The sequence below is a fragment of the Balaenoptera ricei genome, chromosome 12, assembly GCF_028023285.1.
Source record: "Balaenoptera ricei isolate mBalRic1 chromosome 12, mBalRic1.hap2, whole genome shotgun sequence".
Classification (NCBI taxonomy): domain Eukaryota; kingdom Metazoa; phylum Chordata; class Mammalia; order Artiodactyla; family Balaenopteridae; genus Balaenoptera; species Balaenoptera ricei.
In genome coordinates, this window is record NC_082650.1 from 29,206,979 (window position 1) to 29,351,157 (window position 144,179).

General features: G+C 38.0%; 1 long non-coding RNA gene across 5 annotated transcripts; it reads left to right on the forward strand.

Annotated features, from left to right (window-relative positions):
* The first annotated feature begins 11,895 nt into the window (after nt 1-11,895).
* On the forward strand, nt 11,896-114,392 carry LOC132375896 (uncharacterized). 5 transcript variants are annotated; one of them, XR_009506150.1, is made up of 9 exons: nt 11,896-11,938; nt 43,604-44,040; nt 60,989-61,082; nt 68,020-68,060; nt 104,324-104,493; nt 104,598-104,732; nt 110,249-110,465; nt 113,426-113,586; nt 113,679-114,392. It is a non-coding gene; the product is annotated as an uncharacterized LOC132375896 (long non-coding RNA). The 5 variants fall into 5 exon arrangements; XR_009506151.1 differs by having other exon boundaries at nt 113,426-113,581; XR_009506152.1 differs by having other exon boundaries at nt 104,324-104,463.
* Nucleotides 114,393-144,179: the final 29,787 nt, after the last annotated feature.

Genomic DNA, 144,179 nt, shown 5'->3' on the forward strand with positions numbered 1-144,179 from the left:
GCTACCCACAGTGCCCGAGATAATGTATCTACAGGCATGCTTCAATGAACATTGTGGTCCCCAAGAGATGATTACACTATTTCTACCCCTATAAGAATATGGGGGCTTCCCTGGTGGTGCAGCGGTTGAGAATCTGCCTGCCAATGCAGGGGACACGGGTTCGAGCCCTGGTCTGGGAAGATCCCACATGCCGAGGAGCGACTAGGCCTGTGAGCCACAACTACTGAGCCTGCGCGTCTGGAGCCTGTGCTCTGCAACAAGAGAGGCCGGGACAGTGAGAGGCCCGCGCACCGCGATGAAGAGTGGCCCCCGCTTGCCGCAACTAGAGAAAGCCCCCGCACAGAAACGAAGACCCAACACAGCCAAAAATAAATATAAATAAATAAAAATTAAAAAAAAAAAAAAAGAATATGGAAAGAATAACCAACTTTCTTTTATTTGTTTCAAATCACGAGGTTGTGTGTTTGTTTCTGTTCCAACTTTTTATAAAATGCATATTTTTGGCTCTCACATCAGGAGCTCCTTCTTTTATTTTCACCTTTTAATTCTTCTGACCATTGCCCTCAAATTATAAAAGTAATGAAGAGTGCTATGAATATTTCTGTGGAAAACAAGATTAAAAAGTCTTGTGAAGCTTTACTTTCACACAAATGGCACTTGTGTTTTCTTCTTTGGTGCTTCGTAGAATTTTCCACCAAAGTAGCTCCAAATGGCAGAAGGTCATGAACACAAACCCAGAAATCCCCAGTCTTCAGCTAGAACTTGAAGCAAGCTCCTATAAGCTCAATATTTCTTGGATGTCTCCTATTTTTTCTTATTCATTTTTCTTTTTGCCTTATAATAGATGTCCACATTTGAGTTAATATATCAATAATGTCCTCCAAATCTGTATATAAAAGTAGATAATCCCTAGAGATATATCTTGTACTTCCTGTGAGTTGACTACACATTCACAGTGGTGTGTACACTCAAGTTTAAGTATGCACTAAGAATAGAAGATGAATTCTTTTGCTATGATTTAAAGAATAAGCTACTTCATTTATGATTTAAAGCATTAATTACATGTGATATAAATATACAAACAGAATTATCAAGTTTATGGCATCCTATAATGAAAGATTATGACTGAATTTTTGTTAAGAAATATGTGATGATCTGTTTTTGTAAGCTTTGCCTAAAAAATTATTAGAAATAATAATAATAAGGTTTTTTTTAATGTAGCTGTCTTGATTTTCCTCCTTGACAGGAAAGAAACGGCTAACAACATTTTATAGGCCTCAACTGGCTGTCTGATAAAGTCACCTCCGGCAAGATCTAACAGTATTTTGTGTACCTTTCAAAGGCCGCCTGGTGAACTTTGCTAAGTAAGCTGGAAGTAGTAAATGTATCCATTAACCACAAATTTCTCTAGTTGGCCACTCAGGGTTCTTTGCTTTTTCTGGAATCAGGGAATCCATCTCTGGAAAGATGCTCTCTTCACTTTATAAGAATGCAAATCCGATTTGTTCTCTGCAGAACCATGGTCCAAGCCTCCCTTTTCCAGGACCAAAACCAGAAATAATAATAATTTTTAAATCATCATAAAGGCAGTACTATGAGTAGTGAAGGGCAGTCTCTGGGGTCAGGTTTGAGTCCTGGCTTTATTCGCCTACCATGTGACCTGTGCATGTCACTTCACCTCCTGTGCTCAGTTACCTCACCTATAAAATGGAAACATTACTACTTACAATGTCAGGTTGCAAGAATAATTAAATTAGTAGATATATGTAAAGCGCTGTGAATGTCAACTGGTGTTACAAAACAATTGTATAAAATTTATATACATAAATAAAGTTGATCATATATTGAGATTTATTTTATTAAAGGAGTGGCATCAATGCAGGGTTAATTTTAGAGGGTGGAACTCAGGCCCTGCACTCCTATGTGAGTTAGAACAGCAAACATTGACCTGTCATCTGCCACCCCCATCCCCATCTAACTGTGACAACAGTTCACAGCCTGCTATCTCCCCTAACTCTCTGTCCCAAAAGATAAGCCATGAAGCCATTGGAAAGAGGCCATCCATCATGACATCACTTGATATAATTATTCTTTAGAAACTCGGTTGTTAGCCTGAGGTGGAAGTGTGCTGGGCAGGGCTGTCAGGAAACAGCTGAACAGGCTTTGTCTTTCTGGCGCTGTCTTGTCTCTGCAGAGTATTGTTCCAGGGTATACATTCTTTTGTTTGTTCCCACATCTGGACTGGCAAACTTTAACCTTTATTAAAGACAATGATGAAGACGCTTATTGACATTGACCTCAGAGACCACCTCTTAATGGAACCACTGGCAATTAATTTTTTTTCCATCACCTTGGTCCCTTATTATCTTTTGGTGATAAACCCGATGTGGGTATTTTTCTTTGTGCTGATAGCTTAGCAACCAGACTTTGGGAACCCACGTTTATATTGTTTACAATAAACCCAGTTAGCTTAGCAACCAGACTTTGGGAACCCATGTTTATACTGTTTACAATAAACCCAGTTTTCAGTTGAATCTACTCCCACTATGGCACGGAGATAATACTTCAAAATGAAAAGGGACTCATTGTGGTTGTAAGAACATGCAACAGAAATAGGTTTCATAAACAAGAACAAAATATAGGTATTGTGTATGTAAAAGAACAATGAGAACAAAGCTCTCTTGATGATGTTGACACACATTGAACCTCTAAAGAGTGAGAAGAATCAGGAACATTCAGAGTTCAAAGAGCCTATTTGGCACAAGAATGGGATTCCCATCTGAGCAGGAGGTCACCATGTGACTGTTTCTGTCCACTGGCTGATTACCTGTCCAAGGTCTGGAAACTGTAAGCCTAGAGAGGTCTTCTCTTAGAGTACTTAAAGCACTTGTTCTTTTCCCACTGAGCTCAGACAGGTAGAAGTGTAACAGAGAATTTATAAAATGGTGGCTGAATGACCCATCTATTAAAAAGAGAGATGAATGTGCAGTCTTTACAGCAAAGGATCAATGGTTATTAACATTTTCAAACACAAATTTATATTGAGCTCCTTGAAGTGTTAGGTCTCTATTATCAAAAGTTAAAGTACATTGAGGGCAATGAGAGGGAAAGGAGCTGCTGAAATCTACATATTGGAACTTAGGGACTGAGGAGGCAGGTATTTCAAGAGAGTGTTAAAACTAGTATGTGGCAATGAGTACAACTATGGGCTTCATTTCCAGACAGACCAGGGTTCAAATCCTAGCTCTCCTACTTAATGTGTAAGATTTTTCTAGCTCCTTCCAGTCTTGATGTTCTCCTGCATAAAATAAAAAACTTTAGACTATTGTTGTAATGTTTTAAAAAATAACGTATGCAAGGTCCTTGCATGATAGATTTTGAATAAATAATGGTTATTATTTAACTGTTAATTGAAGAGAATGTAAGAATAATATACTTTCTTTAATAATATACTTTGTGATTTGATTTAGTAGCTACAAATATAGGTTACATTTGGTACAACTCTCCTGAATCAATCAGTTAAGAAAGCATTTCTAAAACTTCTACTATGTGCCATATCCTTCGTGGGTATTGCAGCAGAGAAAGGAAGAAGCAACAGCAAGCAAAGTTAAAACTTATTAGCCTGTGTTCTCATGGGGTTGTATCTGATTTATTTTCAAACTTAAAGATCCTAACATGTAGTGGATATTTATGAATATTTATGGATAAGTAAATGAGCCAATGAATTTATAATTTAAGAAATGGTTTCTGCTCTGAAAGAAGCATACAGTTCAGGAGAGGGAGATACATGTACACAAGTAACAGTAGGGAGAAAGACAGGAAAGGGCATTGTACCCCATCTCCAAGATTTCAACCAAAATGTTGTTTTAAAAGCCTAACCCAGGGTAGTGATTATGCTTGTGAATCCTTCAGGGAAAGCCTGCTAAAATATCAAACCAACATACCTTTATTGATGCCTGCTACAGCCTGAGCCTAGAGCTAGGCTAAGAAACACAGAAATGAATAATGTTTAATTGGGGCTCTTGAGGAACTCATAATGTACTAGAGCTGATACTGCTAAAGTCTTCATATTGTTACACTGAGCTAGACATAAGCTTTACTGGATAGAGGGCTTGCTTTGTATATTTCCAAGTGTAAACAAAATCATGTCATATAGCAAAATACGCTTAATGAGTGTGGTTGATAAAAACTAATTTTAGGAAGGTACCATATCAGGATAATACCCAGATAAATATATGCTAATAGAGTTATATTTAAAAACATTGAAATTGCATCTTTTCACATTTTTAATCATAATGAAGTCTACATGTTTGAGATTAAATAAAAAGAGACACTTTCAATCTTTTTCCCCCTGAAAATTATTTTCTTTTCTAACTTGTTAGTTACTAACACAACCCATTCACCATGATTCAGAACTCATCCAGCTACCATCTTCCTTCTGGTTATTTTGTTGGGTTCCAGCACCTTTAGCACAAGTTTATAATAAAAGGAAGCAGAAGAAAAACTCAAATCAGTGATTTGTCATGTCAATTTTCTGTTATCCTGAAAGGTTATATACAGGATAGAAAAATGAAATTGTTAATTATTTTGATTGTATTTTGAATAATCAGAATTTGAACTTCCTTGACTATTTAGGGATCTAACTATTCCCACCGTAGGCCATGTGACTCCACACTCCCCTTAAACAGTGACGACAAGCCTAAACCAGTCCATGCATCTCAACCTCCCTGAACTCAGTTTTTATTTCAGGGATTGGCACATAACCCAGTTAAAGCCAATGAGAATTTTCTAGGTCTTCTGGGAAAGGTGTCCTAGACCTTCTTCATTGAATGGATCTAAGAGGATAAAGCAAAAGATTCCACTGCTGCTATTTTGTAATTTAGCTGAGACTACAGTAATACAGCTGAAGGCAGAGCTGAGGTTTCTATGGTATCATTTTGGGCCTGAATGCAGACATGCTGAAGCCATCCTCTAATCCTGAAAATCACAGTAATAATAACAGTATCTTTTCTCCTAAGCCATTTTAGCTGGATTTTGTGTCACTTTCAAAGAAGGGTCTGCACACATTCTGATTTTCCAGAACAGTTCTAATTTTAGGTAACTTTCTTCTTTTCAATTAAGACAATTAGTTAAGTGTCAGTTAGCTGTAAAACCCAGCATGCCTTCATTTTAATACTACTCTAAGAATTTTTATATAAAGGACTGCAACAAAGCCCCCTGCCTTTTTGCAAAATTTTGCTCTCTTTTTGGTACAGAAAATATTTCTTTATCTGTGGCTATCAAAGACGATTCTTACAATCTTGTTATTTTCCGAAGTTGGAATTATCAAAGTAAGACATTCAAGAAAAACAGAACACCAGATAGGAATTCCCTGAATGTCTCCCTACCAAACCACCAATCCAATTACATCTCTATGCATCACCTCTGTTTTTCCTGTTGAGAAAAGACACAACCCTTTCTATGAAAGGCCAATTTCTCTGCACATGCATTGATTTTCAACCTTTCTTTCCTTCAACAAAAAGGCTTCCTCCTCTAAAAAAAGGAAACAGAAAAGACAACCGCCCTCCTATAACTGTATCTAATCAATAAATGAATGAATGAATGAGTGGATGGATGAATAAAACCTCTCTCTCAGTTCTACTTACCCTCATCATCCTGCTTTTCTTTCAAACTTCTCAAAAAAAAAAAATCTTTACTTATCTCCATGTCTTAATTTTTTCATTCATTATCCACTCCAAGCTGACTTTTACCCTCTTCCTTCCACCAAATTCCACTCATCAAGATTATTAAGATCTCATCATCAAGAAATCCTGTGGTCATTTTTCAGTTCTAGTCTTTCTTGTCTTTTCTGTAGCATTCACTTTTGGATACTCATTCCTTTTGAAATACCCTATGTCCTTAATCTTCACTACATCACAAGTACTTGGGTTTTTTCTAACATATTTGATCACTTCTCCATTTTCCTTTTTCAGGCTGATCTTTCTCTACACAGACATCAAATGTCAGAATTCCTCAAAGCTCGAGCCTACAACTAAAATATATCCTCGCCCAAAGCCATTACATAAATTTGCTTTTTCATTTTGAATACAGGAATAATTTGCTGTCAGGGAGTAATATGATAGTTAATGAAAAAAAGGAATATTTTGAGTTCCCAAGATAAATTTGTTTTCCAAAGAACTTGGAGTACTTTCCAGATATTTCTACCTTTCATGACTTACCTAGGGGGAAAAAAGCTGATGGATTTTGTATAAGGTCAAGGAATAAACTAGAAAAAAAAAAGAAGAAGAAGAGAGAAGAGAGGTAGGAGAAGAGAAGTGATGGAAATGAGAGTGAAAAAAGTTTTCTGATAAATGTCCAAAGTTCTAAAACCTTTGACTGGGTCTTACAAAACAGATCCAAATGAGTGAGCTTTTCATTTCTCCCCTTTTTCGACTAGATAGTGGGTATGCTGAGGATTTGAGAATGGTCATATTCTAAAGTGTTCCTGATAAGGAAACTTCTGGTGAATGTGTAAATCAAACCCCTGCAACAATCCAGTCTCTCTCCAGTGTCTCCTATTAATGCCATTTCTATAGGTCAATGCAGAAAACCTCAATGCTTGAATGAGAGGGAAAAAAATGGTCTCAATCCGTTAATATATTCCTAGTAGATCACTATCATTATCTGCAAAAGTTTTATGTATAATTAGAGGGTTTATTTTTGCATTACAAAACTACCCCTAATTATGTGTTATTTGCAAATTGCTGCAGATCTATATTCATCTTCATGATGAAATGAGGGTCTTGCTCCTCACTGTATTAATATCATTTCTACATTCTTTTTTCTCCTACCCCACATCTTCTGATTTAGTGACAGGTCATGTTAAAAATATTTTTTAAAAGCATTCACCTATCTTTCCATACGTGTGCTGTGTCAAAACATCTATTCATCACTTGTCTGTCCTCTAGCAGAAGCAGGTGGAGATAAGTCACAATAGACAAAAGCAGACACTAGAACAGGCTTTTATACAAATGTTGTGTTTGCTATGTCGAAGTTCTGATACAGATGCTTACTCTAAGTATTTTCTTGTTTCTTTGTTTAAAAGTGTTCAGCAAAGTTATAATAAGGGATATCCTTTTGGGGTGGACCTCCTCCTAAGGAAAAGAGATTCTTTTTACACTAAACAAATTGGTCAAAGCTATCCTGTGACTGAGTAGAGACAGGATAATGGAAAAGAAGTTGATTGTTTCTTCAAACTTTTAGCACACCTAAGGATTCATGAACCCAGAAGGCGAAAGAAAATTTTTTCAAACAAGAACAAACAGTTTAGAAAGCCAAGGAATATGCAATTAGAGCAAATGATTTCACAGTCTTCAAAATTCATTTCAATAATTGACTGAATTGTTGCCAGAAAATTGTTCTATAGGCTAAACTGAAGTCCTTTATTTTATATCTCCTAACATATAAATCTACAAAATTCTGTCAGCACTGCTAGACTCTGCTCACTAGCAAATGAAAGGAAATTCAAGGGGTTAAAAATGTGTTCTTATGATTATACAAGGATTATGGACACCAAGAATTAGTAAGTTCCAAACATTTGCAAATATTGAGAAAACCATTTTCATTTTCAAATTTAAAGTCAGTTTGAACATTGAGGATGAGTTGTGCAAAAAAGACCAGAATTTAAATTTCCATTCTGATGCTTATTTTCATTAGAAATAGATGGCTCAATAGCAATAAAATCAGTTCTTCATGTTAGTATCCATTATTTAACATTTACTTGTAAAATATGTTTTGTTTATTAAAACAATAATGTAGATTATCTTGTCTCTAGATTATTTCTCCCATTTTCAGCAGTGTAAAAAATCCAGTGTAGTTGAAAATATTACGAAGAAACATCACAGTATGGCATTAAATGATGACTTAGTGAAGAAGTCCATCAGGATACCTGAGGACACAAGTTTTCATCCTCAATATTATTACCAAAAATATTTATTAAGAGCTTCTCTGCACTTCTACTCTCTGTGTTAGGAAATCTAGTACTCTTTAAAGAACCCAGTATGGGTTCAAATATTTTTCAACATCTTCTAATCCTTTACCTTAATCTGCCACTCATATTTGGGATTCTCCAGGATTTAGTATTTGGCCCATATATGTGACACCTTCTTAAGTAATCTCACTCCCTTTGTCACTATTAATTAGTCTCAACAAGTATTATAGTAATCTGAGAGCTAGAATAGCATAATGGTTAAGAACACATACTCTGGCCATGAACTTAGGCTGCCTAAATTCAAATCTCATCTCTCACACTCACAAACCTATTTGAGTCTCAGTTTTTCAATCTGCAAAATGCAGGGAATAACAATACCTACTTGATAGAAGAGTGATGTTTGTATGTGTTAATATTATCAAGTGCTTAGAACAGTTTGTCACGTTGCAAATAGTCGGTGTTGGTTGTTATTATCTTTATGTCATTGATTCCCAAATCTCTATCTCTAACCAGTAACCAAAACTCTAGATCTAAACAAATTCCCTAAAATAAGAAAGTCTTAATAGCCTGCACCAGTATCACCTGGGATGTATATTCAAAATGCAGATTCTCAGCTCTCATCCCATATTTCATCAATTAGAATATCTGGGGATGAGACTCAGGAATCTGTACTTTAACAAATGTCCAGACATTCTGATACAAAATATCATTTATAACCACTTTTTTAGGTTTATATTTATTTTCTCTGAGTTATCTCTACTGGGCTGACCCTCAATCACCTAGAGCTGAACTTGTCCCAAACTGGCTTCATCATCTCACCCTCAGAAGACATCCCTTCGTAGTCATTGGCATCACCTGCCCAACACTCAACATGACATCCCGGAGGTATCCTTGACCTCTGACCCTGTCAGTCCCCATTTGATCCCTATGATTTCCATGTTTTCTAAATATATCCTCCCTCGCTCCATTCCTATTGTTACTGACTTTATTCATTCATTCAAAAATTAATTATTGAACACCTACTGTGTGGCAAGCAAGGGATATGGATATGTATATGTTGAGATTTCAATTTAGTGTAGCTCAGGCCTGTATCATCTCTCTCCTGGACTATAATAACTGCCCACTGACTGGTTTTTTGTGTCTTTAGTCTTGAGTGCTTTTCGAATGAGCACTTCATTTTAGTTAGCAGTGCTTCACACTGCTAACTAAAATGAAGTCTAACCATGTCAGTCTTGTGTTTAAAGCTCTCACTTCTAAAATAAGGTTAATCTCCACGGTGTTGAAAACCACCTTTACCAAGATGTGCTGACATCTCTACCCCTCTTCATGTTACTCTTTCCATCTAGGACCTTTGCTCCAAGAACACTAAGAAATTTGAAGGTCCCTCTCCTACACCACAACTGTGTCAACTAAACACACTTGTATTCAGCTGCTACTCTTTCCCAGATGTGTGGGCAGAACTTTTTTCGACGTATGGCAGCAGAGATGGAGGGCCTTTAGCCCAGCCTTGCAGGGTAAGAAAGTTTCCTGTTTCATGTCTCAGTACCTTTCCTAGTAGTGTTCTTTCTCGAAACCTCTGCAATCCCCCTGTCCCCCTCACCCTCATTCCCTCTTTTCTAGTTGACCTTATTCATCCTTCAAGATTCATCCTTCCCAGTTAATCCCTACATCTTCATGCCAGGCTGGCCTAAGTGACCCTCCTCTGGTATCTCAAAGAATCCTAAATATTATGTTCACCATGTTGGACTAATATTATTGATTTATGTATCCGTCTTTCTGACCAGACTGAAAACTCCTTGAGAGCAAAAATCTTTATCATCCTTGAATTCTTGGCAGCCCAGGGTTAAGGCAACCATAGGAATAGAGGCATGGTCCCAGCCTGACCCTCTGCCCTTCTCTTCTTACCACCAGTTCCCTCATTCTTTATGAGAGCGCATCCAAACTCTGTGCAAAATTCCTCCTCCTCCCTCTCACTCGGCAGTCACTCCTTGGCTGTCCTTTGGACCTAAGAGCCAGCATTTCCAGAGTGGCTTCCATTCTATGGAAGACAGACCTGGGAGAGGCTACAGCATCTCTGGGAGGAGGGTCAGGTCATTAGGGCAGGGAATTCTGAGTCCCAAGTAATTGGAGCATGGTCTGGTTTGGAGGTGGGACCAGGGCAGACATGATCCCTTTACCTCACGGGGAGGGATGAGGTGGGAGGAGGGTGTCTCTAAGGGGAAGGACCCTGGCTATCTGGATCTAAAGGCAGGACCAACCCTGGGTCTAAAAGCTGAACACAGAGTAATGCCAGGTACACAAGTGAGGCTCAAAATGGAACCTTGAATAATTGTCTGACTCAGCATTTCCCAATGTGCCAAACACAATGTCATGACAAACTTCCATGCTGCCATCAACTGTAACCTGGGTGCCAAGAAAATTTGGGAATTCTCTTTTTTAGTAAACAAATGAACACAAATTTAGAGTTGTCACTCTCATGATATCACTCTCACTCGTAACCTGAGCTGCTTTGTGGTAGGAGAGGAAGCGGTGGTGTGAGGGTGGAGGGCTGCTGGGGTCCTTTTCATAGCTACTCGGGAGAGATTTCACTTCTAAAGGTTGTAAATTGTACTTTTACTTTCCCACAATTTTATTTTGGTGGGGGGCTCATCCAAAATTTTAGTTTTCACATGAACTAGACCCCCTAAAATATAAAAGCACTTAAAAATACTGATGGCTTCAAGTTTTAAACACTTTAAAGATAGCAGATGCAAACTAGTATGTATAGGATGGATAAACAACGAGGTCCTACTGAATAGCACAGGGAACTATATTCAGTATCCTGTGATAAACCATAACAGAAAAGAATACAAAAAAGAATATATATATGTATAACTGAATCACTTTGCAGTACAGCAGAAATTAACACAACATTGTAAATCAACTATACTTCAATACAATATTTTAAAAAACAGTTTATAGAGAGATGAATTGCTCTTTTTTTCATTTAATTTTATTTTTTTATACAGCAGGTTCTTATTAGTCATCCATTTTATACACATCAGTGTATACATGTCAATCTCAATCTCCCAATTAAAGAGAGATGAATTGCTCTTAATTGGAGATATACATAGTGAAATGTCATGGACGTTGAAGTTTCAGATGTCTGTTCCAATCCGAACTCTAACACATAAGTGGTGTTTCCTTGAAAAAATAACTTCAGCTTTCTGGAATTTAGTCTTTCCACAAAATAAAGGGCTAGAGCTTCCCTGGTGGCACAGTGGTTGAGAATCCACCTGCCAATGCAGGGGACACAGGTTCGAGCCCTGGTCCAGGAAGAACTCACATGCTGCGGAGCAACTAAGCCCATGTTCCACAACTACTGACCTTGTGCTCTAGAGCCCGCGAGCCACAACTACTGAGCCCGTGTGTCACAACTACTGAAGCCGCATGCCTACAGCCCGTGCTGCAACAAGAGAAGCCACTGCAATGAGAAGCCTATGCACTGCAACGAAGAGTAGCCCCCATTTGCTGCAACTAGAGAAAGCCCGCGTGCAGCAACGAAGACCCAACACAGCCAAAAATAAATAAATAAATACATAAATTTAAAGAAAAATACTATAAAAAAAAAAAAGAGCTGATATGTAAATTGCTGGGACTCTGCCTGACGTGGGCTCTGATCGGCATGGGAAGGGTGACATGTGATAGACTTTATTTTCATCTGGTATATCTGTATCAGGGCATGGGATGAAGAAGCAGTAAAACCAAACACAGACAGAACTAGGTGAAAAAAAGAGAAAGTTGGTCTGCAACAGAACCCAAATCAGAGACATTGTTTTGACCATTCCTGATAGATAAAACAAAACAGAATAAAAAGCCAAAACAACAACTAAATTCTTCTTCTATCTGCCTTTTTCAGAATTCTTCAGTGAATCAGAGAACAGGCAGAAGGAGAGCCATTACCTGCACCCAAGGGAAGGGGGTGGCCAGGTAAGGAGGAGCAACTTGGGCATAATCACTGTGGACACAGCCAGGTCAGACATTCCCGGGTGAGGGAGCAGGTGTCATGGGCCTCTGGGAGCCCAGTCACAAAGACAGAGCCAGGTCTCAGGAAGAAGGAGGGCTTGTCAGGAATTTGAGAGAGTAACTCCAAATGGACCCAGCCATATAAAGGTGCCTATAGGATGGGAGATCTGCTGTGAAGGAGCCCAGCGGTCAGCAGTGTCCCGGGTCAAGGTCAGCCTGGCAGATAGGGGAGCTGAGACTGCAAATAAGAGCTGAAATTCACTTCCCAGGTCTAAAGGAGTCATTTACGAGTAAGATCTAGGAGTATAGGTGGAATTGAAGATTCTCCTGGGAGACTGAAGAGGCAGAGAATCAAAGGAGTGAAGCAGAAGTGTCAGCTGGCAGCTGATGTGCGTATATTCTGATGTACATCAGTTTGCTGAATTATTTTCCTTCAACTAAGCTTACTAAACTCAGCCTCCTTCATTTCTTGTGGAGTTAGTTTTCCTAAACTCACTTTTTTGCTGTTCTTCCAGAATCCTTTGGAGATTGGTAAATAAAAGTACCTGTCATCTCTGCAGACTCTTTCCTTCTGCCCTTGTAGGTTAATATCTCCATTACAATATGGTGTCCAAACAGAAACTGTTTCGATTCTGGTGGATAAATATCAGAACGGAAGTGCAGTTAAAGAGCATCTTGTCCACTGATTTGGAAACTTTTCTTAGCCATAGGCAAACACAGTTTATACAGAGGTACAATATATAAAAAAAGACACAAGCAAGCTGCTTCGGGTGAAGAAAGAGGATGTTTGCTGGGCATGGGAGCTGAGAATCTGGGGCTCTGCTAGACTGCTTCTCTTCCTCGCCAGCATGCATTCTCTACTCAGAGAGCAGAGTTTGAAAAATGCCAGTCTGGTCCAGGTACCAATTCCTTACCCTCTTCTTTCGGATTCATGTCACATAGCTGCTCACCTGCAAGGGGAAAAAAAACACTCACTCTCTGAAGCAGCACATTCTGCAATATCTTTGGTCAGTTCTTCCCTTTTTTGTACCACCAAGTTTGGTCTTTCTGGAATGTCCACACATCAGCACCCTTTGGTACCATGTTAAGAAACTTCATCCTGAAATTTTGTGATTTAAATCAAAGGATTTCACAAAACTCCTAACCTATATCTTTAGAATATGTCTATGCTTCCTTCCTTACTGCCAACAGCATCATACAGAAAACAGAAAAAAGAATACTATTTTTAGAAAAGGGAAGTTCTGCCAGGAAGCAATCTCAACAAGATTTGGGAAATAAAAAACATGTAAATTAACCATGTGTATATATAAACAAAAGCACAATCCCTAAGACGAAGTATCTAATCAATGTTTCAATGTCAAAACGAAAACAATTGACTAATAAAATTGTCAGTAATAAAATCTTCTTGATTAAAGGGGAAAAAGCCAACCAAATTCAAGTCACAAAAGCATGATGAAGGCATATTTATAAAAAAAGAAGTAATACATTGCTGACCTACAAAACAGTGCAAACAGCAGGCAACATTTTGACTTATCATTTCAAGGTAATATGCATCATTTAACCTCAAAAATAAGGTAACGACTAAAGTGAATGGTGTGATTTTCCTTTGCATATCATGAATTATACGTAGCACAGGTTCTATATTCGGAATCTGTCAATATTTAACTTATGATTGAAAATAACTATATCATGTTGGCATTAGGCTACAGCAAGTTTCATTGTTATAAACAAATGAACTTCCTGGTTGTAGCTGATAAGTTCATTAAGCACCACAGAATGAATGTAGCCACCAAAAAGGTTAACATGATTTTAAACTGGAAATAGAAATATAGCTCTGAACAGCAAAATCGAGGTTTGATATTTAAGACTAAGGATTGGAATCCCAATCACACAGCTGGGATATCTTAAAACGGTGTGTATTCTAAGATGAGTGGACAGAATAGAAACTATATCATACAAAGAATAAAGAATGTGGGAATATCCAATTTAGAGAAGAGATGACTCATGAGAGATTTGATAATCATTCCCAGGATCTAGAAGGCTGTCATAGAAATAGCAGAAACACAGACCTACTTCCACACACAGAAATATTCAGAAATAAAATAGACAGTTACAGAAGAATTTAGATTCCTATGATATGGGCGTTCACGCAAGGACATTTGGTGGAGACATTGTAGTCAAGTGTTTTTCAAATGTGATTCAAGACCTATTTGAGAGTTATAAAACGAAACCAACTTAGTGGATCATTACAGTTTCTTGTGAATTGCAGTCCAAAAAAGTGTGAAAGTCAGTGTTCTAGTTATTATCTTCCTAATTCCCAGAAGAAAATCAGGAGCCAGACACATCTGAACTAGCATCTCAGTCACAAAACTTTCATTTAACCTCTTTGTCATTCAGTTCCCCATTTGAAAAGTGGAGAAAATCATGACAGCTACCCCTGGAGTTTCTTATACATATATTACATTTTAAAAAGATATATCTAAATGCTTAATGCTTTTTAAAGATTAAGTTATCATTTCTGCCCTTAACTTCTTCAAAATTACTTCAAAGAAAATCAGAGGTTCTTGTGTGTGTTTTTTTTTAACCTCATTCTCTGTTTTCTTCCATCATTGACACTGACATGTACAGATACAGGTGGCTCTGATAAGATAAATCAATAGGGCAACATCCCTGGGAACAGGTTATAGGGGCGGGAAAGGGAAACAGAGCATGTGCCCAGCAATTTAATACAATAACATGATTCATTCCCAGACACCCAGATGTAGTTCTGTTGCTTTCTGCAAAGACTTTGGAGGGAAAGGGAACCCTTCCATTTTTTTTCAATGGCTCTTTTGCAACTGTTAACTTTGGCTGTTGGTGTCTCCCCAGCTGGGACATTCATGTTATCAGAGAACTGGTCCCTAGTGTGTAAGCCCCATTGTGTGACCAAGGCTTCTGTGCTGGATGCTGTACCATTGGTGTTTATTGCTGCTTGGGTAACAGGAAGAAACCTGGTACTTTTGTACTGTTCAAACACTCATTCTATTCATGGCCACTGTTTATGCCAGAGAAAAATGTTCTCACAGAGAGACCAATAATTTAGAAAATATTTGAATGGGAGGTTGAATAGTTTCTATTGGTGTCTTTATTAGTAATCTCGATTTCTGAATACAATGGAACTGTGTTAGAAAGTGTTCTCTATCACAGATTTGGTTTATTGGAAGCCAAATCTGTTCCCCATGTACAGGGTATAATCTCTATAGCCACAAGACAATAAGCCTATAATATGCATAATTCTTATTCCAGACTTCTGGGATAATAGGATGATTTGTAATCAAATATATGTATGTACGCAGTGCTTATTTTAGAAGATGAACAAACTAAATAAAATAAAACATGAGATGTCATTGCAGATATTTTAGAAAGTACAAAGCTGCTACTATTCATTTAAACATTTAAAAGTTTTCCAAATTAGAGTACTGAACTGGGTAGATGTAAGAGAGATTTAGACTCTAAGGAATATCTAGAGGTTTGTGAGCTGCTGACTTGTCTCTCCCACTTTTTATTAAACTGCTGACTTGTCTCTCCCACTTTTTATTAAACTACTACAACTGAGGAAGACCCAATTCTTTGAAATTTTTTTTTATGGCGTATAATGGGTTATAAGTCCTCAAAGTCAATTGTGCAGAGATAACTACTTTATTTATCTATAAGTTAATCTAATGTCTGGAAGTTCATACCTCTTAATCCCCTTCACCTATTTCACTCTTCCCTACCCCCCACCTCGGCAACCACTAGTTTGTTCTCTGTATCTATGTCTCTGTTTCTGTTTTATGTTTATTTACGTATTTATTTAGATTCCACATGTAATTGAAATCATGTGGTATTTGTCTTTCTCTTTCTGACTTATTTCACTTATCATAATACCCTCTAGGTCCAACCATGTTGTTGCAAATAGCAAGATTTAATTCTTTTTTACTGTTGAGTAATATTCCTTTGTGTGTGTGTGTGTGTGTGTGTGTGTGTGTGTGTGTATATATATATATACACACACACACATATATACCACATATTCTTTATCCATTCATCTATTGATGGACACTTAGATTGCTTTTACATTCTTGGCTTTTGTAAATAATACTGCAATGAACATTAGGGTGTATGCATCTAATGTTTTCGTTTTCTTAAATATTCGCATGTGGAGTTACTGGATTGTATGGTAGTTCTATTTTTAATCTTTTGAGAAATCTCCATATGGCTTCCATAGTGGCTGCACAAACTTACATTCCCACCAACAGTGCACGAGACTTCCCTTTTCTCCACATTATCACCAACACCTGTTATTTGCTGTCTTTTTGATGATAGCCATCTGACAGGTGTGAGGTGATATCTCATTGTGGTTTTGATTTGCATTTCCTGATGATTAGTGATGTTGAGCATCTTTTCATGTGTCTGTTGGCCATTTGTATGTCTTCTTTGGAAAAATGTCTATCCTGGTCCTCTGCCCATTTTTAATAAGATTTTTTGCTTTTTTGATATTGAGTTGTATGAGTTATTTCTGTATTTTGGAAATTAATCCCTTAGCGAACATATCATTTGCAAATATCTTCTCCAATTCAGTAGGTTGCCTTTTCATTTTGTTGATGGTTTCCTTTGCTGTGCAAAAGATTTCTAGTTTAGTGTAAACCCATTTGTTTATTTTTGCTTCTGTTTTCCTTGCCTGAGTAGATAGATCCAATCCAAAAAATTATTGTTAAGACCAATGTCAAAGAGTTTACTGTCTATATTTTCCTCTAGAAGTTTTATGGTTTCATGTCTTACATTAAAGCCTTTAATTTGAGTTTGCTTTTGTACATGGTGTAAGAAAGTGGTCTAGTTTCATTCTTGAGGCTGTCTTTTCCCCACTGTGTATTCTTGCTCCTTTGTCATAGATTAATTGACCATCTAAACCTGGGTTTATTTCTGGGTTCTTTATTCTGTTCCATTGATCTATGTGTCTGTTTTTGTGCCAATTCCATGCTGTTTGGATCAGTATAGTTTTATAGCATAGTTTGAAACCAGGGAGCCTGATACCTCCAGCTTTGTTCTCTTTCCCAAGATTGCTTTGGCTATTCAAGGTCTTTCGTGTATCCATAAAAATTTTAGCATTATTTATTCTAGTTCTGTGAAAAACACCATTGGTATTTTAATAGGGATTGCATGAAATCTATAGATGGCTTTGGGTAGTATGGACGATTTAACAATATCATTTCCTACAGTCCATGAGCACAGTGTATCTTTCCATTTATTTGTGTCATCTTCAATTTCTTTCATCAGTGTCTTATAGTTTTCAGAGCACAAGTCTTTCACCTCTGTGGTTAAGTTTATTCCTAGGTATTTTATTCTTTTTGATGCAATTGTAAGTGGTATTGTTTTCCAAATTTTTCTTTTTGATAATTCATTAGTAGTGTATAGAAATGCAACAGATTTCTATACATTAACTTTGTATACTGCAATTTTACTGAATTCAATTATTAGTTCTAATAGTTTTTGGTGGAATCTTTAGGGTTTTCTACACATAGAATCATGTCATCTGCAAACTGTGACAGTTTTACTTCTTCCTTTCCAATGTGGATTTCTTTCATTTCTTTCTTTCTTTTTTTTCTTTCCTGATTGCTGTGGGTAGGACTTCCAAGATTATGCTGAATAAAAGACAAGCATCCTTGTCTTGTTCTTGACCTTAGAGGAAAAACTTTCAGCTTTTTACCATTGAGTATGATGTTAGCTGTGTGTTTGTCATATATGGCCTTTTCTATGTTGAGGTATATGTTCCCTCTATACCTACTTTTTTGAGAGTTTTTAATCATAAATAGATGCTGAATTTTGTCAAATACTTTTTCTGCATCTATGGAGACGATCATATAATTTTTAGCCTTCTTGTTGTTAATGTGGTATATCACATTGATTGATTTGCAGATGTTGAGCCATTCTTGCATTCCTGGAATAAATTCTACTTAATCATGATGTATGAAACTTTTAATGTGCTGTTGAATTTGGTTTGTAATATTTTGTTGAAGATTTATGTTCATCAGGGATATTGGCCTATAATTTTCTCTCTCTCTCTCTCTCTTTTTTCTTTCTTTTTTTTTTTTGTTGTTGTGTCTTTGCCTGGTTTTGGTATTAGGGTCATGCTAACCTGATAGAATGAGCTTGGAAACATTCCTTCCTTTTCAATTTTTGGAACAGTTTGAGAAAGATAGGTATTATCTCTTTACATGTTTGGTAGAATTCACCTGTGAAGCCATCTGGTCCTGAACTTTTGTTTGTTGGGAGATTTTTGATTATTGATTTATTACTAGTAATCGACCTGTTCAGATTTTCTGTTTCTTCCTGATTCAGTTTTGGAAGACTGTATATTTCCAGGAGTGTATCCACTTCTTCTAGGTTGTTCAATTTGTTGGTATATGTTTGTAGTAGTCTCTTATGATTGTACTTCTGTGGTATCAGTTGTAACTTCCCTTCCATTTCTGATTTTATTTATTTGTGCCCTCTCTTTTTCTTGATGAGTCTGGCCAAAGCTTTATCAATATCTTTTCAAAGAACCAGCTCATTGTTTCATTGATCTTTTCTTTTATTTTTCTTTTTTCTTTTGTTTCTATTTCATTTATTTCTATTCCGATTTTTATTATTTCCTTCCTTCTATCACCTTTGGGCTTTGTTTGTCCCTCTTTTTCTAGTTCCTTTAGGTGTAAAGTTACATTGTTTATTTGAGGTTTTTCTTGTTTCTTGAGGTAGAGCTGTATCACTATGAACTTTCCTCTTAGAACGGTTTTTGCTATGGCCCAGAGATTTTGGAAAGTTATGTTTCCATTTTCATTTGTTTCCAGGTATTTTAAAATTTCCTCTTTGATTTCTTCATTGGCCCATTGGTTGTTTAGCAGCATGTTGTTTCATCTCCATGTGTCTGTGTGTTTTTTCCAATTTTTTTTTTTTTCAGTTAACTTCTATTTTCATTTGTGGTTGCAGAAGATGCTTGATATGATTTCAGTCTTCTTAAGTTTATTGAGACTAGTTTTGTGGCCTAACTTGTGATGTATTCTGGAGAATGTTCCGTATGTGCTTAAAAAGAATGTATATTCTTCAGCTTTTGGATAGAATATTCTGTATATATCTTTTATATGTCTTATTTACCTATTATTCTAGGCTAATATATTCCAAATTCTTATTATTATGTAAAGTAGAATCTTATTTCAATTCTAATCAGCTTCAAGAATTACCTCTAATATGAAGGAATTAGGGAAATAAGCCCCTAGTTATATCTGTAGAAACTAATCATCCTCTTGCCCACTTTTGTGATTTGGATCTTTTAAAGTTCTGTTATATTTTTCTGGAAGTATAGGGAAGAGAATTCCACACAGTAAAATTCTAGGTATGGATGCAATATAATTTTATAACAAGTAGACTTTCCAGTATCCTTCCTAATGAAGCCAGAATGGATAGATCATTTTTATTGTTGTTGTTTCCAGAAAGATATAGGACTGTATACACACACAGTTTGTGTTATTTCTAAAATACTTTCCTGAATATAACTGAGTCTACCTGTTCAGAGAACCACTTGGACAATGTTTGTCACAATCTTAACTTAGAAGTTTGAAATACATCTGTGGTTTTCTTGTTTACTCACAAAACTCTGAGATCAGGTAGGGCATTGTAGAAGAAAGATGATGAGATTTGGAGCCAGAGGTCTGAGTTCTAATAACATCTTTATCCTTACTAACTGTATTATTTGTAAAATATTTCACTTCTCTGAGTCTTAATTTTCTCAGGTATTAAAAACAATTAATAATATTTAGGTCTCATTTTTGAAGGTAAAGAATTCTCCTGCAATGAGTGAAATGTAAAGATTGTTATATATGTCATCTGGAAGCTATTGACTCTTTGAGGTAGCCAGGGAAAACCAATCCATTCACCCCTGCTCTAAATGAAGTTTCTTTAAGCCCAGGTAATATCAAATGGGGTTGTGTTTAATGACACATACTAGAGGTACAGAGCAGTATCCTCTGTGCAGAGGTCAGGCTGGGCAGTTGAAAGATTTTCACAAGAACCTGTGTATGACTATGCAGACTTACAGGAATTCTACTAATTCATTCATTTACCTGTACATCCAGTAAGTTTTTACTGAGCACTTACTATGTACCAAGCATTGTGTTCAGCATTGAGGACAAGTTTGAATAAGATATGATCCTTAGTTTCATAGTCTAGTTGGAAGTGAAGGTGGACAGAAATATAAATTGATAATTATAATTTTAAAATGTAAGTTCCATTTTAGAGGTATGTCTGAAGAACTAAGAAAGCACAGAGGAGGGAGTTACAAAGTCTGACTGTGGCAGTGAGGCAAGGTTTCACAAACAGTGATCTCAGCTCTTTTCGCCAAGGAAGATTGAAAAAATGGGATGTGTGTGTATGGGTGTGTGGAGGGATGTGTGTGTGTGCCCTAGGGTGTGGTGGAGAGGGACATGAAGTTTCAGTGTATCTTAATTTGTTAGAGTAAAATTGGCCATAAATGATCCTATTTCTATAAAATGCAATAAGCACCTCTGACTCCCTAAATCCCTTATACCTTCTCTATTCAGATGTAGTCATTCTCTTAATGGACAGTATATTCTTAGAAGGGATTCATCAAGTTGATTAATGGAAGGCTACTTAACATATCCAGAGATCTATTTCAATAACTTTAGTCCTGTTTTTGACACGAATTAATCATTTTTCCCCTTGAGGTTCTCTCTCACACAGTTCAGTTCTCTCTACTCATTCTGATAAGGGTTTTTATAGTGGTAATTATCTGAGATTGTGACAGATTTTCTCTGAGGTAGCTTGCCTCTCCAAAGTGGTCTAAAGGGAATGCGAAAATTCAGAAAGCTATGTTCTCATGTGAAAAAGTGAAGAGGGAGACAAAATGAGATGAACTGAAAAACTTCACTTTGTGGTGCTGAAAAATTTGTGGATACTCAGTGGCTTTGGGACTAGTACTAAATATGTTTCACCCCTCCATTTCCCAATGTTCTCTAAAATGACACCTACCAAAGCAGGTTTCATAGCAGTTAACTGTTTCCAGAATCTATATGAACAACCAAAGAAGGTTCTTCTTCTAAGAAGAACATTGGGAATCAAATAAAAACATCTAAATTCATCAATATATTTTGATAAGAATTTTAAAAAATATTTATCCTTTTAAAGTTCAGGAGGATGTAGTAAGCTAAGAATTGCATTCTGAGTGCCACAAGCCAGTCTATTTTTTTAAGAATATAAAAAAAGTAGACACATACAGATATTCTGAAACAGATGAAACAAAAAGGAGGCTAATGACTCAACGTTTTTGACACTTAACAGTGGGCTGACTTGGTTTTAGTTCCAGGCACAGGCAAAGGTTCAAGTTGGAACTCATTTTATTCAAACTGGTTTTCCCACCATCTTTAGTTACATCGTGACAGAACTCCCACCTCTATGCCTCAAATACCAAACACTTTGCCAACACTTTTATTGGATTAAAGAAAGAGCTCAAGTAAACATGCTGTGATACCCCCCAAGAGCACATATCTTTTTTCACTAGCTCCCCTCGTTCCCTGTTTTTGCTAGACACTTTCACTGATGTGAGGCTGAACTCAGGCAAGACCACACCTCTTTGCTGCCAGCTATTTTTGTAGAGAAGTAATCTGTAAGCACAAATGCACTCAGTTCATTGCCCAGCCAGCTTCCAACTAGACCCAAACCCTTTTAGCTGCAAATCCAATATCATTATTTTGTACAAAACTTCTAACCACTGTCCTTTAAAGTAGACTGTAATCCTTAAAATTTACACAATCAAAGGAATGCCTGTTTATCTGTCATATAAAGGAAGAAAAGTGGCTTCGTCTTGTCTGAGAGCCCTAAGATATCCTATAAAGCCTTCTAGATCTACCAGGCAGTGATGCTGATAGATTAAAGCCATGAACTGCTCTTACCTCCCACAGTAACATGTATGTCATCCTATAAGGTTTATGCAAGCCACATAAAACAAACTAGGTTTGTTCCCATGATCTCAGGTCTCTGGGCTTAGTTTTTGATTTGCAAAAGCCCACTTGCACAGGAAAATACAAAATGTGCCTGTTACCAAAATTCTTTGGAGAATATTAACTTTTGCCTCAAGAGTGTCTTAAAGTTTCACCTCACTTCCCACCACTGTTACCCACTTCTATGCTTAGTGTGAACCGCTCCTTCAAAATGTAAGGACTTATATTCTCTTTTCCATCTCTTTTCCATAGCATCAATTGACTTGAACAAACCATGGTTCTTTTTTTTTTAATTGAAGTATGGTTGATTTACAATGTTTCATGTGTACAGCAAAGTGATTCAGTTATACATACATATATATTCAATTATTTATATATATATATAACTATTCTTTTTCAGATTCTTTTCCATTATAGGTTATTACAAGATATTGAATATGGTTCCCTGTGCTATACAGTAGGTCCTTGTTGTTTATCTATTTTATATATAATTGTGTGTATCTGTTAATCCCAAACTCGTTATTTTTCCCTTTCCCTACCTTTCTTTCTTTGGTAATCATAAGTTTGTTTTCTATGTCTATGAATCTGTTTCTGTTTTGTAAACAAGTTCATTTGTATCATTTTTTTAGATTCCACATATAAGTGATATGATACTTGTCTTTGTCTGTCTTACTTCACTTAGTATGATAATGTCTAGGTCCATCCGTGTTGCTGCAAATGGCATTATTTTGTTCTTTTTTTATGGCTGAGTAATATTCCACTGTGAATATATACCATATCTTCTTTATCCATTCATCTGTCGATGGACATTTAGGTTGCTTCCATGTCTTGGCTATTGTATTTAAATAGTGCCGCAGTAAACGTTGGGGTACATGTATCTTTTTGAAGTAGTATTTTCGTCTTTTCCAGATATATGCCCAGGAGTGGGATTGCTGGATTATATAGTAACTCTATTTTTAGTTTTTTAAGGAATCTCCATACCCATGGTTCTTTCTTCTCTCAATAGTAGCTTACTTCCCCAAGGATGCCTTCACACAGTTACTTAAAAGTTTTCCACGTTTGAATTGTTCTCAGGCTAGAATAATTTAAGAGTCAATGGTAAAGGGCAGGAACAAAGAGATCCCAGGACAATTGGTACACTTGATGGAAAAGAAGGAGTCCTACTCTGGGCCAGAAATGACTGTTTATGCTTGGAACACAATAAGTACTATGGCAAGTTATTAGCAATGCATCTCAGTTAAGACCAAAGGCCTGATTATAATTACAAAAGGAGCAGAGATTTGAAAAAAAGAACACACAATACTTTAGATAATTATGATAGTTTATTACCAAATACTACTCTGAACAAAATTAATCCAGTAAAGCAAACATGACACAGAGGGCTCAATCAGTGATCAGTTATAATTATTTTCTGTGTACGGTCTAGGAAGGCAAGAAATAGGATTCTGCCAGTAGCATGTCATTTCCTGCCCAGTCATGCTGAAAAGGCCAAATGGGTTTATGTGTTCGTGGAAGAATATGAGTTTGGTCTGATGATGGGCTTTAGTTTAAGAATGAGGATCAATTACATAAAGCTGTTCCCTTCTAAATAAGCATTCTGGAGATTATTACATTACTTAAAAGTGAAGTGTTGCAATATGCTAGCTTCATAGTATTGAATCTTGCCAAAATCTGGAGAGGTTGTACAAACAATGTTCTTATTGGCTTGTTTATGACCCATAGCTTGTCTGACTTCAGTCCTCATCTGTATCATGACCACGGTGTTACATAGATACTAGTTGTCTCTGTATGCAAGACATAGGGCTATACCTTTGGTTAAGTTAAAATGCCAGAGAAGAGATTATGGAAAATTATATATACATGAAGGTAGAGGTGGGTGGGAGGTGGAGGAGTGGGAGGAAGGGAGTGTTCCCTAGTAAAGTCAATTCACACTTTAAGTACATAAGAAAACCATCTAAGAAATATTCTGATCATTGCTTTAATTAGCCCTTGGTTCAAGAGTTTCTGTCTTCAAGACAATGCATTTGCTATGGACCACTTACATGGCAATAAGAGTGACAGAACCATCATTATGTCTATCAATCAATCACATTACCTTCCAGTATATCCTTTGCTGACCAGACTGTGAAAAGTCTTATTCAGAGCAGTAATTCTGGAACAGTTCTTCTCTCACAAAAGGGGATATAAACAAAATGCTATAATGTTGATGAACCTTCAAGGAAATATTAAAGCTGTTCTATTGACATTTTCATAAAAGGGGCAAAGAGATACTGTGTTACAGTTGAAATGTCCCAAGAAGAAAGGTATTCTAACAAGAAATGTCAATGAAAATACTGCAAAGAAAATTCAACAATATATTACCTAAATTAGCTATAAAATGTCTGTTCTAATCACTGCCTCCCTAGCCCCCAAAACATTTTTTCTGGTATAGGAATATAATAAACAATAAAGCAGTGTAATTATTTAATGAGGTAAAAGCATAAAATAATATACAAAGCAATTATCAAAAATCTTTAGTAAATAAAAATCTATTTGAAAGATTTTGAAAGTTATTTCATTGCCGCACAGAATACTGTTGGAAAGGGAAGGAGTAAATACCAATAATGAGTAACAATATGTGGGGAGGTCAAGATAGGCACATTGCATGTTCTTTCCTAGTATGAAAGAATCAAAGCAAATGGAATAATTTACCAACAATACAAAGCATTGAAATTCAAGTTGCTCTCAAATCCAGAGACATTCTTTCCATATTATCTGGATGAAAGGTTAAAAATTGAGTTGGTTATTTGAAATGATTTAGCTACTTGACATCAAATATCTAGGACCGGGTGCACAGACAAGAACTAAAATTCAGTCAGGGACCCACAGGAAAGGTGATTCCAAGGCTCCTTCACCTGCTACCGTGTATATTCAGGTTTTCTGATTTCTAGATAACTAAATATAAAAAGAAGTTTCTACTTCATATTTTTCAAGTAGAAAAAAAAAGGAACCCAGGAATATGGACAGACTATTAGTGTTATCCTTGCTAGATATCACCCTTCTTTTCATTCAGCCAAGAATTTTTAAATCATATGGAAATTATTCCACTAAGGTGAGCTGAAATAAGAACACTCCCACATAAATGGCTAAAACCTAAAGGCTCAGCTGAAAAATATATTTTGGAAAAGAACATTCCAATAAAATCAAGGGCAAAGGTTAACATGACCAAAAGTCAAACCAACCTTTCTGGAAACATGGAGGCTTCTTAATTGATTTGGAGGACAATAATTATATTTACTTGTCTTGTGTAGGAACCATTCCTAACCCCTTCTAGAGGGGTAAATTTAACATTGTCAAAGAAAGGAAACTCAGCACCTTTCTTAGGGACCTGAAAGGAAACTCAGCACCTTTCTTAGGGACCTGCTCCAAAATTACTTCGCATTCTACACAGTGGCCTATTAGCGATAGCCTTTGAATCTTCTTTATGCTGAGAACCGCGGTGAGGGTTATTGTGTCCAAAGTATTGATTGTGACCTTAGAGTGATGAGAAAAATACCTGAAGACCCTCATCTGTGCCAAGTGAGAACGTACTTCTCTGTCTGTTTTCTGGATACAAAATCTCAGCTACAGTACAAACACTGGGAAAATGTGAAATCTTTCTAGAGGGAATCCTTAATATCACATTCTAGAACATTAAATCAGCATGTTAAAAGCCAGATATTTTTGTTTCTTCATGTAAATAAAAGATAATAAAAGCTATGGTTGATAGATTTTCTGACATTCCTTGTTGTATGTGACACAGGCCCCCCAAAAATGAATTGGAAAAGTTTTCTTTAGTTCTATACCTGTGCTGTCTGATATGGTAGCTACTAGCCACATGTGGCTATTTAAATTTAAATTATTTTAAAATCTATAAAATTAAAAATTCTGTTCCTCAGTTGTGCTAACCATATTTCAAATGCTTGATAGCCCCACATGGTAGTGGCCATCATGTTGAATAGCAAAACTATAAAACATTTCTGTCATTGAAAAAGTTCTATTGAACAGTGCTGCTCTATAGCATACATTACTATTTCTATTGTATTACATTTGCATTGAGCAATCTCATCAGTAGGTTGGTATCACTATTCATATTTTATAAGCCAAAAAAAATGTGATTCAAAAGGTTAAATGACTTGTCAAGATGACATAGTGAGTGGGGACTTGCAAAAAGCTGAGACGCTCACCTAGTTTTAAGCCTTGTCATCTGAATTCTGTCAAGTGCACTTTAAGAGAAACTTCACAGTGATGAACACTTAAAGCAGATCACCAATAAGTTGGTCCCTAACCTCAGTCCCTAAAATAATCTAAATTTCCCATTTAGGATTTCTTAAATGAGATTTTCAGACTTAAAAAAGACTATCATGTGGTTATAAGAATCCATCAAATTCCTTTCTCCTTGCTTCTAAATTGTGTTGTACCTTGTCCTCTGTTTCTTTTTTTTTTTTTTTTTTTTCTCTGTTTCTTATTTCATATTTTGGATCCTTCTAATTGTGTCACAACTCTACCAACCCTTTATCTTTCATTTTAATTTACCTTAATTAATATTTTACCCAGATGCTCTAGGCCCTTTTCTGGATCTGACTTGTGTTCATAAACTATGACCTACAGAACTTGAATATTTCTCTCAGTCTCAGACTCTAAAGGCAATAGATTACCATGGCTGGGGAAAACAGTTGCTAATGTCCAGGATCACTTGACTCAGATTTTTTTTTTAATTGAAGTATACTTGATTTATATTGGCTCAGATTCTGATCTTGCAAACACTATAGGCAAAGAGATGGTCATAAAGTTATAAAATAGCCTATGTGAGAGGTCACTGCAGGCTCGATAAGTTTTGGATTTCTGATCATCAATATGGTCACAAAAATCCATGCTAATTTAAAAAAGATGTGCAGCAACAAATAGTATAAACGGTTTGAACACATCTCTATTTTGCTAACTTCTTCATGGACACAGTTAACACATGTATATTTAATAAGAACATCATCCTAAAAATATACAATTTTAGATATTTTATTCAATAACCTAAACTTCTTTATTCTTCCTGACTTTCTGTCTACTTGTTCTATCAATTATCGAGAGGTTGGTGTTGAAATCTCTTACTATATCATGGATTTGTCTATTTCTCTTTACAGATCTATCAGTTTGCTTCATGTATTTTGAAGCTCTGTTATTGGGTGCATAAATATTTACAATTGATATGTCCTTCTGATTAATTGATGCCTTTATCATAATAAAATGACCTCCATTATTTCTGGTAATATTATTTGCTCTCAAACTTACTTTTTCTATTAATATCAGCTCCAACTTTCTTTGGACAAGTTTTAGCAGGGCATATCTTTTTTTATCTTTTTACTTTGAACCTATTTGTTTCTTTATACTTAAAGTAGATTTTTTTTGAGCACCTTGGGTCTTGGTTTTTACCCAGTATGACACTCTGCCTTTTAAATGGTTTGTTTGCACTATTTATATTAAATGTTATTACTGATATGAGTGAATTTAAATATACCATCTTGTTCTTTGTTTTGTTTCTTATCAAAACTTTTTATTTTTCACAAGTATTTTCTCAAATGAATTTTTTACATCCAAAGTAACTACTATTAAAAGTTCCTTGGAAGCTTTGTCTGGCCTTCTGAATATTCCAGAATGTAAATGTATTCTTTTTTTTTTTTTTTAATATCTCTGAACTTTTAATTTAGTGCTATTTTTTATTTATTTATTTATTTATTTATTTATTTTTGTATGTGTTGGGTCTTCGTTTCTGTGCGAGGGCTTTCTCTAGTTGTGGCAAGTGGGGGCCACCCCTCATCGCGGTGCACGGGCCTCTCACCATCGCGGCCTCTCTTGTTGCGGAGCACAGGCTCCAGACGTGCAGGCTCAGTAATTGTGGCTCACGGGCCTAGTTGATCCACGGCATGTGGGATCCTCCCAGACCAGGGCTCGAACCCGTGTTCCCTGCACTGGTAGGCAGATTCTCAAACACTGCGCCACCAGGGAAGCCCCTGTAAATGTATTCTTTTAAAAACTTTTTTTGTACAGACTTTCAGTTAAGCATAGTAATGACTTCTCTCTATTCTCTGCTGAAATCCTTTGGAAGTGACACAAAGAAGTTTTTTAAAACTTTTTATTTTGAAATAATTCTAGATTCACATTCATTTGTAAGACATAATGCAGAAATCTCACCCAGTTTCTCCCTATGATAACATCTTACACAACTGAAATTGACATTGATGTAATGCACTGACCTTTTCCATGTTCACCAGTTTCAGATACACTCATTTGTGTGTGTGTATTTAGCTCGATGCAATTTTGTCACCTGTGAAGATTTGTGTGACTACCACCACAGTGAAGATCAGAAAATTTTCATTACAAGGATTCCCCGTGTTATCCTCCTTTAGTCACTGCTACCTGCTGACCCCCAGTCTCTGACAACCATTGATCTATTCTCCATCTCTACAATTTTGTCATTTCAAGAATGTCACTATTGGGCTTCCCTGGTGGCGCAGTGGTTGAGAATCTGCCTGCTAATGCAGGGGACACGGGTTCGAGCCCTGGTCTGGGAAGATCCCACATGCCGTGGAGCAACTGGGCCCATGAGCCACAGCTGCTGAGCCTGCACGTCTGGAGCCTGTGCCCCACAACGGGAGGGGCCGTGATAGTGAGAGGCCCCCGCACCACGATGAAGAGTGGCCCCCGCTTGCCGCAACTAGAGAAAGCCCTTGCACGAAATGAAGACCCAACACAGCTAAAAATAAATAAATAAATAAATAAATAAATAAATAGAGTAGCTATTAATTAAAAAAAAAAAAAAAAAAACCCCAAGATAATTAAAAAAAAAAAAAAGAATGTCCTTATAAATGAAATTATAGTCTTTAACTTTTTGAGATTGGCTTTTTCACTCACCATAATTCTCTTGCGATCCATTCCAGTCTTTACATGTATCAATAGTTCATTTTTTTTAATGCTGAGTAGAATTCATGGCATATATGTACCACAGTTGGTTTAATTATTCTCCCAATGGAAAATATTTGGGTTATTTCCAGAAGAACAAAAGCAACAACAAAAAATTTTCTCTGCTAAAGACTCTATGAAAAGAATAAAGAGACAAACTACACACCTATAGAAAATATTTGCAAACCACATAACCAACAAAAGACTTGTATCTAAAACATATGAAGAAAACTCAACACTAAAAAGCAAAAAAATACAATTAAAATATGGGCAAAAGACATGAAAAGACATTTCACTGAAGAAGATATACAGGTAGCAAATGAATACATAAAAAGATGTTCAACATCATTAGTCATTAGGGAAATGCAAATTAAAAACATAATGAGATACTACATATCTTACAGAAGGGCTAAAATTAAAAAACGGTAATAATAGCAAATGCTGGTGAGGATGTGGAGAAACTGGACCACCCATTCATCATTGATGGGAATGCAAAATGGTATAGTTACTCTGGAAAAGATATGGCTGTTACTTCCAAAACTAAACATGTGCTTGCCATATGTTGTAGCAATTGTACCCTTGGGCATTTATCCTAGAGAAATAAAAACTTAAGTTCACACAAAATCCAGTACATGACTGTTTATGGCAGCTTTATTTATAATAGCCAAAAATAAAGGGATTTTTAAAGGGCATAAACCCAAAGGACAAAACGCACTGGTGGGTTTACTGTGAAGCTAATGAAGCATAAGCTTCAGGGCTTCTCTCTGCTTGCATGGGTGCCTTCCCAGGCTCTGGGAGGTACTCTGGCAATGTGCTCACATTTTCATATATTTTTGTAAGATTTGCAAAGGTAAGCCTTTTGCTTTTGTTTAATTAATTAAAATTGCTGTGTGTTTCTACTCTGACTTCTCCTTCACCAGAGTGTGCCTTGCATTAGATGGTGACTATGGTCATTTTTAAGATCTGGCCAAGGAAGTTTATTTGGTTATACATTGAATTTTGGTTTAGAAAGATATATTTATGCTGCATGCAATCACTTTTGTGTATAGATATGTTATTGCAAGTCATCTTATTGTGGGTCTGGTTCCAGAAATACTTCTGCTACCCAGTTTATCTACACAGTAGGCATCACAATGCAAATACTCAGGGTCAGAGATGTTTTGTGGTATGATTGTTTCCTGTGGCACCAGGCATCAGTGTATCCAAGTAGAGCAGGAGAAGTAAGAGTTAAAATATGCAAAGACAGAAACTGATGTCTGAAAATTGTTCTGAATACCAGGTAAATAATAAGTAAATAATTTGGTGTCACAAACCATGTATTTTTTCCTTTCTGATGAGAATTTTCCCAACTAGGATTTATAAGATTTCTTGCGTTTGTAGAACGCAGCCCAATATTTTCATGCCTATAGTATAAAATGTCAACTATACCTATGTGTTAAGTCACATCCCAACTCTTGGGGGGGGAAAAAAAAACAACTTAGCCATGCTAGAGAAAAGATTGAAATACTTTCCCACTTTCTCCAAAGAAAGTGATGTTAAAAAATTGTTCTTATATGGAGGTAATCAAAGTATATGTAGCCAGAAAAATTATGGGAAAAACTATTATAGAGTCACGTTAGGCCATTAATCAATAAAAATATTAGGCTTTTTAAAATTTTGTGGTATTTGTAAACCTTTTTTGGTTGTTATTTTATGACTTATTTTCTTATTCCAAATAAGTGTTTTTGCATCAAATTTTGTATTCATAATTTTGTCCTTTTTTTCTTAAAGAGAGAACTCAAAATTGCATAAACTTTAGTCCTCATTTAACTTAGATTTGTCCTCAGACAAGAGAACAGAATCAGTAATAAAATTTGGAAGTTGGAATGCAGGAGAATGAGTGGTTGCTAACTTAGCAAACCAGAAGGTGCCCAAGCAAACAGTAAGGGTCCAAAAGCTTACGCTAAAACCTAAGATGGCGGTGACGCATAGAAGCATATATAGAATCCCAGAAAGGCTAAGGTCATCCGAAAACAGGAGCTTATCAAGCTAAAGCCAGAGAGACTGATTAAAGTCTGTTTAAGAATAACTAAGTGTTCATATTATATAACCATTGAATGTTAATTTCATGAACAATTGTCACATTCCCTCAATTCATTGAGAAAACGAAGGAAATGAAGTTATGCATGAAGAGTGGGATAAGGGTGTAAGAAAGTTAAATTCTCATCATCCATAGTATGAAAGTAATGAAAATATCTAAAACTGAAAAATCAAGAAAGAGAAGCATAAACATGTTATTTTTTTAATAGAGGGAAATAGCAAAAAAAGCTATAAAAAAGTTGGAAATTGTTGTATCTCAGGGACAGAATAAGTGGTAATATGGAACTGTTATTGTTTGCAATAAGCCTTGTCCAATATTTAAATTTAAAATTAAAGAGTTTAAATGTACTCAAATGGGACCTTAACAATGCATTCTGTTCTTCACCTTGCCTTTTCACTTACTATGACTTGGCGTTCTTCCTAAAGCAATACATATAGATCTACTTCTTTCTCTTTTTCTTAATGACTGCATAATCATCTGTTTTATTGATATGATGCAATTTATTTAACCAAGCTTATACTAATGAACACTCAGTTTGGTGTCAGATTTTTTAAAATAAAAAGCCTTAGTGACAAATCTCTCATGGCATATTTTTGCTTGTATATGTTTAGTATAAACTGCTAGCAGTGCATTTTTTAGTAGATTATTTGAAAAAGAGTTTTGTTTCATGTTTTGCATTTTTTTAAAATAAACTTTTTATTTTGGACTAGTTTATTTTTTTAATAAAAAATGTGAAGGTAGTACAGAAAGTTCTCATATACTGCACATTGAGTTTCCCATTTTAGTGTGGCCCATTTTACATTAATGCACCAATATTGATAAATTATAATTAACTAAAGTGCAAACTTTATTCAGATTTCCTTAGTTTTTAATTAATGTCCTTTTTCTATTCCAAGATGTGTGTTTTTTGGTATTTATCCTGCATTTTTTTTTTTTTTTTTTTTTTTGGTTTTATCAGTTTCCTGGATCTGAGGCTTGGTGTTAGTCATTAATTTTGGAAAATCGTTCGCCATTATTATTTCAAATATTTCTTCTGATCCATTCTCTTTTTCTTCACCTTCTGATATTTTAATTACATGTATGTTACACTTTTTAAAAAATTATATTACATTTCTTAGACGTTATGCTCTGTTTTTTTTTTTTTTCACTCTTTTGTTTCTTTGCATTTCAGTGTGGGAAGTTTCTATTGATCTAACATTAAGCTAATCGATTCTTTTCTCAGCCCTGTCCAGTCTACTAATAAGCCTCTCAAAGTCATTCTTTATTTTCTATCACAGTGGTTTTTGTTTTCAGCATTTCATTTTTAGCCTTTCTTAGAGAGTTTACACTCTCCACTTACATTACCCATCTCTCCTTGCATGACAGTTCTTTCAACATCTGTGTCATATCTGAATCTGCTTCTGATGTTTGCTTTGTCTTTCCAGAGTGTGTTTTTCCTGCATTTGGCCTGCCTTATAATTTTTTGTTGAAAACCAGACATGTTATATTGGGTAATAAATAAGAACTGGGGTATATTGGCCTCTAGTGTGAGCTTTTATGTTAATTTGCTAGGAGTTGGGCTGTGTTTAATGTCTGAAGTAGCAATAGGTGCCAATGACTTTGAATTTCTCTGGTTTTCTTGTTTCTGATTTCCCTCTTGAGTGATGGCTCCCTGCAAACTCCCCACTCAGAGAGAGTTTGCAGATTTCAGCTCTAACTCTGCAGCTCCCAGAACTTTCTCTATTTCAGGCTAGACCACACTCAGACTCCAGCAATGTGTCAAAATTGCCCTGTAAGTGTTCCTACCAGAGTGGCACCTGCTTCTGATAAGCAGATGTGACTCTCTGAATTCTAGATTTTGGGGTGCCAATTTGTTCTGTGACCTCAGTTCTCCAATGAGTCTAAGAAAAGTCATTGATTTTCAGTTTGTTCAGCTTTATCTTGTTGTAAGAAAGGGAGTGACCACTTCCAAGGTCTTTACACATCAGAGCTGAAACTGGAAATCTCCTAGCACAGGAGATACTTGGATAGATATTGACAAGTTGCTCTCCAAAAAAATTTTGCCAATTTACATTTTCATCAACATAACTTAAACTTATTTTTAAATAGCTTGACATCCACACTTGCTTGTATTTGACCTTGAGACTGTGAGACAAACCCTATGAGAGTAGATATTGGAGAAAGTCTTAAAAATAACTTACATCAAAATGTAAATGTATTTTTGTTATGCATTCACATATCTTATTAAATTTTATTACAATGGTGGTTGTTGTCTATTTTGATTTCCAAAGGGACTCATTAGTTTGACCTAAAGAAGGATAAAGTAGCGTGAGATGGGTTGTATTCAAATGTATTATAAGTTAAGAGTTCCTTCTTTATAGATAATAGGCAAGTAATAGGCAAAAACATTGATTTTGCTAACAAATTGATAGTATACATGTATCTGGACTTCCACATACAAAATGTGTCACAGTTTTCCATAAGTTAGGAATCAAAACTGAAATTTCTGACCTTGGTCTGGCTTCAGGAGAGAGCATAGCTCAGCTATTGTGTGTATGCAGCTGACTTTTACACAGGAATTAATCCTCAATAGTTTCAAACCCTATCTCTTCTTTCTCCTTTAAAATAGAAATATCCTTCACTAGAATTTCTCTGTTTCCTTGATTATTTGCCAGGAAAATAATGAGTGCTTTTTCCCTTATCTATCCTTCTGTGCAGAGATGATGAAGCAGCAATGAGTAGATTTTTCTCTTTTCCCACCTGAATGTTATTTTTCCATAAATATTTTTTCTGTAAGTGGAAAATATACTTCAAAATCCAGTAAATGCTTTTTCAGTCAGCAAATGGCAAAATTCTAGCAAACCAATGATGTTTTTTCTGTTGAACACAACCTTTCAACAATGATTTCACCTCACTGAATATTTTATTCTGAAAATAGGTGTTCTTTGCTGTAAGGGAAAATGGATGAAAGAAAGTTGTAATATATATTTCAGAGTCAAAATGAAAAAAATTGAGTCAAATAGTTTTGAATAACCAAGCCATCTTAACTCAAGCTTAATTTACTCCAAAAGTGAAAGAAGTGAAGACAATAAAAGGGCTACTTAACTATTGTTAAGAATCACAGTGTCATTTGTTCACTCACTTTAGTACAAATGTCTACAAATAATAAATTAATTCTATATTCCAAGGAATGTCAAAAGGCTCTCCATCCTTGTAAATAATAAGTTATGGAAAGGAAATGAAATATGAAGCAAAGCCAAAGTTTTTACTGCAGCTTTGTTTTGTTAAGCTCTATACTCATAAGAAATTGAGCCACAGTGAAATGTGACTTTACAAAATGTTATCATTTAATGTCATAAAAAATGAAAAAATAAAACAAGTCATACTAGATGCTGAGGGTGGGACAAACTGAAGAAGTTTCCGCATTTATATGGTAATGCTACTATAAACAGTGTTGAAAACTGTCCAATATTCAAGTTTTTAAAGAATAATTCAGGTTCAAAGCCCTCTAACCATAGATGTATATCTATTTTGTAGTTTAATCCATCACCCATCTGGATACCCAGCCAATTCTTTTAGACATTCACCATCTTTTACTAAAACCAATTTTAGGACCTAAAGATTTGAGGTAAATATGAATTATGTTTTTTAAAAGAGATCATGCTGCCAGTAAAAGTGAAATTACCAAAATGAAAGCTTACTATCTGAACATAAGGCTTTTCACTCCCAAATCCCTCTGCTTCTGTTTTAACAGAGTTTCTGAGTGGGAGAATGTACCGAAATCGCCCACTTTACAGCTCACTTTCTAAACCAACAGCCTAGAATTAGAGGAATTTTATCCATGTACAGATAGGCAACAATAGTTAGAATATCTTCTACATTCAGGCATCAGGAATTTCCCTTGCTCTATTATTTTTCCTCAAGTCAAAAAAAAGTTTCTCAAAAGATTCTCATGCTACTAAATTATGCTTCAGTGTTTGTTTATGTCATCAAAATTGTGGCACCTATAATTTATGTGTCTTTTCTTTTTCTTGGTTTGGATAGAAAATATCATTCCAGAGAAAGCGCTCAATCCTAAAAACTTTTTTATCATGAGAGAAACAATACCAAGAATGATGGTGCCATTTAGATGTGTAGCCCTGCCAAATAAACACTAACCCTAAGCTTCTGACAAGAGTCTTGCTGATGAGACTAATCAATTTCATGATGGTTTGGGGGTTAAAATTTAGTTTATGAATTTATAGAGTGGAGACTAACTACTTTCAATAAGTGGAATGTCAACTCTTTATCTGTGGGCTAGATCAGAGATTCATTTTATTCTGAGCAGACTAGGAACAATGGTAGGAAATGAGAAAGAATGGAGAGAGAGAAGTGGGAAATATAGTTGACTTTTTACTGTTGGAAAATCGGGCATTTCATATTGGTGATCTACTCTCAGATGCAAGAGTGAGAAAGTGCTTGCAGTAACAACCAACCCATGTGCCAGTAAAAGTCATGCTAGTGCCATGTCAAGCACATGTGTAGTAAGCTACCAACTCTTTTTGGAGACCCATTACCTCCTCTCTTTTTTCTCCATCAATCTAACTACGTTTCACCTTCTCCAAAAATGTGTTATTGTTCAGAACCAATGGTTTGTTTTCTTTGCCCTCTTCTTACTGGTTTTGCCTTTTTGAGCTCTGATAGCAGCATCCTGCAACAATTTGGACCTAAAAAAGTCTATACAGTTCAGTAATCTGTTTGTTGAAAATGTATTATTCCTAGCTTGTGTGATGCTACCAAATACAGCATCTTCTGGTGCAATGAAGTAGGAGTCAATGTAGAATAATGAGTAAGAGCTCAAGCCCCAATGTGAGAAAGTGTGTGGCTGTGTCCAATTTCCATCACTTTATAGATGAGTGTTCTTAGCAAAGTACATTTATTCACTGAGTCCTTGTTTACTCATTGGCAAGTGAGTGTGAAAATAAAAACTTGCTTCGTGGGTTTTGAGTCAATATTAAATGAGCTCCTCGCTGAATATCACTTAGCATAGAGCATGGGATATAATAGACACTCAGTAAATGTTACCATACTAAAAAGTTTCAGCAAATGACATAAATCTACGCTAACTGGAAAGAAATTGAATACAGTATCCATACCTTGTTTAAAGCGATTCCTTGGAAACGTGGTGAGGAGTTTAAGCTTGATGGGTATGCATCTTAGAATCATGTGCTGAGTGTGCAGCTTTCTGGATTCAAGACACAACTTAGAGGGCATAGAACAGTAGCCGACTGATTCTGATAGGCGACAGAGCCTAAACGTAATCCATTACGCCTAAGGCGTCAAATCTGTGGTATTCTTAACATCAGTCATTCCTAATTCATTTAGATATTAAAGCAAGATTGCATCACAGGGAGAGTTCCTACCACTCAAGTAAGGTCCGAAGGCTTTTATCAAACAAGGTCCAAAAATAGACAGTCCATTTTATGAAGCTGTTCCTTATAGGATGACTTAAAATACAGTGTAGACCTTTAAGAAGCTTCCCTTCTAGAATCATTGAGACTTGACCTTTTGGTTACACATCATGATTCAGACACAGACATGATACATAGTAGGGACACAGACGTAGAGAACAAATGTATGGACACCAAGGGGGGAAGGGGGGGTGGGATGAATTGGGAGACTGGGATTGACATACATACACTAATATGTATAAAATAGATAACTAATGAGAACCTGCTGTACAGCACAGGGAACTCTACTTAGTGCTCTGTGGTGATCTAAATGGGAAAGAAATCCAAAAAAAGGGGATATATGTATACATATGGCTGATTCACTTTGCTGTACAGTAGAAACTAACACAGCATTGTAAAACAACTATACCCCAATAAAAATTAAAAAAAAAAAAGAATCTCCGATTATTTTCCTAGCCAATTACTTCTTGCTAATTTTGAGTGAATTCACATTTCTATAATAATGTATGACTTGGAATTTAAAAGCTATGTGCTAAGTGATATAAGTGTTCCTCCAAACAATAGGCTCAGTGCTCCAGTTTTGTTCTTTGTGAGCTCCTATAGTTGTATGATATAGTCATGTAGAGTCCAAGTAAATTAGTCATTTTTTTCATAGCAATGTGCAATAGTCATTTGCTTGTTATCCTTTGTTTGTTTATGGCTACCCAACAATGCTCTGATCCAGTCTTTGACATTTATTCCTGCCGGTCAGCAGATGACATAAAAAGAAATTAAACACTGAGTTGTCAATTGACTCTTTGTTAGTAAGTCTGGTGGAAATTTTGATAGAAAAGTGACAGTCAAATAAAGTTTGTGAATGATGCATGGTTTCCAATAATCTATTCTTTCCTTTTTCTCTTTTACCACTGATAATCAAGATTTGGCTATAAATACCTCTCCAGATGCAGAGGCTAAAACAGCCAATCAACATTTTCTGCAGTGTCTTTTATGAGTTCCTGGATGAGTGCCTTCCCATTTTTTTTTTTCTGGTAAGGAAATGTGTCCAGCATGCCTTATGCAGGGTACTTCAATATTAGCTCTTTTTCCTCAGGACATTCTAGTTTAACATACACAAAGTCATAGATGCTAGCTGACATATACAAAAAGGCCATGTAAGATATTGATGTTATCACCAAGAAATTTCTTTAAAGTGAGCCACATTCTAAGGCAGTGTTCCTCAAAATGATACCACTGCAACTCAAAGGAGGCAAAAGAAGCAATCTTTACATACCTTTATGATCTCCTAGGAAAAGCCCTGCAGTGTCCTGGTGTCTTATACCCCATATTGAGGAATCCTAAGGTAACATTTAGCCTATTTCCTCTTGCTTCTTGGTTGACGAGGGAGCCCTATGGGCTCAGACTTCCTCTGCCCAAAATGAAAAACAGACAATGGTCTAGCTACAAGGGTCATTGTTGTAGGATCTTGAGTGAGTGAGGTTAAAATTGGTAATAGTCATTAAGATATTAGAGCAAATCATTTCAATCTTCATCTCTAATTTAATAAAAAGTCTTTGACTCAGGTAAGTAAAGTATTTCTCCATGTGTGTTTCCCTGCAATTGGTTTGTCTTACTGCCTAGTTTCTATGAGGTTGAATTATAGATTGCACTGCTGTTAGTCTTGCTGCCTTGTCTCTATGGAGCAGAGTTATAAACTGGAGGAGACTTTGCTGATCCCAAAAGATTTTCTGAAATAGCTCTGTGATCAAAATAAGAAATAATTATTGGGAAGAAGCAGTTTCTCTAGACAATAGTTTAAAAAGCTTTAGGAGTATTTGTCCATTGCCCCCAGGGCTGGCTTCAGGGGCATGCAAAGTGCTCAGGAGAGCCTTGGGCTTGGTTTAATGCTCTGCTATTGCCAAATTAAGATTCTTAACTTTATTCTTGAACTTGTGTTTTTTAAGTGAAACCAACAGAACAATGGAACACGTGCATGAGCAGAGAAGATACATACACTATGCATGATTGCTATGATTCCTTTTGCTCCATTCTCATCGAGTGTTCATGATGACCCCTGAGCACAGCAAAGGAATTCACAGCATAGGAATTCATTGAGACTTGAAGCAAGTACAAGCAAGCGAGTTAGGTCTATGACGAAGTAAGGGGGGGAGGGGCAGTCTGGCAACCATGAGAGGCCATGTTTTCCTTTTGAATGAGAACTTGCTTCAAACGTAGATAGAAAACAGTGGAGTTCTAAGAAACCTGAACAACTAAGGAACTCTATCATATCCTTTCTTGTTCATGTTTACTTCCCTGATTTAGTCGATCGCATGTGCTAGAAATCATGACATAAAGGAAAGAGAAAGATAGTGATCCATTATTACCTTTCCTTTTAGTCCTTCCTTACCCATCTGTAAGTTGAAGGTAGAGAGTGTTAGTAGAATATAATGAATATTGAGAAGTGAAATAAAAATAGTTGAGTTTGTATACTGTAGCATTTCTACTCTTCCACAAAATATATATTCATGTATGAGCTACAAAATACAAATTATGTAATTTTGATGATTCTACATATGAGTTAAGTGCTTTTATATTTGTTTTTAAGACTGGCATGCACAACATAAAGATGAATGGTAAAATTCATGATAAGAATTTAAAATTTTATCTTTTCTCTATTTATAATGGCATTAAATTAAAAATTAATAAAACACCATAAATCAAGAGAAAGACTGTGGAAGAAAGGAAAAAGCTTTATATCTAATATTTCTGATAGCACATTGTTTTCTGCTTTTTGAATAAGGGGTTCTGCATTTTCATTTTGTTCTGGGCCCTGCAAATTATATAGCTGGCCCTGGTTGCTCCAGAGCTGCCTCTTCTTGATTTTGCTAAGTCATTAAGAGATGGGGTTTGGGAAGAATGGAAGGGGAGGTGAGGCACTGAGGAATCCCTCAAACCTCTTCTCTCCTGAGGCCCTGTGGACTTTATTGTTTTAATGAAGGTCTTTCTTGCCTTATTCTGAAATTATTTTAATAGTAGTAGTTTCTATCAGTTTCCCAACCAAAGAGTGTTCTCAATATTCCTCGTTTCTGACTTTCTAAACACACACAAACTTAAGTCATCTTTGCTTTCATTACTTCCCATAGGGCAAGTTCAAGAGGTTGTATTCAATCATCTACCTTCAAAACCATTTCCTTTTCATTCCATTTTTAATCTCATAATTTGAGGTCACTAAAAATATGCTGTACATATCCTGCAGAGTTTGATCCTCTCCTTTCCCCTTTTTGTTTGTGTTCCAATTTCTTTCTCATTTATTCTTAGGTGCAAAGAACTGCAGTCAGGACCTAGGCCTTTGTAGATGCTGTGTTGGTTTCTAAGGAAGAAAAAAAATGAGTCACGTTGCTAATGCTCTTTAAAGTTCTCCTAAGAGGTCATAACCAACTGACTAAGATGTCAGTAATGTTTTAACCCTGTCTTCAATTCTCGTTGCCTTTCATAACCTTAAAGTAAATTTTTTGATCTTAGCATAGCCTCAGTCTTGCCTTTTCAGTTGCTTTGATCCCAAACCTCACACTGTCTAATTCCTGGAGTCTTAGTATCAGAAAGTGCTAAGAACTAAATCGTCTTCGATTTCTTTTATCCATATCCTAACAGAAACTTTAAAATCTCAGAACAGTCTTCATACCTGGCCCTTACAGATGTACCCTGCCCCATTTCTGCCTTACTGTCAACATTCCAGAAATACCAAGTTATGATAGTTTTTCAAATGTGCCTAGCGTATCAGGTCTCCTTACTTTTCTCATATTAGTCCTTCTATTTAGAATTTCCTTCCCTACCTTCTTCACCTAGATAATTACATTTCAAGCCTTGAGTGTCATCTCAGGCATTACCTCCTTTAGAAGAATTTCCTGTTCCTTAGTAAGGTGAGTTAGGGTCCCAGTTAAGGCCCATGCTAACCTGGGTATCACTCCACTCAGCACATGCTATATTATACCAAAATCATCTGTTTATATGATTGCCTTCGGACCATACTGTGATGTCCTTGAGGGCAGAGATTTATCTTTTTATTTTCTAAAAGTTATAGAGTCCTGGGCACACAGCAGGTATTTAGCACATATTTTTTGCCTGAATTAAAATGAGCTGATGGGGCTTCCCTGGTGGTGCAGTGGTTGGGAGTCTGCCTGCCAATGCAGAGGACACGGGTTTGTGCCCCGGTCTGGGAGGATCCCACATGCCGCGGAGCGGCTGGGCCCGTGAGCCACAGTTACTGAGCCTGCGCGTCTGGAGCCTGTGCTCCTCAACAAGAGAGGCCGCGGTAGTGAGAGGCCCGCGCACCGCGATGAAGAGTGGCCCCCACTTGCCACAACTAGAGAAAGCCCTCGCACAGAAACGAAGATCCAACACAACCAAGATAAATTAAAAAAAAAAAAAAAAAAAAAAAAAAATCAGTCTCTTCGGACAGGGGGAAAAGAGGATATAATTCCAAGTTTTGAAAAAAAAAAAAAAAAAATGAACTGATGAATCACTATGTTGTGTACCAGGAACTAACATAGTGTTGAAGATCAATTATATTTCAAAAACAAACAAACAGACAAACTCATTTAAAAAAATATCAGATTTGTGGTAACCAGAGGCAGGGGATAGGGATAGGAGGAATCGGATGAAGGTAGTCAAAAGTTAAAAACTTCCAGTTATAAGATAAATAAGTACTAAGAATGTAATGTACAGCATGATAAATATAATGAACACTGCTGTGTGTTCTATATGAAAGTTGTTGAGAGAGTAAATTCTAACAGTTCTCATTACAAGGAAAAATATATTTTTCTATTTCTTTAATTTTGTGTCTATATGAGATGACGGATGTTCACTAAACTTATTATGGTGATCATTTCATGATGTATGTAGGCCAAATTATTATGCTATACACCTTAACTTATATAGTGCTGTATGTCAATTATATCTCAAAAAACTTGAAGAAATAAATAAATAAAATGAACTGAATTACATGTGCTCTAATCTACCATGTGATATCTCTTCTGGATATTATTTATGTGGTCCTAACCCAAAGAACACCGATATACGTATATAAATGATAGGCACCAGCATTATTCTCCTAGGATTTTTAAGGCTATAAAATCTTAAAATTAGGAAGAACCCCAGAATATCCTACTCAATGCAGGAATCCCTTTTACAAAGTTTTGATCACTAGTTATCCATTTTTTTTTAATTTAATTTTATTTATTTTTTTATACAGCAGGTCCTTATTAGTCATCAATTTTATACACATCAGTGTAGTTATCCATTTTATTTTGTCATTTAATTTTATTTTATTCTTTTAACCAGGGTTGAGGGAAAAGGATGATTGAAGAAGTGATAGTTTCATGTGTGTTTTCTATCCAAAGACAACTGCTAATATAAATTCTCTTTTCCATAAACCTACTGCAATCAGGAATGAGCTCTTCAAGTCAGATGTAGGGGAAAGGTCACCAGAAACTTTTGCTATACCTAGATTTGGGCAAATCCTTTCCCAAGAATATCCCAGAGAATACTCCACAAAATTTCCAGGTATTCAAGAGTTCTGGGGACTTCCCTGGTGGTGCAGTGGTTAAGAATCCACCTGCCAATGCAAGGGATGTGGGTTCGAGCCCTGGTCCAGGAAGATCCCACATGCCATGGAGCAACTAAGCCCATGCGCCACATCTACTGAGCCTGCGTGCTACAACTACTGAAGCTCGTGTGCCTGGAGCCCATGCTCTGCAGCAACAGAAGCCACCACAATGAGAAGCCCGCACGCCACAACGAAGAGTAGCCCCGTTCACCGCAACTAGAGAAAACCCGCGCGCAGCAACGAAGACCCAGCACAGCCAAAAATAAATAAATAAATACATTTATGAAAAAAAAAAAAGAGTTCTGTTGTTAGCTCAGCTAAAGATCAGCCATTTAGAGAGCAGTTTGGGGTCCTCCTCATGGGGTTTAACTAGAATTTTGATTTCTTGGGACTCTTTCGATTCTTTCCTTCTTGGGAAAGTTAACTCCCTGGGTTGTCATTTTCTTGTGCCCTGTGCCACTTACAAAATTGACGTCTGTTCTTTTTAGACTAGAATAAGTACACTGGATTCCAAGAAATAACTTACAGGTTTTTCAAGTTTTCCAGTATCAGTATCTCCTTGTATATCTGTCACATCTACCTTCACATAAACACATAGACATATGTAGGACTTTAGCCCTCTGGTGGTGATGAAAGCCAGGCTTGATGGTCAGATTGAAGACTGATCACCTGTCCACATGTCTAGGGGACCCAATCTGATGAACAGGGCCTGGGCCAGGAACCCCACACGTGAGTTTTCATTCAGGTACTGTTTGCCAGTTCTTTATGAAATTTAAGGGTCTTTGACCCTGTTCTGTCTCTCTGCCGATTCCCACTATCGCTGAAATAGGCAATGCCTGCTTTACTTCTCCAGCTTATTTTGGGTGTCAAGGGAAAAAAAATATATGCAGAGTTAAGTGCCATGGAAGTGGAAAAGTATCATTTCCACTCTTCCATCCATATTGAGAGTTAATTGTTTAGCTTACTTTGCGTTATAAGTTGGTTAGTCTAGGTGGAGTGGAGCAGAGAAGGAAGGGCAGTGATATATGGGAGGAGGTGTCTACAAAGAAGGAAAAATGTACTGAACAGCGTTGGCTTATTTCTCCATGTATTGATTTAGACCTCTTCTTAATCGGAGAGACTCTTTATTAATCCAGAATGTTTTTCTCTGAAAAGAAGATGAATTATTAATAACTTAGGACAATAGGATGGAGAAACTTCTTACCTATGATTTGACACTGTGGATTACTTCCTCTTCCCCATTTTTGTCTTTTGAGAGCCACAATCACCTCACAATGAATAATGGAGAACAACATGCTACTGGGCAGGTTCTCTGAGTGTCCATAGCACTCAGACCATAATTAAGTACCACTATTTGTGGCCTGTGGCATTGTGCCCACTGCAATAACTAAAGCAACAAATACTTCCTGCTCCAAAGGTCACCAAGCATACATGTGCTGCCCAAGAGTCATCTGGGCAGCTTTATGTTCCTCCCCTGACAGAGCTAGTGCTTCATCAGTGAGCCAGGATGGCGGAGGCTTTGACTGTTTTTCTAAATTTTATTTTTAATGTTCCTTCTAGGCTCCAGACTCACTGGAGACATCCTGACACAGTATGCTTTGCCTAGCACAATGTGATGCCCTTTACATAGTAAGAGTGAGTCTCATAAAGGTGCTGCCTTCCCCCGCAGAACAAACAGCGGAAATGCATCAGGAGAGCTCAGCTGCAGACAGAATGTACATCGTGAAGCAGGAGCCACCACGGGATTCCTTAGATGAAAGCCGATTTCAATGAACATTGTGTTTCAAAGCCTGCTTCCTCTTGCACCGTAAGAGCTGCAGAAGGAACATCCCACTTGCGTCTGCTGACACAAAAGAATGCTGTGGTTGGGAGATCTTATCGAGCCTTCCTGTGCCACAGTAACAGAGCTCCACTTGTGTCTTGTAAGAATTGTTCATTGTTTCATGGGGACGACTGGCTTCTTTGGGTGGGATCTGACGGCATCTCATGGAATGGAGGTAGGTGGTGTTGGGAGATCAGCCAGCCACATGACCCAGCTTGCTGGCTTTGGGGAAGTCAGAGAGAGGAACAGACTTCACCCAGGTCTGTTGAATAGCTAAGCATTTAAGGTTAAGCTATTAAAATAGGCATATGCTGTTTGTTTACTAGTATCTTCAACTGTATATGTTAAGAACAAAAAATAAAAATGATGGTCAGAGTTTCTCTGTTGGTATAAGCTATTTCTTCTCTTTTAATCAATTCACCTAAAGCTGTCTCATTCTGATAAAACTGAAAAGAATACAGGAGAATTTTTTTGAAAACAGAAATGTATTGATTTAAAGCCATCTCTGGAAAATTTAGATGCTAATAAGTAAATACATTAGCGTTTATCACATAAACCTCAAAAACATATTTTTTTATGAGGATGAACCTCGGGTTTAAAATTATTGCCTTTATATTTAAAAGTGTAAGTTAATAATATTGGATTAATTAAATTTGGCCAATTCTAGATGATGTATCCTTTGCTTAGAAAGTTTGTGGCTTCCCAGTTTGGGCCTCTTCTAATAGCGAAAATTGATGGTTACCTGTTTAGCTATATGGAGAGTAGACTTAGAATTTTTTTCTCTTTTCTCTTCCTTCCTAAAGGCTTGCTGAGTAATTAGTACATATAAGAAATATATAACTAGATATGATATGATGTGGTATGATATGCCAAGGAAAAAGGGTGACCATGAGTTTCCTAAAGGGACAATGCTTGAGATTAACATTTTTAATTTCTCCCTCTTGTATCTTCACGTAGTACTTTCTGAAGTGCCCTTTGCCCTAAATGTACTCATATTCAGTTATTTCAATAACAAAAATTATCTTCCTCTTACTCTGTATAAGGTTCTGAAAATCAAAATATTACCAAAACACCATCTTTGCTCTTAACGCATTTATTAAAATTATCAAATGTTGTAATTAGTTTGTTTTCTCTTACTGAACTGTGAGCCTCTTGAAGAAAGGCGTTGGGTCACATTGATCTTCTTGTCTCCACTGCTGAGCACGATGTCTTGTACATATTGGTGTTGACTAAATATTTACTGAATGGATGAATAGATGGATGGATGGATGGATGGATGGGTGAATGGATGGGTGGATGGCTGGCTCTGCTGTAGTGCCTACAGTTACACATGGGGATTTGATTCAGGTTGTCTACATGGTTCTTGGCATGACAACACCTGTTCCTCTTCTAGGCCTTTATTATCCCACTCTTAGATGCATAGACTGAAGAGATCTTCAAGATCACATAATCCAGCTCCTTCAGTTTACAGTTGAGGAAATGAGACTCAGAAACAGAATCTGATTTATTCATAGTCCCACAGCTAATAGGTGCCAGATCTGGGTTAACATCCAGTTCTCCTGCTTTTCAGTCAAATGCCCACTACATTATGTTGCTTTCTATGACTCATATTTGGAGGCTTTCAGGGACCCCGTGTGGCTGCTGAATTCATATGTTGATGGTGCTGAAGCAAGGTGAGAGCAAGAATGACTCATCCGTATTCAGGCTGCTGTCATTCCATGTTTCTCTCTGAAGGTGCCACACTCAAAATTCAGTGGGTGGTGTCTGGTCCCTCCCTAGTCTCCTAGAATAACCTTTGGAGATGGCGCAGTCCAGCCCTATTCCACTGGTCAAGATTTCTGTTTTACACAGAGTCCAGCCTTTCAAAGCCCTTTCCAAACAGGCTCATGCTCCTGCCATCTCTAGGTCCTCCTGCCATCAGGAAGTGCTCCCAATGTATCACCTCTGATTGCCTGGACTCCTGTTTCTCTGAATTATGCCCAGCCGTTTATCACGCTGCATCTAAATGCTTGTGTTTGACCTATATTTAAAGAAAATGTTGTTCATTAAGAATTTAACCTTTTATTTTGTAATAAACTATAAGGGAAAAGAATCTGAAAAAGGATAGATAGATAGACAGATGGATAGATAGATAGATAGATAGATGTCTAACTGAAATACTTTGCTGTACACTTGAAATTAACACAACATTATAAGCCAATTATACTTAGATTTTAAAAAAAGAGAATTTAACCTTTTAGATTCAACTATTTTAAAATGAACACATAACAACAGAGATGAATCTCAAAATAATTATGCTGAGTGAAATAAGAGAGACAAAAAAGAGTGTGTATTGTATGATTCCATGTATATAAAACTCTAGAGGGAATTCTTTGGTGGTCCAGTGGTTAGGACTTGGCACTTTCGCTGCCAGGGCCTGGGTTCAAAACCTGGTTGGGGAACTAAGATCCCACAAGCCACGCGGTATGGCCAAAAACAAAAAACAAAAAAAGAACTAAAAAATAAAATAAAACTCTAGGAAATGCAAACTAATCTAGAATAGGAGAAAGCACATCAGTGGTTGCCTGGAGAGGTGGGGAGGGAGAAGCAGTGAGGGGTGGGGGGAGGTTAGAAAGAGGACAAAGTAGATTTTTGAGGCTGATGAGTATTTTCACTCTCTTGATTATAATGATGGTTTCATGGGTGTATGCAAGTGTCAAAACTTATCAAATTGTACAATTTAAATATGTGCATTTTACTGTATGTCAATTATCCCTTTAAAAAATTGAGTTTTTTTTTTTTGTTTTTTAAAGAATGTAACCTTTTAAAATTCAACCAAAATACTGTGTTAGTCAGGGTTCAATTACAGAAGCAGAAACATTAGGGGATACTTGTATAATATAGTTACAGGGATTTGACCCTATGTAATTGTTGTGTGTGGTTAATTCATGTCTGTAAGGTTGTTGTCTTCACATCTGATATTGGAGCTTGAAGTCCAAGGAAAGGCTGTCAGGAAAAGAAGGTGTATGTAAAATGGGGAAGAGCCTATTTTAGAACAAGCTGGAATCCAGAGACACAAGCTGTAGCTCAAAGGGAGAGATTGAAACTTGTATCAGTTCTAATGCCTCTGACCTTGATTGCATGGATGTCCTGCAAAAGCAGGGCCCTTCATCACAGAGCTAAACACACGTACCGGGCCCAGGAGTTGGAGGAGCTGGAGGAGGATCCAGGGAAGGCAGAGCAGTGACAGGCCCAGCTACCGTCTCTTGCAGGAGGTGAGACGGCAGAGAAAAGGCAACTTGTACGAGCTATGAAATGGTTGCAGCCTCACACACCCCCTCCAAATTTTTCACAAGAATGTCCCTCTGCCCACTCTAACCAGAAATATACAGGAGAGAGATTCCAGGAAATATAGTTCAGCCTCCTCAAGTTCACTCATTACAAAGTTAGTTCTTAACAACTTGGCACTCGAACACGTTTCTTTACATCATACTTACTCTCCAAATAAAGATAATAACACAGCCATGTCTCTACCTCACATGATGCATCTATCCCAAGTACCACCCAAACACATTAACCTTTCCCCAGAAGAGGATCCAAAAATTGTGTTTTGACTTTGGGTGATGTTTGATTTTAGTGTGCTCCTTGCTAATTCACACTTCCCCTCTGCTATCCTATAATTTATATACTGAGATATTAAGTCTACTACTATTAACACATCTTATGTTAGATAAGGGCATGAGAAAGAGGACAAATGCAAAAATAATTGGGTAAATATATATATATATTTATATGCATATATGCATATAAACTATATATAATTATACATACATATACATGGTCATATCATAGTAAGGAAGAAATACTCATAACTATTCCAGTACTTATATCTGCAACTGGTTGTGTGGTCATAGCTGGTATTTATAACTACTTCCTTCCACTACCCATTCCATATTCCTTTCATCTTCAGCAAACACTTCAGCTAGTTGTGGATCTTTGCCTGGTGGGGTGAACAAAGTCTTCAGTCCTGAGGGGTCTGGGTCATTAGGAGTCCTGTTAACTGAGTTGATGTAGCTTAATCACAGAGTATGGGAATACTGAGAGGCAACCTAGAGGATCTTTAACATTGGAGACACCCCCCTTTACCTCTTTGTGTAGAAGCAGTGCAGGTTCAGTCACTCCCTTCTGTGCCTGTTGATTCAATGGCATGAGTCAAGGGGCACTCCAGTTCAACAGAGTCATCATTGGGTGCCCTGGTGGAAGCACTCCTCCCTTTGGAACTCTAGACAAGCATATCCTAACATCATAGAGACTGCAAGCAGCAGTTTAGTGGTTCACCAGGGACAATAGTGAAAGGAGCCTTTCTCATCATCACCCCGTGTTCCCAGGCCCATGCATACTGACTGTGGGAGAAACAAAAATAAATATTGGATGATGATTTAGAGCATATTTGCATCCTGGACAGCTGACCATAACTGAGTCTTCAAAAGGCCATTCCATCATTCTATCAAGCCAGCTGCTTCAGGGTGATGGGGAACATGATAAGACCAGTGAGCTGCACGAGGCAATTGCTGTACCTCATTTGCTGTGAAATAAGTTTCTTGGTCAGAACTGATACTTTGTGAAATACCATGGTAGTGAATAAGTCCTTCTGTGTATGGTTTTGGCGGTGGTTTGGGCAGAAGCATTGTGAGCAGGGAGGACAAATCTGTATCTAGCGTAAGTGCCTATTCCAGTAAGAACAAAGCACTGCCCCTTCTATGAGGGAAGATCTGATCTAATGTAATCAACCTGCCAACAGGTTGGCTAGTTAGTAGCTGGGAATGGTGCCATGAGAGGGGTTCACTGTTGACCTCTGTTATTAGCAGATTGGGCTCTCTGCAGCAGTCATAGTCAGGTGGCCCCTGGTAAGTAGACATCTATGTTGCTGTGCCCCTGCATAACTTTCATCTCTGCCACCATGGTCACTTTACTCATGAGCCATTTGGGCAATGACAACAGTTGCTGGAGAAAGAGGCTGACTGATGTCCACAGAATGGCTCATCCTCTCCATCTGATTTTTAAAATATTTCCCTGTTGAGTTCACCCTTTGGTGAGCATTCACATAGAACACAAATATCTTCACATACCATGCCTATTTGGAGAGATCTGTCAACCTACTTTTCCTCCAGATCTCTCTGACACCAATTTTTCAATCACATTCCTTCCAATTCTTTTGATCTTCCAGCCGAGTATTAGCCATGGCCCATAAATTAGTGTAGACTTGTACTTCTGGACATCTCTCCTTCCAAGCAAAATGGACAACCAGGGGCAGTGCTCAAAATTCTGGCACTGGGAGGATTTCCTTTTACCACTTTCCTTCAGTGGTAAAGGGAAATCCTTCAGGGACCATTGTCCCTACCATTAGACAGCTCAGGTCACACAGTACCTTAGTGACCCATGGCCAAGCATTCAATTTCTACTAAGACCCAGTAGCAAAATGTAAGCTGTTTCTTAAAAGAAGAATAGTTATCCACAGAGGAGGGCTTTATTCTAAAATCCTAAGGATTTGCACTGTGATCCACCTATAGGAATCTGAAAGAGGCTCTAAATAGCATCCCTATCTGGCAGTGACATTTCAAGCACCATTGGATCTTCTGGATTAGATAGCCTGAGTGTAACTGATCAGGACCCTATGGGGCCTTCCTGGGACAGACCCGTCCTCTGCTGTATCTCCTCTCTGAAGTACCTAGATAATAGTATGTGATGCACACTTCCTGAGTTGTTTTACAGATGCTAAAACCACCACCAAATGGAAGAAATTAACTACTTGATGATCATAAACCCCTAGACCTCCTGGGGCCTAAGGATTGATAATGTTAACCCCCGTGACACTGCCCTGTTACTTCAACATCAACCAATCAGAGAATCGTGCACAAACTGATCATATATGCTGCGACCGACCCCGCCCTCACCTGGCCTTTAAAAAATGTTTTGCTGAAACCCTTCGGGGAGTTCAGGGTTTTGGGAGGCATGAGTCACCTCGCCTCTTTGCATGGCCCTGCAATAAACCTTTCTTTGCTCGAAACTCCAACGTTTATTTGGTCTCACTGTGCCTTGGGCACATGAATTTGCGTTTGGTAACAATCAGTGGCGGTCTGGGCTTCTTATAGAGCTTGCTCTTGTTCTGGGCCCCTGCTCACACCCGGTAGCTTTTGGGGTCACTCAGTAAATGGGTCAGAAAGGGTACCTTAACATGCCACAGACTGGACACCTAGACATTTCACTGGGGTTGCAGGTCCCTGATTTTTCATGGGATTTATTCCCCACCCTCTGGCAAGCAAATGTCTTATCACTGTGTGGAGAGCAGTTGCTCCTTTCTGCTCACCTGGTGCAGGAATCAGAGAAGCTGAAGGAGAATCCAGGGATGATGAGACAGGTGTAAGGCTGGCCACAGCCTCACACCGATGAGATGAGCCAGCAGGTAAGCAACAGTGTGGATGAGCGAGAATAGGGCTGCTGCTTCCCTTCCCCCCTCTGCATCTCCCACAGCAGCTTTCTTATAGCCCACCTGCACTTGAAACATACAGGAACAGAAATTTGGGAAATGTAGTTCATCCTCAACAAGTTGACACATTACAAAGCTACCAGAAATACAATTTTTAGTAGATTATTATAGGGTGGAGAATCTAAATTAAAAAGAAAAAAAAGTAGATGCCTATCCTGGCATGATCTTCTTTCCTGAGGAATTCATACGACAAAAATAATTTCTCTTACCTACAAGGCCTTGATTCCACAGACTATATGTACGTGATCTGACCCTGGGGAGATTTTCAAAAGAGAGCTTTTTCCAGAAACATATATTATTTTTAAATAAATAAATGCTTAACAGTGTGAAAATATATTCACAGCTTGAGTGTATTTATCAACTGCTTTTCCAGAGAGACTGAAATCTGTTGAGGTTTAAGGGTGGTTTGGTTTTTTTTAATGTTTAGTCTTCAAAGAATAAGAATTTGCTTTTAAGTTAAAAAGTGTGCTGCAGGCCGATGGCAGTGCGATGGGCTTTTGCCTTGTAATGAAAAGAAAGCCTCAGAATTTGCTCACCAGGCTGCCTGGGATGTGGCTCATTCTGGTGCTGGTGAAAGACCAGTGTGGTTTCAGAACTGATTGCTTATGCATCTTGGCGTGTAGCATCTTTTTCTTTTGTTTCTGAAGTCTATTGTCTAAGAGAGAGCTGACACCAACTTTTGTTTCTTACTGTATGAGTCTACAACTTTCTCTTAGAAAGTGGTAAGATGATTACAAGGCAGGCATGTGTATGTAGGAGAGTGCCAGCAAGACAGGCTTTGCAGAGACTGAAAGGGCAGAATTCTCAACAGAGAGCAGCAAAAGAAAGAGAAAGTCCAATTGAGACCAAGGGGAAGACGGTTTTCAAATCGAACTTTCCTTATCACAAGCCAATTCATGACTTCCTGATGAAGACATTTGTCAACCCAACTGTGCTGGTGTTTCTAAATATTCCCATCACACAATAACAATTGTCGACACCTGTCTCAGACACAGGAGTTGGGAAAAACCACAAGTGGAAAAGAGACATAAGTGCACAACCAATGTGACCATTTTAGTGACGAAATTGGTCACCTCAGTTAATTTGCTGAATTGAAGGATTAAAAGAAAAGGGCATATGGTGCCTTTGACACAGTATTGGCTGAATAACCATTTAAAAATATAATTGGATGGTTGACTAAGTAAGAAAAGGGTTATATCTGCTCTTCATACAGACATTTGGCAAATGTTTGACCCTATTCCCCAAAGAGCTCTGATTTCTTTTTTCCCCACCATTTTGGTCCTTGAAGCTTTAAAATCTCAAAGTTAATCCTTAGGATTAGAGCATATTAGGATCACAAGAGAGACTCTGAACCACTGAACAAAGGAGGGAGGGACATAAAACAGAATCGAAAGAACTATGGAAATTTTCCACCCATGAACTGGACACACCCTCATGCAAACAAGGCTCTTAGGCTAAGGCTATATTTTATAAAAATGTGATAAAACACTTGATAAGCCCAGAGAGGATAAGCAGTAGTTTTGTTTGTTTGTTTTTTAATCCTCCAAAATCCAGTACCACAAGCTGAGCAGTTGGAGTGAAAAGCCTTTTGTCATCTCTGTTCCAAATGTCTATCTCCTTTCTGGAGCCCCAGCAGTTTGAGGGGCTGTCAAAGGCGAGAGGTCAGTGTGTCAGCAGCTCTGATCCTGCATTCGCCCCGGTGCTCACGGAATCCATCTCCACCCCTGGCTGGCTGGCTCTGACAGGAGGCACCGGGCCGGGAGGTCGCAGGAGGATCTGTCAGGCTTATTTCTCTCCAGCTCTGCAGTTGGCTCTGCGCCGCTCAGGAGAGGGCAGAGAGGCAGATGCAAGCCCCTTGGGAGCTTTCACGCTTTGCAGGCATCTCCCAGTGCTCTGGAAAGGGGGGCCAAGTGACCCAGTCCCCTGAGAACACTTCTCAGTCCTGAATACATTGCTTCCCTTCTCCCAACACCTCTTTGAACCATTACTTTTATAATCACAATGGTAAAATAAAATTGCTTATGCTCTGTAGCTTAATAGTAAACACGCAAATAATGTCAAAGGTGGTTTTAAAACTCTGGCTATGGGATAACTGCCTTCTTCTTAAAAAGGAGGTGATCCGTCTTCTCCATTTTCTGTTCATGGGCCTGGCATTTGACTTTCAACTGCCAGGTCCATGAACAGCCTGCAGCTTCCTTGTGGTTGGCTATGTATTATATGTTATTTTGGTGCTTTGCAGCTTTCAAAGAGCGTTTACACAAAAGTGATCTCATTGGGTCCTCAGATAACCCGATGGTGGGTAGGGTTGGTGGATATTCTATCACCATTCCTCACAGGGGGAAAGAAAAGTAAATAAGTTATGTAACTTGACCAAGGTCACTCTGCACTTCAGTGGTGGAAATAGATTCCAACAGAGGCATCTCTCTGGAAGTTTTCTTTCTTTCTTTCTTTCTTTCTTTCTTTCTTTCTTTCTTTCTTTCTTTCTTTCTTTCTTTCTTTCTTTCTTTCTTTCTTTCTCTCTCTCTCTTTCTCTCTTTCTCTCTTTCTCTCTTTCTTTTTAAAATCTATTTCATCACACCAAGCCACCTCTGTGAAGGCAAGGTGCATACATCTTCCTAATTCAACAATCGGGTTAAATAGCTGCAAAATTATAGCCACAGTAGCTATGCTTGTTAGGTGACAACTTTTTCCTTATTTCCATATTCTTTTTTCCCTACCACTATCATCATTTTCCTTCCTACCCAGCATCCTCTATTTAACATTCATAAAAGTAATAACATCCTCTTCTACTCTCTCCTCTCTTCTTTTCTTTCTCCCTTTCTTTTTCTCCCTATGTCTCTCTATCCTTTTTCTATCTCCATTTCGCTCCCCTGCCCCACTTTTGTCTTTTTTGTTTTTGGTCATTGAGTACTGAAAGTAACACATGACTGGGATGTAAGAGAACTAAGTTTGAGATATTACAATTTCACATAACCTCTCTGGATCTCTGTTGCTTTATTTGCAAAATTGTTTTTACTAAAATAATGATTTTTCTACAGGAGTGAAGAACAGAAAAGAAAAAATGTGACTTTTGTGCTCATCAAAAAAAGTAAACTGTTAAGAAAAATTTGAGAGCTACTTTGTAGGTTTTCTTATTTTAAGCTACGGATGAAGTGATCAAACCCACATCTTCTGTCTATAAGTCAAATATTTAGTGATTTTATTTTATAGAGATTTTCACTAGCCTCACCAATAAGCCCTTTTTTAAAAAAAAATTTATTTATTTTTTGGCTGCGTTGGGTCTTCGTTGCTGTACGTGGGCTTTCTGACTTTCTCTAGTTGCGGCGAACAGGGGCTACTCTTCCGGGGGCTACTGTTCGTTGCGATGTGAGGGCTTCTCATTGAGGTGGCTTCTCTTGTTGTAGAGCATGGGCTCTAGGCGCCCGGGCTTCAGTAGTTGTGGTGAGCAGGCTCAGTAATTGTCACGCACGGGCTTAGTTGCTCCACGGTGTATGCGATCTTCCCAGGCCAGGGATCGAACCCGTGTGCCCTGCACTGGCGGCAGATTCTTAACCACTGTGCCACCAGGGAAGTCCCAGCCATTTTTAATATGAAACGCCAGGACAGATTATCCAAAATTTAGGAAAGAAAGAGGTCAGAATTGCCTCTTCACTATTATTAATACCTGATAATTTCTCACATTGATGGTGTTTTTTAAACACAAATTAACAGTCAACAAAACAACAAGGAAAGACGAATGAGATGGTCATTCTAGTGCTCTATTTTTCTGGGTTTCTTTGTTAAGCAAAGTGATGGCAGGTGATGGGGGTGATTAAGTACAGACTATAAATGAGCTGCATTTAGACACTGTCTACAGTGGTTTTTCCTAGGATGAAGCCCTTATTTAACTTTAAATCCATGGTTCTATAGACTTGTGTTCTCTGAATGCAGCTGTGTAATTAGTAATCATCACTAATCATTTCTACTTCTGTACTTCTATCACCAACAAAATTATAGTAACCTATATTTTTAGTAAACTCTAACTGCAAGCTTAATTTGATATTTATTTATTACTTTAAGAAGCAGTTTGCTGAACTGATTACACAAATCTAAAATAATGCATCTGAAGATAGAAATAAAACTTCCCATCAGGAATAAATAGGATTTTCAAAAGAAGAGTATCTGCCTCTTGGCAAAAGGAAAAAAAAAAAAAAAACAGAAAATTAGGCTTCCAGGCTTTTTCTACCTTTAATGTGAAAATGAGTATTCACGTGGGATGGCTTTAGACTATCTATTAGAAAATGCATATCAGGTAACAGATGTATAATTTATGGACCTGATTGCTTTAAGCAGAGAAGCTTAAAAATGAGTTTTTGCAACTCAGGTTGTTCTCATGAGGCAAACATATGCTAATTCTTCAGAATTGAAACCTGACTGTGAAACATAAAACAAAAAGGAAAAGAAACTTAAAGAAATGTTTGAGAAGTAAAATGTCCCACCACTCAGACAGATTTTCTTGTCTCTTTCTATGGGAAGAGATTAGGTGGCTGTTTATATTCTTCAAAACTCCATTAGATAGTGAGAACTGAGCAGCTGAGATTCTCTTATGGGACTGTATGTAGACATTCCCCAGGTTCCGATTCAGGATTTCCAAGCTTTCCGGGGTGGTTGGGTAAATAGATGTATCAGCTGGAGCTGAGAAGCGTTCTCTGAGCCAGCCTCAAGATGTGAAGGAGACAGGGCTTATTTCATTTATGAAATTGAATCATTCATAGACTCAAGGACAAAAGTCTAACAATGAAGATGACTAACATAAAATTATCACTGTCAGACTTACATTATATCTGGAAGAACTGGATTATAAAAGCCAAGTCACGTGTTGTCAAGGGCCTGAGGTTTGCAAGGAAATTCTCTCATAAAGGCCCATGCAAAAAATGTCCTGAAGTAGAATCTGAGACCTGGTAGCACAAAAGTGCCTTGAATGTTCTTAACTGGCAGGGTGAAGACCAGGGGACAGGGGCAGTGTCTAAAGCAGCCACAGCTCTTCAATCACATGCAGGAACTGGTGCTTCAAAAAAACAAACCACCAAAAAGAGTACAGATAAATGTCACAACAAATCAAGTTAAAACATGGTAAGCCAAACTTTATACTCCTGTAAGAACAAGGAGTCCCAAGGAGAGATACACTGGACTTTTCAAATGTGCTACAAACAAGGAGTAATGCATCCTTCACTAGCATCTTATTTCCTGGTTTTTGTTTTATTTTGTTTTGTTTTGTTAGTATTCATTTTAATGTCTTCTTTGGAAGAGATAGATTTTTCTCCAATTTAAAAAGAAACAGGAATGACCATCTAGAGTAGAATGGATACCATACAGTAGAATCTTGCATGAATCTTAAAAATGTAATATTAAGAAAAACAAGTCACAGAAGAATATGTTTAATATGATTCTATCTGTACAAAGGTCAAAAATAGGTAAAATTAAATAATGTATTTATAGAGATCCGTATGTAAGTGGTAAAACTATAAAGAATAGCAAGGAACAACTAATATAAAATGCAGAATTATTGTTTCTTGGAAGGGGGTAATAGAGAGAGGGAGATGTGATCAAGGAGACATGGGGGGGTTGGGGGAGTGTCCCAAATATGGACAATATTCTGTTATTACTTATGTTGATGGTACATGCCTGAGTGTTCATTTTATTATTATTCTTTAAACTGACCATAAATGTTATCATATACTCTTATAAATGTATAATTTACAAATTTGACTTCTTTTAAAAGAGATGGGTCAATTTTTATCATTTCATTTTGTTTCTTGAAATCCTAACACTCCTATCTTCTGAAGGTAGCCTTCACCCAGAGAAATCTGTGAAGAAACTCAAGATGCAGGGTTTCCAGACTCATAGACAATGCAGCCATAGAGCAAAAATAAACAAATAAATTAAAAATCAGGAAAAAACAAAATTACTGGTTGGATGATTTTTAAAAGTCGGCCTCCATATATACTGCCTGCCATGGCCTGACACTCAAGGCCTTTTACCAGTGGAACCCAGTCTTTCTAAAGAGTATTTCCGAGAACTTCCCTGTGAAGCTTCTTTCCTTGTGAAATATGATTCCCTGTGCAAGCCTTACATTTTCCACCCTTGTGCTTTGATGATCTCATTCCAGTTACCTATATTTCCCACCCTCTTGATGATTGGCCATCACAGTTTGACCTCTTCTGGGAAACCATCATGATAACCTCATAACCTCAGTCTGAAGTGCTCTAGCCTTTTCCTGAACTCTTCAACAACTGCCTATTTAATTTTGCGAGCAGTTAATCTTGTGTGCCTTGTAACACTGGCATTTTCACCAGCCAGATCTATTTTCCTCCTTGGCAAGGAGCTGGACTGTATTTCCTGTCCTCCTTTGCAGGTAGCTGTAGCCACGTGATTGAGTTCTGCCCAAAGGATGCAGATACCAGGTGCGTAGTTCTTCTCCAGGCCCTGTTCTAACACCTCCCACAAAATCCTCCACACCCTCTTTCTTCTCATCAGTGGTTACTTACAGGAACCCGAAGAAGCACTTAAAGCTCTAGGGAATTGTAGGCTCACGTCAGGGGTCAGCAAACTTTTTCTGTAAAGGGTCAGATAATAAATATTTTAGGGCTTTGAGGATATATAAGGTTTCTATTGCTGCTGCTACTGCTTCTACAACCCTTTAAAACTGTAAAAGCTCTTCTTAGCCTCTAGAATTGGGCTGGGTTTGACTTGGGGGCTGTAGTTTGTCAGCCCCTTCACAGATGAAAAGGTCTTAGATTTCAGAATGCCTACGTAAAGCACAGCCCTCTCCCCCCTACTCCCCCGCCTCCTGTGTCTGCAACTGACTCACTTGGATTATGATGGGAATGATAACTTTCACTGTGTTTCGCTTTCTGTGAACTATAGCTATGAGACTTTCTATCTCAAATGCAATAAAGGGATAACTATTTGGGGAACTTGAACAAAGTAGAATTCCAATTTCAAGAAGTCGAGGTCCATTCACCCCAAATAGTCTTCTTTACTAAAATGTGGCTTATTCTAGAAGCATCTTGTTTGCTACGCTGCTTTGTCTAGTCCTTGCCTAGGGAACCATCGTGATCAAACAAATCTGTCTAGGCCAGAGCAGACTGCTTTAAAATCACAGCTTTAAAATCCAGCAGAAGAAATTCCCAAGTTGGAGGAGGATCAAGAGGAGAATCTGGAAGAGTAAACAAAGAAAGAAGATGTGTGCTTCACCACATAAATTTAATCTGCAAAGCATATGGAAACCTCAGGTGTATCTGACTCATAATATTAATATTTTCCCTAAGATCTACGATCTCCCTCCTTCTCTTCTCCACTTTTCTGAAATAACCCACATCTGTGAAGTTTCTTCTTGTTTTATATTCTCAGTCCCTACTGATGCACAGAACTCACTAGTATCGACAAGCCCAGGCAACCTTTGGTAGCAAGTCAGAGTGGCGTAATGAAAGGTTTGGGGAAAAAACTCCCCACCGCAGCCTGGTTCACTCAAACAGCTTGCCAAAATGATGCGGTTCTCATGTAAAGAAAGTGCTCCTTCACCTGTACCAGCAAGTTGTTCCCCCTAAGACAGCATATTGCATTTGTTTTGACACTGAGTGAGTTGCTCTTTTCTTTCATAGGCTGACACTTGTTCTGTTCCTTGAAGCTGCAAACTACCTCAAGGGCAAGTTTTTCTTTCTACACGTACTGTCTTCACTTACTTACTGATGTGCAAAACTTGAGGGGCACAAAAGGAACATGAATACCAAGCAAAAAGCCAACAGACTCTTGTACCTGTTCTTGTAATGCACTTCCATTACCAAAGGAAGACGGTCTCTTTTTGATGACGATGTGAAAAGTAGACAAGTGATAGCTTCCTACAGCTGGCTTAGTCAAAGGAAGTTCAAAGCCTTCTCTATATTCTGGATTCCCACCTTCCTATCTCTGAAATTATATTTATAGAGACTATAGAGTAGATCTTAATTCTCAGCAACTACAAACAGTGGAGTCTGAACAGTTATTTATATGTGAGCTTTGAATCTACCAGCCTCTGTTCATTATTTGATGAGCTAGTATTAATAAAATATTCATAGCTCATTTGTTAACTCTTCCAGGGAACCAGCCTTTCACTCAGACCTCTGAAAATCATCATTGTGGGCTTTAAGAAGCAACAGAAAACCCAACTGAATAAGAACTGACCTCCTTTCTGGCTGCCCTGGTAGATCACGCTTAGTAGCTGCAGTCTTCATGGTGCCTGTCCCCTGGGCCAGGACACCAGATGCCCCATGACTAAGTCTAATGCATCCAGGAACCATAGATGGAGGAGGGGCAGGATGGGGAGGGAGATGACTGACTTTTGCATCCCATCAATGAATGAATGCTGGTCTACTTTGTTTAGACTAATCTAGAAGAACCCAAAGGGATAGAGCAGAATTAACCTTGTGTTGAATCTCCTAATGTCTTTCTTCTAATGCAATTATTTAAAATATAACTCAATAGAAAAGATCCGCTCTCCTATAAATTTCTTGAAATGTTTATTCATAGGAAGGGTGTTGCTAATTTGATTAATTTTTAAGGATTTGTTAGATATTTTTCCCCCCCAAAATGGATGAAAAGGTGAGCAGTTTTAAATTTTGAGTATCTTAAGAGCAACATTGGTCCTAGTGAAATTTTGTTTGAGAAAATTCATAGAAAGGTACTGTGAAGCAACCATATTCTTAGAAAGCTTCTATTCAAGACTCAATTGGGTCAATTCTGAGGTTATTCTGGGAGTTGGATACATTTGTCCTCTCTCCGAATCAGTTTCTGACGTGTTATTTTACAAGTTCTTGGTCTTTTTCTAAAAACTGACAGGCTTTTGGAAAAGTTAATAATTCAGAGTAAAATATGCTTATGTCTGCAAACAACAGAGATGAAACAATGTGCCCCATTTTTACTCTGAATCTTCCTAACGGTATTAAAAATACAAACCCAAATCTGAAATAGAAAACGTGCAAAAGACTTTAGCCTTTAAATCTTCTCTGCAGGTTTTCCTTATCATACAATGTTCTCAATTTTCCTTGAGGTGAAACAATTTAGAGCCCAGCTTTAGACCACTCTATCCTATACTACAGAATATAAAAAGGGAAGAAGGTTCTTAGAAAAATGTGACTTCTATGAAAAATAGCTGTATTACACCAAAATGATTATTTCTACATTTTTTCAAATGAATGGAAAGATAAATTTGAGGATGATTTTCTTATAAGTGATACTAACATCTTTTATGAATGCATCAGTGCAAATCAGATTTGATATCTTGTAAGGAGATATGAGTAGGACTTATCAGGTTTTGCAATGATACTTCAGTTATATCTGGGATGTAGCTGTCAAACAATAAGAATAGCCTCTGAGTCCATAAAACAATATGCCGTCTTCAGACTAAAGATGAATCCTGTATTTTAGAACACAAAAATTTCCGTTTCTTGGGTTGCTATTCCACCTGTCCATAACTTCACAGAAAATTACCTACTAGAAGCTCAAACTCAAGTACATAATTTGTGAAGTAATAGATAAATTCATGGAAAGAAAGGAAATCCTTTCTGCTGACAGACTTTGCTGTAAGCAGTGGGGGAAGGACTAGCTCGTCTCCCCTGGAACCCTTGGGTTCCTTTGCCTGGAATCCTCTTCCTCCATCTTTGCATGGCTACCTCTGTCTTGCCTTGGGATCTCAGCTTAAGGGTCACCCTACAACGATCTTTCTGATCACCCAGTCTAAGTAGGTGCCCTATTATATAATTGTCCATGTAGCCCTTATAACTAACTGATATTCTTGGGTTTTGTTTAATGTCAATCTCCTTGCACTTGGAGAGCATGAACTTTGTGATATTCGTGCTGTAATCCTAGCTTCTAGAACACCTGCTAAGGCAGGTGTTATGGGTTGAACTGTATCCCCAGGCCCCCCAAAATATGTGTTGATATCCTAACCCCCAACACCCCAGAATGACCTTATTTGGAATACAGTTGTTGCAGATGTAATTAGTTAAGATGAGGTCATGTGTAGTAGGGTGGACACTTAGTCCAAAAAGACTCTCTTCTAAGAAAAGAGAAAGACATACAGACAGAGAACACTATGTGAAGACACAGACACATGGAGAAGATGGTGATGTAAAGACAGAGGCAGAGATTGGAGTTATGCTGCTACAAGCCAAGGGATACCTGGGGCTACTAAAAGCTGGAAGAGGCGAGGAAAAGTCCTTCTTTAAAGCCTTCGGAAAGAGCATGGCCCTTCCAACACCTCAATTCCCTTTTCAAATGCTGATGGCTCTCATTCTACCCCTTCACACGATGACCAAATACATGCCTTAAAAATGATACTAAAGTAAAATGGGATTTTAGCAATAAAAACTTGTTGTATAGCAAATGGGCTGAAACATATTCTATTGCAGTTTTCTGGTTCAGCTTGAAATAATATTGCTATAATTTCATCAGAAGTACTTATAGGAGGAAAGATTTTTACCATAACTTTGTATTAATGTTACTGTAAATTTGCATGTTTCAGCTAGCATTATTTAATAATTTTAAAATGCATTATATATATATTTTTTCTTTCTTGCAGCAATAAGAGCATGCCTTTGGGACAATGGATGGAATCAGAGTTGAACTGAAGCCAACTCCAGTTTTTTAAGGAAAAATTTTCATGACACTTCCAGGTGGGCAGATTCAAAGACAGCATGAATCAGTCTCAAAATGATAAAGGAAATATTCTGGGTTATTAATTCCCAAAGTCTGCATGACCAAAATAGTAATAGCTCAGAAATACAAATTCAACATGTACTCATTGTTAAAACTGATGTTTAGTGATTCCTTTCTTAAAAATCTGAAATCACTTGAAAACCAATCATATATGTGTGTGTATATACACATATATATATATGTATACACACACACACACACACACACACACAAATATACGTGTGTGTGTGTGTGTGTTTGAAACCACTAGCATTTGGGAACTGAAAAAGTTTATGATGAAATCCTTAGAAAAGCTACTATAGCCAGTCACTCCATTTATATCGAGTATACCTTCATAAATCAGTGGGAAGTGTGTTCACTTATTCCTCGGTGCCATAAGAGCAATTTCTTTAGCAGGCATATTATCCTGCTAAAGAAAAATTACAGTTTTCTCTCTGTCTCATCTGGACACAATACATAGAATTAAGTAAAAAGAAGCAAAGGGATGTACTGAAAACAAAGATCAGACTTTGTCGGGGATCATGTGCAGGGTCTGAGAGCATTTCCTGTCTCATAGGAAGCGTTCACATCATGACTTGTCATCTATACTGTCTGGCCCAGTGTCTCCTAATTTCCTGGAATAAAACCAAACTAAGCAAAACAATAAAAATGACAATTTTTCTATGTTTTGGAATTCCAAACTCTTATTACTGGAATGCTAAATCTTTCAATCCTACTGGCTATTGTGCCGTCCAAAATTAACAGTGGTTTTTAATGGTTTGTTTTTTTAAAATGTTATGCTTCTATGTATGTCCCATAAATTATAACAACTTATTTTAAATGTTACTCTAAAATTCTGCAAAATATTGGTTTAATACTCAAATCAACCTTTGTTTTTACTTCTGCAAATGGCTTGAACAAAACTCATTCTCCCTTAAATATTCATTGGGTTTTAGATGTAGGCAAATGACCGGAAAGTGAGTAATAGGAAAACAATCCTTAGTTTCGTCTGTGAATTTGCCATTCTTCCCCTCTACATGTTCTTGCTGGCCTAATGGTTTCCAAATCTGGTCCATATTTCATCTTTTTCTTATAAAAGAAACCATCCCATACGGAAACAGGGTTATATTTTATCAGTACCATCACCACCAACTACATCACCATCACCACTTTTCAATTTGCAGAAAATTCAGCATTATCTGCCAAGTTGGCAAGATGTCAAAAGTGCATAGATTGTTTTAATGAGAATAACTTCTTCCCTTGTAGATGAATTTTAGGGACTCATGTCAGGTGTGGGAGAGCTTCTGTGTCATATGCTTTCACATCGCACAAATTAGTAGGATGGTACAGGTACAGAGGCTTGAAGAAATCAACAAAGAACTCTGCTTTTCAAACCAAGTTGAGAGTTGATTTTAGGATACCCTTGGGAATGTGCAACCATGAGTGAGGTGTCCCTGGAGTAAAGGGTCAAACAGGAGCTGCAGGATGGGTTGAGGTGAGTGTGGGTCAGTATGTGTGTGGTAGAGGTTTGGCTAGTACACAATTTAATATCTATTTTTAAAAGAAATTCAGATTATGGAGGCAAATGCAAAATTTTCATAAAATTTTAGGACAAAAATGTTCTGTCCTATTTTCTGTTTCTGGAGCAAACATTCATAGAGAGTACAGATTCATTTAGCTTAAGGAGAAGCATTTCAGGTTTATCCAATCCAGTGTCGTTATTATATTGGTAAGGAAATAAAAGTGACTTACCAAGCCACTAGAAGCTAGATTTTCTGACTGTCAAGCCTCAACTCTGATTCATAGCTCTCTGAGGAAAAAGGAAATGCAGAATTAACATCTATTGAATATCATCCATGGGCCGGACACAGTGACAGCTGCCAGGCACTGTCTTCTTCCCAAGCAGAGGTTAAGGGCTAGGCTCCCAGTTAGATTTCTTCAGCAGGAAATTGGTTCCATCTCTTATTACCTGTGTGACCTTAGACAGGTCACTTAAGTTCTCTGATTCCTAGTTTCTTCATGTATAAAATGTGGTTCATGAATGAACCTTCTTTACTGACAAGGATTAAGTGAGATAATCCTTAAGCCTTAATAGTGTTTGACACATAAATGTTGGCTCAATGAATATTGAATACAAAAAGAGGAAAAGAAACTTGGCATGTCATAGGGGTGTGGGGGATGAAGTAAGTGGGAGGAGATTTTATGCCTATTTTTACAAATTAGAGTTGGGTAAAATTCAGTAATTTGCCAACAAATTGCAAAACCAGAATGTGAAGTTTTATCTGTTTCAACCCAAACTTCAGGTTGTGTCTGCTATACCACAATGCCTTACAGAAAGGTTAAGAGGCTCAGGGAACTAGAAAGAATGCTGGGATCATCTGCTTGGAGAGCTGGCTACTGGGCTCATGCTGAGCTCTGAAAGCCTCCTGGCAGCTTCCCAGTAACTCTAGAAATCTACGAAGCTCTGAACTGGGTGCTGCCCAAGTGGCAGAGGCCAATGAGAATATTCAGGTGATAGTGTAAATATCACTCTAGGTTAAAGTCTGGAATGTAAACTTGGCTTCCTTCAGCTAATTACCAGTCCATTCTCAAGGGCAGGTGCTGTGTGTGCTCTCTTTCTGCACAGCTGACTTACTCCATGCCCAGAACGCTAAGCACTTGCTCTGTAAGAACTTGCTCTGTAAGAACTTGCTCTGTAAGAACTTGCTCTGTAAGACCTTGCTCTGTAAGAACTTGCTCTGTGTCAGCTCTGCCAATACTGTGACCTTGGGGAGGTCACTTAAGTCTTCAAGGCTGGTTTAGGACAGACGCTCAGGCCACACCTCCAACGAACTAACGCAGATTCTTACAGAATGAGACCCTGAAATATCTAATTTCTATGTAAACTTTTCACTGAAGTCAAGCTTACATCAGAAAAAAAAAAAAGTACAAAGCCTATAAGTGTACAGTTCCACTAATTTTCACAAAGTGAATACAGTCTCAAATCAAGTAATAGATCAATCCAGACCAGAAGACACCCCTTTAGGCCCCCTATTAGTCACTCTCTCCCAAGATAACCACTATACATTCTGACTTCTAACATCATAGCTAACTTTTGCCTATTTTTGATATTTATATAAATGGAGCCACACAGTGTATGTTCTTTTGTGTCTGGCTTCTCTTACTCAACAGAATGTTTGTGAAATTCATCCATGTTATTGCATGTAGTTACAGTTTGTTCTCATTGTTATATAGCAGGGGGTCAACCTCCTGGTTTTTTGTTTTTTGTTTTTTTTCAAATTAATTGATTAATTTATTTATGTATTTTTGGCTGTGTTGGGTCTTCGTTTCTGTGCGAGGGCTCTCTCTAGTTGCAGCGAGCGGGGGCCACTCTTCATCGCGGTGCGCGGGCCTCTCACTATCGTGGCCTCTCTTGTTGCGGAGCACAGGCTCCAGACGCGCAGCCTCAGTAGTTGTGGCTCACGGGCTTAGCTGCTCCGCGGCATGTGGGATCTTACCAGACCAGGGCTCGAACCCGTGTCTTCTGCATTGGCAGGCAAATTCTCAACCACTGCGCTACCAGGGAAGCCCCCAACCTCCTGTTTTGTGAATAAAGTTTTATTGAAGCACTCCCAGGCTGATTATTTGTTCTCCCTCCCCCCTCCCCCTCCTTCTCCTCCTCCTCTTTCTTCTTCTGATGGCTTAGCAGTGGTAAACTATTATTATGATTTTTTGAGCAAATGTCAAGAGGAGAATGTAATAGAATTTTATAAATGAATATTCTCAATTGAATCACATTCTATCAGGGTTTGGCAATACCTATCTGTGTGAAGATGAGATATATGAAATCTCAGTACAGAACAGCATTAGATGAACATCTGCAATTGATTTTGATCATACTTTGAACTTCAATGAAGCAAAATGTGTACTCCCCCAAAGAATTTCATTCTTCATATTAATAGACCTATATTATCAGAAACTGTATTCAATTATTATTTTGTTTTGAATGGTATCAATTTTAAAATTGTGAAAACTGTTTCTCTGTTGTGATATAAGTACCTGCATCCTACATAATAGCCTCAGTTTTGATTTTTCTGGCCCACAAAGCCTAAATATCTACTGCATGGTCCTTTACAGAAAAAGTTTGCTTATCTCTGCTCTAGACAGTGCCCAGTACTAAAACTAAGTGTACACGCAGTAATTTCTTTTGCTTGTTTCTGAGCCTTGGATAATTTTTTCCAACAGAGAGAAGCACACAATTTTTCTCTTATGAAGGTTATGTTCTATACAGGGAAACCAGGCAATAAATAAAAATGGATAATAGATAAGGGAGTACTATGATTAAAATAAGATGATGTGATAAAGATGATGGGATAGAGTGATGGGGATGCAATTAGATTGGGTGGCCAGTGAAGGCATTACTGAGCAGGTACCTGAGAGTTAGGAATGATAAAAAGGGGCCAGATGGGCAAAGAGTTTGGGGCAGACCGTAGAAGCATTGGGAATAATAAGTGCAGAAATCTTAAGGCAGGAATGAATTTGGTGCTTTTGAGGGAAATAAAGAAGGCCAGTGTGGCTAGGCCAAGATTAGAAGTGAGCTATAGTGAGAGGGCTGGCAGCACCCAGGGCAGGTCTCCTGTCTGCCTCCTGCACGGATCATGAAGCCTTCAGGCGAATTTGTTTCTGTATCGTCTACAGCTGCTTTCACACAACAATGCCAGAGTTTAGTTGCCACAGAGACTGTTTGGCTGCCAAAGCTGAAAATATTTACTATCTGGCACTTGACAGAAAAAAGTTTGCTGACCACTGCTCTATAGTAACCAATCGCGAGTATACCAACATTTCTTTATCCATTTTACTTTCGATGGGCATTTGGATTGTTTCTAGTTTTGAGTTAATACAAATAGTGCTGCTGTGAACATTCTTGTACATGTTTTTGGTAGCATGTGTACATATTCCTATTGGATGTATGGCATGTGTATTTTTTGAAACCTCTGATTGATTCTAGTGTACAGACAGGTTTGGGCACTTCTACTTCAGAGATGTTTAGAGAGTTGAAACCCAAAGTGTTTAAACTGTCGTGCCCAAGGTTACACAGAAAATAATTGGCAGAGCTGAGACTGGCAACCAAACCCCTGTTCCATGGAACAGTGTTGTTTTTCCACTGTAGTTCCTATAGCCGTTATCTTTAGAACATTAACTTAGAAGGTCTTTACTTATCCAAGGTCCTTCACAAATATGACTCTTTTCTACCATATGAGTTGTACCTTTTAAAGAACAGGAATGGATTATATAAATCACTTAATCCAACCCCTTCATTTTATAAATAAGTAAACTGAGGCATAAGAATATTAATAATTCGCCCAAAATAGGCATTTGAATCATGACTTTTATCATCTACTACAAAATGATTTTTAACTTGCTGTTGCATCTGCACTTGTCTTTACATTTAATACTATTCCAGTCAATGAACTGACACAAGGAATGCCTATTTGCTTCAACAATTTAAATTTACAGAAATATCTAAATTAAAACTAATAATTTCTCCTTCCCCTTCCAGCTCTATGGCCTCTCCCCTGCTTCTAGGTGATCCATTTTAACAATTTGTATTTTCATCATCTACATATAAATATATTAAAATGCCTGTAACTGGCATGAGTCCACAACTTTGATGAGGAAGAAACATAACTTAATTTTTCTTTAACTCAGATTAATTTCCGGCTTGAGGTTCCATCCCATCAGTTAGGTGGCCACTCAGTCTCAGTTAATTTGGAATAACCTCCTTTTTTCCTATAACTGGGCCTGCGTTTCAGGGAGGGGGTTATGTAGTACCAAGAAATTGAGTGGGAGGGAGAGCATGAACAGCATCTGATTCTTGGTAATCATAGTGATATTGATACCTTCCTTCATCTTGGCCTTGGCCACTGGTTCCCACAAATGCATTGGCCCCTGTTGTCAGACCATGTCAGGTGTGGTGGTTTCTGTGCCATGAATGAGCCACAGCAATCTGTGCCAGGCTGTCTGAGGCCTTACCTGCCTGGATTCCTACAGCCATTTCCTCTGCAGGCTCTTGCCAGCCTCCCTGCCCTCCACCTGGAAATCGAGTGCAGTTTCCTCTCGTCTTAGATCCCACCAGCCTAGCTGTAGTTTTCCAGTTGCTCAGGCTTCATCTGAGGCTTTTGGCATTGGGCCCCTTTCTTCCAGGCTCACCTCCACACTCACTGCTTTCCTTCTAATACACTCTCACCTCTTCCCAAGCTGGGAGCATCTCCTCTCCAACCTTTAATAAGCATCCTTGTACACGTGTTTTGTACACTTGTATTTTCATTTCTGTCAGATACCTTTTTCCAGTCAGGCAGTGGGGAGACCCCTCTCTTCTCCAACCCTCAAATATTTGCAAGTTTGACTTTTTGGAAACCAGTTGCTAGAATGGTTCTTTTGTCTGTTCATACCTCATTGGGAACAACATGCTCGGAGCAGTCTAGGGGCCTGAATGGGGGTAATGGTAGAAGGAGGTAAAATGTGAACTACTGGAAGAAAAAAAAAAAACATGGTTAATATCAAATCTTACCCTACTACAAAAGTAGGCACATCTGTAAAAGAATTATTTAGTTTTACTTTTATTCTAAAATTGACATTATACAATATATCAAACTGCAGCTTGTACTTTTTCACTGAATGTATCTTGGACAAATACATGCATACAGATATGACTCATTATTTTTAATGGCTTCATAGTACAGTTTGTTCAATTATTCTCCTTGCTGATGGATATCCAGGTTGTTTTTGTTATTACAAATAATGATAGTATTAACCAATATTTATTTGGTATTAAAATATAGTAGACAATGTTTTAAGCACTTAACATGCATTCTATCATTTAATCTCTATAAAAATTTCATGTGATAGATATTATTTTGCCTTCTTTTTTTGCAGATAAGAAAATTGAGGCACATAAGGATTGAACAACTTACAAGGTAAGTTATGGATTTGAATTTCACCAAGTCTAACTCTAGTGGCCGTGCTCTTAACCATCACATGGTTCTGTGTTTTTCCTTCAATAAGCACACCTGTATACAGGTTTATATAGTTTATTTTTATTTCTGTCATATAACTACACAGAACTGAGATTGTAGGTAAAGTCTCTGTGCATTTTTATATCTTGACAAATGCTGGCAGATTACTTTTGGACTGAAGCAATTTACAGAACCATCCCAAGTGTTCAAGAGTAAGGATTACCCCCAAGACTTACCAACAGTGGGTGTCAGACCTTGTCTGAAGTTATTTCATGCTGGTAGGAACACTCTCCCTCCATCCCAAATGATAATCAGGTGTTTCAGTTTTCACTTCCGTGATTACTAACGTGGATGTCAGACGTGGATTTTCTTAGGTTTATTGGTCCTTCGTATTTCCTCTGCTGCAAATTGCCTGTTCACATCTGTCATTTTCTAATTAATTTGCAAGAGCTCTTTGTGTATTAGGGGTATTAAGCCACTGTCTTATATGTACTGTAAATATTTTCTCTTACAAGATCATTTGTTTTCTTCTTTATACCACACAGTAGTTATACATGTTTATTTAATCGACTCTTTTCATTTTTTCCTTCATAAACTAGTTACATAGTACTCTATAGTATGAATAGTTTTTTAAAAATATAATATTATTTACCCTGTTTCCTGTCTTGCTAAAGAAAGCTTTTCTCATTCCATAGCTATACAAATGTTTTCCTGATTTTTCTTCTAATATCTTTACAGTTTTTCGTGTTTTATATTTGGTTCCTTAATATAGCTGGAATTTACTTTTGAATATTGTAAGATAGGAGTTGATGTTATTTTCTTGCTAATAGATAGCCAATTATCCCAGTTTCGTTTATCATATGTACTTTGAATTGTATGTATAATGAATATTATACTTCCTCCCCCAATGACTTCCACTCCCAGATATACTTGGATCTACTTCTGGACCCTATTCTTTTCTATTGACTTATCTTTTTTAATATCAGTATCATTCCACTTTGATTCCAGTAACTTTAAAGTAAAGTTAGATATCTGTTAAATGAAGAACTCTCCCCCATTTCTGAAACAGAACTATAAAGTTCATTAGATACTTTTCTTCTCCAGATACTTAATAATATCTCAGTAGACCAGGATGCTACCTTCTTATAAACTGGTTTTCTCATGAATGAAGAAATGCAACTTTTTTAGGCAAATGAAGCTCCTTATGTCTGAAAAGTTACACGATGTGACATTTTTCAAATTCTGTTATATAATATTATCAATGAATTCACCTTGAATTTGGATTAGAATTAGCATTTTCTCTCAGCTTTAGATGTTATCTAAAGTTCAGACAATAGAGAAATAAGCCAATAAGGGGAAAAAGCTAGCAAAGTTATGACTGATAAAAATCATTATTTTTGGGCTTCCCTGGTGGCGCAGTGCTTGAGAGTCTGCCTGCCAGCGCAGGGGGACGCGGGTTCGAGCCCTGGTCTGGGGGGATCCCACATGCCGCGGAGCAGCTGGGCCCGTGAGCCACAATTACTGAGCCTGCGCGTCTGGAGCCTGTGCTCCGCAACAAGAGAGGCCGCGATAGTGAGAGGCCCGCGCACCGCGATGAAGAGTGTTCCCCGCTTGCCGCAACTGGAGAAGGCCCTTGCGTGGAAACGAAGACCCAACGCAGCCATAAATGAATAAATAAATAAATAAATCATTTAAAAAAAAAATCATTATTTTGTTTGAATAGAAACAATTGAATTTAGCAATAATTTAACTGAAAAGTTAAATACTTATTACTCTTGTAATTCAATGTTTATTTTTGGTGTCCCTTCCCCTGCCCCCAATCTTTATCACTAATTTGCACCCAGCTTTAATTTTAAAAGCTTTTTATTCCAAGCTTCACTATGGATGTGAGAGAGCTAAAGTTTACGGGTTTTTTAATGCCAAGATCTTAACTAATTTTCCATCAAAGTCCATGGGTGAGTTGGTTCTTGTGACTTTTGCCTAGGCTATTCCTGTTTGTAAATGTAGCTCCATAGGCATATTTCTCTAGATCTGTCTACGTTCAAGCAATCCAAATAGAACCGCCCTGTATGTAGTATATTACTAATTTATAACTGAAACTGGCACAACAATGATTCACGTGCTGTATGTAGTATCCATTACTGCTTCCTACGAACTTTGAATACATTTTTATTTTGGGAAGAATTCTGTCTGAATATCCACCACAGTGGATTTTTGCCCTCATTTCCGTAGTATTTATTTTGGGTGGTGTTTGTGAGACGATGAGGATCTATTTTGGTTGGGGACCCTACTCTCTTCCCAGAGGAGGAAGTGACAGCCCAGTGCTTTGTCTCCAGCTCCAAAGCTGTTAGACAGTTCAGACAGGGAGCTCTGTCAGCCAGGCACCAGGAAGGCTTCTCTCTTCTGATGGAACAACTGAACAATTGTTACTATTTACAATGGGCCAAATGGAGAAGTATTCTTAGAACAATAAGAAAAGGGAAAGTCAGCCACCAGACAGGAAAGAAGGCTTTCAAGCAACATCAAACTCAGAGAATGTGAATGTCTTTTAAATGTAAACAGTTTACCCACAGCACCTCTCCAAATAACAATACCAGGGGTGCTTGCCATGTGCGAGGCACTTGACTTACACTATTATCTCTAATCCCCTAACAACCATACAAGACAAGTGTTAATCCCATCTGACACAGAAAGAAACCGAGGCCAAAGAGCTTGTAATAACTACTCCATGGCTGGTAAATGTGGAATTCAAACCCAAATTTGTATAATACAGTTAAGATATCCCCGTACTCTTACCTACCTTTTTTTTAAATTAAAAAATGCATGGAGGTTTACAGTTTTTAATGGGTGAATCTATAATCTCCTTACAAAAAGCACCAGGTAGCACTGAGGGCTCCGTTGATACTCTGAAATATGTTCTTTCTGAGTTTCTCTGAATACTGCAGAGGCAATGGGAATCAGAAGAAAACTTGCTAAATGCTGTGTGATACTACAGCCTCCTTTGTCACATACATAATTATTCCCTCTCTATCACTCTCAAACTCTGCAAACGACCCGTGGGATGAACTCTTATTCTCTTACAGTAACTTCAAACCTTGAAGTCAAGTGTGTAGATTAGATATCTATAGTCACAATAACCATCATAGTAATTTTTAACAGACCAATTGGGTTATCTATGGCACAAGTATGATATATGCATCTGAAAAATAATCATCTGTTTTAAAAGAGTTGGCCTTCTTTTCATTAGAGTTTTAACATTTCACTGAAATTTTCTATTAAATGCTAGATCAATGAAGCAAATCTTACCTTATTTGTAGATAATTTACAATAGGGGAGAGGAGAAAATAATGGATCTAAAAGTGAGATGCTCACTGGGTTGTTTTGCATATGTAGTAATATATGAGAAAAGGTAAATAATTGATCTAAGAGCTATAATGGACCATGAAAAGTTGTTAGCTTTCTAGTTGCTTCTGATATAATGACACAAATAATTTTATAGTTTTTTGCTAACTTTTTCTTTTGTTCCACTGGGCCCAATCTGGGCCTACTCTACACCTAGGTGGACAAAGGGGATGTTTGTGTGGTATTATTTAAAGCTCCCCTTCTCACTGACGAGTACCATGCTTTCATTCAAGATTTCCTTGTCCTCAGCTCCTGCAATGGCCTGCCACCATTTTTAGAAATATCCACTCTGTAGAGGGGAAAGGAACTTCATGCTCCCACTAGCTCTTGTTGATAACATTTTCACGGATAGGTTAGTCATACATTAGTTACCATCACAGAAAGCAGGATTCTGGGCAAATAAATCAGACAAAGCAGCAGAGCACAGGACAGGTATGCGAAGTTAGGATGGTGAGAATAAGATGACTGGCATCTGGAACTCTGTTGAGGACACTGAACACCAAGAGGAGGGTGGGGTGGAATGGATAAAGAATGATAAGAAAGAAAGCATTAAAAGAAAAATACTTCCCCCAAAGAGGAGGTAGAAGACTTCCTCATCCTTTTGCCTAAGGTTCCCTGAAGTCTATGGTTGTTAAAATGATCCATCTATAGGACACAACAGACCTTAGCATGGCTGCCATTCCTACAGTCCTCTTCAGAGGGAAACTGCTGTAGCCGCAGCACCTGCTGAGGAAGTTACTCTAGGAAGCTCCTCAGGCATAAGTGTCCATATTTGCTCCACATCAGCCTGCTTCCCACAGACAGTTGGAGCAGCGTGCATGCCTAACCCAAAGGCAGTAATCTAGTCAGACCAACAGCCTCCAAGGTGGTCTGCCCTCTATGAATAATGGTGATTGCTTGCACAACCTACTTATTTTTACTTAAAAGAGCGATTGACAGACCAACTGTGGTTCTTCAGACTTCAGTATTTGGCAGACATTTTCTTGAAAATGAACAAAGTGTGTCTGTCATTTCAAAAAAAGACCTGGCAGTATGTGTTGTGAATGATAAAATTTAAAATTTGAAGTGAAAAATAAAGTTTTGGAAAACGTGTAGCTGCCATCTTGAGTTTGACAGCTTTCCAAAACTTAAACACTTTTTTTTAAATGCTGATGAGATAGGTGATATTAACAAATGTGATTTTTTGGATACCGCGTAATGATGTGTCAACGTTTACAAGATCTGCATATCTCATTGAACTAAATTTTCCAGATGACTAATACTTAATATTACAAAAGCCACGAGTGAAATGTTCATTTAAAGTGCAAGGTAGATAAATGATTTTTTTTTTTAGAATAGTGAATTTTAATGTAACCGAGTAAGCAAATTTCATTGATATGATTTCAAACTTCATGTTGCAACTAATCTTTAAGAAACCACCACTTGCTGAGTTTTGGTGTTCTATCAAAGAAGGATATCCATAATCATCTGGAAAGGCTATTAAAATACTCCTCCTTTTTCCAAATAAACATCTGTGTGAGGCCAGATTTTCTTCACATACTTTAACCAAAACAACATAATGCAACATATTGAATGCAAAAGCAGATATGAAATCTAGCATTTTCTTTTAAGCCAGACACTAAAGAGATCCACAAAAATGTACAATAAATGCATGCTTCTCCCTAATTATTTCCATTTCTGAATATACAGTTATTTTTCAGAAAATGTTATTTATGTTAACAGGTAATGAGTTGATTATTATTATTTTAAATGCATTAAAAATATTTTTTAAACTTCTCAATTTTAATTTCTGATATGGTAAATAACGATTGATATAATCCACATAAAAAAAACCACTTTGGGTTCCTCAACAATTTTTAGAAGGAAGCTTAAGACCAAAAAGTAGAAGCTACTGCTTTTATTCCCGTTCCTTCTTGAAAAAGGTGGGTAACTCTGAAGAGGAACTACATTTATGGTTTCATTGCAAAAGAAAAAACATCAGATACAAAAAATTCAGAAATGTCCAAAAGGAATTTCTGTTTTTGAGACCAAAGTCCCAAGTTAAATATATGAAAAGTAAAATAGACAAAGACCCACACAACCAAAATACTTTCTTGGCATACTGATAGCTCATTAGCTAGGAATCCAGCATAGTGTATGAACGCAAAGTCAGCTACTAGGTTACATTTAAACTAAGACAATAATTGCACAAACAGGTTTAATCATTGACAGTGCAAAAAAAGTCATCTATTTTGAATCAAGTGAGAGACTTTCATATTTTCAAAATATATGTATTCTTTAATGCCACCAGATTTAGTTACTAAAAATTGGGTATTAAACAAAGATCTTATTTGCACTGCCTTATTCACATACAATATTCAGATAACAAAAACAAAGCTAAAACTTTTAAAGTCATGCATAAGCAACTGCTCACCATTTCTTCAGAGGCTTTGATAGTATAAGAAATATTATATTTTGGTGATGGTGGTAGTTTAAGTTTCAGTCAAATTCTGTCAATTACAATAAATTTCAACAATGACAGTCTCAATTGTTGAGCTTCCAGACTGTGTTTTGTCAAATATTAGCTTAAATAGGTTATTATCTCTGACTTAAAATACCTTCGTTATTAAGATTTTTGTATATGTACTCATTATAATAAATATCTGATCTGTAGCTTTTTTGAGTTTTGGTGCAATATTGATTAATGTTTTTCACTAAGTAAGAAATAGGTGTATTTTAAAGAATACAGATACAGACCTGCGGTGTTGTCTTGCTGTTTTTATTATTGTAGTTATACTTCTTATACATGGGAAAAACTGAAAAAAATTTACAAAGTAGCTACATTAACCAAATTCAATAAAATCTAAGTTAACTATGATGGTTGAATCAAAGATGTGGCTTTCCAGAAGTTAAACCATTGCTGGCAGCAAGCCCCTGGCACTACTCTAGCAGAATTATTTTGGTTTGACATGAAGATACTACAGTGTTTAATAACGGTAAGATGGCTGTATTCACTCACAGGTCTTTGTTTTAACCAAACTGCAGCAAAACCTTCCTAGGTACAGGATACTATGATATCATTGTTCTTCACTCATGTTCCTATTAGTCAGAACTCTTGAATTCATCGGGCACTGAATTCCCCTAATGGTACCAATTTTGACAGTGATCACCCAGATGATCCCGCATTTGATCACATCAATTATTTTATTACCTTTAGAAATGAAAATGCAAACCTTAAAAATTCTGTAGAGAACTTGAGTGACCTCAACTGTGTGACCTCAGAGTCCAGTTGAAGAAACCATGCTTCAGAGTAGAAAGCCTTGGCTGGAGCTGCAGGAAATAGCCTGCCTGCAGAGGAGATAGTCAGGGATGATTTTATTCCTGAAATTGGAAATATACAAGCTTGTCAAAGCTTTCAGAGCTATCCTAATTGAAGGGCCACAAGGTAGAGAAGCTACTCCTCAAAAGAAGAGCCTGGGGCTTCCCTGGTGGCGCAGTCGTTGAGAGTCTGCCTGCCAATGCAGGGGACACGGGTTCGAGCCCTGGTCTGGGAAGATCCCACATGCCGCGGAGCAACTAGGCCCGTGAGCCACAACTACTAAGCCTGCGCGTCAGGAGCCTGTGCTCCGTAACAAGAGAGGCCGCGATAGTGAGAGGCCCGCGCACCGCGATGAAGAGTGGCCCCCACTTGCCGCAAGTAGAGAAAGCTCTCGCACAGAAACGAAAACCCAACACAGCCATAAATAAATAAATAAATAAACCCAAAGTTAAAAAAAAAAAAGAAGAGTCTTTCTTTTTCTCGGGAAAGCTAAAATTTACACATTGATTTCCACTTACCATTAAAAATAGGAAGTTTCCATGTCAAGAACATTTTTACTTGCAAATTTTATATAAAATTACTAGTGAGCATATTTTGGCAACATTTGCCCCATTCTAAAATCTAAAGCAGAAGTCAGCAAACTGTACCACCTGTGAGTGTAATTCAGCTCACTGTCTGTTTTTGCACAAGTGTGAGCTAAGAATGTTTTAAACATTTTAAGAGTATTGTCTTTAAAAAAATAAAATAAAAAGGAAAAAATAAGCCAAATAATAAACAGAGAAGGTATGTGGTCTGCAAAATACAAAAGAGTTACTCTCTGACCCTTTACAGGAAAAGTTTCCAACCTCTACTCCAAAGAACTGCCTATTTTTTAAAAGTAACATCAGTCTTGTCTTGGGGGAGGGGTTGATAGTATTCATATTCTGTCCTCTTTCTTCTTGATCTTCTTTCATCCTTTACCTTTGCCTCGCCTGTTATCAAATTAAAGGCTTTTAATATATTGCTATATATATTTGTTAAATAAATACTATCATTCAGTCCTTTATTTTAAAAACAGGTGAGAAAGCAATTTATATTAATCCTCTTATTTTAAAAAAAACACTAAAATGAAATAGTCTGCTTAAAATTTTTTTTTCCTGTGGGACAGTAATCTTGAGAAAAAGAAAATGTGACCTATTTACCTTAAATACAGTATTAAAGCAAAACTATTCCTTATAGTCTTCAATTTGTCCTCTCATTCTTTTCTTTAGTAATAAAAAAGTAGGTCACTAACGTTCCCTAAGTTTGGGAGTAACTTGAAAAATGTTTAACCCGCGCTCAGGGCTTCCCACGCGGAATAAGTAATTACTAGACCCGGTGAAGGATAACAGAACATGAACTTCACTTTCTAAAGCTCTTTTCCCAGGAATTAAAGCATGAATAATATTTGTTTAGTAAAAATCTAAATGGATTAATACTCTCTAAACCTGCAGAGAAATTCACTTTCAGAGCTGCAAGAAGGTTTATAAGCTTCATTAATAATCCATTTTAAGTATGATTAAGTGCTTAGAATATTTTTAAATACCCAAGAATTATTTGTTTGATTAACTATTATGTTCTCCTTTACCTGACTCAGAGAACACATTTAAATAGTTGAACAAATGTCATAATTACTCACTAAGGAAATACAATGTGGTGGGTAAGTGTCTGGGTTCTATGCCATCTTCGATGGATTATTTAGGAAAGAACATTTGAAACTAAGTCCACAAGAATATGCACTGGGACACAGACTGCTGATGAGAGCATTTGGTCCTCAATTCTGAACTTGAAAGACTAAAGAGAATAATGTTTTCTTCCCTGAAGGCAGATAGATGGGTACTTGCTAAGAACTTCCTTAAGCAAGAAAGCTAGGATCCCTGCCGCGTTCTCCAGCCCCTCACAGTCTCGGTTTCCTTCCTTCCGGAGTTCTGCACAGGAAGCAAGAAAGAGGCACCAGAAGAGGGACGCTGTGAAGCACCCTTGGTTTTCTAGGACTTGATCTACATTAACCTGTGTGCTGCCCGTGGGTCTAGATGGTGAGCCCACCATAACCGGAGGCATCTCGCCTGTTAAGAAATGCTGATCCAGAACTTAAGAAGCCTCGGGGTCATTAGGGCTGCACCCAGCACGCCCCTGGCACATCACGCACACACCTCTTTGTATACTAACTCTTGCCAGCAAACAGTTCTGTAAGGACTTTGGAGGAGGTCGTGCCCTCCAGGTCTCTGGAAAAACTGGTAAAGGTCTCTGAGGACACAGAGGGCACTGCCTTCCCAGCACCAGGAGAATCCTGCCCTACACCCTACCGTCCTTATCTGCAAACTCAAAGCGTGGTGTTCAGACCCCCGTGGCTGTGGGCAGCAGCCTTCCCAGAGCTGAAACTACAGGCTGCTGGAGCTGCTCTCCTGGGTGCCTCACTGCTGCTCCTGAACTTCCACTCTAAGCTCCGTTCTTTCCCTGACCCATCAGGCCAGCTTGGACCCAAGTCCCGACATGTCCACGTTCTCAGACTTTATCCCTCCAAGTATGCATGAGTCAGGGCAGCTGGGATCTCTGGATCTTAAAGCACCTCCTCCTGCACCACTCCCACCCCTACCGCCTGACCACACCTCCAACTTTGCCCCTGCTGGATCTTGACCTTTGGCGCTCTCAGAGCAGCCAGCCAGCTTGAAGTCTGAGCTTTGGCCTGCGTCCTATAATTCAACCTTGTCTCCTCCTCAGGCTTAATGTTCCTACACTTGTTTTATGAACTTACCCTCCAGCTCTGAGCTCTAGCTCTGCCTTGGCTGGCCTGTTACCTGAGCCACAGAACCAGGCTGGCAGAGTCCCTAAAGTCTCTTCATGCCTATTCCCCAAGTTTGCTGAAGCTATTTCTGTGCTTCCAGATTCCAAGGAATCTCCAAATATAGGACAAAAGTGGAAACTAAGGGAAAGAGAGTTAATAGGGAGCACATTGTCCCAGTAAATTTCCGCTATGAATGCTGGATGAGGAATTACTGAAAGGCAGTTCTTACATCACCATTGACAAGTATTCTTAAGGGAAGGTGAGGCTTGGGTGATAGAATGAGATAGATATTCACTGGAAGTAGAACAAGCCTGAACCGAAAGCTCATCTCTTTTACTTGGCTCCTTTCATAGATAAGAAAATGGAGAACCAAAAATATAAATTGACTTGACCAATATCACTCTAACTAAAATAGAGCAAAGTTGGAATGAGAGTCTTGCTTCCTGGTTGGGTATGGTATTCTCCACCTTTGTTCTTTCAACAAGCATCCATTGAGTATCTACTCAAGGCCATGTTATTACAATGTACCAATTCTTGGGTATATAATAGGTGTTAGAAAGATTCAAAATAAATATAACAAAAGGAGCCATTTTAAGGGACAGTGATCTGGTTAAAAAAAAAAAAAGTAAATATATCTTAAGTATTTTAAAGTAATCCAAGGTTATTTATGCTTGTGTGGTAATAGAAGTATATGTAATAAATAAATAGAAGTTTTCATGGGAATTCAGAAAGAAGAACCATCAAATTGGACTGTGATTCTCAAGGAAGACATGTTGGATGGTACAGAAATTAAACTGGGAGACAAAAGGTAGGATTTAGATCCTTTGAAAGCAGTGAGAAGGATTTTTAAGTAGGAGAAACTGAAGTTTTTTTTGTTGGGGATTTAGAAGAAAAGGTTGTATTGTTTGTGTAGGGACAAATTATAGAAAACCTTGGGAAAAAACAATCAAAAGTGTTCAGTAGTCACTATTGTCCAAATTTACTACCAAAATGTAGCTAGAGCTCCAATTTGGTAATGAAAGTATAAAAAGGTCTTGATTCCCAATGACCTCTGTGTCTCTATTTACTTAAATTTGCATACACATCATGATCTTTGCTTATGAGTTACAGAAGCTGAAACGAAGAACTTAGGTAATATTGCTTTCAGCAGTTGAATACCTGCTATAAAAATAAAATCAAATTCCAGAAAAAGCAAAAATTAATTAAAATGGTTGTTATAATTTCATCAGAGCAAATGTCCAATACCATTATATCTGCCATGAAGATCATTTAACTGCAAAAATGTTTTTTTGTGATATTTTTAAGAAACTAAAATCTATTTTCATAGTTCCAGCTTTTATTCCATTAACTGATATTCCATGTGATGCTTATTCCACAAGAGCCAAAGCAAAAATGATCCGTGAAGAAGACATTGTTGTTATTGTAGTAATGGTCTCCACTAAGAATTAAAATGCTCACTATTTTACCTATAGTTTTGGGGAGAGATCAGTATTTTATACAAAAACACTTTTGGGCACAAATTAATTTTTCTCGTGCCTTGCTTTTTTTAAATTAAATACCTTCTGACTGAAAATTGTTTCTCCATAATAATTGGTAATAATAAAATAAATGTATATTGGAAGATTTTCCACAAAGGTTGTCTCAGTATATTCTCATAAAGTCTTGCAAGGTAGCAATTACTGTTTTATTTTTTGATGGGTCAGGATATTGAAATCCAAATTAATTAAAAGTCTTTTTAATTCCTATAACAAGTCAATGGAAAACCCATATTTTGAGTTCATGGCTGGCTTCCCAGTACATTGTTCTTTTCATCAGTCTTGTATACCATGTGTTGATTGCAATGGAGCAATGATTGAAAGTCCCCATAAAGGTTACCTTAAAATTGTTTTATTGTTTCAGCCAAAGTATTTTATCATAGTCAAATGTGGTGATTTGTACTCTTGTGCTTACTCTGCACTGGTCCACCAGCACTTTGCTTGGCACAGTTTTAAAGCTCTCACTTATAAGTGGAAACATATGCCCTCCCTCATCTCCTGTGTCTGCTCTCCCCTCATCCAGTATCCTCCCTCTCACCCGGATGCTGCCACATCTAATGAGCTTACAATTATTTTTAAACTTCTTTCCATGAGGTGGTATCTGCATACCAGCTGAGGGAAGACAATGTAATCCATCTTGCAGAAGTTAAACCATAGGTTATGTGAAGACCAGGAGGTAGTAAGAAGGGGATATTTGATGAAACTCCCCATAGAAATGTCAAACTCCATGTCACATTTCTATCTGACTCCAGATTTCAGAGTTCAAAATGTTTGTGCTAGAACCAATCAGTGGAATTATTTCAACTTCGGAGAAATATTTCTCCCAGATTAACAAAGAAAGACAGAGAGAGAGTGAGAGCGAGAGAGAGAGAAATGGAGGGAGAGAGAAGAAACGGAGGAATGGAGGAAGGAAAGAGAAGCAAAGAAAAAGATGAAGAGAAAAAAAAAAGGAAAAGAAAGAAAAAGAAAAGAAAAAAGGGGGGTGGGCAGGGCTTTTTGTGCATGCATGTTTTCCTACTCAAAAAAGTAATAATGGCTTAGCTAATTTGATTCATTTGGCCACTGAAGATGGTTTTGCTTAGAGGACAAAAAATTTCATCTGGCCAGTGGCCTTAATTTGCAAATTCCTATCAGAGGTTATTAATGGGTAAACAATGCTATGACCAAAGAACTAGACAAGGGTATATACATATTCCTGTTGAAGAACAACAAAATCACATGTGAAAGAACAATTTAGATAATGGTCCAGTACCATGTAGTTGTTAGGAGCTATTGCCTGAGGTTTCCACCTGAGGTCAGGAAGGAACATTACATGGCCCTGCCATGGCCATGGCGTTCTCATCTCAGTAAACATCACCACCAGCTACTTCGGTCCAAGCCTGGGACCCATCAATGCTTTATACTTTCTTCTCAAAAGAAAAACACCAGGAAAGGGATCTAAGAGAAAGAAATCTCCTGACTAATTGGAAGGTGGGCGGGTATGCTAACCAGTCTTCTTCATCTCTCTCATCTTTCTTCGCTGCAGCTGTCTTACTTTAAGCACCCATTTTGTTGTGCCAGTATAATTCCAACAGTAATTTGACTCTTCCTTTCTCCCTAATCCAGCTACCATGCTCTTTCCAAAACACAAATAAAGTCCTTTCACTTAAAGAACTTAAAATCCTTGAATGCCCTGCCCTTGCCTCAGGGTAAAATTCAAAGGCCTTCACCAAGAATGCAGGGCCTTTTATGAGTCAACCCTTATTTAATTGTCAAGTCTCCACTTCACATTCTTTCATCCCTCAAACTGCCCATTGAACAAACTTCCATGTGGTTCCAGAAAAGGCCACACTGTGTCATGATGCCCCCCTGTCTGTGCACAAGCTGCTCCTTTGGAAGGGTCCTCTCCCCTGCTATTTCACCTGACTCGCTTGCTGCTGACCTCATCTCTTTCGACAAGTCTCCCTGCCCCAGCCTGCTTCCTGGTGTCAGAATCTGTTTTAGGTATCCCTCCGGAGGCTCACTCCCATCTCAGGATCTACTTTCCCTTATCATGGCAGCTATCAGAATTTGTTCGCTTTTCTGTGTCCACACTAGATTTTTAACTCCTTCCTAGCAGGCACCTAACACATTCCTGGCACAGATAGATGCTCAGTTCAGTAAATCCTTGTTTAATGACTTAAAGAATTAATGAACTAACAAACCACATGGTAACCAAAAGAAATGTAGAGGAGACAAGGATATGAAGTTTGGGATGGGTGGTAGTGGTGGTAGAGTTGTTTCTCTGCAGTGTTACCTAAACTGGATAAAATGGCAAGAGTCCAAAACTGGATTGGGTTCTAGTCTAACTTTGACCCTAACAGTGCACCTTCAGGCTGGCCTCTAAACCTCAGCTAACTTTTCTATGTATAATATGACTCTCATATGTTTTTTGGTATGTGTGTGTGAGGATAAATAAAATATCACAATACCGTGTTTACAACATTTGCTAGAACATGCTAATAATTAAAAATCTAATAATTGAGAATCTAATAAATAATAACTACAGTCCCTTGAAGTTCTTTCTCTGACCCTACTGAAGTCAACTTGTTCAAATCAACAACCAAAGAGCTTTAGATTAGCAATTTAAGATAGCGAATTATCAATTAAGCAAACAAAAACTTCTTGTACAGGAGAGGGCAGAGAGCAGAAGCAAGAAGAACTACAATCCTGCAGCCTGTGGAGCAAAAACCACATTTGCAGAAAGATAGACAAGACGAAAAGGCAGAGGGCTATGTACCAGATGAAGGAACAAGGTAAAACCTCAGAAAAACAACTAAATGAAGTGGAGATAGGCAACCTTCCAGAAAAAGAATTCAGAATAATGATAGTGAAGATGATCCAGGACCTTGGAAAAAGAATAGAGACAAAGATCGAAAAGATGCAAGAAATGTTTAAGAAAGACCTAGAAGAATTAAAGAACAGACAAACAGAGGTGAACAATACAATAACTGAAATGAAAACTACACTAGAAGGAATCAATAGCAGAATAACTGAGGCAGAAGAATGGATAAGTGAGCTGGAAGAGAGAATGGTGGAATTTACTGCTGTGGAACAGAATAAAGAAAAAAGAATGAAAAGAAACAAAGACAGCCTAAGAGACCTCTGGGACAACATTAAATGCAACAGCATTCGCATTATAGGGTTCCCAGAAGGAGAAGAGAGAGAGAAAGGACCCGAGAAAATATTTGAAGAGATTATAGTCAAAAACTTCCTTAACATGGGAAAGGAAATAGCCACCCAAGTCCAGGAAGTGCAGAGAGTCCCAGACAGGATAAACCCAAGGACAAACACTCCAAGACACATAGTAATCAAATTGACAAAAATTAAAGACAAAGTATTAAAAGCAACAAGGGACAAATGACAAATAACATACAAGGGAACTCCCATAGGGTTAACAGCTGATTTCTCAGCAGAAACTCTACAAGCCAGAAGGGAGTGGCATGATATACTTAAGGTAATGAAAGGGAAGAAGCTACAACCAAGATCACTCTACCCAGCAAGGATCTCATTCAGATTCAATGGAGAAATCAAAAGCTTTACAGACAAGCAGAAGCTAAGAGAATTCAGCACCACCAAACCAGCTCTACAACAAATGCTAAAGGAACTTCTCTAAGTGAGAAACACAAGAGAAGAAAAGGACGTACAAAAACAAACCCAAAACAATTAAGAAAATGGTAATAGGAACATAGGTATCAATAATTACCTTAAACGTGAATGGATTAAATGTTCCAACCAAAAGACATAGGTTTGCTGAATGGATACAAAAACAAGACCCATATATATGCTGTCTACAGGAGACCAACTTCAGACCTAGGGACACATACAGACTGAAAGTGAGGGGATGGAAAAAGATATTCCATGCAAATGGAAATCAAAAGAAAGCTGGAGTAGCAATACTCATATCAGATAAAATAGACTTTAAAATAAAGAATTCTACAAAGACAAGGAAGGACACTACATAATAATCAAGGGATCAATTCAAGAAGAAGATATAACAATTATAAATATATATGCATCTGACATAGGAGCACCTCAATACATAAGGCAACTGCTAACAGCTTTAAGAGAGGAAATCGGGGTAGGGGATTAAGAGGTACAAACTACTATGTATAAAATAAGCTACAAGGATATATTGTACAACACGGGGAATATAGCCAATGTTTTATAGTAACTATAAATAGAGTATAACTTTTAAAAATTGTGAATCACTATACTGTACACTTGTAACTTATATAATATTGTACATCAATTATACTTCAATAGAAAAAGATTTAAAAAATAAAGAAACTATTGATAAAAAAAAAAGAGGGAATCGACAGTAACACAATAATAGTGGGGGATTTTAACACCTCACTTACACCAATGGACAGATCATCCAAAATGAAAATAAATAAGGAAACAGAAGCTTTAAATGACACAATAGACCAGATAGATTTAATTGATATTTATAGGACATTCCATCCAAAAACAGCAGATTACACTTTCTTCTCAAGTGCGCACGGAGCATTCTCCAGGAGAGATCATATCTTGGGTCACAAATCGAACCTCAGTAAATTTAAGAAAATTGAAAACATATCAAGCATCTTTTCTGACCACAATGCTATGAGATTAGAAATGAATTACAGGGAAAAATACATAAAAAACACAAGCACATTGGAGGCTAAAAAATACGTTACTAAATAACCAAGAGATCACTAAAGAAAACAAAGAGAAAATCAAAAAATACCTAGAGACAAATGACAATGAAAACACGATGATCCAAAACCTATGGGATGCAGCAAAAGCAGTTCTAAGAGGAAAGTTTATAGCAATACAAGCTTACCTCAAGAAACAAGAAAAATCTCAAATAAACAACCTAACCTTATACCTAAAGGAACTAGAGAAAGAAGAACAAACAAAACTCAAAGTTAGCAGAAGGAAAGCAATCATAAAGATCAAAGCAGAAATTAATGAAATAGAAACAAAGAAAACAATAGCAAAGATCAATAAAACTAAAAGCTGGTTCTTTGAGAAGATAAACAAAATTGAGAAACCATTAACCAGACTCATCAAGAAAAAGAGGGAGAGGACTCAAATCAATAAAATTAGAAATGAAAAAGGAGAAGTTACAACAGACACCGCAGAAATACAAAGCATCCTAAGAGACTACTACAAGCAGCACTATGCCAAAAAAAATGGACAACCTGGAAGAAATGGACAAATTCTTAGAAAGGTATAACCTTCCAAGACTGAACCAGGAAGAAATAGAAAATATGAACAGACAAATCACAAGTAATGAAATTAAAACTGTGATTAAAAATCTTCCAACAAACAAAAGTCCAGGACCAGGTGTCTTCACAGGTGAATTCTATCAAACATTTAGAGAAGAGCTAAAAACGATCCTTCTAAAACTCTTCCAAACAATTGCAAAGGGAGGAACACTTCCAAACTCATTCTATGAGACCACCATCACCCTGATACCAAAACCAGACAAAGATACTACAAAAAAAGAAAATTACAGACCAATATCACTGAGGACTATAGATGCAAAAATCCTCAACAAAATACTGGCAAACAGAATCCAACAACACATTAAAAGGATCATACACCATGATCAAGTGGGATTTATCCCAGGGACGCAAGGATTCTTCAATATACGCAAATCAATCAATGTGATACACCATATTAACAAATTGAAGAATAAAAACCATATGGTCATCTCAATAGATGCAGAAAAAGTTTTTGACAAAATTCAACACCCATTTCTGATAAAAACTCTCCAGAAAGTGGGCATAGAGGGAACCTACCTCAACATAATAAAGACCATATATGACAAACCCACAGCAAACATCATTCTCAATGGTGAAAAACTGAAAGCATTTCCTCTTAGATCAGGAGCAAGACAAGGGTGTCCACTCTCACCGCTATTATTCAACATAGTTTTGGAAGTCCTAGCCACGTAATCAGAGAAGAAAAAGAAATAAAAGGAATACAAATTGGAAAAGAAGAAGTAAAACTGTCACTGTTTGCAGATGACATGATACTATACATAGAGAATCCTAAAGATGCTACCAGAAAACTACTAGAGCTAATCAATAAATTTGGTAAAGTTGCAGGATACAAAATTAATGCACAGAAATCTCTTGCATTCCTATACACTAATGATGAAAACTCTGAAAGAGAAATTAAGGAAACACTCCCATTTACCACTGCAACAAAAAGAATAAAATACCTAGGAATAAACCTGCCTAGGGAGATAAAGATCTGTATGCAGAAAACTATAAGACACTGATGAAAGAAATTAAAGATGATACAAACAGATGGAGAGATATACCATGTTCTTGGATTGGAAGAATCAATATTATGAAAATGACTATACTACCCAAAGCAATGTACAGATTCAAGCAATCCCTATCAAGTTACCAATGGCATTTTTTATGGAACTAGAACAAAAAATCTTAAAATTTGAATGGAGATGCAAAAGACCCTGAATAGCCAAAGCTGTCTTGAGAGAAAAAAATGGAGCTGGAGGAATCAGACTCCCTGACTTCAGACTATACTACAAAGCTACAGTAATCAAGACAATATGGTACTGGCACAAAAACAGAAACAGATCAATGGAGCAAGATAGAAACCCAGAGATAAACCCACACACCTATGGTCAACTAATCTATTACAAAGGATGCAAGGATATACAATGGAGAAAAGACAGTCTCTTCAATAAGTGGTGCTGGGAAAACTGGACAGCTACATGTAAAAGAATGAAATTAGAACACTCCCTAACACGATACACAAAAATAAACTCAAAATGGATTAGAGACCTAAATGTAAGACACTATAAGACTCTTAGAGGAAAATATAGGAAGAACACTCTTTGACATAAATCACAGCAAGATCTTTTTTGACCCACCTCCTAGAGTAATGGAAATAAAAACAAAAATAAACAAATGGGACCTAATGAAACTTCAAAGCTTTTGCACAGCAAAGGAAACCAAAAACAAGACGAAAAGACAACCCTCAGAATGGGAGAAAATATTTGCAAATGAATCAATGGACAAAGGATTAATCTCCAAATATATATAAACAGCTCATGCAGCTCAATATTAAAAAAACAAACAACCCAATCCAAATATGGGCAGAAGACCTAAATAGACATTCTTCCAAAGAAGACTTATAGATGGCCAAGAAGCACATGAAGAGCTGCTCAACATCACTAATTATTAGCGAAATGCAAATCAAAACTACAATGAAGTATCACCTCACACCAGTTAGCATGGGCATCATCAGAAAATCTACAAACAACAAATACTGGAGAGGGTGTGGAGAAAAGGGGACCCACTTGCACTGTTGGTGGGAATGTAAATTGATACAGTCACTATGGAGAACAGTATGGAGGTTCCTTAAAAAACTAAAAATAGAATTACCATATGATCCTGCAATCCCACTACTGGGCATATACCCAAAGAAAACCATAATTCAAAAAGACACATGCACCCCAATGTTCATTGCAGCACTATTTACAATAGCCAGGTCATGGAAGCAACCTAAATGCCCATCGACAGACTAATGGATAAAGAAGTTGTGGTGCATATATACAATGGAATATTACTCAGCCATAAAAAGGAACGAAATTCGGTCATTTGTTGAGACGTGGATGGATCTACAGACTGTCGTAGAGAGTGAAGTAAGTCAGACAGAGATAAACAAATATGGTATATTAACGCATATATGTGGAATCTAGAAAAATGGTACAGATGAACCAGTTTGCAGGGCAGAAATAGAGACACAGATGTAGAGAACAAACGTATGGACACCAAGGGGGGAAAGCTGTGAGGGGGCGGGGGTGGTGGTGTGATGAATTGGGAGATTGGGATTGACATGTATACACTGATGTGTGTAAAATTGATGACTAATAAGAACCTGCTGTATTAAAAAAAAAGAAAAAAGAAAAAAAAACCTTCTTGTACATGAGAGGTGCAAGAAAGAAGGAAATTGCTGAAGGATTAAGTTCAAAAATGAAGGGAAAAATCTAATTCACATTAGTTTCCACTATTCTTTAAATCTTCCCTCTCCTTTTCTTCCTGCAATACCTTGGTTTATTATATTTTATAGAGATAAAGTTTACATACAAATCTTATGTGTAAAATTTGATTAATTTTGACAAATTTATATGCTCATATAATCAACACCACAGTCATGACAGAGAATATTTCAAAAGCTTCAACATTTTTCTTGTCCTCTCTTCCACTCAGTCCCTCCAGAGAAAGCATATATAAATTAATTCTATCTGCTGTTGAACTTTATATAATGAAATAACATTTCCTCTTCACATAGTATTAGTCTGTGAGCTTCATTCATATTACTGTGTATACGAACGGTTCTTCAATTTATATGAATATGTCACAATTTGTTTATCCCTTCTGTTGCTGGACATTTGAATTTTTTTTTTTTCCGTTTGGGGTTATTACAAATACAGGTGCTATAAATACTCTCATATCAATCTTTTTGTATACATATATGTTTATTTCTCTTAAATATATGGAAGTAGGATTACTAGTTCATGGTGTAGCTGCATGTTTCATTTGATAAGAAAACAAAAAACAGTTTTCCAAAGTTGTTGTATCATTACATACTCCCATCAGCAATGATGAGAAATGCAGTTGCCCCATAAATCCTCATGAATATATGGGTTTGTCAACTTTTAAATTGTTGCTCTTCTTGTAGGAGTGAAGTGATATCACAGTATGGTTTTAGTTTGTATTTCTTGTTGACTAAGGATGTTGAGCAAATTTTCATGTGCTCATTAGACATTTGTATATTTTCTTTTGTAAAATGTTCAAAGCTATTGTCACCCCCTCCTTTTAAAAAAGGAAAAGAAAAATAATCTTCTTGTAGGAGATGTTTATATACCATGGATACAAGTCCTTTGACATATATATTAAGTAGAGTTAGTGACATGTCTTTCCATATTTTTTAGAATTTTTTGATGAGCAAAAGCTTTAAATTTTGATAAACTTTGCCTTCCTCAAGGTTACAATGGTAGTCTCCTATGAATTGTACTAGAGATTGTATAGTTTTAGTCTTGACAGTAAGATCTATGATCAATCTTAGTTTTATGTAATGGTGTGAGATAAAGGTTGAGGTTCAATTTCTTTTTCCTGTATTTTTATCCGGTTGATCCAGCATCATTTGTTAAAAGGAAGATTCATCTCCATGAATTACATTGGTATTTTTGTTGAAAATCCATTAACCCTACATTATGTGTGGAATTATTATCGACTCTATTCTACTTGTCTAGTCTTACAAGTACCTCACAGTTCTGATTTCTATAGTTTTATAGCAAGGCATGAAATATGATGTATATCCACCAACTTTGCTTCTTCTTTTCAAATTTGTTTTGGCTATTCTAGGTACTTTGCATTTGCATATAAATGTTGGAATCAGTTTGTCAATTTCGGGGGGGGGGAAGCCTGCTGGGACTTTGATTGGCATTATATTGATTCTCTAGATCAATTTGAGGAGAATTGAAATCTTAATGATATCCATTATTCCAGCTCATAAATATGGTGTATCTTTCCATCTCTCCATTCATTTCAGTCTGCTTTCATTTCTCTCAGTAATGTTTCATAACTTTTAGTACAAAGGTCTTATACTTTACTTTGGAAATTCAGTTCTTAGTATTTTATGTTCTTTGATATTATTATAAATGGAATTGCTTTTTTAAATTTTACTTTAAAATTTTCTATTAGTAGATAGCATTGATTTTTGAATATTGAACTTATATACTTACTAAGTGAACTTACTAAGTTTACTTTAGTTCTAGCAGTCTTTTTTTGTGGAATTCCTTAGTATTTTCTACATGTTATCTGTAAATAAAGATAGATTTACTTCTTCCTTTCTAATCCTTATGACTGTAATTTCTTCCTTAAATGTTTAATTGAGTTACTAGGAAAGTCATTTGAGTCTAGGGATGTCATCATGAGGAATTTTAAAATTATGAATTCAATTTCTATATGAATAGGATTATTTTACCACTGACTGTGCTATTAGCCATAAGCTTCTCATTGACCCCATTATTAGACCGAGGAGATTTTTCTTTCTAATTTGCTGTGAAATTTTACCATGAAAGGGTTTGTATTTTTTCAAATTTTTTCTCTATTAACTGAGAGAATTATTCTGTTAGTGTGCTAAATTATATTAGACTTTTGAATATTGAACTAACCCTGCATTCCTGAGATAAACACTACTTGGTCATAAAGTATTATCCTTTTTACATATTGTTGAATTCGATTTGGTAATATTTTAGTAAAAATTTTTGCACTTATGGTCATGAGGAATACTGGTCTATTATTTTCTTTTCTTGTAATGTCCTTGAAAGATTTTGGTATCAAGATTATGTTACCATCATAAAATAAGTTGAAAATTATTCCTTTATTTTCTGTTTTCTAAAAAAAGTTCTCTAAACCAGTGCAATCATCTAGTCTGGCATTTTCGTTCTGTTCAGGTTTCTATTACAAATTCGATTTTCAAACCAATTTTGGACACTTCAGATTTTCTCTTTCTTCTTGGGTCAGTTTTGGTAAAAATACTTTTCAAGAAATTCATCCATTTTACCTACGATGTTAAATATATTGACATAAAGTTTTTTACAATATTCTCTTATGATACTTTTAAAAACTATTGGATCTCCCTTTTTCATTCAGGGTGTTGGTTAGTTGTATTTACCTTTATCAGCTTGCTAGGGCATTATAAATTTTTAAATACCTTTTCAAAAACCAACTTTTGGCTTTTAAAATGTTCTGTATTGTTTTCTTCTTTATTTATTTATTCCCTTTTCTTTAATATTTCCTTTCTTCTACTTACTTTAGGTTTTATTTTCTCTTTTCCTAGTATTTTAAAACAAAAATTTGGATTATTGATTTAAAAGATTCCTTTTTTTATTATCAGCCTTCAAAGCTTTAAATTCTTCTCAAAGTACTCCTTTAATTTCAATCAACAAATTTTGATAGGTTATATTTTTATTATCATTCCACTTGAACTATATGACCAGCTTTATTGAGATACAATTTACATAAAATAAAATTCACTCATTTTAATTGTACAGTTTGATGAGTTTTGGCAATTACATATAATCACATAATCACCATCAGAATCAAAATATATACCATTTCCATTACCTCCCTGCAAAATCCCTCATGCCTCTTTGTAGTTAATGTTTTCCTCTGATCCTAGAAATGTTAATGCCTGTTTCTTTACATCCTTAATATTTCCTTAATGTTAATGTTTCCTCTGATCCTAGAAATCACTGTTCTTTCTGATACTAGGGTTTTGCCATTTTTAGAATTTAACATAAGAAGAGAAATACTATAATAGTCTTTTGGTTTGACTTATTTCATTGAGAATAATGTTTTTAGGTTCATTTATGTTATGTATAAATATATTAATATTATGTTCCATGATAGTTCTAGTAGTATTTCACAGTATGAATTCATCAATTGATGGACATTCAGTTGTTTCTAGTTTTATCATTTATGAATAATGTTGCTATAACATTCATATAAAAGTCTCCAGGTGAACATATATTTAATTTCTTACTTCAATACATAGGAGTGGGATTGCTGAGTTGGATGATAAATGCATGTTTAAAAAAACTTGACACTGCCATACTGTTCTCCAAAATTACTGTAACATTTTGCATGTCCACTGTGTGGGAGTCAGAGTTGCTCCACATTTCTCATTGGCACTTGGTATTGCCAGTCCTTTTAATTTTAGCCATTTTAGTGAGCATGTAGTGGGATCTCATTGTGGTTTTAATTTACATTCCCCTGATGACTAGAGATGTTGAGTATACTTTCATATGCTTATTTGCCATCTGTATATCTCCCTTTGTGAAGAATTTGTTCAAATCTTTTGCCAAATTTTTCATTGTGTTTGTCTGCTTACTATGGGATTGTAAGAATTCTTTATAGATTCTGGAACAAGCCCTTTGACAGACATATGCTTTGCAAATATTTTCTCTCAATCTACAGCTTGCCTTTTATTTCCTTCAGTCAGTGTGTCTTTCTAGAGCATAAGTTTTTAATTTTGCTAATGTCGATTTTAGCAATGTTGTCTTTTATAATCAATGTTTTCTGTCCCCTGTTTAATAAATCTTTGATTAACTCAATATCACAAAGATTTTCTCCTATGCATTTATCTATGAGTTTTATTGCTTTTGTATTGGGGTCTATGATCCATTTTAGTTCACGTTTGCTTATAAAATGTCATAAGTGTCAAGGTTAATTTTTTTAATTCATAGAGATATACAATTATTTCAGCACATTTGTTTAAAAGACTATCCTTCCCATATTAAATTACCTTGGCACCTTTGTTGAAAATCCATTGATCATGTAAGTGTGGTTCTATTTCTGGATTCTATTCCATTGATCTAATTGTCTATCTTTATACCATTGCCATACTGTCTTGAACACTGTAGCTTTATAATAAATTATGAAATTGAGTAATGTAAGTCCTCCAAATTTGTTCTCCATAAATAAAGGCTAATCTCCTTAATATATAATAGCTCCTAGAAATCGAGATTAAAAACCCACCAAAAATAGAAATGGGCAAAGGACATGAATAAAAAGTTCACAGAAAAATAAATTAAAATGTCTCTGAAAGTTATGACAATATGTTGTCACACTCATGATAAGAGATCAAATGTTAAAACTACTCTAAGACAACATTTGTCCTCTATTGGATTAGCCAAATCCAGAAGTTTGACACACATTCTCTTGGTAAGGATGTAGAGAAACAGGCATTCTCACACATTTGGAGGGAGAAAAGAAAATTACAATTCTTAAGGAAGGGAGACTGGAAACATCAACATTACAAATGCATTTACCCTTTAAGTCAGGGAAACTGGATCCCAGAATCTAGCTTTTAGTTATACCTGTACCCAAACAAAATAGCATATGCAAAAGTTTGCATCTTGCAGCATTGTTTGTAATAAAAGAGACTGGAAACTATGCAAGAGTACAGCAACTAGAAGACTGGTTGAATGAAAACTAAAACATTTATATATTGGAATACTATGCAACCGTCAAAAAGAAAGAGGAGGATTTCTACATACTGCTATGGGGAAATCTCTACATTTTTAAATGAAAAAAAAGCAAAGCATAGAAGAGTAAACTCAATCTTTTGTACAAGAAACAGAGGTATAAGAATATTTACTTGGATATGCATAAACAATAATATAAAGATAAATAGAAATTCAGTAATAACTTAGAGTGTGCGTGGGGAGAAGGTTGTGGGTGGGGACAGAGGAAAGTGACACTTCTCAGCGTACATTCTTGTATAGTTTTAATTTTTGAGCTACGTTCAAAAAAAATTTTTTTAAGAGAAAATAAACTCAAGGAAATCCAGGGAAATATTATAAGAATGTTGTAATAACATACTCGGGTTTCTGTCCTACTAGATGTGGTTTGGTGGGGTGGTAGCATGTGAGGGAATCTTGCCTTCCGGGAAGGCGGGGCAGGGTCTAGGGGGCTCAGTGTTCACAGGTGGCGTCCGGGCACCAAGCCATTCCTTACAGTCAGAGCATTAGCCCAGTTTATTTTGGTCCCACGCATGGCCTGGTTCCACTCATTGTCTTGGCTCTCTACACTGGTAACTCCGGTCATGAAACTGCCCTGGGGAAAGAAGTAATAGGTTATCCAGACCAGCTTCCTCTCCCTGTCACCCGGCTCTGTGAAGGTCTCGGGGAAACATTAGCAAGTGTTTCCATCACTTTTCTTTGAAAGGCCTTTCTATAATTACCTTTTCTCTCTCAGGAAGACAGTTTCATTGCACCTAATCTAAATTTGGGTTTCCTAATTCCATTGCATATCTTATGACAATAGTTTGGACAATGCAAATAATCATCCTCTTTGCTGATGTTTCAAGGAGGAAAAGATTCTTAAATGATTCCTCTAACCAGAGCTTAAGTTGGATGCTCTCAAGATTTTCCCTTGGTAAACTCAGAGACGCAGAGCAGAGGATCGCCCATGCTGCTTGCTCAAGCAGACTAATCTTTCTGGGCATTTGGACCAAACAATCACTACTTCTGGAGTCTTCCTTCAGCTTTGGCCCCAGCATCGCCTTTTAATAGACCATATCTTCTACTATTCACAGCAGTGGAAGACATCACTGGAGTTGACAAAATGTACAGCTGTCCCAGGATGAGGAAGCAGATGCACCTAGGGCCAGAGGAAAGTGCCATCTACCTGGTCTTATACTGTACAGCATAGAGAGAAAGGACAACCATTCCCGATCCCCTTCTCTCTATGTGCCAGGGATTTGAGGGGAACCATGAATAATATGCTTATGTTCCCTGTGCAAATCTGAAGGTAATTGGTTTAGGTGATTTGAGTGTGACCAACAGAGAAGCCAGGGGTATTATTTTTATGGATGTTCCCTCTGGACATATGACAAGAGGAATGGAAGTTCTTCTCTAAGCAACTGGATATGAGACCAAGAGAATAAAGAGGGAAGGGCGATGAAAAATATATGTGTAACTCAGGCATATAAGGTCCCTCTGCCACACAGTTAACACGTCCTCTAGCTCCTCGCTACTGAACACGCAGTTTACAGGCCAGAAGCATCAGCATCACTAGGGAGCTTGTTAGAAATGCAGAGTCTCGGGCCATACTGCAGATCTGCTGAATGGGAATTTGCATTTTTCACAAGATCTCCAGGTGATTCAAATGCACACTAAAGCTTCAAAAGTGCTCCTCTAACCTGCAGACATAAGCAGAATGGTATGTCCCCCTCACCTGAGCTCTCCCTTTTAGCCACTCTTCTCCTGTACTTTAGATACCTCCCAGGCTTGGAGTCTGAATGAACCCAACAGATGCATGTTCTTGCGTGGGATCCACTGAAGCGATGGGATGTGATATACCTCCCTTCCGTTGCCATCCTATCCATTCACTTGGCCCAAAGCAGAAACACCAGATGTTTAAATAAAGCAAACATCTATATTTTAAAATTCAAGAACAGTTTTAGAAGCATTCCTAAAATAGGAGAGGGGAAGTTCAAACTCTCACCTTCTTGAACCACACCCCTCTCAAGATCCCTCCTCTATAATTCCATCCACCTCCCGGGACATCGCAGTGGGGGGTTCCCCTCACTTCCGCCTCGCACCATCTTCCCTACACCCTTGCAACGAGCCAGGTCTGTGACATTCGTTCTAAAGTTGTAGATTTCAGCTGACCTGTGAGTGATGTGGGTGACTCAAGGACCCTTTGTCGGTGGTGGAGATGAAACTTCCTGATTCGATATGTGGCTCCATTTCCACACCAGAGTTAGCTGCAAACAGATGGGTCCTCTAACTAGGGGACTTATTGAGATAGTGTGTCACGGAGGAGGCAGTTCAGTGTGATGAATAAGAGCACAGCGTGGAGCTAGACTCCCTGCATTCCAGCCCCGGCTCTAGTTAGAACAGCAACTGGTAAGCATTGGATAAGTACCTGCTATCATTACATGGCGGCAAATAATTTCTAAAATTATTCAGAATGCTATGGCCCTGTGAATGTAAAGAGCAATTTGTCCTGATTAGCTGAGAGCCTGATACAGATTTACAGGAAGGGAAAGTAACATCTATGCTGAAGAGCTCTAAGACCTTTCGTGCTGGGCAAGAAAAGAAGTCAAGATTTCTTGGTGCTTCTTCCTCAGCCTCAGTCTCCTGACTTCACACATAGGCTTATTGCATCTGAGCATCTTGAGTTGCTCAGAAAATCGACACCGCTTTCCCAGTGTTTCAAGTTTCCCTGTTATTTCACTTGACTCTCATAGTATTCTTTTCTTATTGCAAATATTTGTCACGTGGGGCATCGCTGTTAATTTCCTTCTTGAACATGATGGGGGAATGGAGGAGCTGGCATAGAATGATTTCCATATAACTGTATTACTATAACGAACAGAATTAAGTACTCAAATGAGCTAAATACAGATAGAGAATTTCAGCATCGACATTTCTCTTTTTAACAATATGCTAATTGTAATAAGGTCTTTTTTGTCCAGAGGTATTCAGAATAGCTCTCAGTAAATTTGGATCATTAAGAACAATACTCCTTGAGTGACTAGATGTTCTGTGTGGTGAGTCAGCCCTGGGGTGGTGTCCTGCATTGTGTATCTGCTAGCGTGGCTCTAGGAATCATTGCCAGGCTGGTTAATTTGGTCCAGATATTAACAAGATGGGAATCCTATTTTGAAATATGCCAAGACTTACAAAAAAAGAGGGAGATCTTTACCACCATATCAGGTGGAATTTTTGTGTGGGTTTAGAACATTTCTAGATTTTCTATGAAATTTACAAAGTTATTTTTATTTTTTTAAGTGCTGGAGTAATGAAGTGCTATTTAAAGAAATAAAAGGATTTTTTACACAATATAATTATGAAAATTCTAACTAGAAGAAGCTCAAAAGGTCATCTACTGCAACATTTCGTAAAATGTTGGCATTGCTTCAATGGTACCCTTGATGGAGATTATTCTATGATAAAGCAGAGAAATATGTAGTCTCAGGAGCCAAATGAACTGGGGCTTAAGTACCAGTCATATCATTTCCTGGCTAATATTTGACCTAGTTCAAGTTGATTAATTTCTATTAGCCTCAGTCTCCTCATCTACAAAATGGTATGTAAAACCTACCCTAGAGTTATTAGTAAGATTTAAATGAGATAATATATGTATAGAAAACACTCAGAACTATGCTTATGTGTGCCATGATGCCATATAAAGCCTTTTGTCATAAGTGTCCAGTGAAATTTCATAAAAGCAAAACCATTCAAAACTTATAGTTCTGTGAGCCTTTTTTCTTGTCTACCTTCTTTGAAGAGTTGTTATTAGGAATAGATTTATAATATTTAAAGCCCCTAGCACATAGTAGATGCTCCATAAATTACAGGGGTTATTAGTATTTCTTCCAGATGAATATTCTACATCTTTTATTTATTCATCAAATATTATTACTGTGTGCCAGTGGTTTAAGGAAACCCAATGAATAATACACTTGTGTTTCCTGTCCAAGCGTGTAGGCAATCGGATCGGTTTGAAGTGTTCTGAGTGTGACAGGCAGAGAGAGGCCAGGAATTTGGGGCTAAGTAACAGGTAGATGATGGTGCCATGGATTGAGCTAGGGCAGACAGAGGACAATAAGACTTTGGGATAAGGGGATGAGGAGGAGGAGCTAAGAATTCTACTTTTCACATATTAAGTTTGAGATGTGCATGAAACATTCAAGTGAAAGGTCATAGAGGTGGTTAAATATATGAGGCTAGAGATGATATTTGGCTGGAGAAAATCATGGGTTCATTATCACACATATATGGCATTCAATACAATGGAACTGGATGAGGTGTTTTAAAAAGTTGTGTAGAAGGAAAAGAGAGCCCCAAACTGAAATCTGAGGGGCTCAAACATTTAGAATTTGGTGGAGGACAAGGAGCTCAAGAATACCCCAGGAAGCTGATATCATTGATGGATGGCTTAAATGTGTAAGATGTTTCATTTTGAAACTGTCTCTTTGGAATTTCAAAATACTGGCCTTTTTAAAACAGCATAGAGCAAGTCTGTTCCTTCAGGTAGATGAGGAAGCCTCCCTGCATGTCTATTGGATTTTTTTCCTTTAGCCTAAAAATACCCACATGTCCCGGAATGTGACTCAGAAGCAGACATCACCCAAACCCTACCCTCCCAGCTTGACCAGCCAGCCACCTGCAGGACTTTTAAGCAAATACAGGGTGAGATGGAGTAAAAGGAAACCAGAAGAATCACTTTCAAAATCCACTGCTGTGGTCTTAATGGATCGTGACAGTGGCTACAACTAACAGAGCAGTTGTATAAAGCATGGAAATAATCTTTTAGAAATAACCATAAGGCTAAGAGGGCAGATTCTAAAGTCAGTTGTGCTTCCAGCAGCTTTAAAAATATGGAGTAAGAAGGCATGTTCTGGTGATATAAAAAAACTACAAACCAGCTGGACTTCCGCTAGAATTAAGATGGACTGTTCACATTTCTTCCTTGAGTTCATGACACCGGCTAATACATATGTCTCTGCCTGGTCCTGGTTTTGATTTCCATTTCATAACTCTGATTTGGTGCATTTGTTGCTCAGCTGTGTGATCTTATATTTGGATATCCATTAACTGACTTTGACATCACCCCAAGCTCTGCCCTCCACTTTTCATTTTGGAAACAATATTTACCTACTACTTCTTTGATACTTACCTCAGGTTTTGGTCTTGCTGTATCCTGATATATCTAGAGAAAGCCATATGTAAAACCAGGCACTGTATGTTAAAACTCCAGCCATTAGGCAAAAGTCAGATTTTCTTCTTGTGCTCTGTGTAGAACTGGAGATTTATCTGCATTGGATTTTTCAGACACCTCTGCATATCTAGCACAGTGCTGTGCTACCTAGTAATTTCTTGACCAAGAAGCAATGGCTAGCCAAGTCAGACCATTCCAGCCTGGTGGGTCTGTGAAGTGTGATCGCCATCTAGGTACTAAGTATCTGACCAGGTAGTTGGTTGAGGTGGTTCTACTCAAGGTACCATGACTCAGAGCTGAATTTACTTCCCTTTGTGATGCTAACCATCACCCAACAACAGGACCATAAACTGGGCTTCCTTCTGGCGTGGCTCTTGCTACTGCCTTTCTAAGGCTCGCTCATTGGGAACTTCCTCCTAAGGACGTCTTCTACCTCCTTCTTTTCCAAGCAATGAGTTTTCAAAGCTTGGGCACATCAGAATAATCAGAAAGAGCTTTAAAAATATAATATATGTAAGATATTCTTTAGGGGATTCTCTTTCGGTAGACTCAGGTGGAGAATTCCACATTTTCTAAAGTCCCTTCTAAAGCTTTCTAAACCTGAGTGACCAGGTTTGGAAACCACACTTCCAAAGAATCCAAGTCAGAGGCAGTAAGGTCATGGCTTCGTGGGCCGTATCTTCTCTCTGGTCTCACTGTATCTGGTTAGCAACATCCAGTAGCTGTGTTGGCCAGTTTGTTCCCACTCTGAACACTTCTTCATTCTCAGGTTCTGATTCTCAGGTCTTAATGGTCTTACTGGTTACTCCAGATTCTCTGATCCCAACAACCCTTTTGATTTCCTGTTCTCATTCACTGAGAAGATCTTAATTTAGTTTCTGTGGTTTGATACAAGATAAGGTGGCACAGACTACACTCATCAATATCCATGAACTCCAGATATTTCCCAGCTCCGCACTCCCTGCCCCCCATCATGTTACTAGTTCTATCCAAGGGATTGGGAGCAGTAGAGACACATATAATTTCTAGGATGAGGCTGTTAAAGGCTGGTGTGAGTTTATATCCTTCTCCTCCTCCATAGCAGCAACCTTGAAAGTCACATACTGAGATGGCATCCTCACAAGATGGAGGCCACCTGCATGGCTGAGTCGTGGATGAAGGGGATTCCCTGCCAGTCTCCATCAGTCTCTACGGGAGCAGTAAATAAACTTGTTTTTTGCTGAGCCACAGAGATTTCAGGGTTAATTTGTTACCACAGCATAGTTGACCCTGTCCAGGACAAAACAGAAACAACGACTTCTGGGTAAGGTGCTCCCAAGAGAACTAAGCCCAAGCCATCGGAACCCATCTTTTTAATTTCTTGTCCTCTTTCCCTTCCTAATAGCACATTGGAAGCACCCACTGGAAACCACAGAGGACAAGTCATGCTAGTTACATGGGATGAAACAGCTGTGCCTAACAGTGAAAAAAATGAATCACTATATTGTACACCTATAACTTATACAATATTATACATCAACTATACTTCAATAAAAAAATAAAACTACAACTTAAACTGGGATTGACATTTCAGAAAAGTCATTTTCAATCATTTTTAATTCCTTTAATATTTCCCTTAACTCTTGTACATTCTATATCAAAGGTGGAAAACTCAGGTGGGAAACTAAAATGCATGCAGTAGGCAGATATAAAATAATGAGCAATGGTAGGGCCTTGCACTTGGAACAGAACAAACAGAAGAAGGCTTGACCACCTCAAGGTATTCAAAGGTACTCTGTAATGGCCTATATGGGAAAAGAATCTAAAAAAGAGTGGATATATGTATTCGTATAACTTTTGCTGTACACCTGAAACTAACATAACATTGTAAATCAATTTTATTCCAATAAAAATGTTTTAAAAATAATTAAGATATTCAAAGGAAATCAAAGAAAATAATAGCTCCAACTTAAATAAGAGGCTGCAACCCAATCATCAACCTGCCATAGCAGCTATGGCCTGAAGCTCTAAATTCTCCCTTGTAACTCTTGTCAAGTCTAAGAGTCATTTTTGAAATTTTACTATACACATGAAAAAATACTATGCAGCTATTAAAAATGTGATGTGCAGGGGCTTCCCTGTTGGCACAGTGGTTGAGAATCTGCCTGCTAATGCAGGGGACACGGGTTCGAGCCCTGGTCTGGGAGGATCCCACATGCCACGGAGCAGCTGGGCCCGTGAGCCACAACTACTGAGCCTGCACGTCTGGAGCCTGTGCTCCACAACAAGAGAGGCCACGATAGTGAGAGGCCCGTGCACCGCGATGAAGAGTGGCCCCCGCTTGCCGCAACTAGAGAAAGCCCTAGCACAGAAACGAAGACCCAACGTAGCAATCAATCAATCAATCAATAAATCTAAAAAAAAAAAAAAAAAAATTGTGATGTGCAAAAATAAACTCAAAATGGATTAAAGACCTAAATGTAAGGCCAGACACTATCAAACTCTTAGAGGAAAACATAGGCAGAACACTCTATGACATAAATCAGCAAGACCCTTTTTGATGCAGCTCCTAGAGAAATGGAAATAAAAACAAAAATAAACAAATGGGACCTAATGAAACTTAAAAGCTTTTGCACAGCAAAGGAAACCATAAACAAGACCAAAAGACAGCCCTCAGAATGGGAGAAAATATTTGCAAATGAAGCAACTGACAGAGGATTAATCTCCAAGATTTACAAGCAGCTCATGCAGCTCAATAACAAAAAAAAAACAAACAACCCAATCCCAAAATGGGCAGAAGACCTAAATAGACATTTCTCCAAAGAAGATATACAGATTGCCAACAGACACATGAAAGAATGCTCAACATCATTAATCATTAGAGAAATACAAATCAAAACTACAATGAGATATCATCTCACACCGGTCAGAATGGCCATCATCAGAAAATCTGCAAACAATAAATGCTGGAGAGGGTGTGGAGAAAAGGGAACACTCTTGCACTGTTGGTGGGAATGTAAATTGATACAGCCACTATGGAGAACAGTATGGAGGTTCCTTTAAAAACTAAAAATAGAACTACCATACGACCCAGCAATCCCACTACTGGGCATATACCCTGAGAAAACCATAATTCAAAAAGAGTCATGTACCAAAATGTTCATTGCAGCTCTATTTACAATAGCCAGGACACGGAAGCAACCTAAGTGTCCATCATCGGATGAATGGATAAAGAAGATGTGGCACATATATACAATGGAATATTACTCAGCCATAAAAAGAAACGAAATGGAGTTATTTGTAGTGAGGTGGATGGAGTTAGAGTCTGTCATACAGAGTAAAGTAAGTCAGAAAGAGAAAAACAAATACAGTATGCTAACACATATATATGGAATCTAAGGGAAAAAAAAAAGGTCATGAAGAACCTAGTGGCAAGATGGGAATAAAGACACAGACCTACTAGAGAATGGACTTGAGGATATGGGGAGGGGGAAGGGTAAGCTGTGACAAAATGAGAGAGTGGCATGGACATACATACACTACCAAACGTAAAATAGATAGCTAGTGGGAAGCAGTCGCATAGCACAGGGAGATCAGCTCGGAGCTTTGTGACCACCTAGAGGGGTGGGATAGGGAGGGTGGAAGGGAGGGAGATGCAAGAGGGAGGAGATATGGGAACATTTGTATATGTATAGCTGATTCACTTTGTTGTAAGGCAGAAACTAACACACCATTGTAGGGCAATTGTACTCCAATAAAGATGTTAAAAAAAATAAAATAAAAATAAAAATGTGATGTGAAAGAACAGTAGCTGGCAGAAAAAATAATATATATATATATATATATATTTAAAAGTTAAAAAGAATAAAATTTTGCCATTTGCAGCAACATGGATGGACCTGGAGGGCATTACGCTAAGTGAAATAAGTTAGACAGAGAAAGACAAATACTGTATGATATCACTTGTATGTGGAATCTTAAAAATATAACAAACTAATGAATTTAACAAAGAAGAAGCAGACTCACAGATGTAGAGAACAAACTAGCGGCTACCAGTGGGGAGATGGAGGAGAAGAGGGGCAATATAGGGGTAGGGGATTAAGAGGTACAAAATCTAGGTAGAAAATAAGCTACAAGGATATATTGTACAACAAGGGGAATGTAGCCAATATTTTATAGTAACTATAAATGGAGCATAACATTTAAAAATTGTGAATCACTATATTGTACACCTATAACATATAATATTATACATCAACTATACTTCAATAAAAAAATAAAACTACAAAACAGTTATAGTATGATACCAATTTTGTGGAATAAAATCTGTAGAAAAAAAAGACTAAAGGGTACCTGTACCTAGTTAGCAGAGTTAATATTCACTCCAACCCAACAGAGTGGATATCTCTGGGTTGTAGGATTACGGGTAATTCTTACTGACTTCCTTTCATTTTTGTGTATTTTCCGTCTCTTCTAAAATAAACATTTTAATCATCAGGAAAAAAAATCTTATCTTAAAAATCCATATTTAGGAATAAAGGGTAAATATATAAGTATATTAGCTATGAGAATTTCTAATATTTTAATTCTATGTACTTTATAATACAATATAGTGTGTGTGGTGTATTATAAGTCTAGCGATAGTTTACTAAGTTATATAAAAACTAACCTGGAACTGCCATTCATTTACAAATTCTAGTTAAGTTGAAACGTACATCTCTATTATCCTTTACATATTTCAGAAAGAAATTACGCCCATCTTAATGATTATCATAACTATCTTGCAACAACAACTTAAAAATATACCATCATGGGCACAAGTTGTAACAGGCAATGAAAAATTGCCTGTAATTATAATTACAGCTACCAAAAGAATGCAAATAATTAAGAAGAATTTTTGTTCTCCAAGTTTTGTTCCACTGTTTATTCATTGGAATGGCTTGGCAATAGTGAGTTCACAACCGGCCTGAGACTGGTTCATTAAACTCTAATCTGATTAGGGTTTTTTGTTTCTTTGTTCTCTGTGTCCTCAGGTGGCAATTTTGGCTGAACATTGCAAATTTTTGCCCCATGTCAGGTACAGAAACATAACTTTGCCTGTGTATTACATAATAAGAACACAATTCTCAGGCCTCAATCCTAAAAACGCAACTCTAGTTAACAGAGTTCCACTTGTCCAAACAGTCTTCAACATGTGAATTTTGTTACATATGTAACAAAGCACTACACATGCATTTATGTAGGGATAGCCAAATGTGTATAATTTCCCAGAGCCATTACCAGCTACATATAAGTTGCTTTTAAAAAATTATTTTAAAACATTCCTAAATGTTTTTTATCTCAAGAAATTAAACATTGATCTAATGTAATTTGGAGTCAGATAGCAAGATGGGTGGAAAACATGGTAAGGGAGGTCATTTGTCAGGAAAGGGGAGTGAAACCTAGGGTCGGTTAGAGAAGGAGAATCACAAAACCATCTGGAAAAGGTTTTACGTTAGATATGAAATATAATTAGGACCCAGCAAAATCTTCAATACCAAAAAGCAAATATGAGTCATTGTGCTATGCTGATGGGCAGAAAAGATCATGGGGGACCATGGCCAACAAGTACATTCTATCCCAACAGTCACTGCTGGATGACCCTATAGTCATAAATAAACAAACATCAGAAATTTTCCACTTTAATGAATGCACTGAGAAGTTTATAATCAAGAAATCACCTAGAAAAGACAAGGTGTTCTGCTAGACTTATACATTTTATGTTATTTCAAAAAATAAAATTGTTATTTTTGTTTACCTGCTTAATAGCTTAGGAGGTCTAAAAGTCTTATTCTGGTTCTGGCAACAATTCAGGTGAATATGGGAAAAAAATGAAGACATATATCAGGGCAGGTCCCCAGACTTTAGTATATTCTGCATGAGACATGAGTCCTGACAGAGGAGGGTAGGCGTAAGCCTCTAGAAAGTTCTAGAATGGTGGCTTCTGAGGGTGTGTGCACTCTCAGGTTTAGTCTTCAGGCACCTTTCTCGACAGCATGCCACCATCTGGACATGCGGCCTACAGCTCCTGGACCAGCAGCTGGTTTAATGGAGACGTACGCTACATTAGGAGGGATTCTAATTGCAATTGGTGTTGTAATATTTACACTGTTGAAGGTGTTGGGTTCCTTTCTTAGAAGCTGAATATGAAAACTGTCTGCCAACTGGCTGTCAACCTGTGAAGGATGGACAGCATCATATGATCAAAATAGGCATGATGACGAATTTGATCTATGGAAGATCTTCTCAAGTCTGTAATGACACCAAAATGAATTGTCCTCAGTTGAAAGGAACCAATAAATTTTACTTTAAAATCTATAGAAACACACCTGTGTTCCCCATCACTGTAATATGACTCCGGCTTCTAAATTCGCAATTCTATGAAAGAAACAGAAAATCCATCTCTCACTTAAGCTTCAGACCACTGGGGACTTGAAGAGGGACCAAAGAAACCCTTCCAGGCTCTCTATTTTTTAGTTTTTGGTGCTTAATATGCACTCCTAACATTAACGAGCTTAGTTCCATGAAGCACCTTCTGGGCCAAAAGATAAGACTTTCTCTCCCCAAAATCACATTTTCTCAAATATTTTCAAAGCTGAGATATAAGCCTTTTAATAGAATTATGCAAATGTTGCCCTAACTCCAAATGTTTTCGAAACTAAATACCTCTTTGGAGAGTCACAGTTTTGCAATGTCCACATGAGGAAACAAAAGCTAGGAACAGCAGGCAAGGAGGGGGTTCCATGAGGACACCCCAAACTCGGCTTTTATTTGTCCCCAAAGTTATTTTGTGCAAATTCAGAGCAACCTCTGCTTCTAAAAGGCTACACTCGCTGGGATGAGGAGGCTGACCAGTCATTAAGGGATTATCTTCTTTTCAGAGTAGAAGCCCAGCTCGAATGCACCTCACTCCTGATTTGAACTATCTGGATGATGGGATAAAAACATCCAAGGCACAAGCCCAGGGCGATGAGCAGTGAAGCAAAGACACTTGCATCCCTCCCCAAACCGAGATGCAAAGGTACATTTGAAAAAGAAAAGCCATGGCTTGGTGAGAAATAATTTTCTACTTCCTAGTTTCTCTCTTAAAACAATGGAAGACATTTTCTCGGAAATCAGACTCAGGAAAATATGACTGTAAATGTTTTCTTTCAGGGTGACACATGCTTAGCATTTCAGACGGGGTAAGACTCCTTGTTTAACAGAAGACTAGTATACTCACGTCCGGAAGATATATTGTGGAGAAGCAGGCCAACTGTTCTGATTCCGCAATTCTTGGGCCTTCTGCGTGTAAGTTAAACCAAATCACGTACTTGAAATTGCCACAGGGGCACTGTCTTATCACTCAAGTGACTCCTTGGAACTCAGTGCTGATGAAAACGGTGATTTTTTTTGGGACTCAGGTAATGTTGCAACAAGAAAACAGTGTTTATGTTTAAAGCTGTCTCCTCTGCCCTACACCTAAATGATGCAGGGGGGCACATTTAGGCCCTGGGCACAGCTCCAAAGCAGCTTGAAGGACCCCAGCTGCCTTCTGAGCTGGCCCTTTCCATCAGCTAGCTATTCCCTTTTCAAGGTGAATATGTTCAGTGCTGGAAGGTAAAATCTTTGGCAAAACAGCCTCAGACAAAGGATGGGCACAAGAGAAGAGCAGCACACGTGACCTTTGCCAAATTATGATTTTGACCCCAGTTCAGCATTTTGAGGGTCACTAGCTCAGGATGACATTTATTGCCAGCGCGGCATTTCCTCATAATGAGGTCTCAGCTGAAAATCCAACTCCCATCAGCTTTCCAAAATTCACTTTTATATTTAAAAACACACGCGAGATGACAAACCCCCAGAACTCCAGCCCTTTCTCTCTCCCAGAGTCATGCCTGCCTGCCCTGGCTCTGTCCCTGTGATATGCCCTCAGCACAGCTCTGTGCCTGCAGCTGGGAGGTGAGTTGCTTGCACAGAGGCTATTTGCCACTGTCAGTCTAGGCGATGTGCACACTAAGCTAGCATCTCCACCAAGGAGTTTAAGTCGGAAACACCAGCAGTTTCAAATATGTAATCTGATTTCAAAATCAAGTTCCTGTGCTTCTGCTACATCCGAGTGTCCCCAGCCACGATGGGCTTGACTGTCACTCTCTTGGCTGCTGAGTAACTTCTCTTGCAGGTTGCTTGATATTTATCTGGCTTTAAAATTGACATCTCTAGGCCAGCAGAAGTGAAGGAGTTTCTTCCTTGATTTATTTGTTCTTGTTTATGTTCAGTTATGATTAGAAGCCACCTCTACATAGCTGCTCTGTGGTTTGTACTGTGTTTGCTTCTGGGATTTCTTCTAACAGCACTGTTCCGTAGAATAACAGTAATATTATGAAAATGGAATCCGTTTTTACAGTTTAGCATGAGGTGGATGGTGCTCTTTTATTAAAAATTGCTGAAGGCTGCAATTTGTAGGTAATTCATTAATCCATGTGAGATTTAACCTTAATATGTATTTTCCCCAGAGAACATTTTTCTATAAGCAGAAAGACAAAAATGAAAAATTAAATCAAACCAAAACACACCTATCAAACTCTTCTGATCAGAATAGCAACGTCCTCTCTGTGCTCATGTATCTCTGAAAAACATGGCTCCCCACTTTGGTCTGAAATGTCAGGTTGTACAAAAAAAAAAGAAAAGGAGCCGTTGGTGGGTTTTTTGGTTTGGTGGGGTTTTCTCCCCTAAAATAACAGAGACTTCATAGACACAGATCAACTGCATGTTCTTTTCCAAGAAATTTCTGCAAGAAGGTTTTCAAATGTGGTCATATTACTACTTTAAGTATGGATAACACAGCAAAGAGGAAAAAAAAGGATGTTTTGGCTGGTACACGTGGGTATTAGTTTGCAGTCTTGAAGCTAACTGAATTTCCATAGACTCTGGGTTGAGTCCAGGGAATGGCTCTGATGCTCTAACTGGTTCAAACCGGTTTGGTTGCCTGAGTTAGAAGTGCTAAAAGGGAACAGAAAACAAATCTCCTGACTGGCTGCTTTTCTGAGCATCCTTACACAGGGCACAGTTGTGAAAGAAGGTCAGGAATGACAAGCAGACAGGTTATGCCTCAGGGATAAAAGAGATCAATCAGAACTATAGGTATCGACTGTACTGTAAAGGGACCATCAGTGTGTGTGATGAAGTGGATCATTTTCTAGTTTTCAGAATTTTAAAATTCAGCATAGTAGACTCAGAATAAACCATTTTCCACTGCTCTTATCATCTTCGAATGTGCCCTGCAATGTTAGAACTGTTAAATATTAGCTTTTTCTTTATTTTTCTGCCTCCCCTGCTAGAAGGTAAATGCTAAGGAACCTGTTTGCTTTATTTATTCCTCTAGCCTTAGATCTGCACTAGTGCCAGGCACATAGTTCTTGCTCAATAAATGTATGTGGACCAAATACTGATTAATCTCTATCAACTTTATGTTCCATGAAGCTGACTGATGATATGCCTATAGCTTCTGAAATAACATTACATATTTCATAGTCACTGAACACCAAAGGCAAAACCCCACTTTTTTATGTCAACATACAGTGCAAACTGCTAACGTCTTGAGACTTTTAATATTCTTGCTTCAAATGAGTTGAGGCCTCCTCCTCACGTGGAGAGTTACTTATTGGTTATCAATTTAATTGCTTATGAGATTGTTTATTTCTTGAGCGGAGGCCAGAAATAACACTGGAAGAGAAAACTCTTTCCAAAGTTCTCTTATGAATGTACCACCCAACTAAAGAAAGCTGAGAAAACATTACTTCAAAGTGCTTTCAAGAAAGTGACGTCAAATTTTGCACACCGATGCAGTTCTGCTTTTATTTCACATAAGCACACGTATCTGTTTTTAATAAAATGTTGTTAGAGAAATCTTGTTACTTCTGGAAAGAAATGAGGAACAAATGTCCTCTTACAACTTGCAAACTTTAGCCAATATGTTCTTGGACTAATGGACCTGTCTCAACTGGTGTGCTTTCTAAAAACGGCAGATTTCTAGGCCCCATCCTGAAACTTCTGATTCAGTAGGTAAAAGAAGGGTGCAGAAATCAGAAATGTTTATAATCACACAAGGTGATTTATATGAAAGTTGTCTGCAGACACTACTTTGAGAAAAATAAAAAACGCCCTGATTGGTAGAAGATCCTATAAAATCTTGGTTCCCTTTGAGCTCAACTCTCATTAGATTGTAATTTAGGCATTTGGCTGCCAGACAAATTCCTATAAATTTTGATTATAAGAAAAGTAAAATGGCTGAGAGCCTATTAGAACATCTTATCCCGTTCAAAAATGTTTATCGTTTCTATTCTTCAATAGACTGAGGCTTTTGTTTAGGTTGATGCTACCAATGTGGGCAGAAGTCAAGTGCAGGAAAAATAAATCAATAGAAATATTCCATCTTCATTTGGCAAACCACAAAATATTTTCTCCCATATTACCTGATTTGATTCTCAGAGTAACTCTGTAAGGGAGTCAGGGCAGGTATGTGTTAATCTAATTTTGCATATGAGCAAACCCAGGACCAAAGAGGTTCTCACTTGCCCAATGCTAAGTAGAATTAACAACAGAGAAGCCATCCCTCTTGGGACTGCTCGTGCCTAGTTTAGTGTTTAATTACTCTTCATGGTCCCTTACATATATCAAAATATACTTTCTCATTGCTTTTCTTCCCTGACTCTTCTTTCTCTAGAGATGTTGCATGGAGAGTTCTTAGCACATTGCCCAGCTCATGGTAACCAGGAGGAAGAGGAGGGTTGGATGTTATTGTTGTACTTAAGAGTAAATTAGATAGGGCTTCCCTGGTGGTGCAGTGGTTAAAAATCCGCCTGCCAATGCAGGGGACACAGGTTCGAGCCCTGGTCTGGGAAGATCCCACATGCCGCGGAGCAACTAGGCCCGCGAGCCACAACTACTGAGCCTGCGCATCTGGAGCCTGTGCTCCGCAACAAGAGAGGCCGCGATAGTGAGAAGCCCGCGCACCGCGATGAAGAGTGGCCCCCACTTGCCGCAACTAGAGAAAGCCCTCGCACAGAAATGAAGACCCAACACAGCCAAAAATAAATAAATAAAATAAAGAATTATTTAAAAAAAAGTATATCTAAGTATTAAAAAAAAGATTAAATGAGATAATGTGTGTAAAAAGTGCTTTTTGTAAGTTATGCAATAGTATACATATCCATGCATATATGCATGTATTATTATTACTAGTATTATTATTAACACTACTACTATTGCTTGTCTTTTCCTAGGCTTTAAGCCTTCAAAAGGGAAACTCTTGAAGCTTACTCAGTGTATCTAAGGAAAAAAGAGCCACCAACAGCAAATTTGGTGATAAATCATAAAAGGAAAAAAATGGAGGAAGGAATACATGCAAAAAGAAATAATACTTTTTTAGAGTAAGAAACAAATTAGAGTATGCTGAACTTTGAGCAAGTGCTCAAATGTAACTGAAATTGAATTGTGGGAGGAGATATATGACTTCTCTCCAAAACGTCCCCAAATGGTACATAAATAAATAAGTATACATAAGGTTAGAATTTCTCCTTTATTTTCTCAGAAAAGTTCTTGTAGTTGAATTCGAATCTGCCCAAGATGTTGGCCGCTTCAGAGGAATCACACAGGTTGGCACCTGTGCTGTGAGGTATCCTGCCTGGACCGGGTCTGAGAGAGTCTTTTCTATCCTGGAAGCAAGGAGGCATTTCTCAGCAGGATGCTTTGCCTACTTCTTACAGCCCGATAAGGGAATGTAACACAGACTGCCTCACTGCCTTGTTATTTTCACTCTTAATATTTTCTGGTCTCTGCACCTCATTTCTTTGCCCATAATTCTGTTTTGCCAGTTGTAATCAAATCCTACCTTGGAAATGTCAGACTTGGGAGGAAAAGAGAGCAGTTGTTCCAACAGCTGCTGCTGTGGGCTCTTTTGCTGTGTCATAGTGTGAGGAGTGCTTAGACGTGAAGTTGAATTACCAGAGTCCTTTCCATCAGACAAACACTGCCTAAGTCTGGCGTACATAACTGGCGTGATGACTCGAGCCAACTGTTCAGAATAGGAATGGAGTAAACATCAACATCAACGTACCACAAGTACCTGTCTCTGTGTACATCAGAATAACTTTGCATAAAGGTCTGAGGGGCTTGAAAGATTTTTCTCAGCTAGTTGAGTCTGAAAAAGAGAAAACAAAAGAAAGCTTGTCGTAGCTGACAGATTCACAAATGTCATGCATCTCACAACAAATTCCGATTCACATTATTATACTGACGTACCACTGATTGTAGTCTGGATTGGACCTAACTTAAACCAGAATCTGGATCAGATAATACCTGGCATGCTCACTTAACTTACTGGGGCATCAGCTGCCAATGCTTCATCTATCCCGACTAAAATGTTCACTTAAGAAATCACAAGTCTTAGCCCCCTCTAGAAGCTCATAAATCTCCTTCGAATCCCATTACACAACACAACACCCACCCAACAGCAAATACTTAAAGGGTGCATTCAAATAGTATTTGAGAAACAAAATTCAACATGCTACTCTAGGAATTCCCACTCCTACTTCTTTAAGAGAAATGTTTTAATTGCTGAGAATGGGTATTTTTCCTGTTCTTGAGCCTTGTAAGGAGCTTGAAAGCAAAAGACACTTTTCCTGTGACATTTCCCTCCAAATAGAGAGATGGGGAAACACCTTTAAGATATTCAGAGGACACAAGAATGTGGTCATCCCCAGCCCCACTAACTAATCTGGTCTTTTGAACCAGAAAGAAATCAAAATATTTCAAATTCTTTACAGAATCCTGGGATTTCAAGATGAAGCAGACTCTCTGGCCTCTCCACTCCATTCCTTTGTTCCCATATCTGAGTATCTTCAGGCTGATAAGCATCTGCCTATAATAAGAGCTCTATTTGCTAAGCATCTACTGTATATCACACCCTGGACCAGGAGCTTCACAAACCTCATCGCATTTGGAATTTTCAATCCCTGGAGGTATTGTTTGCACACCTTGCAGGTAATGAAAAGAGGGTCAGAAAAAGGTAGATACTTTGCCTAAGGCGATAAGAGATAGACAGAAAATCTGAAGCCAGGTCTGTCTTCCTCCAAGACTGTGTGCTCTATTTCTGTCCGCACATCTGCACGTATGTGATTTGTTGTACAGAGATATCGAACTTCCTTTATCCAGATTCTCTGTTTACTAGTCATATGACTCTGTGCAGGTCACTTATCTTCCAAAAAGGTAGGTTTCTGACAAAACGGAAATGACAATTCTTGTTCCTTGTACTTCATAGGATTGTTGAAGTGAAATGAAATAACACATATACAGTATTTTTGTAAGCACTAAAAAAGTTTTCAAATCACAGGTGTGCACTACTCAGGGTTAGGTCTGACTATACAGCAGAAAAGTCATTGTGGCTTTTTAGGCTGAGCTGTATGGCATGCGGGATCTTAGTTCCCCAACCAGGGATCGAACCCGTGCCCCCTGCATTGGGAGCATGGGGTCTTAACCACTGGACCAACAGGGAAGTCCCAGTTGTGGCTTACATGAGAAGAAAATTGATTTCTCTCTTATGTGAAAGATGACCTGAGGGAGGCGGTCCGGGAAGGCATGGCAAGATGCCCAACGTCTGGCACCCAGGGTCCTTCAGTCATGCTGATCTCTTCCTTAGTACATCACCCCATGGTGCCATACGGCCCCACCCACACTGACTACATTCAGCAGATAAGAAGAAGACCAAATGAAGGGTGCACTTCCTCTCACAAGAATCCTTTCCCAGAAGTTGAACACATTTCCCATTTCCCCATAATCTTAGGCTATCCACTAAAGCATAGAGAGACGTACAGATTATGTTCAGATGACAGGATTTATTAATAAGGTTTTAGATGCAATGAGTCATTTTCCCTCTGAGAGCATAAACGATGCTTTCAGATTATTTCTAGGAGAAGATACACATCAGATATTATCCTTATTTCCAGGTGGCATATGTGAAATACAGAGTGACTACAGGGCTTGTTAAAAGTCACATGGTTAATGGATAAAAAAATCCCAACAAGGTATTTGACAATTGTACCTTCTACATAATTTTTTGCACAAAGCAGCTGGAGAGAAAGTATAAAATTCATCCAATCAGCCAAATGTTGGCAGGAGAACAATCCAAACATCCTGAAGAATGACTCAAATGTAACTTTGAGGAAACATAACTAAAACCAGGGTTCTTTCCATCACACTAAAATGCTATAACCAAAAATCTAGTACTTGAAAAATTGGGAGGCAAGCAGAAATAAAAATTCTAGCTACCTACTCCCTCACTTCCACATTTCATTTTCATTTTCTGTCTAACAGTGACAATTTTAAATATATGGAGCCTCTAATGATTGACTCTGGTACAAGCTCCTGCTTCTTCCCATAGACGACCGTCACGTTGACCAATGACTAGCGCCAAAGAATGCATCCTCACAATGTTGAGATATGTGTAGAAAGAACTTCAGGCTAGCACCACTTATTCAAGGCTATAACAAATTATTTTTAAAAATAAAGTATATACATTGTGTTGTAGAATAAAACATTGTGCAGGGAATTTAGGCTAAAACACAAGACTATGGCAGATGTCTAGTCTACCTCTCCCAGACAGCCAGGAGTCACTGTCACTCTCGTCTCACTGAGATGTCTCTAAAAGGGATTTGCACGCTGCATGCTTCCTCCCATACCTCATTCAGGCCTCTACTTAAGTGTCCCCTCCTAACACTGACTTCCCCAGTGGCCTTATCTAAAAAGCCACACACACTCCTCCACCCCACTCTCTCTCCCTCACCTGTTCTAATTTTCCTCTTGGTACTTATTAGCACCTGACACTGGCTGTGTCTGTATTTCTGTCTTTATAGTCTGTCCCCAAATAAACTGTGAACTCCACAAGTGTGGGACTTTGACTTGTGGACTGCTGTATCCTAACTTCTGGCATATTTACAGAATAAATAAAATAATGAAATATTGAGAATTTTAGGCACTCTGATAGACAAGAGAAAATAATTGATTTGGGCAGGTGATGCCATGATATGTCCCTTAAATCATACCATCGGTGTCTCTGACTAAGCTTACAAAAGCCTTCAGAGAGACCTTAGTGCATCTTATAGGACACTTTTCACTCTCATTAAAATGAAAAATGTAGATAAAATCAGTCATTTCTTTCAAGGCTTCTGACTGATTTCCATTAAGGTTGCTGCCCTTACAATAGCTCTTTAAGTGACTGGTAATAACCTTCTTATAAACTCTCAGAGTAGAGAATGCCAAACACATCCACATTCATTGATTCATTCATTCATTCAATTATGCAACAAATATTTTTGGAGTACTTACTATGAGAGAAGCAATATTCCCTGAGGATATGGCAGGAGCCAAAGTTCCTGCCTTCATGGAGTTTATTTTCTAATGGGAAGAGAGATGGGTGATAGACAAATCAGCAAGTATATTTTGGAGGGTAAGAAATGCTGTAGAAAAAAATAGAGGGTAAAAGAGATCAGGAGCTGAGTAAAAAGGGTTGGAGGGGACAGTTACACCAAGGGAGATTAGGGAAGAAGAGAAGAGAATCTGAAGAAATAAGAGGTTATGCAATGTGGAAATGCGGGGGAGGGTAGTTTCAGGGTTGTATCTTGGCAGGAGGAGAGGCTCCAGGCTGAAGAAGAACCAGTGAGAAAGCCTTGAGTTAGACCTGTGCAGGTCTGTTCTGAGACCAGCAAGGGGGCAGTGTCATGGGATCTGCTTAGCAGGCGGTGGGTCATTTGGGACAGTGTAGTCCTGGGGTCAGTGTGTGCGGAAACAGTGAGTGAAGAATGGAAGGTCTACTTGATAAGGTCGGAAGGATACCAAGGGAGCGGGCCATCCCTCGTAGGCCACCACAGAATTGACTTCACTCAGTGAAGTGAGGACTGTGAGAAGATTCTAAGGAGAGTGGCATCATTTGACTTACTTTTTGAAAGATCTTTCTAGTAGCTGTGTTACCAGTAAGCCACGGGGGCACAGAGCCTATGTAGAAAGACCAATTATATGGCTGCTGAAATGAAGAGAAAGAGCGAAGTCAAGGTGGATGCCAAGATTTGGGGCCTGAGCGACTGGCAAGACCGAGTTGCCACACGGTGAGGTGAGGAGATGGGAGGGATTTGGGGCTTGGGGACAGGGGGATTTTAGGCACCCAGTTATAAATAACAAAATTCTTGCGGCCTGTTTAAGCAGCAAAGGAACTGAGCAGCGTTCAGAGCGGCTGCAGGAGAGCCCGAGTGCCAGGCCTGGCGGTCCCGCACGCTGCTCCAGACAAGTTCCAGGGCCCAGAAGACCCAAGTCCACGTTGACATCGGGTACCGGAAGCTCCGCCTCTGCTGCCAGAAGCCCCGGCTGTCACTCACCAGAAAAAAATACAAATAAATACACTATTCCATACCTTCCTGCTTCTCACTTCCCTCTTCAGATAAGGACGACCTGATGGGCAGAGCCGGGTCCCAGACCGCAGAGGAGCCCGGCTGCAGGCGCTGGTTTCTAGCTGGAGGATTGGAGGGCACAAGCTCTACCCCCGCCCCTGAAAAGCAAGTTGCCAGGGCTTGACCACCAGCAAACCCCAAGATATTCTTGCAATCACTTCTGTGCTCATTACTAAATGCTCCGTGAACATATTCTTAAAAGGGACATGATGTCTTTATTCTCGACTTCCAGTTCCAGACCAGGTTTCTTGTGGAATGTGCCGCCAGCCTTGTCCCAGACGGGATAAAAGGCCTGAAGCAGGGTGGTGAAAACTACATCACTGTTTGAGAAATAGTTCCGTGAGAAAAAAACCCCCAAAACACAAGATGCTTGAAACTTGGGAATAAAACATTTCCAGAGAAGAATTAATAATAGTCTTCAGGCATAAGAGGGAATATACACCATGTAAATGATAAATGGATAATTAAAATTCCTTACATCGATGTTTAAAAATTGGAAATTTGGGAAATTTCCTTAAGAGTAGTCATTATCACCAGATAATTATTAACTATTCATTTTATTTATTGAGAGGTTACTAATGCTAAATACTACTGTGCAAAATGCTTGCTTTCAGCATCTCATTTGACTTTCATAATGGCCCCATTTAGGCAAGACTAGGTGCAGAGAACTTAAGTACCTTGTCTAACTGGTAAGTGATGGAATTCCAATGCCTTAAACTCATTGCTATGAAACTGTATGCTGCAATTTAATCTCTAAGAAGACAAGATGTCAAGTAAGGGCCCTGGAGATCCACAGTACAACAATCTGCCCCAAATAATCTCATTAAATGTTTATCTTAACTTTGTTTTTCAAGTAGCTTTAAAATGATATGCTAGTTCTTCATTGCTAAGAATTTAGCCTTCTTTGTTTACAAAAATATGTATCTATGTGCAAAGGCACTTATTCCAGTTTTTTTTTTTCCATAAGAGGGAAAAAAACTAGAAATCTAATGTTGTCAGTTAGAAACCCTATCAATAAGTTTCGTCATATCTACACAATAGAATGCGTAAGTGAATTATTTAAAAGATCTTTAAGATACACTTTAAAGTTTAAAATATCTAGATGGAAAATAGTGGCTATAGTATGATTCGATTTGAAAAAATATATACACAGATTTATATGCTTGTAGATACATAAAACACTTCTAGGAGGATGTCCAAACCTGGGAGGAGGGGAAAGGAATCTGTAAAGGGCGAGGGAGACTTTTACCATTCATTTTATATGTTTATCGTTTCAATTTTCTACTTCTACAGTTACTGAACGTGAGCGTCTTCAATAAATTCTGTGTTTGAAATATTGTTGAGCCTTTTGAAGAGGCTATTTTATGTCTTCCTACACTTCATTTTAAAATTATAAAGCTGTAGAGAACTTTGTATTGTTTTGCTCTTCATACCAAATGCTTTTATTTGTCTTGATTCTTTTTTCAATATTTATGGCTAAAGCAAATTGCACAGTGTTAATATGCAGACATTTGCTATAAACGATCATAGTTTCCCTCTAAATAAAATGAACGCAGAATTGAACACCTAGAGATGGTTAAAATGGTAAATTTTATGTTACATATATTTCACCACAATTTTTAAAAACCCAGAACTTCATAATATCAAGTATTGAATGGAAATGTAATCATCTTAGCTAACATTTCTTTGGTGCCTGCCCGGTGCCAGGCTCTGTGAAAAGCGTGCTGCACATTTATCTCCCTGCATCTTCAGACTTCTACAACCTTGCTGCTTTTCCTGCCCATTTTACAGAGAACACTGAACGAAATGATTTGCCCCAGGGCCTGCAGCTGGCAAGCGGTGAATGTAGAGGGAACCCAGAAATTCTAATTCCAGACACAGGAAGCCCTGTGTTGATACATTACTCTTCACAGCCTCCCTAATTCAAATGAGTTTGACTCGGAAATATAACTGTGACATTCCCAAAGAAATGTGACTCACTTCTTGTACATATATAGTGCAATGTGAAGCTTAAAAACATTTAAAAAAAAATTATTTAACACTAGTACCTGGAAATTTTAGGGTTATATTTTCTGATTTATATAAAATGAATTTTGACATCAGTACTTGGTATTCATGGCCTAGTTACTAATTTATAGGTGATGTTTTCCATATACAATAAGTAACTGGAATACACTGGCTAGTTAAACTTTCTGGCTACCTCAGTGATGAACAGAAAATGTCTTTTGTTTTCATCTTTATTACTGAAAATATTTCTGAAATATGTTAGTATACCTTCTCTTCTTAGTAGACTCATAATGGAATCTTCTTTTGATGAAAGAATTTCTTGTGCAGTTATTACACATATCAGTGATCGTTGTCTAAAAATATGTTCAGCTGAGTTTATGTTGAAACTGTGCTCCATCCTGAAAATATCTTTTTTATATACTAAATCATCAATAGGGGTTTGTTTTAGGTCATTTCCTCATGTTTTCTAAGAATAGAATTTTCAAAGTGATTCTGGCTAAGTGGATTTCAGTTAATAAGGTTTGGCTACACACTAATGTCTCAAATAGTTCCACAAACACATAATTCTTGAATTACTGGATTTGGAAAATGCTCTACAGTGAAAGACACTAAATGCAGGACAAATACTGAATGTATTGCTTGTTTAAAAAAAAAAAAAAAGAAGACGCTGTGCTTTTACCAAATACACATTCCTGCCACACCCTAATCCCCTCTCTCATCTCTCACCCAGATGCTCCTTTGGAAAAGACAGGCAGGTGTGATTCTGGTCTCTCTTGCCCCTCATGCACCCCCTTACGTTTTTTCTTTAAGTACACTCACTAGAGTGTGTGTGTGTGTGTGTGTGTGTGTGTGTGTTACAAGATCCTTAAGAGTCAGCTAATCACATTTCTAACCTAGCGTAGACATGCCTTCAGCAGCATTCCTGACGGACTACAATCCAGTCTGAATGTTAATTCTCTTAGTTACTGGGGCCTCTGCATCATTGGACATTCCTTCCTTTGTCAGACAATTCTAATTGCTATAATTCTGCTGCCACTGAAACAGTCAACTATCGATACTAGTTCTGACACCTAGAGAAACTCAGATTATGAGCATACTCTTCCACAAACAGACTTCCCAAGTGTTCTTTGCCCAAGACCTTTCCTTATCCAGTTAGGGATTTATTGAAAATGATAAAGCCAGAGTCTGTACAGGCTCCTTATAACCTCTGGACAAAATGTTTATTGGAATGTATTGACTTGTCTTTCATGATAAAGCATCCTGGACTGAATTTATTTTTAACATGGGTGGAAGTAATTCATTTGCATTATGTGTTTGAACAGTACAGGTTATTTATATCTAATTGTTCTCAGGTATCGACATTCAATGAAGCTATGCTAGAAGCCACACAAAATGTGTTTTAAACAGACAATATTCCATTTCTCCTTGCAGACTGTCTAGCAAAGTCCTCAGCTCACAGGATGAATAAATGATGACAGAACGACAAGAAAAAATAATAATAATGAGCTACACACACAATCATTAACACACTAAAAGGCAGCAGGGTAACAACAGCCCAAGATAACAAACAGGTAAAAAATTGCATAATTAGGTCTTAAGAATGTCTTTAGTTGTGAAATGTGGATGATTCACCTCGTGATTCTGGGTGTGGGTTAGGAAATGTTCACCTCTCTTAAACTATCTGGTAGAAACCAACCTGACTTCATGTTTTGCCAGTCTACTGGGTGTTTGCTCTACTGGGTATCATTAGCCAACCAGTTTGACAAGAGTTCTTTGTTTTTTGCACTGATACGATCTATTTACTGAGTTGCCTGAACAAATGGGTTGTAATTTAGGCTATTGTAATGGAGAAGCCTGAAAGTGGGTTTTGGAGAGAATAGAGCTCTCTTCCAAGGAAGGACTATTACACAGTTACAGTAACTGATGAGAAACGATTCTCTTTATGTCCACATGTCAGTGAAGCCACTGGAGGGTGGGGAAGCAACCCTGCAGATTAACGTGAATGGTGGAACATAACTCATTGAACTAGTTTCCCCTGAAAAAATTCTCAGCCAAACACTTCCTAACCTCTCTCCTCCTTAGGGTACTCGTAATAGACTGGAAGGGGAGTAGTTTACAAGGAGAATTTGGGGCTTGTTATGTAGACATTCTAAATATTTTATTTGTGGACAATTAAATGAAGTGAGAAAACAGGCTGCTTGTGGGAAAAGCATCAGCCTTTGAATTATCAAACTTGAAATCAAACTCTAGTTCTGCCATCATTAGCCTCATGACCTCAGATTCTCTCTGAGTCTCAGTCTTCAACTGTAAAGAAATGCTGTGAAATTTATATGACTTTTGTAAAACACCCAGGATTGTGTTTGGTGCAATGGTTCTCAAAGTGCGGTCCCCAGACCAGCATCAGTATCACCTGGGAACTTGTTAGAAATGCAGATTCCAAGCCCCACCCTAGACCTAATGAATCAGAAAGAAACAGAAAGGAGAGAGCAGCAACAGGTTTTTAACAAGCCCTCCAGGTAATTCTGATTAGCACAATAAATTTTGAGAACCATTATCCTGGCATGTGAAAGTCTCTCCAAAAATGGCAACTGTTATATACTTCATATTAGTCAAGTACTTTACAGCTTACAGAGTTGCTTTTCGGCCTGAAATACCATCTACTTTGCTCAGGTTTGCATTTCTTTTGACACAATAATTCCACTTTGCAGAATTTCCTCAGGAAATAATCAGAGATGTTCAAAAAGATTTTATGTAGTAGGTTATTCATCGAGGAACTGATCATGTAAGTAAAAATTTGGAAACTAGACTTAAATAAACAATATGATATGGGTTTAATAAATTATGGCACATCTATGCAATGGAACACAGTGTAGCAATTAAAAATCATGTCATATATTGTGTTTGTCAGAGCAAGCATTGAGAATCATCTACACCAGACTCACCTGGGAGGCTTTTCAAAATGCAGATCTCTAGTCTTTATCTCAGATTTATGAGTTAGAATCTGTGAGCAAGGGACCTTAGAATCTTTCTTTTCCATGTGCTCCCAGGTGGTTCTTATGCACACAGAAATTTGAACATCGTGTTTCAGATTAATAATTAATAACATGGCAAGTATTCGTGGTATATTATTATGTGGATAAAAACATATTACAAAGCAAATATTTACAGTAACTCAATAACATAGGCACCGTGTATGTATAAAGATGACCAAAAATACAAGTGCTAAAATGCTAAGTAATTATCTCTGGACGGTAAGATGGCAATTCTGGTGCTGGTTATTTTCTTCTTGTTCTAAATTTTCTATATTTTCGGTAATGTGTGTAATTTCAATAAGACAAGGGATGTTATTTCAAAAACCACATATTAGTGTGTGTGATTGATCTATGTAGTGAGGACTTCATATTTATACCTGAGGATCGAAAACTCTGATGTAGATACATATGAACAAGAAATAGAGAAAAAAGTAATAAAATCTAGACATGGAGGAACAAAGCAAATATACTTGTGTCTCAAAAGGGAAGACATTTAAGTCTGATTGAGGAGTGGGAGCCAAGATAAATTCAGAATTAGGTTGGAAACCATCCCCTGCTCTTCTCCCGTCCCCTGGCTATGCCCAGAGGGTAAACTGCAGTCTGCCATCCACTAGGCAATGCAGGTGGCTGGGCATACTGCTGACTCTGTGTGGCCTTGATGATGACTAAGGACAGAAAGAAAGGAAACCAAAGGATACTAACCTGGCACAGAAGTTGTGGAGCCTTCATGGAGTTTTTTTTAATAATAGGAGGGTAGCCCATCTTTCAGGGGTGATGTAGGTGTGATACTTTCTGAAGTCAGAGCAATGGCGTAAATTACAGCTAAATGTCTTTGCCAGACCCCTGATGTCCCCTATGGCGGGCACTGGCAGATAAGTGATAAGAGTGCCTGCAGAAGACAGTCTCATGGAAAATGCTCCTCTACCCCAAACTGATCAGAGCAACTGGCAGTTAAAGAACTACTTTCAGGGCTTCCCTGGTGGCGCAGTGGTTGAGAATCTGCCTGCTAATGCAGGGGACACGGGTTCGAGCCCTGGTCTGGGAGGATCCCACATGCCGCGGAGCAACTAGGCCCATGAGCCACAATTGCTGAGCCTGCGCGTCTGGAGCCTGTGCTCCGCAACAAGAGAGGCCGCGATAGTGAGAGGCCCGCGCACCGCGATGAAGAGTGGCTCCCACTTGCCGCAACTACAGAAAGCCCTCGCACAGAAACGAAGACCCAACACAGCCATAAATAAAATAATTAATTAATTAAAAACCCCAAAAGTTTAAAAAAAAAAAAAAAAAAGAACTACTTTCAGCAAGTGTGTATTAACTGCCTATCCCAGGCCCACCACCAAGCTGGGCCCCAGAGAAAATATTAAGGAGGTAAAATGTGAGGACTACCAGTGCAGCCCCAGGCTCAGAAGGGGCCACATGCTTGGAACTGAATGCTCTGTGGTCACCTCTTGAAATTCTTAAAAATTTGATCTTTGAATTAATGTTTTCCCAAGTGAAGTCCAAAGGGACAATGGAGCATAGGGCGTGGGGACGAATTTGTTTATCACCCCCTATTGCCTGCTCACCCTCACAGGTTATCGGCCTCCTGCTCCTCCAGCCCCATCCAGGGACCACAGCCAATGAGGCAGACAGGTGCCTGGATGAAGGTTCAGGGAGGTCCGAAGTCGGCTGTGCGTGCCCCACGCACCATGTTGCAGGGCAGGGCTCAGGACACCTGGGAGGGTCTGCACTCACCCTGTAAGTATCCCCATGCTCCAGGGGGCACAATGTTACACAGCAAAGAGAAAACACTATGACAGGTCAAGAAAGAGACAGGAAAAGGAAGAAAAGCTTTTTTCCAGGCTTTTTGAACAAGAAACCCTGTGGGGGTTTTGTCCTGGACCTTGGAAATTAGGGAGTTGGTCCTGATGAGAACTTATAGGGATGGGAGGAACCAAGGGACACATACTAATAAATAAAAGGAGAGGACTCACTGAAAGGAGATCCTCCCTTGATGAGTATTTCTCATCTGTCTGAGAAAGCTAATCTATCCAGGAAGGGTGTTTCCCTTGAAAGCATCACACTGTAGAGCAAATCACGGTTAAATAAGAAGAGTATTTTCTCTGAAGGGAGTCTCTAGTGATTATAGACCAGAATCAGCCTTGCTTAATTACATGCCATACAAACAATCATTCTAAATACTCTTTATCTCTCTCAACCTCTGTCTCTCTCTCTAAAAACATATATCCAGGACTAATAAGAGAAAGTATTGGGAGTCTAACAGGACAAGTTCGAAGGCTTTTGCTAAACAATGTTGGGAGGAAAATAACACAATCATAAAAATGAATTGAGTTCACCTTTCTTCCTAGAAATGATCTTTCCAGCAACTTTCTATTGTCCTCCTTTTCAGAAGTTCATTTTTAAAAAGTAAAAATTGTGCTTTTTTGAAAGCATGCGATCACAGTTTGTTTGTTAGCATTCTGGAAAGTTAAGGTCACACCTGCACAAACAAATTGCAATGCAAATGCTTTTTAGTGCAAAATATGTGCATATTTATAAAAATCAATTACATTTCACAACAATTTCTAAGTTACCCCACAGAGTTCAAAACCACTTTAGCTGCTCAATAAAGTGAGAGAATTCCATTAAACTCCGAAGTCCTGCTGAGTGTCCCGAAGAGAGAGAACAAGAACTCAGTCATTACATGCAGAAGAAGGAGTGTGCTTGTTTAAGGAGGTCTTTTTAAGACCTAGACCTTGGCCTAGTTTACTTCAAGTCACATGGACTTCTTCGCTTACTCTAGCAAAAGAATGAGCCAGGATCTTCCTACTTATTTGCATGCTTGTGTGTCCTGTGTTATGGAGAAAAGGGTGTGGGTAAGAAGTGGTTGACGACTAAGCTCAGCTTCCTGACAGAGGTAAGATGCATGTAGATACATGTGTAGATACATGTATGTAGATACATCTATGTGGCTGGGTAAGTCCAGAAGATTGGGAGGGATGGGATCTCCAAGCACTTCCACCCTTAGACCCAGGCAGACAAGGCCCAAGCGTGAGGCCCATGCCTTCGTTTAAGAGGAAAGCAGGCCCTGAAGCCAGGGGCCATGCCCATCTGGAGCCAATATACTTTTTTCTAGTCCATGCTTTGGATACCTTGAACCCCGAAACTTTCTTTCTAAATGTCCCAGCCTGCTTCTAGAACTTGCGTGGGCCTACTCTTCTTGTGCAGCATTTGGGAGATACATCTCAAAGTCAGCTATGTGGTAATGTGACTTGCAGGTTAAAAGACATTTGATGCCAAAAGTATATCTTTTATTATTTTTTATGGAGATATAATTCACATGCCATAAAATTCACCATTTTAAAGTGTAAAATTCAGGAGTTTTTAGTACACGCACAAAGTCATATAACCAGCTGATCAAATTAACTGTGGTGCTTCGCCCAGCTTGCTCACTATGAAGGACTTCTCTAAAACAAAATGTGTACTTAAGAATCCTTCCTTCTAAAATGTACCAGAGGGCTTCCCTGGTGGTGCAGTGGTTGAGAATCTGCCTGCCAATGCAGGGGACACAGGTTCGAGCCCTGGTCTGGGAAGATCCCACATGCCACGGAGCAACTAGACCCATGAGCCACAACTACTGAGCCTGCGCGTCTGGAGCCTGTGCTCCGCAACAAGAGAGGCCGTTGACAGTGAGAGGCCCGCGCACCGCGATGAAGAGTGACCCCCACTTGCCGCAACTAGAGAAAGCCCTCGCACAGAAACGAAGACCCAACACAGCCAAAAAATAAATAAATAAAAAAAAAATAAATAAATAAATAATAAATAAAATGTACCAAAACCTAGTAACATCTAAAAGATTCAAAGCAGAAACATGGTAATGTGCTATGCTTTGGCTCTTTATGACTCTCCTCTTAGAACCACAGGGCCATGAAGACCAAAATCTTGGAAGATGAGCATAGCAAGGTAGCAAGTGTGGGTGAACGCTTTTTTCCCAAAAGGATTCTTCACCCCTTCTGAATAAGGATCAAGAATGGGGAAATATGCAAACCATAATATTGGTTAATAAGATATGCATCATATTTTTTTATCCTTGTAGACAGCTGACTTGACTATACCCCAACTAGTTGAAGATGAAAAATTTAGTCACATGGGCAATTTAGCATCAGGTCATTTAAAAATGATAACCCAGTGTTATTTTTGGTAGTTTTCCCCCCTCAAATTTATTTTGTTTGTAGACATAGCCACAATTTGAAGAACAGAATGTGTGCTCAGAAATGTGCTACACTGATGAATTATGCCATGAAAAAAGAGGCAGGCTATATTTTTGACTTTTCAAGTAGACAGTTACAATTTGCATTTCTTACTTTCCATGTGTGTCATCATGGCTTTTCCCTTATAGGTTTTTCAATGTTCTCTCCCTGTTCCTTTCTTGTTTTCTTCACTTCTGACCCCATAATTCCTGAATCACCATTCCGCCACTTGCGATTGTTTTCAAACTAATGTGTTTCACTCATACATTCCAGGGTATATCCATCAGGAGAAAATTGCAAGTGCCAGTAAAAATTGTCTCTCTAATTTGTTAATGCATGTCTGAAAAAATACAGAAAGTGTGAGATGAGTACAAAAATAGCTTGAAACAGAAGGCTGAGGAGTGGGAAGGAGAGGAAATGTACATAATAAGTAGTTTGTTGATTTTTTTCCCCTCATAAACTAACCCACATGTCACTGCCTGCTATGGGTTTGTCTAGTGCCTGTATTTTTAGCATCCACCAGTGAAGTTCCAGGCCACTAACTCTTGGGGTCATGCTTGTCAATGGTAATTCATGCATCCAGCCTGTTCCTTTCCTGGCAACTCTTCTAAGAGATGGAATGTTGTAGCCTCATTCTAATCATAAGGTTCCTTGGGAAAATCTCTTGGATGCTGTACAAACCACTCAAATCTAATCTTTCACTAGGGATAACTGAAATTTACAGGTCTACCATTATGATTTGTATTTGTGGTCCTTGTGATTTGTATTAACCGTAAGCTTCCAGAGCGTCAGAAAGAGTTCACTGCATACACAAAGCACCAAAAACATTGAGGATTTTTGCTGCCTGAAGAGCACTGCGCGTGTTACCCTGTGTAGTGGAGAAAAATAGTTGCACAGCCTGTATTTCCCTCAGTTCAGCTTAGAAAGCATTATTAGGTACAGCCCCGTCCTAGGCACAGAGGGGCTTGTGAGAATCGCTCGTTCTCGAAAAGCACAGGAGAGCAACTAAGAAAAAAAAATAAGCCTGTGATAGAACAATAGAATCACAAGTATGTGCTGTGGTGGTATAAAATGTGTATACAAATGCTTAGAAAACAAGAAATTCATTCGGTGGAAATAATCTGAGCAGACTTCATTACAGAGTTAATTATTCAGCCGACCATTGTAGGAATGATAAGATTTTGAGTTTGGCAAAGTAGAGAGAGAACGCCTTCTGAGCTGTGGAGGAAGAGTGACTGTAAAAGAATAGAAAGCCAAAAGTCCTAGCAATGCAGCTTGAAATGTAAACCTCATCTATTCCACAAGTCCCTTCTACTTAAAGGTGGCCACGTGACCTAGTTCTGGCCAGAAAGTTAACCGAAATCTGCTACGTACCTGAGTGAGAAGCACTTGCTTATCTCAATGCAAATAGGCAGACACAGCCAGCTCCAACCTTCTTCCCTCTCGTTCCTGCCTGGAAAGGTACAACAGGTGTGATGTGTGCAGCCGCAGTCCTTCTCCTCCAACGTGAAGGAAAAGCCAGAGAAGCACGAGACGCTGAACTCCACACCTCTGGCTGCTCTATATTGTGGAAAAAATAACCCCTCTTGGATATAAGTCACATTTTCTATTATTTGTAGCCTAGCATATTCTTAATAGATATTCTTAGGTGGTTTTTTGGTCAGGAAGACATTGCCCAGATATTAGTTGTATTGGGTAAAACTAATTTTAAAATAAAAATGCACATGATCATAGGTTTATTGCATGAGAAGGTGATGGTTTTAGAGCTTGCAAGTTTATTCACTTGAAGAATAACACTTAAATAATTCTCTCTATATATAACCATTTCATAATTGTAGCTAAAAGCAGATTTCCTGAGCTTTCAGCCGCATTTAATCCATTAAGCCTCACTAACTCAGATGAGCACATCTAAACCCCTCTGTGTGGCCATGAATTTAATATCAGCTGGGATTTCAAGGGACAGGTCTTTTACAGTGTCATTTATTTTCCTTTAGTTTCTCTTCCAAGTTCACAAAGTAATGTGTATGCTGGCATTTTTTTTTTTTTTTTTCATATTTAGAGGATTACTGTATCCACTCCAAAATCTAATCTTTTTACAGGGCCTTCTCATATTTCATGAAATAAAAGTGGCTTAAGAATGCATAGTCTCGGGGCTTCCCTGGTGGCGCAGTGGTTGAGAATCTGCCTGCCAAGGCAGGGGACACGGGTTCGAGCCGTGGTCTGGGAAGATCCCACATGCCATGGAGCAACTAAGCCCGTGCGCCACAACTACTGAGCCTGCGCGTCTGGAGCCTGTGCTCCCCAACAAGAGAGACCGCGATAGTGAGAGGCCTGCGCACCGCGATGAAGAGTGGCCCCCGCTCCCCGCAACTAGAGAAAGCCCTCGCACAGAAACGAAGACCCAACACAGCCAAAAATAAATAAATAAATAAAATTTTAAAAGAATGCATAGTCTCTAAACCCTTCAAGAGTTACTTTTTCACCAATTTTAGTAACTGTCAGCAGTGATCGGGCAGGGATAAAGGATAGCGTTATCTTGAAAGCATCAACTTTCCACGGACTATAAAAACTGGAAGGGACCATAAGGACTAATGGATCCCATCACTGGTTGATCTTCAAAATCATCTTTTTAAAAATAAAATTTCTGAGATTCATCCCCAGAAATCCTGATCCAATGGATCAGGAATGAAGGCCAGAAATACCTTAAAAAAAAAAAAAACAAGTCTCCAAACACTCAGCCAGGCTTGGGAAGCACTAATCTAGTTGAGTGCTTCTCCAAATGTGCACACCACACAGCTAGGGATTGGGTTAAAATACAGTTTCTGTTTCAGTAGATCTCCAGGTGGCCTGAGATTCTGCTTCTCTAACAAGCTCCCAGGAGATGCCCCTGCTGGAGGTCCGAGAACCACACTGTGAGTGAGGAGGATGCAAGCCACAGCCCACCTTTTGTACCCTAGGCGTGACAGCCGAGACCGAGCGAGGTGAAATGAGTTGTCCCGGTCGCACAGGCATGGAGTGGCAGCACGAGGGCCAGAACGCAGCTCCTTTAGTCCCCAGGCCAGCACTCCTCTCCACTATTCCACCGATTCCAGAAAAGAGCGATCCCTCCGAGAGACCCGCTGGTGTTGGTGAGGGCTGGAGAACATGAAGCCACTTTGGTTCACTCTCTTGTTATGGAAGCTTTAAGTAGCTTGTGATCCCATTCTTCACCTGTCTTCAACTTCTATTTCCACCTCATATCCGGCCAGTGGCATGCTGGTAAATGTTTAACTACTGGCTCTCTGGATAGAGAGAGGAGAGAGGGAAGCCCTGGTTTGCAACATTTACTAATTTCCATAGCATAGAATCCTAGCATGGCCACTTGGAAGATACTGATGAGCGAAATTTTCACATATTGAGATGTAGGGGAGTCATTCTGGTTGATACCTGAGTTAACTTGAATTTTATGCTAACTAAAATGGCATGTTTGTGGCCTATCAAACATACATTGTACATCTGCTTTAATTATCAGAGAAAAGGGCACATTGACCAGAAGTAAAGAATGTCCAAGTTAAAAATAAAGATTAAATGCTTCTCTTCCTGGGACGCCAATGCTGGTACTCCTTTGATGATAAGACTCCCTTCCCAGGTGCCAAGGCCGTGTTGACTTGCTGTGTAAAAGCTGATCTGTGTGTGTGTGTGTGTGTTTTACCTTGAAGAAATGTGTCCCTGACTTGTTTAATGTTCTTTGTTCTAACAAGATATAAAACTGTGCTGAAAACCCTGTTTCTCTGGAGCAGTTTCTCAGACTAATCTGGCTTCTGGGCCTTCCCTGGTGGTGCAGTGGTTAGGAATCCGCCTGCCAATGCAGGGGACACGGGTTCGAGCCCCGGTCCGGGAAGATCCCACATGCCGCGGAGCAACTGGGCCCGTGAGCAACAACTACTGAGCCTGCGCGTCTGGAGCCTGTGCTCCGCAACAAGAGAGGCCGCGACAGTGAGAGGCCCGCACAACGCGATGAAGAGTGGCCCCCGCTCGCCGCAACTGGAGAAAGCCCTCGCACAGAAACGAAGACCCAACACAGCCAAAAATAAATAAATAAATAAATTAATTTTTTTTAAAAAAGAATAAAAAAAGACATCTAGAAGAAACATTAAAAAAAAAATCTGGCTTCTGGGCTAGTCCTCAGTTTGGCTCAGATAAAACTCTTGTCTATTCTTATTGTTGATTGTTTATTGATTATTTTCATTGGCAATGCCCACCTGACATTACTGAACATGGAGTTGGATAAAGATGCACACAACCATCTCTCATGACCTAGCGGGAGCCAGCTCCAACCTTTCCCTCCTCCAGCTCTTCTCTGACCCGGAGGAGCTGAGGCCACAGGCCAGGACAGCAGCTGTGGTTCCTGCCAGGCTGCCAGGAGCTGGTACCTGGCTAGGGGCAGGGGAAGAAATAACACTGTTGGTTTTTTTATTCTGTTTTATTTTGGCCATGCCATGCAGCTTGTGGGATCTCAGTTCCCCACCCGGGGATTCAGGGATTGAACCCGGGCCGTGTCAGTGAAAACCCAGAATCCTAATCACTAGGCCACCAGGGAACTCCCGAAATAACTCTATTGTTTTTTAGGCAAGTCAACCTCCGATGTAACTGGTAAAATGTATTGATTATGTGTTAACAATGAAAATGCCTTAGGAAAGCTAATTCCGAGAAAAGCAGAAGATCATGGGGAAAGTATCAGCTTATAAAAGAGCTAAAACATTTAGAGACTGAAAACAAACAAGCAAACAAAAATGAACTGACTAACCCAAAAGTGGGCAAGTATATAGATGGATGCTTTCATTTAGTCAAAATAGAACCAAAAACTGGATTAATTTTTTTAATTTATTTTTTGAAGTATAGTTGATTTACAACGTTATGTTAATTTCTGCTGTACAGCAAATTGATTCAGTTATACATACATATACTTTCTTTTTTGTATTCTTTTCCATTATAGTTTATCACAGGATATTGAATATAGTTCCCTGTGCTATACAGTAGGACCTTGTTGTTTATCCATTCTATATATAATAGTTTGCATCAGCTAATCCCAAGGTCCCAATCCATCCCTCTTCCACCCTCTTACCCCTTGGCAGCTACAAGTCTGTTCTCTATGTCTGCTTCTGTTTTGTAGGTAAGTTCATTTGTGTCATATTTTAGATTCTACATCTAAGTGATATAATATGGTATTTACCTTTCTCTTTCTGACTTACTTCATTTAGTATGATAATCTCTAGGTCCATCCACGTTACTGCAAATGGCAAAACTTGAATTTTTAATTCAAGGCTTCAGTATTAACTGGGTACCTTCTGTGTTCAAGACATTCAGCTAGGTTCTTGCAGCATAGGTTTTATTTTCATGTGCTCTGATTGTAATGTTTTTTTCTTTTTCCTAATATAAACCACTTCTGCTAGGAGTCTCACTAGAGAAGGCAAGACAGTTCCCTGGACCAGTGCAGGGGTGACTGCACCTCATTGGTCCCTGGCCACCAGGTAATTTATGTTATTTTTTAAAATGAAGGCTCTCTATTAAAAGAGATTTATTGTATTAAGCAGTTTATACAGAGACTACACACAGTTATGCAGAGCAGGTACCATTGGAATTGGACTGACCAATAAGGGTCCATATACCAAAAAGTTTACATTGTTTAGACCTAAGCCATACAAAATAGTGCAGATATAACATTATTATTCTTATTCATTAAAAATACAAGTTTCATAGAAGTATTATTTTCCCATGTAATTAATGAACAATGAAAACAAGTGCAAGAAAAAGAATAACAAATATGGACTTTCACCATGAAGCTCAGATATCATAAATATTTCTATCAAAAATAGCCTTGTTTTTTTTTCTCTTACATTTCCATTCTCACCTATTCTCTCTCCCAAACAGAAATTCCTTTCACCAATTAAAAAAAAAAAAAATTCTCCAGACTTCCCTGGTGGCGCAGTGGTTAAGAATCTGCCTGCCAATGCAGGGGACACGGGTTCGAGCCCTGATCCAGGAAGATCCCACATGCCGCCCATGCGCCACAACTACTGAGACAACGTGCCAAAACTACTGAATCCCATGTGCCTAGAGCCCATGCTCTGCAACAAGAGAAGCCACTGCAATGAGAAGCCCACACACCACAATGAGGAGTAGCCCCTGCTCGCCGCAACTAGAGAAAGCCCGCGTGCAGCAACGAAGACCCAACGCAGCCATAAATAAATAAATAAATGAATGAATAAATTTGTTAAAAAAAAAAAGCATTCTCCCCACCTTCCTCCTAAATGCTATCATTCTCAGGGGGAAAAAAAAGAAATGGAATTCTTTCCCATTACATGTATTTGATAAGTGCTACATAGAATCAGAAACACCTGCTATAAGTTCGACTGCTTTTCTTCTGTTATCAGTCCCTGTAGTTCACTGCAACAAGCCAAAAGCCAAAGAAAATTCAGAGAAATTCTGCTTAAACTACATTTAGCAAAACCAAGCGAATAGGTTTAGAAGCAGAAGACAATTATGAAGTGACCTTATCTATACAAAAACATTTAAGCAAAACCTAATACGAATGAGTCCAAATTTCTTTATTTAGGGATATCTAGAGATTAAATTACAGATTCTTTGAAGGTTTGTCTTCAACTTACCTAGTAAGAGGTTTGTTTTAATGTCCACAGCATGCCAGTTTAATTCAAGAGTCTATTTTAGGACTTCCCTGGTTGTCCAGTGGTTAAGACTCCATGCTGCCACTGCAGGGGGTGTGGGTTCCATCTCTGGTCAGGGAACTAAGATCCCGAATGCCATGCAGCCAAAAAATAAATAAAAAATATATATAAGTTTTAAAAAAAGAGTCTATTTCAATGAATATTTATTGAGTACCTACTATATGCAAGGCCCTGAGCAAGGCATTGCAGATACAACAAGTATTAACAGGGAATATAAAATAACCTTCTACTTTTTTGAACATCAGCACTGTGCTAAGAAATATTTTGAGCTATGGTCTAATATTTAATCCAAGATGGAATAATCCAGCTGGTTTATAATGTAATCCAGTTGTCTCTAATAAGGTAAATATTGTCCCCATTATGCATTCCCGACAATAACAAATTCTTAAATATTTTGATCACTAGAGAGATAAGTGAGAGAGTATAAGTTCAACAGAAATCCATCCTCAAAGTGAAACACAATCTTGAGGTCCTGAACAAAAGGGCAGAAGGTTTTTGTCAGCCTCATACATTTGTAGGGTTCAATTTGTACCTAATAGGTTTGTTATGAAGATCAAAAAAGATGAAATGTACCGAGAATTTGTGAGCTCAAAGCACCACACAGATGTAAAGTAAAACAATTATTATTATGTATAGGCCTTTACACACAGAAATTTCCAGGGTCAACTTTTAAGAAGCTCATAGTGTGAAAATATGGTATTCTCTCCTTCTAGAAAACATTAAAAATTGGTCAGTATCTGGGTTTTATTTCCCCACAGTTAATCTGAGTGAGCTGTAACTTCCTTCCATTGTAAGGTTATATTTTACCCTTTATTCCTGAAATCCCTTTGCTTTTCTTTCCTTCTTCCTCTCTCTTTCTTTCTTTTTTTTTTTTTTTTGAAAACATACACCTTCCATTCCTTTAGTATTATTATTATTATCATCATCATCTTGACTTTTATACCTGAAAGAGACTGTGCCATCTTTCACGTTACAAAGGAAGAGATGAGAGCCGAAAAAGGAAATGTCAGTCAGAGATAGTGGCAAAGATAAGCATAAAGCCCAGGTTTCTAAATCCTAATCAAATATTTTCTTTGGTGCATTTGGCCCGATAGGAAAGAAATAAGTCCAAGTTTTGAGGATTCCAAAGCTTTGGGCTCAGGGAAAGGAAAGTTATATTAAGCCAGAGTTAAGTAGGATAAAAATAATGTGAATTATTCATTGACTTGGAATGATGCATTAGTGAGAGGTACATGTCACAGTAAGTGACTTCTGTATCTACCTTGAAATACCTAAATTTTTTTGTTGAATTATATAGTTAAATGCATGTATCATTTATTCACTCAGCTATAGAAAAACCAAAGCCAAATATATCTCTATGTATATTTTTCCTGAATTGCTTTCAACACAATTGGAGCCATAATTATGTTGAAATGTTGGGACCAGTCTGTAAGTTTTTCCCCAGTCAAACCTGGAAAGATCTTTTGTATGTATCCACTGGTTTTAATTTCAGATATTTTGGTTTTCAGTTCTAAAATTTCCTTTTGGTTCTCTTCTACAGTCCTTTGCCAAAATTTTTAGTCCTGCCTTTTAATTCCTTAAACATATGAAATATAGCATTTAAAAATAAATGTCTGATAGGTTCATCGTCCAGATCCATCTAGGTCTATTTCTATGAACTGTTGTTTATTTTGGTTTTGGGTCATATGGTCTCCTTTTAGGCTTGGTTATTTTTGAATGGGTGCAGGACATTATATATGAAGAAATTTAGAAGTAATTTCAAGCTCTTAATGATATTATCTTTCTCTAAGGATCATTTACTCTTGCATCTAGCAAGTAGCTAGGCTTGAGGTATTTGCTAACTGAAAGTAATATAAATCCAATATGGATTAGGATGATTCAAAGATGAGGTTCAGTCTCTATGAGGGCTTATCTGTTATTGAAATTGGCAATCATTTCAAGGAGCAAAGTGACCCCCAAATACCAGGTTATATTCTCTAGCTTCTTTCCTCTTCCAATCTTTGTCCTACAATGCCTCACTGAACCATTACTGCTCCAGAATAAAACCAGTAAATTCTTTAAAAATCTTCTGAATGCCCATAATTTCATGTACTTAGTTTAGTATCAAGCATTACATGAAATAGGTTTAAACTGATAGATTTAATGTGATTTTCAAAACATCTTGAGCCATGTTAAGTCCAGAGTAATTTGGATAGGCCTTAGTCTACCTTTCCACATTTTCCTCTGGTAATATTTAACAATTTCATATCTGCCAAACCTGAGACAATCCTTCATGAAATTTCAGAGCCTTTCAGCCTTTTGCAGGGTCAGTGTCCTCTGTGACCCTGCTAACTTGATTCTATATCCCATCCACCCAGGCTCCTTCTCTATTTTTTCTTCTCTTGGCCAGCTCTTAATCATGATTCTGGCCAGACATGGTGAAATAAATAGACAAGACCAACTCCCTGAATATTTTGGGAGCATTAATCACTACCCTTTATTAATTCTCTATTGGCACACACAAAATCCATTCTGAAATAAAAGAGCATTTTATGATTCAGCGCAGACTTCCTCCAGAAGGTTTGGAAGAGATTTCTAAGTTTTATATTACAAATTAGAAAGCAGATTTTTGGCCTGATAAGAAAGCAAAAATATGAAGGACAGAAATGGCAAGATCTTACAAGATCAATGGCAAAGTTGGCAGTAGTAGGCAAGCCTCCTGATTTTGAGTTTAGAATTGTAACCTTAAGAGGTAGATATGTTTAAGTGAAATAACCAGTAAGATGATCAGCTAGTTATATCATTCTCATTTAAAAAAAAAAAAAATTCTATACTGTTTCAGTTTCTCTGGGGACCATAACTTGTCGCCTTTTTGCAAATATGGGCAGAAACAGTGAGTACTTTCATTTTGCCCCATGAGCCTACAACTAAAGGAGATCAGTTCTCTCTCTGTATCTCCAGTTCCTACTGCAGTGACTGGCGATTACACTCAGTAATCACATGAAGGATGCACGTGTTCGTATTAACTAAATTAAGTTATTTATTTATTTTGATTATAACTTATAGGTTTTATATAATCTTTCCAAGATGACAAGAAAGCTCCTTTGCGGGAGGGGAGTGTAATCCTTGTTTGTATTGTTTTTTACCCATATCCTTTCCTTCTAACACCCTCTCTTCCTCCTCCTTCTGTCCCTCTCTTTCTCTCCATCCCTGTTTTGGAAATCTGGTTAGTCTAATTATAAGCTATCTAATATAAGAAGGGAATAATTTTAATGAAGGTTTATTTTTGATGCTTTGCCGCTTTCCGGAATTTGCAACAACGGCAGGAATCTTAATAGAGGTGGCAACCACTGCATGTATTTCGAAAGGGGGAACACTCAAGCCAAAGAACAGCATCTAAGAAAGGCCAGCAGGGGAGGACACCCCCCACCCCAATTCAAACCATCAACAGTAATTTGGAATGTGGACTAGAATTTGAGAGCCTGGTATATTGTATAATATATCAGTATTTAAGTGCCAGTCACACTTGTGGGTGTCAGAGGTCACTTCTTCATTTGCAGTGAAAGAGTGGAAGATGACTCTTGTGTCTTTGCTATTGATGTAAATAGAATGGCATCGGTGGACCTTTGGGGAGATAGAGAAGGGACTGAGTGGGGTGGTAAGGGAATAATCCTCCCGGCCTCCTTCTTCTTCCCAACTTGTGCACAAGCTGGATTTGTAAGGTGCCCAAGGACATCAACTTACTCCACAGCAGTTACAAGTGAGACAGGCTGGGACCTGGAACCTGGGACCTTTTATTGCAGTGCTTGCACCTGAACCAGCCACAGAATACAAAGAAACTATAAGGGACTAAAAATAACTGCCTGAGATGGGAATAAAGAGACAGACCTACTAGAGAATGGACTTGAGGACACGGGGAGGGGGAAGGATAAGCTGGGACAAAGTGAGAGAGTGGTAGTGTATATATGGACATATATACACTACCAAATGTAAAATAGCTAGCTAGTGGGAAGCAGTCTCATAGCACAGGGAGATCAGCTCGGTGCTTTGTGAGCAGCTAGAAGGGTGGGATAGGGAGGGTGGGAGGGAGGGAGACGCAAGAGGGAAGAGATATGGGGACATATGTATATGCATAACTGATTCACTTTGTTATACAGCAGAAACGAACACACCATTGTAAAGCAATTATACTCCAATAAAAATGTTAAAAAACAAAACATAAAAACTGCATGCATGTGCAGTTGGGGCAAATTATGAACAAGAAGATACAAAAAGGCCAAAACCCAGCTGCCATTTCTGAGGTTCTGGGAACAAAAACAGTGTACTGTGCGTGATCCCTGCACACGGCACCACCAAGGGGATGGGCAGGACACCTAAGCCACCCCTCCGGCCCCACCCATTGATCTGCCCCTACCTTCACCCCTTTAATGGCTCACCTCCACCTTGGAGAGTGAGCAAGGGCACCTGTTACTTGTTTTCACTCCCTCCTGCTGCAGCATGAGTCCCAGAAAAGCCTTGCCTGGATTCCTCATCTCGCCTCTTATCAATTTCTATTGATTAAAGAGTCCAAGAACCCTGGTCAGTAACACAAACATTCAAGATTACAGTGAGTGTCGACCTTAAATAGCTTAGGTACCAATCTAAATCCCACACTCTGTCAACCTGACCTTGTCCTTTCTTTGGGTATTTATATACTCCTGGAAAGGAAAATCATTCCATTACATAAAGGAAATTCCAAAAAAATGCACCCAAACCCCATAGAGTAATTACAATATTGCATCATTTTTGTAATAGTTAAACAATTTCAAATCAGCATAAAATGTTGGCCAGGGACAGGGATTAACAAATCTTAAATGTGAACGTTCTGGATCTTTCATTTAGTTAAATCCATTGAAAATCTTCATGTCGTTAGTGCTTTTTCAGGGATATCATCATTAGATGTATGTTTGGAGTTGACTTCCAAGAGAGACTAACATATGAAAAAGGGGCCTTTCAATCCAGCTGTGACCTTCTTATAGTTACCGAAATTTTGTAGCTCTTACGTGACAACTGATTTCTGCTCTATCTGGCTTATAGGATGGGATAAGTTATTTCTAGAAGCACATCTCTTATTTATAATTTAAGCCTAATTTGGGTTTTTTAAGAGTATCTCTTTAAGAATTGCCTTTCCTTCAGGCTCATATCTACCCTTACAGCTGTTACATCTGTAATAGAAGGAACAAGGATTTTAAAGACAAGATTGTTACTTGAGAATATATGAATACTCCCTGTGGCTTGCCATTTCTTTGAAGATAAGAGAGTGGTGTGAGGTGCCCTCCTATTTTCAAAAGGTTCTCTGAGGAGGGCTGTCATTCACAGCTACCTGGACACACTGGAGCAAGACACATACACTGTGACAAAGATCACCTAGGAAAGAATCACTAGGGCTGAACAATGCATTGCCACCGTTTCAAGTATCTCCGACAGTCAACACTTTCATAAAGAGTAAACATATTTTTTCAGCAGTTGTGCTGGTGCTTGTTTTGCTTTCTTACACTAGCCATTGTTGGTGCTTATTTCTGAGCGCCACATAACTTACAGTAAATGGCCACAGGCTTCACCACTCAGCTCACCCCTCCTTTGAATGTGCATTTCAGGAGGACAAGGGGTGAGGCTGCAATGTTTGCTACTGAGTCACTGCAGTTCTTACACTCTGGGAGCTCTCAGTAATGAATGACCAGGAAGATGACAACATCCCATCATTGTTGTGGGTTTTAGAGGCTAGTAAACATTGACATTTTGTTTTAGCTACAAATGAAAACAAAATTTTTACATTTCTTGTGTGTGTATGTGGATGTAAATGTACTCTTACATAAGGACACATACACCTGGTAATTCAAATAGATATGGGGGCATTCAAGAGGGGTGTCCTCTTAAGATCTAAGCGGGAATAAGTAGTAATTGCCAGATAAGGTTCATTACCAAGGAAGTGTGAAGTAGATGAAAAAACTGTCCATGTGTGGCTTTGTACCACCTTTAGTTTGCTCATTTCAATTAAAAGATGCCCCATGGCCTTATCAGCCCTTAGTCTTGCCTCTTCAAATATAATGTTTTTAATAGCTCATACAGTTTTATAGGATGTTGAAGTGAGAGTTATACGTATAAAAATTAGGTCTACAAAAATTACATGGAATATTTCTGCACTGGAGATTCATCTATTCTTTCCTGTTTATTTATTTATTTTTTAATCATTTATTTAGATTAGTATGAGCATGTGGATATTTATACTTTGAGTTATAATCCAATACTGATTGATTGATTGCTCCAGCATTGGTCATTGGGAGCTTTTTCAGTTTGCTCCTGTGTCCCTTTGATGGATCCCCATCACTGCGTTTTTGTTGTTGTTGTTGTTGTTTGCTTTTGTTGTTATTATTGTTTTTGAGCACGTCCTTACTTTCTGGCACCCAAAGATGCTGCAGGTTCATCTTGTATAGTGTTTCCCACCCCAGTCCCCAATCAGCTATTTTTCCAAAGTGTCTTGGTTCCTTTTATTGAAGAATGGTAATAGAAACCCATATCTCCTTGCTACTGGGGTGATGTTGCTTTTAGGCCCTTTCAGTTGACAAAACAAGGACATATATGTGTGTGTACTAACTATTAAATGTACATATATCTATAAATATTTCTATATGTATTCACTTGTCTCTATGTTAAGCTGAACATGAACACATGTCCAATCCACTGAGTACCACATGGGTCATTCTAATCCAGTTCCATGTGGATCATTTTAATCCAATATCACATGGATTATTCTAATCCAGTACCACATGGATCATTCTAGACTTTCTCCCTCTGCTTGTCTATAACCTTTCACTCCAAAAGTGAGAAACCTGGCTCCCAACATCCACTGTCCATGACCTTATTGTTCAATTCCAGTATACGTGTACAGTGGTTTCACAGTTAATCCATACTCCTGTGGGACACAACTTTCCCAACTAGAATACAGTGCTTACGGATAATTCCTTTTGTCTTTAGCCTTATAGTCTCCATTCATTTCCAAAGTTACTTAGAAATTAACAACCCCCCACCACTACAGTAAGATTATTTCACACATTTGTAATACAGTTAGATTATGTTGTCATAGCGTGCATTCCATCCTGGGATCCCTTAATCTCCTAAATGATTTTTTTTTAATTTGCATACATTTAAAAATTAATGTCAGCAGTTTTTGTCTCTTTTAGTGTCCCAGCTTGACTCCAGTGCAGGCCAACATACTTGTTCATAATCCCTCCCAAAGTCAGCAAGGACTGTAATGATGTTTCTTGGACTTGGGACCAGGAATTTTTTGCTGTATTTTCCTTAAGAAGATGCTTAGTCTCACAAAGGAAGAAGTGAAATGACTTTCAAAATTGTATAAAAAATATGTGATGGTAAAGTTGACATCCCTGTCATGGGTCTGGAATTGATTTCCCTTCTCTAGGTTTCTTTAGATACCTGCCTGGGTTTTGCTCCTGGTCCCCAGTCCATTCCTTCTTTACTTTGTCACCACATTTATTTTTCCTCATCTTTTATTTTATCTCATAATAAAACTACTTAACACTAGGTTGACTAACTATGAGCCTCATTTGTTCCCTTAAAATAATGTTTATATTAAATACGTACCAAGTAATTTCTAGTACATGCTAAGTTCTCTTACTTTCTGATTACCAAGTGAAGAAAGAATTGTGATTATTCTGACCTTCTCTCTATAAGGCTTAAATGAAATAAACCCATTTACTAGCATAGAAATTTTTGGAAGCTGTCTCTTTGATCTAAGTATTCTTAGTATATTAATTTTGTATCCTGAAACTTTACTGAATTCGTTGATGAGCTTTAATAGCTTTTTGGTAGCAATTTTAGGCTTTTCTATATATAGTGTCAGTTTTACTGCAAACAGTGACAGTTTTACTTCTTCCTTTCCAATTTGTATTCCTTTTATTTCTTTTACTTCTCTGATTGCTGTGGGTAAGACTTCCAAAACTGTTGAATAAAAGTGGTGAGAATGGACATCCTTGTCTTGTTCCTGATCTTAGAGGAAATGCTTTCAAATTTTTACCATTGAGTATGATGTTAGCTGTGTGTTTGTCACATATGGACTTCATTATGTTGAGGTAGGTTCCCTCTATGCCCACTTTCTGGAGAGTTTTTATCGTAAATTGATGTTGATCTAAGTGCTCTCAATAAAGCTGCCCTTTTACCCTCCAAAAAGGTTTTGCACATATTAAGGATCACTTTTTGTACTGGTAAGTTCTACTCTCCACTCAAGGAGCTGACGTAACTCCCATCCCATTAAGTATGAGCTGTACGCAGTGACTTCCTTCTAAAGGGTGCAGCATGGAAGGGGTGAGGAGGGGAGTAACTCCACAGTGGAGAACCTGACAAATGCTAGCTCAGCCAAGTGGTAAAGGTTAACATCACCAGTCTTAAGTCATATTGATAGCAAGTACCCTCAATATGATGATGTGATGAAAATGGCAATTACCTCTGTGATCTTCCTCCCCAAAACCCATAACCTCAGTCCCATCATGAGAAAAACATCCAAGGAACCCCAAATGAGGGACAGGCTACAAAATGCCTGACCAAATTGTCCTTGAAACTGTCAAAATCATGAAAAACAAGGAAAGTCTGAGAAACCGTCCCAGTCTTGAGTAGCTTAAGGAGACAAGATAACTGAATGCAACATGGTATCCTGTGTAGGATCCTGGAATAGAAATAGGACATCAGGTAAAAGCTACGGGTATCTGAATACAGTATGGACTTTAGTTAATAATAATATATTAATATTGGCTCACTAATGGTGGCAAATATACCATAATAATGTTAATAGTGGGGGAAATGGGTAAAAGGTGCATGGACCCTATCTCCTTAACTTTTCTACAAATCTAAAAATATTCGAAAATTAAAAGTTTATTTTAAGAAACAGAAAATAAAGCAGAAAAAAAATTAGATCTGATGCCTTAAGAAAACAAGGACTTGTAAATTTGAGAAAAACAGACTGTTGGGGCAATGCCACTTCATTTAACTTATATTTTTCCTACTAAGAAATCTTGTTGGGTGTTTGACTTGTTTTTTTTTTTTTTTTTTAACATATAAAAGTAGGGCACTGCCTGTGAATCTAGTCAGTAAGAATGACCCAAAGGAACTCATCTCTGAAGATGCATTTCGATTGGATTTCTTACCTTGAGAATGAACTGATGACCCAAAAACCTTATTTCAAATGCTAATCAGCATATATTAAACAGAAAATTTTTATATTCTGGAATACAATCTAGGTCCTGTAGTTGGTAATTGGAGTGTAAGTTCACGTCTATTTTTCTTTGGTATTATTACTCTTGAACACTTACACTATTTTTTGAGAGTGAAAACTGTGGGTTACTCAACCCTATTATGTGCTCAAAACCTATATAGGGTTTTTTTTTCCTTTATTGTGGTAAAATATGTATAACATAAAATTTTCCATTTTAACTGCTTTTAAGTGCACAATTCAGTGACATTAATTACATTCACAATGTTATACAACAATCATCACTATCTATTTCCAAAATTTTTTCATCACAACAGTAACTCTGTGCACATTAAACAATCACTTCCCATTCCTCCTCCTGCCAGCCCTGGTAACCTCTAATCTACTTTCTGTCTCTATAAATTTGCCTATCCTAGACCCTTAGTATAAGTGAAACCATACAATATCTGCCCATTTGTGTCTAGCTTATTTCACTTCGCACAACGTTTTCAAGGTTTGCCCACATTGTAAAGTGTCAGATCTTCATTCCTTTTTATGGCTGAACAATATTCATAGTAGGTACATACCACATTTTGTTTATCCATTCATCTGTTGATGGATATTAGTGGTATTGTTATCTTTTGGCTATTCTACACAATAGGCTTTGTAAGTGTAAGTCTTTAAAAAAAATAATTTGTTGAACCTTCCTGGAATGCAGAACTTGGCTTAATTGTAGTTACCATCAATGCCTTTCATTTGATGCCAAAGAAGTTAATACGCTAGAAATGAATCAGTGTATTTTGTGTCACTTGCATTTTCAGAGGTGGCTCTAGAGGCCCCAGGCCAAAGTTATATGTGAACAGGTCACGTTCTTCCAGAAAGACTTGCTTCTGTTGTCTGTTCTTTTATGTTTGGTTTTGTTTTTGCACAACTCTTTTAAATGTTATGCCCTTGCCTTATTCCCTTTTCTTTCTCCCTTTTGTCATGACTATATTATCATCAATAAACTTGGGTAATTCACATTTCAATTGATGTATGTTGATTATTAATTAGCATACCAACTACCACCGTAGCCTTTAAATCAAGTTCTGCCGACTGGCATAATTAACCAAGTTGTATGGATGACAGGAACATGAGCTTGAGGGATTGAGATCGCTAGAACTTACCTGTGGAATTTGCACACCCCAAATGCAACTCCTTGTTTCCCTTAAAGTAGATTCTCTAGATTTTGTCCCTTTGATAGCAATATTACTATTCACCTCATCACCCAAGAAAGACCCCAGGGAATTACTCTTGACACCCTCCTCTTTCTCACTCCCTAATATAAAGCCTACAGATTTTGCCATGTGTAAATATTTATCAAATCGTCCACTGCTCTCTATTCCTCTATTTCCACTTGCACAGCTATAATGGAAGCCCTCAACACTCCTTGCAATTCTTCTTGGAGATATAGACAAGAGGGGCCCTTCCCCAGACGCTGTGATATGGAGAGAGCAGCATATCACAAACACAACAATTTGTTGACGAACACGCAGTGACTGTCACTTAGGACGTGGTGCTCAGCACTGAAATAGTCAACCCATAACCCCAAACATCCACTTTTGAGACTAACACTGTTCAAGCCCCAAGGAAACCCTTCTCCAATCTCTTCTCCACATCTCTTCCCTTAAGTTCCTGAAAGAAAATGCAACCAACCATGTGAATGCTGTTAAAGGTGAGAGTTGTGCCATTACCTAGATAAGAGAAAAAATGCTTCTCCCTTCACGTTGCTGAGGAATTTAAGTAAGCAGGTGCTTAGGTGAAAAGAAAGAAAAAATAATAAACTTGATGTGGTGAAATGAATTGTGTCCTCCCAAAATTCATATGTTGAAGTCCTAACCCCACTACCTCAGAATATGACTGTATTTGGAGATAAAGTCTTTAAAGAAGTAATTAAATCAAAATGAGGTCATTAGGGTGGGCCCTAATCCAATACAACTGGTGTCCTTATAAGAAGAGGAAATTTGGACATAGACACACACAAAGGGAAGACCATGTGAGGACACAGGGAGAAGATGGCCCTCTATAAGCCAAGGAGAGAGGCCTCAGAAGGAACCAACCCTGCCGACCCCTTGATCTTGGACTTCTAGGACCCAGAACTAAGGAAATAAATTTCTGTTGTTTAAGCCACCCAGTCTGTGGTACTTTGTTATGGTAGCTCTAGCAAGCTAATACACTTGCCAAAGTATTTCCTCTCAGATGGCATAACTGAATATTTGTTCCCAGTATGCCATTTTTTTTGCTTCTCTTTGTGTTCCAATTTACGGTTCTGAGTAGCATCTTCAGAGTTGAGCCCTGTGCCTCTACCTTAAAGAACTCCTTTGATGATGCCTTTTCTCACAGGCCTACGAGTACAGAGGGCCAAGAAGTGCCTATGAAGCCTCATCTCCTCCCATTCCAGAATTCCCTGTCCCAGTAGCCCTGAACCCATCACCAGGGACTGTGCCAGCCTTTCTCAAATCCTTCCCCAGGAAGATGGACGAACCACTGCTGTGTATATACCTAAGCCTGAGAGACACCCAGAGCAGCTGTTTGTGGGTGATGCAGTTGGAGTGTGGACACGTAGACTGGAATGTCCACATGTAAGTGTGCAAGAGCCACGCAGTATATGATGGAGCAGGAAGGTGGCAGGAGAAGGGGATAAAGTGTGGAGCTGAAGCTTCAGGCCAGCTTTGTTTGTGCTGTGACCTTCTGACATGGTTCTCTGAGAAGCTCAGTAGCTCTTAATTTGAATCTGAACTTTCAGGTCCTTAAGAAGGTATATTCATCAAAAATCAGGGAATAGCACATATTTTATTTTATGATTTGTTAATATGATTTATAACCTTTATATATTTAGACATACGACACATGAGTCTTCATATCTTGCTTCAGACCCCACGAATATTAGCATTAGGCTTGGCAGTTCTGGAGGGATGCACAAATTAGAGCAATATCTGCCACTGTTGCACACAGAGCCTGGGGAAAAATTTGCAGTGTTAAATAATTCATATTACTCTTAAATTTGCATATAGGCATATTGGTCTAGACAGAGAATGTGTGACACAGGATATTAAATTTAACATTAGCAATGAGGTGGATATTAAAATTAAAATTGCAAATACTCATGTTCTTATAAACATTTGATATGATTTCATTGTTTTTTAAAACTTCAACAAAAATTTTGTCTTGTTTAAATTATTTTAATTCTTACTGTGCTTTATCATTAGTATTTTGTTTTAAATTTTAATTAATTATATTACATATCTCAAAATAAAAATACATTTTAAACTATAGGTAACTTTTTTTTACATTATTATGATTTATAATTTTTGACAATACATTACAATTTTGTACATTTTCTAAAAATTTCATACATTTTGATTATAATTACATTTTTATATTTTCTTTTTTATTCTTTTAGAATAAGCAAAAAATGTGATTTATGATAGAAATAGAGAATGCAACAGTGGAATGCAGATAAGATATAAAAAAGAAACAAGAAATAGAAAATCTTCTAAAAGGCAATCTGCTTAAATTTTTAAAAACTGGACACAATAAAAGTGAACAGGGGGCTTCCCTGGTGGCGCAGTGGTTGAGAATCTGCCTGCCAATGCAGGGGACACGGGTTCGAGCCCTGGTCTGGGAAGATCCCACATGCCGCGGGGCAACTGGACCCGTGAGCCACAACTACTGAGCCTGCATGTCTGGAGCCTGTGCTCCGCAACAAGAGAGGCTGCGACAGTGAAAGGACCGTGCACCGCGATGAAGAGTGGCCCCCGCTTGCCACAACTAGAGAAAGCCCTCGCACAGAAACGAAAGACCCAACACAGCCATAAATAGATAAATAAAAAAATTTTAAAAAGAAAAGTGAACAGGTTTTTATTGAGTGTGTCCCACATAAAAATTTTGAATAACACATCACAAATTTTTTGTTTAATGAGGATTTAATTATTAATCAAAACAATGAAAATGAACAAGAAAAGTATTCTAATAGAATCTACAACTTGGGAAAAGGTCCAGTGAAATCCCTGCAAATTCACATTCTTTACTAAGTAGAGTTAATTACTGACTGAAACAATGAAAACCTCTGAGGTCCTCCTTGACATTTGTCCTACTGCCTTGCATCATTCCCTAAGATAGCCTCCTCACAGACCTCTGTCCCCACTCTGTCCTATGTGCTGCTGTTAGAGTGGGCTACCTGACCCCGTCCATTGAAAGCAACCTGCCACCACGTGGAGCACAGATGCCCAAGGGCAAGTCCTACGTGTTGTTGATGACGCTGGAGCCGGTGAAGGGTTCTGTGGTTACACAAGTTGGAGAAACTGTATGCAATACAACCACTTTACTTCTGGAAGACTTCTCAAGGACTTTAATATATTAATCCCTTGTTTAACTCTCCAGGAGGGATCTATATCAGGCAGATCTCCCAAGTGTTTTTACTGAGAAGTTTGTAGGACTGGTGTTCTTAGGAAGGTTGGTCTAGAGCATTCCCCGATGTGGTAGCCACTAGCGACGGATGGCTATCAAGCACTTGAAATGTGGCTAGTCTGGATTAATACAAGTTCTAAGAATAAAACACACTGTATTTCAAAGACTTAGTACAGAAAAGAATGGAAATTACCTCGGTAATAATTTTTATATTGAATACATGTTGAAATGATAATATTTTGTGATATATTGCATTAATAACATATATCACTCAACAACAACAAAAAAAAACAAACTCAAAGATACAGAGAAGAGATTGGCGGTTGCCCGAGGTGGGAGTTGAGGGGGGTCCAAACTGGGTAAAGGTGGTCAAAAAGTACAAACTTCCAGTTATAAAATAAATAAGTCATGGGAATGTAGCATATACCATTGTGACTGTAATTAACGATACTCTATTGTATATTTGAAAGTTGCTTAGAGAGTAGATCTTAAAAGTTTTCATTGCAAGAAAAAAAAATTGTAACTCTGTGGTAAGGGTTGTTGACTTACTGTGGTGATCACTTTGCAATATATACAAATATTGAATCATTATGTCGT